The sequence below is a fragment of the Larimichthys crocea genome, chromosome XX (genome assembly GCF_000972845.2).
Source record: "Larimichthys crocea isolate SSNF chromosome XX, L_crocea_2.0, whole genome shotgun sequence".
NCBI classification, from domain to species: Eukaryota; Metazoa; Chordata; class Actinopteri; family Sciaenidae; genus Larimichthys; species Larimichthys crocea.
In genome coordinates, this window is record NC_040030.1 from 2956902 (window position 1) to 3085889 (window position 128988).

At 44.5% G+C, this 128988-nt stretch overlaps 2 protein-coding genes across 9 annotated transcripts; both read right to left on the reverse strand.

The window, feature by feature from the left end:
• Window positions 1-5525: 5525 nt before the first annotated feature.
• pawr (PRKC, apoptosis, WT1, regulator) lies at window positions 5526-65416 on the reverse strand. 2 transcript variants are annotated; one of them, XM_019276938.2, is made up of 7 exons: window positions 65230-65416; window positions 64321-64993; window positions 24381-24506; window positions 18602-18636; window positions 14718-14838; window positions 11063-11167; window positions 5526-6897 (listed from the first exon to the last, which is right to left on the reverse strand). In XM_019276938.2, exons 2-7 carry the CDS (start codon window positions 64867-64869, stop codon window positions 6811-6813), a joined length of 1023 nt encoding a protein of 340 aa, XP_019132483.1. In that variant the 5' UTR covers window positions 64870-64993; window positions 65230-65416; the 3' UTR covers window positions 5526-6810. The 2 variants fall into 2 exon arrangements, with proteins under 2 accessions (XP_019132483.1, XP_019132484.1); XM_019276939.2 differs by having other exon boundaries at window positions 64321-64996.
• Window positions 65417-74663: 9247 nt separating this feature from the next.
• On the reverse strand, window positions 74664-116177 carry ppp1r12a (protein phosphatase 1, regulatory subunit 12A). 7 transcript variants are annotated; one of them, XM_019276910.2, is made up of 26 exons: window positions 115768-116172; window positions 99877-100007; window positions 96206-96324; window positions 92368-92527; window positions 91658-91802; window positions 91493-91567; window positions 91259-91350; window positions 91020-91177; window positions 90659-90780; window positions 88484-88708; window positions 88310-88401; window positions 87973-88086; window positions 87158-87310; window positions 86722-86886; window positions 86171-86341; window positions 84942-85032; window positions 84403-84585; window positions 84127-84298; window positions 82912-83033; window positions 82762-82827; window positions 81718-81734; window positions 81506-81623; window positions 80865-80969; window positions 80726-80773; window positions 79763-79813; window positions 74667-76556 (listed from the first exon to the last, which is right to left on the reverse strand). In XM_019276910.2, the coding sequence occupies exons 1-26, from the start codon at window positions 116002-116004 to the stop codon at window positions 76470-76472; spliced, it is 3219 nt and encodes a 1072-aa protein (XP_019132455.2). In that variant the 5' UTR covers window positions 116005-116172; the 3' UTR covers window positions 74667-76469. The 7 variants fall into 7 exon arrangements, with proteins under 7 accessions (XP_019132459.2, XP_019132455.2, XP_027128014.1 ...); XM_027272211.1 differs by lacking the exon at window positions 74667-76556 and adding an exon at window positions 78143-78404 and having other exon boundaries at window positions 90689-90780; window positions 115768-116174; XM_027272210.1 differs by lacking the exon at window positions 74667-76556 and adding an exon at window positions 78143-78404 and having other exon boundaries at window positions 115768-116174.
• Between the last annotated feature and the right edge of the window lie 12811 nt (window positions 116178-128988).

A 128988-nucleotide genomic window follows, 5' to 3' on the forward strand; every position in this document is an offset into this window, starting at 1 on the left:
CTGCTCAGGGCTGAACATGCACCTCTGCCTCTCCCCTGCTGACTCGGTAGTGCTGATGAGGAGGAGGAGGAGGAGGAGGAGGAGGGTGGGAAGAGACGCACATGTTTTTGTGTGCGTACGTGCCGAGCAGGAGTTGTTGTTGTTGTTGTTGTTTGCACACATCCCAAAGGCAGGTCAGACCCCCCCCTCCCCTCCCCTCCCCTCTTAAATCACGCTTTACACAACAACGCGAAGCAACAACTTCTCCAGAGGGAGGCAAGGGCGCTGTCATGGTAACAGCGTTCGAGTGACCTTCAGAGGCTGTTGATGCTCCCCAGAGCCACCTCCTGTTCTGCTTGGCATGGACTTTGTGAGTCATCAACAACATTCAAATTCACATGCTACCTCTCTGGAGGTTTGTGTGTGTGTGTGTGTGTGTGTAAAAATGATGGAAATAGCAACTGAACTGACAGCGTGTTGTGTGTGTGTGTGTGTGTGCGCTTGTGTAACCTGATTACCAGTCGATGACAAATCGATCTATAAATAAGATCCATCATAAATGAGATTATGATAAAAGCACACGCAGGATCAGAGGGCGACGTGTTCCACCTTTAATCCATCAGTATTTACACGCAGCGGGCTGTTACGTAAGAGTAATTCAAAGTGTGGAAGTGCACCAGCGCTGACTAAGAAGAAGAAGCTCCACCACAGAGCAGCATGTGGAATATGAAGCAGCACTTTACATCAGGATGGATCGGGCGCCGGGCTCTAACCTCTGCCTACAGATCTAATGTATCATGAGGGTGTTCCACCAGGAGAGCCGGTCAACAAGGATCACTGAGCACATTAAAACACACACACACATCAGAGCCGTGATGATGGGCTACTTCTTTGTGTGATAGGTTCCAAGCTGGGAACACTGCCACCCACTGGGGGAGAACGTGAAGTGGATGAAGGTGAAGGGTGGAGGTGGAGGTGGAAATCTCTCCATCTACTTCCAGGATGACTCCAGACTTGTTCATCTCCGTACAGTTCAAGTAAAAAGATGCATTCAGGGGATTAAAGCATCGATCATGTTCCCAGCAACCATTAAAGAGTCCGTGTGTAGAGCAGCATCACATTTATAGTAAGTCTGAGTCATCCGTGCTGGCAGTCAATACTTTGGCATCATATGTATGTGTGTGTGTGTGTGTGTGTGTGTGTGTGTGTGTGTGTGTGTGTGTGTGTGTGTGCTTGCTTTAGATGTGATGTGATCGAACAACCAGATCAGTTCTTTTTTATTTTTGAAAAAGATTGATTGGGATATATACATGTCGTATCCCGTTGCCATGGCAACCCCCGAACAGGGGCCCCTGTATGGAAGAGAGAGAGAGAGATGACTTAATTCCCAATGGTAAAAAAACGAGCTACTCAACTCTGTCATCGTCTCTGTCTCTGCTCACCGCTTTCCATACGGTGTGTGTGCATGTGTATGTGTGTGTGTGTGTATGTGTGTGTGTGTGTGTGTGTGTGCAGCTGGTTTACCATGCTCAAACCGAGTGGAACGTCCATGTGCTAATCAGACAGATCAGATCCAGCTCCCCGCATGTAGATTTCTGTCGTTTGCCCCCCCGCACAGAAGTCTCAAGGTGACGATGGCATTTATTTTCCTTCAGAGACGAGAGACTGAAGACGGAGAGGGAGTGGAGGGGAAAAAAGTAACTCTTGGAGGCACAGAGTTCTCTGATTAGCCTGGTGGAAAAAAAAAAAGAATCCACCCACATCCAGAAAGCGACCTCTTTATTTTTATGTCACATTTTGTGCAGAGGACCAATAAAAGAAGACATACAAGTATATTATCTCATTGTAGGACACAAAACTGTCCCCCGAAGCTGCAATAGTTAAACTCATGAGCTCTTCACGTGGTCGACAGTGCAGCGAGAATTCTGATTCGACATGCGTGTTCAAACACTCGATGATAAATGATTTCTCGTGTTGATCCTCCAAAGCAACAAAGCGATTGCTCGTATCAACACCTCGGGTCTCGAGCCGCCTACTTTCGAATACATTACCGTTTCATGAGGGAGAAACAGTGGATGAAGATACGCGTAAAAGGAAATGTAATTGCTTGCAGACTATCTCCAGGAGTGGATCACCAACCAGGCAACTGCCTCAGGGCTTCTAAACCTTATGGGCCCCCGGAAGCCTCATGTTCATTGTAGCAGTTTTTGATTAATTTTCAGAAATGTGTGTGAATATGAACATAAAATCTGCCTGAAGCGTAAGTCTGTGTTAAATCCTCCACGGCGCATTCTCCCGAAATAAAATTTGTGTTATCGGGGCCGCAAATCAACTTAATCTGGCAAAGTCTACCCATGAATAACACAACATATTATTATTATTATTATTATTGCATTAAAAGCAAAGACATCCAGGTGAAGTTAGAGGAGAAAATGTCTTCTGTTGGTTCCAGACGTGCAGAGAAGTCGAGGCCCTCCCGCGTACTCTGTCAGCTGGAGGCGCTTTGTGTTTATTCTCCAGCCTGCGGGAGCGTCCTCATGAATATTAAAAGTCAAATAAAAGTGTGTTCCTGTCTAATTACATTCAGAATATGTTTTACCTCGGCAGTGAAGCGATTCTTCAAACGTTACCACTTAGAAATACAGAGTGGACAGGGCGGAGTCCGAAGTTTAAGGACAAAAAGATGAAACAAAGTTATGGATGGAAACACCAGGCGACGGGCAGAATACGGGTTTAGTGCCATCTCAAATAGATCTGTGATGGGTTATGAGGGATGATTGATGTAGGTGACATCTGTAGTGATAAAATGGGCCAGATGGAATGGGTTTATAGCAGCTACCGCATAATCAAATCATGGAGTTATGTGTTTAAATGGGTTAATTCCTTACTAATAATACATATTATCAGCATAACATTTTTATTCTGCATTCACTGATGTTTTATTTAGACTTTCGGTCACTTTAAAGAAGTGTTTCTACCTCATTTTGACATCTTGTTTTATCATCCAGCTGCTTCTTGGTGCTAAAACGCTTTTGATAAAATAAAATAAATCCAATTTGTCTTCCTCTCCATGAGGTGAGGTTAAAAAACCCAACAAAACATCCCAAACTTTTCCATTACTCCGAGCCAAACCGGTTAAATTATGCCATTTAGTAAATGTCATGCCTTTGGACTGCCCTAGTTGATTCCTCTCTGTTTGTGAACTGTATCAGAATGCCATTGACTTTTACAGGGCGTTTCAACAAAGGGCAGCTCCGCATGTGGTCCAGGTGTTGAGGGAAGCGCACGCAAGGCGTCTGAAGTCTTGTTATTGCAGCTCCAGCTCCGACACGACGCCCGTTTTGTCTTCAGAAAAAAAAAAAAAGGCGGCACGACTTCAAAAAAAACGCTTTCACGGCGGCGTGACAGAGGAAAAAAAAAATCCCACAAGCTTGAAAGAGATTGTTGCTAATGTTGGAAGTACAGTGTGACATTAGGGTTGAGATGGAAAGGTCTGAACGCAATCATTTCCCATCACAGAGGACACCTTCATTTGAATACCGCCACCTCGGATATCTCGGAGTTTGGAGATAATGAGGTTTAAAAAGGTGGACGGGTAGACACGAGTCATTTTCAGGCTGCTGCTTGAGAAAATGGGCTGCTGTGATAAAGTAGGACAGGAGGAATAGGTGGAGGAAATTGCACAAATATGTCCAGTATCGTTCCACCCATCTGTTCTTGCTCTTTCTGGCATCCTGACCCCTCGACCATCCTCTGCGTGGATGAGTGCTTCCCTGCATCAGGGACCCTGGAGATTGAGGAGATTGGCTGGAGAACCAAGAGCATGAAACCAGCTGATAATGAAATATAGCTGGGTTTCTACAAGGACAAGATTAGGCCTGCTTCTCATCTCCGTCCCGACTATCAGCCTCTCGGCATCTAATGCACTTTGCAGCAGGGCAGATATGTCTATTCGCAGCCATACATGCAACACAAACCAGACTGGACACATGATCATCATTCAGAATCTGGATGATATTCTACAGAAAGCGTGCACTCAGACACAAATATTTAACATTTGCTGGGTGGAAACGAGTCAAACACGGCTTGAATTGTCCAGTGAAGAGCGGCACTTCAACCGAACAGCACGAATAGCTGCAGAAAGAACACGGGGATACGTTCACGCTGCCAAAGGCTCAAACCAAAACAAGCAAATATTTCACTGGAGTTTGGCAAGACGAATGAAATCCTGCTGTTGATTTTTGGATACGTTACGTTACATCTGGCAGCAAAACCTTGACTTATTTATAGACGTCTTGATTACCTTTCAGCTACATTCTGTTGACTTTTAAAACAGGTATATAAAAGTGTCAGGACACTTTTTCTTTTATGTTTTAAAATTTGGTTTGGCCTCCACTCCCGATCCATCCATGGCAGCCATATGAGGGTTGTTTTTGCCACTTAGTGGCAGCTACAGAGGTCGTACCACATCATAAAGTAATGTCAACACACATCCTCGACACTTATCAGGAGCCCAGATGTTTGGTGCTTCTCGGAAAACTGGAAAAAACATCTAACGTTCAGGACCCTTCAGTATTTTTCATACTTTATCTATTGAGTTTTCAATCTGATTGTTACATATTTGCCCTGAAATGTAAGTTTTTCTTGTATTTATGGAGCATTGAATAAACTTTAACGGAGAACGACGGCCCTGCAGAATACAGAATGTGTTTTATTTCCATACATGAAGGTAGAAGTAGTCTTTGAAAGCTTCAAATCATTATATAACTTATTATTTCTTTCTCTACTCCAGGTTGCAATCTGAGGTCATGACCTCTGTGTCCTAACATTTATTCAGACCCCTACACGGAGCAGATTAATGATTCAACCGCACAAATATATATATTTTCTGCTGCGATCCGAGACGACAACACAGACTGTCACTTATCTCCGAAAAAAAAAAAAGGTCACAGACATAATGACACGTTCTTGCGCGGCTTCAAAACAAAAACTGGAGAGCCGCTCTTCACAAAGACTTCTGTTGACAAACACATTTGCATGCAGCGAAGGCTATAATTCATAGATGGATAATAAGACAGAAGATTCGGATGCTGCCGTACGAATCGTCTTTGCCCTCTGTGACGATTCCAGATGACAGACTCTACAGCCTTTCATAAAAATGCTAATCGGGATTATGACGACAGCCCTGCAGCACTTTGAATCAGCTCAAAGAAGCCATTATCTGGAAATTTAGTCGACATGACTGCTGATACGCTTCATATACAGACGCATCCCTCCAAATTCTGTCGCTGGGTGTGGGAATTAACAGTGTAATGGAGGTTCGGTGGGTTGGATGGAGGTTTTTTTTTTCCACGTCCCAGGGTGGTGGGTGCTTTCATGCAGTCAGGTTTGTGATTGGCATGTTGAGTCATCACGACTGTGTGTGTGTGTGTGTGTGTGTGTGTGAGGAACCGAACCCCCCGCCACCGTCACATTGCATTACTGACTCAGTGGCACGGTATCATCACATCAAATTAGTCTTAATGAACACAAGCGAGTCGACTGAGGAGAGAGATAATCAAACTTTTATTAAATGTCTTAATCTTCTGTACATGCATAATGTAATGGGTAGAGAGAGAGAGAGAGATGGGTCTGTGATGTGATGTCTGTCTGCGAGGGGGGGAACGATCTTTACCCCAAAATATGTGAACGTACGTGGAAGCAGAGTTATCTAAAAAAACCTAGAGATTAATCGGCACGCTTTGCTGAGCAGCTCCTCGGTGAGATAAAATGATCTAAATACAAGCCTGTTCCCTTGAGTAAACAAAATTCAAAAATGCATTTCAAATAGTATGTTCCTTCAGTTCGTTTGGTTATCATACAGAATAAAAAATGCACTGTAGCTCACTCCACACATCTTAGATGCCATAAACAGAGCAGCTAGTCTATCAGACATCGCAAAGACATAACTTGTAAACGAATTACAGAACAAAACAAAAAAAGAATCCACATAACATACTAGGCAGAGGGTTTGACCCTGCAAACATTTCATCAACGAATAATAAGTATTAATACTCAGATGTTCACGTTGAAATGTGTAAAGAAATGTTATTTTCTTCCTTCGGGGTTGGTCGACGCCCTGCTGAGATTCAAATGTACCAAGAAATGATTGGAAAGAAAGTAAATCTGGCACTGATGTTCATTAATAAAGTGCCAAGTTTGAACTATCTTTTTTTTTTTCCTGAAATAACTGACAAAAGAAAATCTCACATGTATTTCAAGGCACTCTGCCCACTTTGGCTGATGGTACTGAACTGTAGCGAGTAAATTATGTTGAATTTGCTCCAAGAGATCCTCACGGATGAAACGACGGCGCCTCAGACACGAATATTTCAACACTCCAGATGTTTTTTTGTTTTTAAATTGACCTGGGTGGCTGACAGACTGATTATTTTTTTCATTTATTTTAAACCTCTAACCAAGTTTTAAAAAGACTTTGCGTGCGCTGGTTCGTGCAGCACGTTACATTCATTTTACGTTTGCTTTTTAAGACCTTATCAAAAAAACAAAAAACAATCTAAATGGCCTATATACAATACATTTACATTAAATATGAATACGACGACAGACTGTCAGGGCAGGAGAACGTTAGCTCAGCTTTCACAACAGAAGTGTGTGTGTGTGTGTGTGTGTGTGTGTGTGTTTAAGGCTGTGAGGCTGAGGACGACTACTTTACAGTTTCACCTCTGACAGACAGAATCAGAACGGATAAAAAGGCCATGCTGCTGGACTCGACCCAGGGCAGGAGGAAGGAGAGGCGTGGGAAGCTGGGTTGGTTTGTTCCGGGCGGTTCTACCTCGTCAGCTGACCCACCACTTTGAGCAGAGTCTTGTTCTCCTGTTTGAGTTGCTCGTTCTCGTCTTCAATGTCATCCAGGTCCTGCAATAGAAAAAAAAAGGGGCGAGACAAGGCGGCTCTGGGGTTAGCACAGATTTAGACACATGAATATTCAAAAGCCTGCCTCTCTGAACCTCTGAGGGTCGGGCTGAAGTGTTAGTCTGAGAGTTACAAATTAGACATTAACAGCTTCAGTTAGTTGCAAATGAGAGAGAGGCTCTCGGTTGCCGCAGCGCTGTCTCATCAAAGTGACACTCCTCATTCTCGGTTTCTTCCATCGCTGCTCTTAGAGGAGTCGGAAGAGTCAAACGGAGGAGGTCACGGTTTTTCTGCACAGCGGTTTGCCTCGGCTGCTGCAGAGCTGATGGAAGAAGTTCTAACATAGCCAACGTTTAAGTCACGTGACCGATGAGCTGTCATGTCATCACTCCACACAGATCTGACCGACCCCACCTCACGTTCAACACATGAAACAAACAGAAATGTCATATTTCCATCTGGTTTTTGCTCTTTAGTTCATCTTGCACCCTCATTTTCTGGTTTTATATCGTAAATGTAAATGTACTTTATTTATACAGCCCTTTACAGCAGTCCTTTCGGTGTACCAAAGTGCTTTACAGCAGGTAATAAATAACGAGAACAATAAGTAAAACAAATAAATTAAAAACAATAAAATACAACAAAATCGAGATAGATAAAAGTGTCATCATACTACTGGGTATTAAAAGCCATCCTGAACAGGTGGGTTTTTAGCCTGGATTTAAAGAGGCCCAGGTCGGAAACAAGACGCATCTCCACGGGGAGCTTATTCCAGAGCCTGGGGGCGGCGATGGAAAAGCCTCGGTCACCCCAGTGTTTGTATTCCGACCTGGGCACTTCCAGCAAAAGTTGATCTTTGGACCTCAGAGCTCTACCAGGATTGCGGACAGTTAAAAGCTCAGATAAATACGAAGGGGCGAGGCCGTGAGGAGCTTTAAAAACAAACATTAAAAGTTTAAAATCAGTTCTAAAAAGAACAGGAAGCCAATGAAGAACAGGGAGTGATATGCACTCGTCGGTTGGTGTTGGTTAAAAGACGGGCAGCAGCGGTTCGCACAAGTTGAAGTCGACTGAGGGAAGACTGGGAGACGCCGACATAAAGTGCATCGCAGTAGTCTAACCCTGAGCTTATTAAGGCATGGATGTCTTTCTCAAGGTCGTGACGGCTTAAAAACATTTTAACTTTGGCCAGGAGACGCAACTGGAAGAAACTCGTCCTGACAACATTGTTAATTTGTCGTTAGCTCATGCTAATGGATAGGTGTGAAAGGGGTTTCTCACGGTGATGAGCCTGCAGAGAACAGTCACCTGAATCTGTCACTCCTCAGAGCTTTAATGCACATTTCATGTTATTATTCAGGTGACCCAAAACTCATAGAGCTGCTTTCAGCGAAAAGCCTTGAAAAACTAAAGGGTAAAAATGTGACTTAATCACATGAGATGAGCCAGAAACCTCCAAATGTTTTGTCCGACTGTTCGTCCTGTGAACTTCTACATAAATGTTTCTGTCGTTTCCGCTTCCCAAAATCTCCCGCCCTCCATCGCACGGACGCGCTCACAGCGATCTGAGCTGTCTACAAGACGAGATTTCTCTTCAAAAGCATATCAAGAGGAAGATACAGGTCCTGCAGCTGAGCTTTATCTTTCTTTCTCCCACATAAACTTGCGGCAAACTGAGGGTTCAATCTTCCTCTGTGGAGACGGCAGACTGGATCAGCCGTTATCTCCTGCTTTCCCATCAGGCCTTGCGGGAGCCTCTCTCAGGGACATTTCTGATGGCTATCGCCGCGTCGCCCGTCCTCACATAAAGCCCCTTCTCTTATGACTAGCTTCCTGTCCATGTGATGCTATCGACGCGATGCCTCCTGCAATATTGCTCTGGCCGTGTTTGTGGACGGGCGTGGGGTAGCGTGCATCATAACGACCGACGCGTCGAGATAATAACCGGGCAACGTTTTGCTGGAAACGTTCACACCAGCAACTGCTGTATTTGTTGGCAGAGTTCGATCTCTTGTTTCGATTTGATTGGCTCTGCCTGGGAGAGCTAAGATCTCTTTTCTCAAAATATTTGAGACATAAAAGTCTCTCAGATCTATCCCTTCCCGCTACGTTTCCTTTTCACGGATGCCAAAAAAAACTGAGTTTTACCGCCATCCTCGTGACCCAGGAAAACACAGACCAAAGCTGCGAGCTGTGGAGGGGATTGTTGACAGTCTGGGACGAGAGTTCAGAGGGTTTTAAGGAGGTTTCACTCCAGCTGCTAAATATAAAGGATACTCAGCTTACATAAGCATCCTCTGACCTGTGAACCCTGACCACAGTGTGACGAAACAAGACCCCGACCTGTCACGGCCAAAACCAAACTTGGAAGACACACATGACCCCTGCTAAAGGGGTTCACGTCAGTGGCTGCAAAATCTCTCAAAAACCACTTCTGACAAAGTCACGAAGTACGGCGGCTTATCATCACTCGTCTGAGGATTTCCATGTCTTAACTGATTTTCCTGAGGGAGGACTTGGAGTTCTCTTCTTCTGAGAGAATTTTGAGAAGTGCCAAAACTAAGTCTGACCAGAGCCCCCGATCTCAGGATGTGGATAATTTGGGAAAATGTCTTGCCAAGAAGGAGGACAGCATCAGTACCCTGAAATGATCTTTGTACAAGAAATGATGTATTTCTTATGTATATCAAAATGAGAGGTGGCATTATAAGGGATGAGGTCAGGGCGGATGGTTAACCACGGTTTGTTTCCCGTTTCTGGGAGTTGGTAATGGTGAGGTAATGGTTGGTGATGAAGGTCCTCTAACCTTTAATGGTGTGAATATTTAATGTCAGAGATGATACATGTTTAAATAGGGAACATTTTTATCAGCTCACCACTGTTACCTATATAATTTCATTCTTTTCAGACAAAGTCCTGATGTTCCAATTTGTTTTTGGGGGGCATTTTCATCTGGTAATTACGTTATTTGATAAAAAAGACATCGGAGATGTTCATTCATAATCAACTGCTGCTGTGCTGTAAAAAGCAGGGATGTTATTTTACTCGCTATCATGAAAATAAAACACATAAAAAAACCTGGAAACTGCTTAAACCTTACTGCTAACACATGCTGTCTGAAGTTAAAATGTCAAATATTGAGGCAGTAGAGGGAAATCAGTAGCATTCTGACCGTAACCACAACCTACACCTCTGCAACAATGGAAGCAGCAGTCTAAACACTGGAATATGAAACTTTGGAGTACCGTGGTGAAACATGGATTAGCCTGCTTGTGGCTTAGTTTAATGATACAGATCAAGCTGTATCCTACAGTGTACGGTAAACATGGAAAATGTTTTTATTCACTTCCAGCTGTGAAATGAAGCCGTTCTTCTAAACAGAGCTTGACTGTAATCTTTTTCTTACACAAGAGGTAGACTGACAATATCACATTGATTGGGTGAAGATGAGGGGGGAGCTGTAATTCGGTGTAATTTAGTTTGTCCTGTGGTTCTACTCAAGTTGCACGGTATGAGGTTTTAATTGGAGCTCGAACTGGAGTCCACTATAAAACATACTGCCTTTGAGTAAGTCAAAAGAAAATGGGGTGAGAGATTTCAGCTCACTGAGATAGAAATAGAAAAAGAAGTTTTTGTATTTGTGGTGTTTTCAGCTGCCAACAGATCTGACTTATTGATCTCTTTCTTCAACAGAACGATCTGTCCAAAATCTGAGTCAAGGCCCGCAACAGTGTTGGTCCAGCATGACTTAAAATAACCTCAAATTTAAGCTGTCAAAAAGTCTTGATGACATATAATTCTCAGATTTGTTTTTAGTGGATAAATCGATAGAACGCTGATGTCGTCGGCCACACTGACCTGTAACTTTTAAAGGTTAAATGTCATCAAACCACTTGTGCGTTTTTGTATAGTGTTTAAAATGCACATTGCACTTACAACGCCTCTGAGCAAAATATATGTGTAAATCGGAAAATAAAAAGGTTTGCAGGTGCCCAGATCCTGATGGACTGCAAGAAAATCATTGTCGTAGTTATTATAAACGACTTCACTTAAAATGCCAGATGATGATTTACAACCCCCACAAGCCGCCCACACACACGAGAACACAAAGGAACGCTCAAAATATCAGACACCAGAGCAGAAAAACAATCACGTGGGCTGGACTCACTCTGTTCAGCAAGTCGATTTCCTCCTTCAGCTTCCCGATGAGGTCGTCTTTGTCCTGGTGGGCCTTCAGCAACCTGACGTTCTCCTGACGCTCTCTGGCCAGCTCCTGAAAAACACGATTTAGCAACACGATTACATGGATGATGAATATTTTCAACAGATAAGGTAAGCGGAGCGTGAAATTTGGTCAATTCACATTGCTGTGGGGCTAAGAAACTAATCTGTAATTACTTAATGAGAGATGATCCAAAACACTTGACACAATGAAGCATCGCTGCCTGAAAGGAGAAACTCAAAATTAACTTTTAAAAGGTTTGGGAGCTGGGATGGTACCAAAGGAGTTCTTGTTATCTGCAGTAACGTTGGCATTGCATCAGACCTTTGTAGTGAAGAGATTAGTTCAGAAGTGGTGCCTAAAGACTAGACGGTTTTTCAAATCGTCATGCTCGATGGTAGGGGGGGAAAAACTTCTTTCATAGAGATGACTGAGATGTTATGAATCATACAAATGGAGATAGTGGTGCACACTTTTGGGCAGTCTCTCCTAAAAGTTATTCATAGTGTTGCACTCCAATGCACCCCATGAAAAGTGATGGAAGTAGTTGTGTGAAGTATCAAAAATGATCCGATGGTTGACGATCCAACAAGAACTTCCATGTCCACAAATGATTTCAGGAGCTGGGACATTTAAAAAAGAGCCCAGAGTACAAACACTGTGGTTTGGCCATCTGATTAGGATTGCTTTTGAACACCTAACTGTGGAGATACATCTGACTGGGAAGGATTATACAAGTACATCCTATCTGGCCTGGAAAAGCCTTGGGATTCCCCAGGAGGAGGTCCATCGGGGCTACTTTGCTACCACCAGGACGTGGCGTCAGCAATCAGCGGAAATGGACAGTTGATTGAAGCATGGAAAATGGTTGAATATAAATATCTATATTTATTTGATTAAAAAAAACTCTAAACATTTCATATGAAACTGTTCTTCTGAATCTCGTAACCATTAGAAAGCCTTGGATGCTGCCAAACCTGCAACGAAAAACAGCTGTGTTTAACATTTGATGCTACGTTAAACAAGAGGTTACATGAGAATACTTTATTGAAAGCATGTTTCACTTCAAAAACATCTGGTTTTAAAGAGGCATTAGTCAATAAAAGACATTTTGAATTTAATTCAATCAACACATTCTTCAAAACGCTCGATCTTTAATAAACAACACAAGAGACTGTCATAGAACAATGTTTTATTGGTTCTCAGTGCTTTTGTGTTTCTTTTGAATTAGACTTGATTAAAACCCAGTGTGTTCTCGTCCGCCTCCTCCAACAACCGCTGGGAAATAAAAGAAGAGACTGCATGTAGGCTATTAACACAAACTTCTAACATGCACAAATGTTAACACATGTTGTTTGCGTTTATGATGGAAATGAAGATCAGACCACGTTTCCCAGTTTCCAATTTCCTTTCTGCCGCAGATAGGCACGGATAGTTTCCATAGAAACCAATTGATCAGGTACACGACAAAGAATGATGGAGCCGACATAAACATGCTCACCGGTGAACCTCTATTCATCCTGGTTCTTAAAAGGTATCGTACATACTAACTGCAGCTTTGAAGTCTTATAGAAATACGGGTCATCGGTCCTGGCTCTTTGGAGAACAGGTGTTACACTACAGTTTGATTTACTGATGTTTATTCATAATATTTCAACGTAGATATAAACAGTATTAAAAGGTTTGAACTGTTGCTGATGTTTCCTCAGAGTTCATGTCCTATTTTCAGGGTCTAGCTGACACCCTGATGGTCAAACAGTGGGCACACTACTAGAAGAAATCATGTTTGGTTTTAAACATACTGTACATCTCTGTACTTGTAAGGTTTTAAAAAGTCCTTAGAGATTTACTTCCTAGCAATCTCTTATGAGCAGACCTGTGTCTTCCTGTTAAAGAAACAAAAATAAGTGTTTGAAATGTGATTTTTAAAGTGTTTCTTCGACTCAGAGAAAAAGTCACGAGGTCATAGCGGTACTCACTTTAAAAACCTTTCTTAGAAAGCCACTCGAGTGACATTTGATTTAGCGTTGACTTTCTACAGTGGCAGCAGTGAGGGGTTGAGTGTCTGATGGGAACGGTGTAGGAGGAAAAGACATATTTGCACTGTGAAAGGTCATCTCTTCAACAACACTGAGGAGAATTTCTGCCAGTGCTGAGCCACATTTTCCAGCCAGAAAATCAGAACTCGGGAGACCGCTCAAAAGGAATCAAAGTGGAAATTCATCTAAACAAAGTGCTGCTGATAGAGGCTTTCAGTCGAGCAAAAGAGTTTTGGATGGACCCCTAAATAACTCACGGAGCACTGAAATGTTGATAGGATTTGGTAGTGATAGCAGAGGTGCGTCATAAGGTCGACGCTTTCTCTGTGATTTTACCTTTTCATGGTGCGTGGGGTCAATTCCACTTTGGTTACACTCATGGAAGTAGAGCCAAAAAGCAAAACCCACTGAAACTCAGTTTAGGATTTGCTCTCCGTCGCCTCAGAATTCATGTCCTATTCTCGGGGTCTAACAGTCACCTTCATAGAAGAAGAAATCATGTATGTTTTGGTTCAAGTCAGGGGAGTAGCTACCGTTAGGATAGGAGGAGTAGACTCGATTATTAGACTTGATTATTATTAATATATATATAAAGAAAGCTATAGCTGTAGTGTGAACAAGGTTGAAACAGCTTTTAGACTTCAGTGTCTGGAGATAAAATTCACAGAAAACATAACTAAATATATAATATTGTATTTTTAAAAAGGGGGTTTTTGTGTGGTCTGTTTTGCGCTCTTTCATGTGGGATGTGTACGTCTCCGTGACAGATAATTATTTGCACATTGTCATCTGGTTGAGACTATAGATAAGAATTTAATCTAAGAAAACAAGAAAAGTGAGTGAGAGCAGAGAGAATCTGAAAGTGATTATTTACTGCGGTTGTATGTCTAATTTTAAAAAAAGAGTCGTCTCTCTGACTCCAGACCGAGTGTCTGGTAAAGAAAGACTTCATACGTCACATTTCAAACGTAGTTGCACTTCTCGAGAACAACAGCCGCTGACCTTCTTGCAGCATGGAGGCAATAAAACCTGTCAACATGTGTATTCTGACTCATCTGGACCCTGATAGGAAACAGTCCAGTCTCACAGCAGACGCCGACACTAACTCACCTTATCATAAGCCAAAAGAAGAAAAACTAATTTTAGTTATGTAATGATGGTGCACATTGGGAAATACACTTATCTGCTGTCTTGCCAGGAGTTGTTGTCTGTGCATTACCTATGCCAGCAGGTGATTAGCTTTACTTAGCATCAAGACTGGAAACTGTTCGCCTGGCTCAAAATAAAAACATATGCACCTTTAAATCTCACGAATAAACAAGTTTGACTACTTGGTTTCCTTCTGCTCCAGACATCTGATTATCGTTTTGCCTGTCTGCTTTTTTGTTCTGCTCTTGGACTGCGGCTTCAACATCGGGATTTTTCTATTCTTGCACAGGCTGCCGCTGCAGGGCATCACATCACATCCCAATCACCTCAATATCGCAGTTAATTTTGAGTATGATATCGCCATTAATATCTGATTAATTGTGCAAGCCCTACAGCAGGGTCTGCAGACGTACCTTCTCCAGCTCCTCCAGTCTTTTCTCCAAACTTGCCGCCGCTCCTCCATCTCTGCCGTGACGGTTGTGTCGCTGTCTGCTGTTCCCGCCCGCCTCTTCCTCAGATCCCGGCCCTGCAGAGCTGAGAATAAAAAAAAACGCACATCAAAACATAAACTACAATACCTAATGGAACTTCAATCAATCATGTTTGAACTTCAAACTCTTTAACATGAAAAAAAGAAAGTTGGATTTACTGAATTTTTATGATTTCCACTATTCAAAGCGTCCAATACTGTATTCACGCCGAGGCTGTTTGAAGGTATGAATCATACCCACATTATTAAACTTCAATGGGATGACACATCTATCATCAAAAGAGCAGGTGGGAATATCTTCTGCATGTTTGCCCTTTCAATTAGGCATGCATTATTAAAACCCCCTCTGCCTTTTATTCCATTAAAGGAGAAAAGGCCGTGCAACTTTGGTGCAAAAAGGATTCTGATTAAGAAACAATTTACATATTACAACTTCAAATATGCTCAAGAATGGCGGCGGAAACTTGTGCGCCACCGTTATTAAGCTGTTGAGGGGGGGAGAAATGGTTTTAAAGGTTTTTGTATGCAGCTCGAGCAGAACATTAACCTTATCTTCTCTTCACTTCCTGGCTGCTTAGAGACAGATTCTGGGGCAACAGAGAGAGAAAATTCCTGTGCAGTTTATTTCCTCGCTGACCTTATTTTAATAATTATTGACGTGGAAATTTGGAATGGGTTGCTGGCTCTGTACCCCCCCTTTAATAACTCCCACTCCTCAGTAGGAACCGATTGTGCTAGGTTTATGAAATCTCCCTGGGAATCAAATTATTGGGGAGTCTGTAGGCTTCACTGAATTGTCTGAAGGGGATTGTCTGCATATTTCTACAGCTGAAACAGACAGGAAAGCTGCTGGCAAGACAATGGACAAATATAACTCCTTTGTACCATCTGCAATCCTTTCAGGATCTGCCAAATATGATGTTCCCATTATTAGACTACTTTACAAAGTCCTTTTAACTCTGTGATTGGTAGAGGCAGCAGTGGGCAATATGGTTAAAGACTGTCACAACATGCTGGCATTCTTTGCTTTTACTGGATAGATGACAGCGGTGGGGAGGGCTATGGCGTGCAACAGGAGGTCTCCATGCAGAACGGAACCAGGAAGGCTGTGGTTTTATGGTAGACCACCGGTCAACCAGGATGTTCTGATTCTAGGAAGTTCAATCGGTGAAATAACCAGACAGGATTATGTTCTTTGGCAAGTCGTAGCGTTTGGTTTTAGTCACTTTAATACCTAAGAAGTCAAAGTGTTTCATCATTTTAAACTAAGCCTCGACGTCCCATGCTAGCACTCACGAAATCCTCTTAAAGTGACTGATGGGATCTGAAATGAAGCACCCGAACTTCTGCCAAAGTTTGAACAGTTTTGGTAATTTTCACGTCTTTGTAACTCTGCTCTCGTCTTACTTGTTTTGAAGTAGGTGACTGCACTTTAAACCGTGCCGGGTTGAGCAACATTTGCATCAGAATCTGATGAATCGGATCTTTTTTTTTTGGTCACAGTCATTCAGATCTGATGAAACCACAGGAGTTCTTTAGTGTATTTATTGTGTTTTTCAACTTTCGCTTTTGTGGTAATGAATATGAATATAGTACTTTCAGATTTCCCAGTGTGACTTTAAAAGACTTCAGCTCCATGATGTAAACACAAGACTCTCTCTCCGAGTTCATTCAACTGAAGCATTCTTCTTTTCTCTGTAGAGGCAACTGTGTCATTTCTTATACACAGACAGAGGCGGTATTTTTTTTAGTACCTTGACATTTACAGAACCAACAGCTTATTTTTTCTCATTCGTACGGAGAGCCAAACACTGCAGCAGCCATCGCTTCTGATCAAGAGGGCAGTCCTTGAAATGCTCTTCTTGGCGCTCGCCTACGCCGAGCTAAAGTGCGTTTCATTTGTCTCTCTCACCGACTCTTCCTTTATCGGCATAAGACCACGCACACGTGCAAAACACTCGAGCGTGCACACGTATGCGTTACAGGGGTCTGACAACCAATGCATCCGCTCGCCAAACAGAAAACACCGTGTCTACATCCATGCATGTCATCTTGTTTCGGGGGAGATATCTCACACAAACAAACACACGGGTACTCTAGGGTGCTCAGCGGGTGTTGAAGCCAAGCCTAAACATCCATGGCCTCGATGCTAAATATCACACCGTGGCCCATTAGCACCCCGCAGGGTGAGGTCTGGGGGAGAGAGAAGCTGAGCCAATCAGGCACTCTTGGGAGCCTCAGCAGGTGGGAAGGAGAAAGCACAGGCAGGAGAGCCTAAAACAGCAGCAGCCACAGGTATAACAACATCTCTTGCAAACTCAAGTGCCAATGTGGATTAAGTTAAAGCCACAACACACAGTACTCAACCATCTGATTAACACCCCGCCTCGCCGCAACAAGCTAAAGAACGTCACGATAAAATTCCATTCAGAGTTGTTGTAAGGTGTAACCAGTAACGTCTCCCTATCCCTTTGGGAAAAATAACTAGAATTTATGTGCGGAGGCTTGCCTGCATAGCTGATCAATGTCATCCACTTCTCTTTTATCTCAATGGTGGTAAATAATCTTCCAGACTTTCTGAAGAGCTGTTTTGAAGTTCAAATTCTGTGGCTGCATGTTTGTAGTCCGGCCTCTTCCAATCTAAATTTAACGCGCACCCGGGCGGCTCAATGACGCCCGGGTGCGCGTTAAATTGTACCAGGCTGTAAACATGTTTATTTCTGCTGTGAAGTTGGACATTTGAACATGGGGACTTATGGAGACTGACTCACTTCTGGAGCCAGCCTCAAGTGGACGTTTGAGGAACTGCAGTGTTTGGCTTTTCACTTCACGGCCACAGGTTGCAGCTTGTGTGTGAGCTGATAAGCTACATAAGATAATAAGTTCTGTGCAGAGGAATGGCTTGAATCTAGAGCGAAAAGAGAGAAAGTGACTGAGACAGGTGAGGGTTGAGGGGAAAAAGGGAGACATGTATCTATAAAGTTGCTCTGTCAACCATCTTGGCCCACCTGGCGGGTTATCCGTTGCAGAACTGCAGAGCGTCCAAGTGTAGCCGGGCCAGCTGATGAGAGCAGCAGCCATGATTACATGGCCAGATTGAATGTCAGCTGGTGAACTTGGCTGTTGGGGTTGGCCACAACTTCACAGTTTGGTTGCAAATAACGCAGAATAAATACACACTGGACGCATGCAGAGAGGTTCTTCACCAGCTGCATTGTGAAGACTGGAAGAGTTTGGATCATCGGCAAATCTGATATGAAGTGGAAAACGTTTAAATTTGAAGATTATTGAATTATTATCGTGGTGTAGAATAAAAGCAGATGACGCTCTGCTGTCTCTCTGCTCTCGATCTTTTCCAGTTCAAAAGCCAGATGGCATCAAATCTCAAAGCAATCTTGACCGAGCTGAACAACAGATTTCAGACTCCAAAACCTTTTCAAAGCAAATGGCTTACTTTCAACACCCTCTCGCCAGCTAAGGCAGCATAGTAATGCTCTGAACAAAGTGTCCAAGGTCCAGATGGTGTCCTGTCAATTTCTGTTTCAAAAAACAGTCACCAACCGTCATCTTTCTCGAGGCACAAAAGCGTGAAAAGAGCAACATCGAAGGGAGGGAACAGGGGGAGGAAATGAAATCAACAGTGGCGCGCTAGGAAAAGGCCCTCGGTCCATTTCAGACAGAATCTTGCTCTTGTAATTAATGACTCAAACGGCTGTTTTCTCATCCTGCCCTCTGTTCCTTCTCTTGACACATTACTATTGATGCTGCAACAGATAAACAGTGTCAAGATAACAAAATGAGTCTCACCTCTTGTGGCGGCCGCTCCCAGATCTGGGGGTATCCTGGAACAAACAAAAAGGAAATGAAAACCTTTAGAAACAATAGCTCAAGGCTCGTGACTGCGATGCTTTGAAGATTTAAGCCCTCGTGTCTCTAATTTAAAAGTCGTGATTTCAGAAAGGTGGTGGACGTCGGAACGAGTTTTAGGTATCATCATCTATCGAGTGAATCCGCCTCCGGGTTGTGTTGCTTCACCGAAGAAGCAAAAAACACAAAATCCCGTCTTCACAATAAGAGAAATTTATCAGGAGCAGCATTTCCAGAAAGCCTTTAGGTCGTGTAGGAACGTTTGAGCTGATATATGGACGAGATCTGTTGCATTTAATAGTTCAGCAGGAGTCCTACAGCCCCAAGGTGTGGAAGACAATCTTGTTTTGCGACACGGAGGCGCATGTTTATCTTCTTTTCCCATTATTGTATGATCTAAAGGTTGTTTAGACCTCTACAGCGGTGATGTTCCAATGAAGTCGCCTTCGGTTAAATAGCGCCTCCCTAAAAAAAACGAGGTGTGTGTCGCAGACGCCGTGAGATGAATATGTATCTTCTCTTTCCTAAGGTCTTGTGCAGTGAAGGGCTCCAGGTTTGATTGAAGGGCCTTGGCCCCGCTACAGTCCATCAGTCAGACCGCAGCTTTAGCGGATGAAGGGAAACATCGTGCCCGACTCTTTGCATGCAGCAGCCTCTCCTGTGTCTGTGACATATCATCCATTACCCGTGGATGAAATCCTGGCCCTCATCTCTTCCCTGGCTCAGGCCTGGATAGATTTACTACGATGCAACACATAGAGAGGGCAGCGGCAGCAGCAGCAGGTCGTACACTAAATAATACTTCATCTGCACATAGGACCGGGTTCAAGTAATACCTGGATTGAAGAGCAATACGATGAATTCTGCTTAAGGAACTGACATTTTCAAGGATTTGGTGTAATCCAACAGCTGCCAGAGCTGCACTTGAAAAGCCAGCTCGAGCCTTTTCTTATCAATCTTGGCCATATCAGGAATTTAGTCAAAGGCAGACAGATGGTGCTACACTACAAGTGTACTCAACTCCAATTTCAGACTGGGCCTGAACCCATCAGGTTTAATACAGAGTTAAAATTAGAACCAGACTGTACATACTGCGATTATAGACAACATAGTTTGTCAGTGTCACACTAGGGCTCCTGAGAATGTCTAAATGTTATCTATAGACAGTAGTATGTCCATTATATTCTAAATTAACTGATTGTTTAGTCTAGAAAATAGCAGAAAATAGCGAAAACGTCCATCAGAATTTCCCAGGGTTCTGATTTCTGAAGTTGCAAAGTAGTCCCAGAGCCTCCAGTCAACCCAGATCACAGTTTAGAAAAGAAAATATGCTGTCTAAATGTAAATGTGTTTGCTGTCTTGCTTCCACAGTCTAGTGTAACTTGAATAAACCTACAGGATTCTTTGAATATACGATTGACTTGGAAACTCCAACAGGAAACCAGAACGAGTAGGAAACAATTGTTTGCTTTCTCATTTCCCCTGAGACATTTTAATACATCTGTTTCGTGAGATCCAGCACGAGCGAGTTTCATATTCGTTGGCCGACTGACAAGGGTCAGTGGACTGGACTGATTATTTTCTGAGGTGAAAAAGGGGTTGAGTGCGAGTCAAAACAACAATATGAGGGAAGGTCAAGGCGGTCAGCAGACGTCGCGAGGCAATGCCAGTCCTCATTTGCACATTGTGATATGCACAGTCAAAACAAAAGAGCAAGAGCAAGGGAATTTTATCCCATGCACCCAACTGGCTTGCATGGGAATTTTTCTAAACTTGTTTGGGGGGCGGGTATAAATGAAATCCTGGTGTTGAGAATAACCAATTCTCAAACCACAGGAAATGACAAATCTAAACTTCAGAATAAGAGTCTCCAAAAGCCTCACTGAGTAGGGCTCAATGATTGGATTGCTTGTTGTAAGAGAGAGTTCTGTTCAAAACAGCACTGTGTGTCTTATTTTTGCTGTCGGCCGCACGTTAATATCTTTAGAAATGAAGGTAATCAATCATAGCAGTATGTGACACATGATTTACGACAACATAAGGTGAGATTAAGGACATTTGGGCTTTCAGGCCATCATTCCTTCTATTACTAGCGGGACTCTGTGGCTGATATGCAGCCCGAGATCTGAAAATGAAATCAGACGGCGTTTACAGAAAACATCACTGAATTCATTTGCCACATTTCCTGCGTCTGCATCTTTCGGGGCGGCGTTTCACAGCGTGCGACCTCCCGTCTGCGATATGAATCTGCGAGGCAAGGTCAGCGAAATTCATGCACGACTTCTCCGCTGCGCACAATATGAGCCCGTGCAACTTTATTTATCACGCCTGAGCTGCGCTGACAGCTCCCATAAGTCCCGCTGCAGAGCTACAAAGAACACAGAGAGACAAATACCAACAATAAAACAAGTGCTTTGTCACTAAACTCGAGTGGATTACTGCCTGATGTGTGTTTCTGTGTGATACAACAAATTCAATTCTTGCTGGCTTCATCTGATTGATGGTTTATGTCTTGACAGCTCATTAAATTTAGAGATCTCGAAAGGAATGCCGCTTTAGTCCATGAAAAGCTGATCTTTGGTTCTCCATCCAGCTGCCTAACAGCGCAGCGCTCGGAGAATAACTCTGCACGAAGCTGTGAAGGCGTTCAATAAATTCAGTGATTCAAAATTCTGATGGTCAAATAAAGCGTGCATGATTGGCATTTAGAAGAAGCAGACAGGCCAAATACATCAGCCAGCAAAACTAGGCTACTGGGAAAGACTGTATATGCTGCGTCCACATGTTTCTCATGATAATTATAGACCAACATTGCACTTTCTATTTTAATTACGATGCCAACCTGTCTCCGTCTTTGATGCCCGCTGAAGAAATAGATGTCAAAATGCCAAGCTGGAACATAAATCGAAGGTTGAAGATGAAAAACAAACTACGCCGTGTGCATGTGTGTCAGCCAAACTTCTTCTTTTCCTCTGCACCAATTCAACGTCTGCACTGGGAAGAATCCACGCTGCTTAATCCGCAGCTGCGCCTTCTTTTTTTTTTTTATGCTTTGCTGTGAATATTTTCTTTCGTCTCTCACCGACGGGCTAATGTATTTTTGCTGGTAGCGGTTCTCTCAAAGATAAACACCGGTGTGGTTCAGTTGGCTTATATAAGAGTAATCCCTAAAATCTTGAAGCAACAGAGGTGTGAATGTGATCAAATATTGTTTCAGGCAACAGGATGAAATTCAGTTTGCTGCTGTTAGCACACGGGCCCGGGCTTGGAAATGCCATGTAGACGGGGTAGTGAACGTTTCCCTGCTGTTTGGACAAGATCCTCAGCATCAGCACTGCTTTTTTTTGTTGTTTTTTGGACTGAAAGGCGCTAATTAAAAATGCAAATGAGGCGTATTAAAAGGTGCTGGATGGGGATCGTCAGCAGTTTTTTTCCACGAGAGAGAGAGAGAGGCAGAAAAAGACCTGAAGTGTTTTTGCTGTGGACCTGGCGCCACATTAAATGCAGATGATCCAAAGGAATGTTCCATACGGTTCTGGCTGCTGGATCACTGAAACAGGTTTCCCCCTTGTAGGACTTGCATACCAGAGGGGAGGTAAGGCCTGATAACAAGGACCACATGCCTGCATGAGGGCCTCTCTGAGCGGCCATCGCACATATCACATACATGTGTCCTGTCACACGGAGAGAACGTCTCAAATGGAACATGCAAAGAGCTGGACATCATTACAGGATTCGAAACATCTGATAAAATATTTCACATGCGAGTTTCCATTAAGAAGAGTTACAGCTTGTTTTGGTTGGGAGACGCTCCGAGATCTTGGAGAGACCCTGCAGCTCTGAACAGAAGTTGAACTGAGAAAAACTTTTTGTCCACATATCTGGATACCAGCTAAGACTGGATGCTGTATATCAACGTAGGGCTTGACATGGCAATTACTTGTCTCCGAATGATAAAGTAGGGCCTGTGAGGGACGGCACATTTTTGGGACGCTCTGTCTCAGATGTCTAACTGACAGCTCTGTAGTAAATCCACTGACCACACTGGATCTGTCCGGCTCTTTATCCCTCCCAGTCTGCCTCCTTATGAGCCCAGTAAAACCCTCCCAGATGAATATGAATGTCCATTTTATGAGTGACAGTGAGACATCTAATGGTGAGCTTCTGCACAGCCACATCTGGTCTGCGTTAGGCCTCGTATTGTGACGGTAAGAATAGATTCGGCAGGCATGAATGGACATATTCTGTTTCGGATGATGGACTGAGAGTCTCTTCCTCTAAATGGATTTTGGGGGGGAAGCTTCAGACGGCCGATTGTGCTGAATCGCTTGTTTACGCGTAGACTACCTCGTGTAAATAGTCGAATCCTTTCCTCGCTTTTTCATTTTTCTCTCCCGTGCAACATCTCAGCAGGTGCTGTCACAACCGTCCTGTTAATGTGGCGTGTGTGTACATATTTCATAGACGAGGCCTCGCCTCTCGTAAACAGCCTCAGACGCTTCCAGCTCGAAACAAAATAAGCCTGCTGATGCAGAACAGCCGATCCATCTGGAAGGCGACTCTGAGCTACATCCAACCAGAGCGGCAGAGGCATTTTTCTTCTTCTTTTATTTCTTTCAAATGGCAATTTTCCCGTCAATCAGATGATGTTTTACAGAAATACAGAGTGGTTCGGTCGTTGTTGCACAGCTGGATGCTTTTCACATCCTTCGGGCGCTCGGTGACTTATTGAAAATCATTCTGTGTGTATCCGAGGTGAGTTTAAAATTACATACGCTGCCGCTACTGAATATGAACTACTGCGCTCCACAAAATAAATAAAAAAAGACTCAAATAACGAGCGCGTCATTTCTGATTCGGTTCCACTTTTGGTAATTCATTTACGGCTCTCGAGGGGGAGCAGACTGTCTCTGCGTGGGTTCACTTCTATCAAATAAACACAAAATTACTTGCCAAGATTAAAAGATTCATTTTGTACACATCAACAGTTTTAAGATTCACATTATTAAGAACCAGACGGCCCATAAACAAAACAGAACACTTCAAAGTTTGATGAATGTGGCTCTTAAGCATGTGGACATGAGCTCCAAATAATATTTATTGATAATGCGACTGACATTATGCTTATGATTACTCATTCAGCCCATCATGACATCTTCAAATGTTTGTTTTTGTCCATCTAATGGTCCAAAAGTCAAAGATATTTGATTTACAATGAACAAAACTTCAGATCTGTTATTTTGAAGATGACAGAGCGTGAATGTTCAACAAGCAAATAACACATCCAATAACCAGAAGAACCTCTCCGAGTCGCTTTAACAACATTTTTTGGGGGGTGATTTTTTTGTTGCTTTTACCGGTTCCACGGCGATGATGAAATACCGAGACACCTTTAGGTTTTGCATCAGTGCAGCTTTTCACACAAACTCTCTGCTCCTGAGCTCTCTGGGCGTCTCCTTGAGCAACAGTGCCTCTGTTTGGCAGCATCGATGTATCAATCTGTGCAAAAGTCTGCTCGAGTTAAGCGTGGAGGAAAAGCAGAACAAGATACGAGTCTGTGGCAGACAGAAATACAGAATGATCTCTCTATCACGTTTACCTTTTTCACATTTATCTACTCTGTGTTGAAGCAGAGGCTGAAATCTCAGAGACTAAAACTCTCCAGCAGAAGACGACAACGATGAGTCTCCTCCTTCCTCTCTGTCACGTCACTTCTTACCATTATGTGGCCGGTGGCCGGGTCGGCTATCATGGCCTCGTTCTGGAAAGTGTTGGCCTGAACCAGCTCCTCCTCCTCCCTCCGGTTCTTCTCCCCTGCGTCGTCATCGTCCAGCTCGTCCAGGCTCTGTAGGAGAGGAAGAAGAGGATGATGGATGAAGGAAGGAAAGGAGACGAAAATCATTAGATTAGCCTTGGGTACAGTCACACGAGAAATCGGGTTACAAGAGGAACCGAGTTTCAAGAGTTTACAGGCTCATAAACAACATGTGTTTTTTTGTATTCAGTCAAAACAAATGCCGTACCTATTCATAAAGCATGCGAGGGCCTTGTCGTTTATTTCTTAAATGGGACACAGCCACGATTTTGAAAATAGCTTTTGTGAAAACAGGCTTGGGGGGGGGGTTACTCTAAAACGTTTGCTCACATGCAGCTTTGCAGTAATCTAATTTCTTCACTAGCCGGGCCATATTTTTTAACCTTGGCTGGTTCATTTGAAGTTTATATTGAAGAAGATTTGTTATTCTTTGTAGTCTAACTACAGATGGAGCATGCTCCGCGTTATTCTTTGTAGTCTAACTACAGATGGAGCATGCTCCGCAATGAGAACAGTGTGTCCTTGCCGTAAGAACGTATCAGAAAGTACTGTTTTAGTGTCAATCTTCATTTGATTATTTTGGATACGAATATGCACGGCCGTGAGTAACGATGTTCCCTTCAGCTCAGTGTTATCCTGCACAAGGAGTCACGTTAGAAACTCATTAGTTACCCCCTAAATAAGGCCAAGATATCATCTCTCTTGCTGTGCTAATCAGATTTCTTTAATACCTCACCCTGATTTTAAGAAATCAAGTTTCTCGTTTACATGAAGGAAATAAATCAGGTCCCCGCAGGAAGCTGGCAGTAACTCTGTGACTTCGGGGCCTGTTAATGCACTGACAGATGCATGGTGACAAGCGAGGTCATTCCCACCATAACAGCGATGTTGACCTCTGGCTCAACACGGCCGAGGTTTCCTCTTTAATCCTCTTAAGACATGATCACATTCACTTCCAGGGATCCCCGAGGAGCTGCAGCTCAAACACTATCAAACACTAAGATGGACTCTGGTCAGGCAACAGGAAGACAGCATGTTCGAGGGCCTTTAACCTCCTGGGGACAAGTCAGAGGGGATTTCTGACCGCTGGAATGTCTCCTTGAAAACACAATAAGAGACATGCACAAACACACAGAGAGCAAACATTCCCTTTGACAGAAGAGTGGGGCTTTCGTTATTGAGGCAGAGAATTTGCACACGGCCTGGGAAAACCTCCAACTTTCCTCCTTGCAATCTTTATCATGATACGTGCACGGCCTCAGCTTCCTATTTGCATTACTTTACAGCGAGTTACTGGGTTCATCTGTCTGGAGTGGTGAAGATTCATTGCCTAAACAGAGCTCAGCGTTGGGACGGATGGCTGGATCGTGATGAGAGACAGAGATCGGGAGCCAAAACACCCAGAAGGGTTACAATGCGAACCAGTCTTTCCTGTTTCACGCTGCGGGGCCGAACAAAAGGTGCCCGCTCAGCGGACTCTTTCGGTGGTAAAAATAGCCTTACAAGGTTAACAAGGAATGCAGTCGTTTGCGAGGCCTTTCCTGCCAAACGGTTTATCAGTCGTCCTTGGGGGAAAACGCCAGGCCCCTTTTCTTTTTAACTCTGATGCGAGCACTCTCCTCTTCAGTGTTCACCAGTCCTCTCTCCATTCTAACAGAAACTGTATTTATAGCAGAGAGGCTTTGATTTCCATAATTTGTGCTGCTCTTTAATTGCATCTATATGCAATGATTCATGGCTGCCAACTCGACAACCCCATTGCAACATTAAGAGCAGTACGTGGGAAATTAAGGGGCAGAGGTTTTCGGAGTTAAGAAAAATGAAATTAAACAGAGGCTCGTCTGTGTCAACACTGTGAATTATGCAGTGACTAAGCACTCCGCTATGCACAAGGTTGCCTGAAAATGTGGAATCGGGAATCTCAAAGTTTATTTTGGATGGAGATGCAGACCCGTTTTCTCCAGTATTCCAAATTGCCGTGCATATTCTTCTGTTCCAAATAAAGGGAAAAAAAGGGGTGTGTGTGTGCGTGGAGACCATATAAGGGATGTTTTATGCTCCTGACATCATCAAAATGAGTGTGTGTGTGTGTGTGTGTGTGTGTCTTTCTGGACACTTTCTTACACTCGGATCATGTAACCGAGCAGATCAAGGTGTGGACGGATGAATGAGTGATGCTCTGAATTTGACTTGTGTTGAGCTATGAGTTCATAAATAAGTGTCAAAGCACGTTTAGTCAGTTATTGAAGATTTGGCACGTACGTCTTTCTCCTACGGTTTGGAAATGAAACTATAAGGTTGCACTCTATTAACATTATTTACATAATCTGACAGGACAATGAGACAAAGAGCTACGTTTTCTTTACTTCAGGGCATGCTCTTTCAGATTAATTACAATATAGACGAAATACATGATTATTAAGTCAACTTATGAGCCATAATATATGTAGATGCAGCCAAAAGTCGATACACATAACTTGACCATTGTTGCTTCCTATGTCTATGCCAAGTTAAAGAGATACAAACAAAACAACAACAGCAGAATGATTTCCATCATCCTCTGTGCTTCCTGTTTACAGCAGGACCGAGTGTGAGCGCCCTCACACGAGTGTTTACTTTAGTCAGAAACACTTCAGTATCCTGGCCTGCTTCAGTGCCCATTGTCCATCATTCTGCACACGAGGAATTAAAGAAGCTGCATCTGGAGGCAGAGCGTCGCGGTCTATTGGAATGTCTGTTGTGGTTGGAAACTCTCTCTTTGTGAAAGGAAAATGATCATTCATCCGCTGCTGCCGGCTGTACATGTCTCAATGCATCTGATTGTCTGTCTGCACAACAGCAGGTTGGTGTGCTTTATTTCTTTGACGCTGTGCCACAAGCGACCAGCAGCATTAGACGGAGAATATTAAAAAAAAGGTAAGAGCTGTCACCTGAATGTTCGGCAGCGAGTACTCAGGTGGATTCTGCTGAGGAATCTGGAGACGTGTACATGCAATCATTCATAAAGGGAGTTATCTTGAATAAGACATTGGGCTTTTACATAATCTACATGTATCTTAAAGACATTTTGTTAAGCGGGATGACTCAGACCTTCTTGGGTTTTCCTCCCTGCACACTAAAGTGTAACTTGCTGTGCATGCCACGTGCACTCTGATTGTTTAACACGAGATAATGTTTCAGCGCCGACACAACAGAGGCAGTTCTAGCTATTGTGGCATCCATGGCAACCACTGCTGCAGCAACACAAACAACAAACACATACAGTGAGATTACCATTAGGCCTCTAACCAGCAATCATGAGAGTGTAATGCACGATCTATGAATACTCTTTTTATCTTTTGGCACTCTCCCTTTCCAATTTAATTTAATTAGAAATCAACTAAACTGACTCCAGGGCGATGATTTAACATTTTAGTCACTAATAATGCCACTGAATGATCACACAAGGCGTTAATATGCTTCCTAAAATGTATCAGTATGATGCAAAATGTATATCAAGATAACAGTGACTGCATTTTGATAGCAGTGTCTCCGACTTAAAGGTTCAGTGTGTAACTTTTGAGGTGATCTATCTGCAGAAATGGAACGTGACGTACATAATCAGGTTTTCAGTGACACCTTAAAACAGTTACAGTAGCGCACAACGGTCAAAAAAAGAAGACCTAGAAGAAAAAGAAGCATTTGCAACAGTCGTGTGTTTTGTTTGAACATCGAGATGTCGAACAGAGGATCGTACTTAATATTCAGCACAAGAAAAGCCGAGGGAGCAGCAACGATGCAAAAACATGAAGCAGCAGTAGATTAGTTTCTTAGTTTCATGCTGTTAACCTTGACAATGACCTGTAGTTGAACAGAATATCTAACCTAATATTTTAAATATACTGTATGTATGTAAAGGAACCAGCTACTCAGGTTGTGGCGATGACCTACGCATACTACAAGTTACACACTGAACCTTTCTGGACTGGACTTAAGGCTGATGGACTTGTTGGATGGTTGTTTAAACGTCCCCGGTTGTTTTGTTTGAATCGTACTGAATTCAGACTATTTATTTATTGCAAACTGCAATAAAAGTCTGTTTACGGCTGGTAAGAGATTTCAGGAATTATTGTCAAACCAGAATACTCTTCTTCTCTAGTTAAGATCCATTAAGCACATCCATGCTGCTTTGTCCCCCTGCCAGTGCCCTGTCCACTTAGTCCTCAGATTTATCTCTAAACAAGCAAAGGGCACCTCCGCCGGAGGCACAGTCTTATACAACAGGCTTAATGACCTGTGTGTATTAATCACCTGCCACTCGTCGCAGCACACTGACTTCATTAAGATGATCTATTAGAGAAGAGGGACGCCGGTACACTAATGCCCAACGTCTTTTAATTTAGGACTGCCAGTCAGCTCGGACGGACACAGCGCTGCGTTCAGGTATGGCAGAGATCAAAGTGAGGACATCCACCCCGGAGCTGCCGGCTGATTAATGTGACACCACAGACTGCCAAGGTCAGCGTACGGGTCCAGGAGAGGGACGCCAACTCTGAGCAACTCTGATACCGGAACCTTCTCTGATCTCTGATCCAAAAATATCACATTAATAAAAGTAAAGAAAACTTTCTGCCATCCGCTGTGACCTTCATCTAATCTCTGAGTTTTTGGTAAGCATGAAGTGGAAGCTACTCGATGCCTGCCCTTTTTTTATTCTAGCATGTGAAAAGAAGGAGCGAGCTCTGTTTTTCTCCAACAAACTTGGACTTTTGCTTGACTTGGGACCAGAATGGGAGCATAATTATGTTACACAGACCACACAGAACCAGCGAGAGGGAGAAAAATGTAAAAAGCATTACAACAAAAAAAAAAAAACACCATTTCCCAGTACAAACTAAAAATGGACATTCTCAAGATTTATCACCATTGTCTGGTTTCGTTCACTCTTTCCTAAAATCTAATGCCTTTTTATGTTTTGTTTTAGGGTTGTTTGGGGACAGAGTCGAGTCAAACAGCGTGCAGGACGTTCTCAAGAATCAAAGCTTGCATTGGCCACAAAGTCCCGGGTTGCTTTCTTTAAAAATGGTGTGTTTACCGAGTGAAAGCTTTGCACTTTTTTCGGCTTTGAACTGGAAGTCAGCTCGACCCTCGTTTTCACTCCAAGTGAGACTTTAATATTTTAATCAGCACTCAGCCAGACCTCAAAATGAGTTCGCTTTACACGGAGGAGGGAAGGTGCGGTTTAAAAAAAAAAGAAAGAAAGATACTTCGACAAACAAACAACAGGGGTCCGGTTGTAATTGTTGACCCAGAGGTAGCAGCATCAGCATTCCTCTGGATGTAGCAGACGGAGCTGAGGCCTGAGGGCGAGCCAGTCGGACTCAGCAGGGATGGGCTGAGATCTCTGACTTTAATACATCTGTGGGAAACAGCCTTTGGCACACTTTGAAATCTGCCAAACTTGTTCTCTGGTCTATAAGCTCCGCACTAGTTTGGAACGGAGAAGCGGGCTTGTTGAGCGTCAGACTTTGTGGGTGTGTTTGTGTGCAGGATTGAGGAGGACAGAGGAGTATTTACAGCTTGGAGGGGGGTTCTGCTCTGTATAAGTGGGACTTTACACTCCAACACCGCAGACCTCCACAGAAAAACCACACGGGCTCTCGCTCAGGGAAGTCGGCAAGGCGCCTGAAACTGCAGCCAACCGATACACCAGCAGGCCGATATCAGGCTGTCACGGAGGTATCGGTGTCTGCAGCAACAAATGTATGTATATTTGACTTGCTCTCATTTCAAGTATAAAATATCAGAGTCTCAGTCTTATACTTGACAGAGGGAGTAAATTGTTTAAAGTTTATAGCTGGATATCAACACTGCAACAACTGACAGATGTCCCGTACATGATCAGGTCATATCGTGCTGTATTTACACGGGTGTCGCACCCGTGGGGGATGGGGGGGATGCGACACCCCCACTTTTACAAAAGGACGATTTCATCCCCCCCACTTTTTCTGAGATTTAAACCATTTACCCGTCCTCGCGGTCCACCAGCATACTGAAACGGAGCGCACGTCAGTTCTCCATAGGCTACATGAAAACCCATTGGTCCAGTTAGATCCATCCGGCCATCCAGCCAATCCCAGCCATTTGACCAAACCCACCAGGTCCGCCACGCGGAAAATAAAAAAATAAACATTTTTTCAGAGCTCTATCTGTATTTCTTTATTACGAAGCAGACAGATTCAAGATTCAAGTTTTTATTTGTCACATGCCTAAAAGTACAGGTAGAGCAGAGGCTGTAACAGTCATCTGACCAGTAAGTAATGAGGAATTTAGTCGGTAACTAACAAAACTATGTCTTGCTTTGTGACATTTAAGTCAATATTAACCAAGCCAGGTGGCAAACAAACTTAGCATCGAGTCAAGTTAATGGTAACTGACAGAAGGTTTGCTAATTTGCAGACATCTACTTCTAAGTCTGATGATCAGACCATGTCTAAAAGGAAGAGACAGCAGACCATCCACTCATTTTTCAAGTCAAAGTGTCAAGTAAGTGGAGTTGTAGTGAGAGGAGGGAAACATCAAGCTAACATTATTTATGTGCTGTCTGTCAGATGTTTTTTAGTTTGTGAAGCACTTTGTATTGCATTCCTTATTTGTATTGTGTTGTGCTATATAAATAAAGATTGAGTTAGATGTAGGGGAGTTCTTTGACAGAAAATTGAAGACTCAAATCCTGCTTCCAAACTACCATCACCAGTGATAGCAAGTAGCAAGTAAATGTTTCTTCCACTTTTTGTTGCCAGGCTGGCAACAGGCCTTCAGCTGTTAGCCATAACTTGCCAAAGTTGATTGAGTGGTCAGAGCATTTTAATTATTTCTAGTTATACATATATATGGTTAATTTTCCCGATAATCAATGCAGATAATTTCGCTCATGTGCCACCCCTAGAACCCCCCCACTTTTTAAAGCGCTGTGACGCCCCTGTGTATTTATATTCCTCACTGAAACTGTGCTGACATACCGACAATGACGTTGCATCTCATCAACAATCTCCACTAGGAGAAAACACGCCAAGTTCACGCCGACCTATCACGTGTCTGTGTGTAGCTGCATTTTCAAGCAGACGTGCATCCGTAGCTATGGCGGCTACGTGGAAGTATCAATAACTGTCAGCTCGCTGTACGGTTAAGAGAGCTTGAAAATGGATTATGACACAGTTAAGTGTATAAAGAGGGTCAGAGGACGACCTTAAGCGACCCTCTTTACAGCTTTAAACAGGCTCACTGCAGCAGCACGCTGTGCCTCCGACCCTCAGCAGATCATAACAGTCTCGGGGACTGTGACCTCTCTGCATGCACAACTGACAGGCTTTAAGAGTAACGGGAGTTTATCCAAGCAGACCGCCACTAGCACCACTGTGCTCAGCCGAATATGAATCCAACAAATCAGTTATGTTGCCTGTCAACCTCAGGTGCAAAAACAATCATTATCGATTCAGGATCCGGCTGAGTCCTAATGTGCTTAGTGAAGGTGTTAAAATCAAGAGGCAGGTGAAATTAAGAATCGCACGTGAGCGACGTTTAATGGGTTACGTAACAAGCTGCTATGGGTGACATTAACCCCAATTTGTGTAATGCGATGAAATTATTCAACATCATGGAAAATTGTGTAATTACATGTTTTTGTTTTGGAAGTATTTAGCCAGCGGTTTATCATGTGCACGATAGATAACCACAGAGAAATCTGCTGTGCAGACTAATGATTTGAAAACGTGTTCCCAAGTGTTACATGGACCCAGATTTTACCTACGCATCCACGAGAAGTGAGGCACAAACATCCAAAGATGAAGAAATCAAAGAATAAGGTTGTTTTGCCACCGCGTGAGTGCATGGAAGTCATTTCCTCTTGGTTCATAAAATCTGACCAGCGACTGTTTTTGTGTTTTTCATTCCATCTCCTCCAGGTATAAACACTGTCAGCCCAGGAAATCGAGGGCAGGCTGAACTCTCCTCGTCTTGTTGTCCTGCAGGGTTTTTTTTTTTTCGTGTGTGTGTGTGTGTGTGTGTGTGTGTGTGTGTTTGCTCAAGCCTCCTCCTCATCATGAACACTGCTGACTTGCTTTTCAATGGAAGAGACACTCGTGGTTACAGCCCCGTTAGGAGGTCAAGCTGGTTTGTTTTCTTGAATGTTTGACCGGCGCTGACGGAGGTAGACGCTCGGTTTCATAAGACGCGTTTATCAAATGAAACGTGCGATTTCGCTTTACTAAACCATGTAAGACTCAATGGTGACTCTGTTTTTTAAACATTAAGTAACACACATAGAATTATATATTTTATTTGGATTCATCCTGCTGTTCTGCGAGTTTTGCACAGGGAATATCAAGGAATGACGTACTTAAACCACATTACAGTTCAGGATACTGTGCAGTAATGCATGCAAATTAATGTCAGCGAGGAATATTACAAATACTGAAAATGATAGGCTATAAAGGATAATCTGTAGAAATCTGTTCCTCTAAGTGATATTGATACTTCTAAATTAAATGCACATGCAACATGTTCCATTAAAAACAATGTGAATACATAAAACAGCATTTGTATGGGAAATATGATGAATGTGTGTCTGCAGAATAACAGTCCATACTGACACTCATCGTCTTAATACACGACACTGAGTAGTAACTTGTTTCTCCCTCAGTCAGGTCAAGAGCTTCGGAGGTAAGATAGCTTTAACATCTGTGTGTGTGTGTGTGTGTCTGCAGACCACAGACCAGGACGTCTGTAACTCAAGACAGATAGAGACGGCGGGGGCAGACTGGTGGTGACGGCTGCTAGAGCGTTTATCCCGGCAGCCTCTCTCTCTCTCGAGTCCTGTTCCTGCAAACCAGCCGTAATAACGGGGTGCTCGCTGTGTGTGCCGTACAGAGGCCGCAGGGGGGAAGTGGTCCTGTGTTTTGTCTAACCCGTAATCTTGTTTTTGCCCCGGCGCTGGCATGCGCACTTCTTCTTCCTTCCTGTCCCTGTTTTGTTTTTTTTCTTTATTTTGCACAGCGAGGCACAGAGAATAGTTTGACCCAGCCGCTGCACAGCGAGGGGCGTTCCAACACTTTTTATGTTTTTAGCACTATGTCTATCGTCTAAATGCAGATAGCTTTAGAAAACCTCAGCAGCTGAAAAAACGGACTTTTTCCTTTTAAGAATGTTTGGATGTGTGGGCTTCAGTCAGCACCTGACTGCACGTACTGTACATGCATGTACAGCACAGATGGACAGGAGGGACATCGTGTACTTCAGGTTTAATAACTTCTTATCTCATGGGAATTTTATCATACGTGACCCCTGAACCTGAGCCAGCTCATTCTCCATATCCTTGGAATGTCTGGTATCTCTTCACGTGTCCAGCCAATTCTCGCCCTGGCCCACAGCGCGATGCTAAATGGGTTGTTTAACATCTGGTATCCCAGACCATTCTTCTGTTTTACCCACAAAGCCTCTTGGAGCTGCTCTACCTTGCAACCTGGCATGGACCGACCTCGTCCATGTGGCCAGAGGAGAAACAAGCACAGCGTTTTACACATAGAGAGGTATTGTGTGAGCAGAACCTTCTCCAGATAGACACCTAACAAAGAGATGTGTGGGGCTCTGCGTCCCGCCCCCCTCTGTTGATTGGGCTTATCTAATGAGAATGAGACGGTCAGAGAGCCAAGTGCAATTCAGTGCTTGCTGCCTTTCTGCTAGGCCAACGAGTTTTTTGGCTGCCGACGCCGGGTTTTCTTGGCCCGCGCGCTCGCACTCATTCAGAGCTTGAACAACTCTGGGACTATTCAGGTTTCATAGACCTATCAAAAGAACCACAGACATGCTGGGCAGGAGTGGAGCCAGGTCCACGGCATCCAGGAAGCTATGAAAGTGGCAGTGGTAACCACAGTGCAAATGCCTTTCACACATTGTCGAAGTGTTTGATGATACTGCTGCCCAACATCCTTCGAAATGCAGACAGTGCCCCAACTGTTGATTTTGTTTTACGAGAAAAGTAATCTTCCTCTTCTAGACGCTACACTGCAATCCACAATCATTGTTCAGGCTCAACGGGACGTTTTTACAGCCGGTTACTAAGCATCAGCTTTTGGTTTTAAACCTGGAATGATAATAGTCATGTGTAACGACACCAAATGTTCCAGTATTCAAAACATTTATTTATCATCGCTGCGTAACTCAAGCCAATTCTGATGGAGGAAATTAATAGGACAGCACTCTTATTTACAGAAGCTTAATATTATTTATGGAGGGTAATGGGAATAGATTTTCCGACTGAAGGAAATGTTCGACAGTGATTCAAATCTGGTTGACCGTTTTAAATTCTGGACGTGTTGTGGGTGTCGAGCCATGTTTCTTAGTTGAAGTCTGTCTCTAATGACCCACACACAACTGTTGAGGATTTCAAGACTCAATGAGCATCTTCCTACGTCTCTATTTATACAACAACACACACAAGGGATGTTATTGGTGATTATATTGGTATTAATTGGGTTAATTGGCATAACTATGCTTCTATATTATTCAGATAAACACTATCCCAACACAGAGACAAACGAAAAACTCTTGACAGGGCCTTTCAAGTGTCATTTCTCCTTCACGCTAGGACAGTGAGGGTGACATGACAAGGTGGCAATGCAACAATTGAACCGCTAGTTGCAACTAAATCCTGGCACACTGGTCCTGTAACATCAAAGACCACATAAGACCAAATAAGTCCTGGACTTTGTGTTTTCCTAGTTATGATTCAGTGTGTTTATTCCTGTAAACTCACTAAAAAGGCGCTGGGATTCCTTCAAACAGAAAGTATTTCCTGCAACTGGTGAAAGAATGCAGTGTACTCTGATTACCTCAATTATCTAATTACACACCAGAACCAGCTAAAGGTTGTACAATCCAACTCGAGAAAAAACCAACAAGTGTAAAGTAACAAACATTTTAAACAAACTTGTGCTGCGAAGAAGAAGTGAGACAATTGTTTATAACAACTGGGTTTTTGTGGCAGCTTAAATATTCTGCATATAGCAGCAAGAATCCGAACCACGGTTCAATAAGAACCAGAACCAGAACCCAAGAAGCAGCATGTGACTGAAATATGGAGCCCTGATGTACGACAGGCCTGTGTGGAATAATACAGACTGTTCTGCGCAACAGCACAAAAGTCTGAGACTGAGACAGCCTGTACCTGCTGAGTGACTGATGAAGACAGCTGTTTGGGAGAAGAAGTCGTGAGTCAGCGTCGCCTTCAGTGTGTGTGTGTGTGTGTGTGTGTTGAGTGACTGCTGGCCAGCTGGAGAGCAGTAGCAGCCTGAGGGCACCTGATGGCAGTGCTTAACCATCCCGTTTCCTCCACACCGGCACCTCAACAACACACCTGGCAATAAAAAACTGTTTGACGCGGTCGTGTCACGTCTCTTGGCAAACACAGGTGCTGCCATCGCGGCGTCTTACCAGAAAATATGGAAAGATGTCTTGGAAAACAGGTGTGGCGGGATATGATCATTGGGCATGTACAGGTACGCCTATGACACAGTATGATTATTGCACCAAACACTTCAAAATAATATGACCCTGCTTTATTTCTTAGCTAGATGGTATCTAACCTGTTATCCATGTGTACGCTTCTCCTCCATCAAGGTCTGTTACAACACGCAAAAAAACCTAATGCAACATTTGGCTGCACTGCCATACCTAAATTAACCTTTACGGCTGAATTTATTGGGCAGTTTAATGCACAATTAGATCAATTAGATGCCTGTACCTCTAGACCTTTGTTCGTACGCCCATTAAACTGATCATTTCTTGCTTGTTTGTGCTATTTCTGTTGAGTTATTTGTCATCTCCCCAGCTTTTTTATTAAACCAGACTCTGAGATACAGGAAACGTCTGGCACCAATCTAAAACAAATTTTCCGGTAAAAAAACATTCCTATAGAGGTGCACGGAAGGGAATGTTGTCTCTGTCAAAACAAGGGAGCGGACAAATATAGCATTTAATCAAATACCTCAAAAACTCTTGAGCGCTTAGGTATTGTAGTTTGCTCAGAGCCTTGATCCAGTCATTAGTGAAGAATGGCCTGAAAAGCAGAGATTTCCTCCTGAGATTGTTTTCCTTTTTGTCTTTTTTAAAAGGGTCTGGCCTTTTGGAGAGGAATTTCTAAGCCTAAATCACAACCTAATTAAAGAGATAGTGTCTTGTAGAAAGAAAACAAATACCTCTGGCGAGCTGCAGACCCTGCAGATTCAGAGCAGGTCGCGATTCAATTATTTTTTAGGCTCGCTAGACGAGGACTGTCTTTTAAAAAATCAAATTTAGCAATGGGATTAGGCTGCTTTACAGGAGATAAAAGGACCTTTTATGTCTTGTTAGCCCTGGCTGGTTTTGTATTTTGCAGCAACATGTTTTCCATTTGAGCCCAAAGAATGGATATTATAGAAAAATAAGTTTACTTTCACCAGACCTCACAGATATACTGTAGAAAGTAGTCTGTGAATTTGTCATTTCTTCATAACTGAGAACATCTGGAAGACGACCCCTGGACTCAGCAAGGTCCCACACACAAAAACTGAATCCAGCTGTATTAATTCATGTTGTATTGTTATTTGTTTACAGACCTTTGATTGTGGGAGTTCAATCTCAGTTTAGACAAAAACCCCAATCAATCACAGGAATCACAGGATGTGACCGTCTCTTGGATTAATGGAGGTATTTGCCGGTACAGCACGAGTGAATACAACCACATCTAACAACTTCAGGATTTCCTTTCATGTCCTCAATTTTTATCGAAGTTTGAGAAGATGTTTGCACACCCTCATCTATTACCATTCCTACTTCAATTGCACAGGAGCACAGAAAAGCTCGGCTATGCCTAAACTTGTTAAGAATAGTAATTCTACTGCCAACCAGGAGGCCACAAGCCTCATCAGACACCCAAACACACCAACGACGATTTTGAGCTTTTGTCTTGACAACAGCGACGTTAACAACATAATTGAACAGATCATGTTACAAAGTGTTCACGAAGCATTGTGCTGCCAGATGCGCTGCGTTTTGGGGCAACTATTGAGCCAGGTTGAACTATTTTGTCAGACAAATCCACGTTGTGTGTTTGTTAGAACCTTCTGCGTTGGGTCCCGCACCATGCCAACGCAGGGATCTCACTGCAAAGAATGAAGCATGCAACTGCATTAACACTGCATAGTTCATCACTTGCAATTGTATCCTTGGTGGGATATGGGTCTTTTGGAATTGCCGTCACTGCACATGCAATCGAACCCATACCAAACCTCAAATTTGCCTGAGTCGCATGAAAAATGGTGCCTCCTCATAGTATCAGGGTCCTTGGCTCCCATTTGTGCCTCACATTGCATAACAACCTGCGTGGCTGAGCCCATATGTGGAATTCACAGTTGAGCCCCGCTATAGCCCATAGGAGTAGCTCTTCCAAACAAACAGCAGACCGAGTACCATCTACCTACCGCACAGCGCAGCGGGAGAGCGGGGGGCCTCTGGGACTACTGTAGCTATGATTGACACGGCTTAGAAAGAAAAACAATGACTGGAAAACACAGGGAATGCTTCTATTTAAAGCCCACTTCTGCCAGCCTATTCTCCATGCGACACCAGTCCCCCCCCTTTTCATTTCTATTCATGATGACTCCTGTTGAGAGGGGGACCATTCCAGATGAAAGAGAAGGGGTGGTGGATGACGGATACGCGAAAAAAATGATATGCAATCAAAATAAGAGATTCATGAAGAGTGGTGAAACGTTACAAGAGGGCTGCTGCTTTCAGCGTCCACCGTTTGATAGCGGTACACATGTTGTGAGCCCACGAGACAGGCAATAACATCACTTCAACAACACATTCCCAAGACATTTGGTACCATTTAAGACCACAAGCATGCACTGTTTACACTCGTGCATGCATGTTTGTCCTTTGTAAACCGAGACAATTACAGAGCGCTAACAAAGACGAGTGACGCGCCAACATGTGCTAGAGGCAGGTGCCACGTAGATCAAGTCTGACTTCATACTCCTCCATCGTCACAGATGAGATGCGATGAAAGCTGGAGCTGGTGGAACTTTGAAGTTTAAGATGTTCATCATCCTCCCTCGTAAAAATCTGATTTTTCAAGTACTTTCCAGGTCCAATCCCCTCAGATTCAAGAATCCAGCGCTACATAGTTTAAGATCTCTTGGTCATTTAGTGTTAAACACTGTGAATTTGTATAATGAGAACTTTAATAATGTTGAAAACTACTTGAAAAACTTTCAAGAACTGGAATTGCACATGTGAATCTTTCATTAAAATCAGCTAAATCTCCACCAACTACAACATTATAAACTTTTACTTTTGATACTTAGAAGCACATTTTGCTGGAGATAATTCTCAACTTTGACTTTAGCAAATGTTCAAATGCATCCATTATTCTTTCACCACTCTGTCTTTGCAATTCCTATGAGCGCTTATGAAAACCCCTGCACGGATAAGAACTTGGGTCTCTCCAAAACAATCTAGGTTTATTTCGTAATCCCTTCCCATATTAAAAGACAGCGAGTTTCTCGTTCACATAAAGAGATAGCTGCAGAAAGCCATCAACAACAAGGTTATTTAAGTTCACTACTAAGTGGAGCAGTAGAATAAGATCTGACAGCACTAAAGAGCCACAGAACCTTGGCAGTATTTTAGTTGAAAATAATCATTTGCAGGAGAAAATAAAAAGAGCACAATTGTGTTTTGTTTAAAAAAATAAAAAAACATGTATCAAATTAATAACAGCCACAGTAGCGATGGTGTTTGTGAGTCTCTACTTCTGTGGAAAAGGGTAATCAGTCTTAAAAAAAAAGAAGTGGTGAGCGGTGAGCCAGGTTCCAATATCAGAGGAATTTCAATGAACTGCGAGTTGATCCCCAGAGCCACGGCAGTGGGACACTCATCAGGTTTCTGCGGGTTTGCTTTGGCAGGTTACACCACATTCTCTCCGGAGTTGGTGCTTCTCGCCAGCAGAGATGAGTAGCAGACACTTAGGAAAATAGCACTTTTTTTTTTTATCCTCCCTCTGTGCAGCTGCCGAACATGAAAATTACGTCTGGTGGGACGATTAAACTTGTGTGGCCACTGACCACTCCGGCCAAACCGGTTGCTGAAGGCCCGTTGCAGATGTCCATGAGTGTTGCAGACAATATAAAGCACAGCTTTACGGGCCAAACTTTGAAGATACCGTGGTGTTGACTTGGAGCCGAGAAGAAGGCTGTGAAGTTAATTTGACAAGACAGGCCTCCGGTCCATGAACAGAACCAGTGTTCAATAAGTGAAGCGATATTATCTCAGGCTTCACAATAAACAGACTCACTCATTTCACTGGTAGGTACAGTCTTATCGTACTACGACAGGCACATACGGTATCAACTCGAGACAACAAAGATGCTGCGAAGATGAAAGCGAGCTTCTTTGCACTGGTGGGTTTGCTCTGCATGCCATACCCTCAGGTTGAGGACAAATAAAGGAAGTTTTTCCAAGATTGGCATTTAACCAACTCCAGATATACGCACAAAACATTCTCCGCTTCTCTTCTCTTGTTGCCTGCCCACTGTGTTCGGATGTGCTGCTGTTACTTGGGGATGATAAAAAGGGCTGATACGGTGAACTCTCCATAAAAAAATCTTTGTGGTATTCTGATTTGGCATTTGTTCGGATTATGTTCCAAAAGGGTCAACCATCATGTCTGCTGTTATCTCCTTCATGCTCTCTTAGCATCTCTTGTCGCTCTGCAGGCTTTCCAGGTCTCTGTGGTACACTCTGTGGTGGGTTTGTGGTCCAGGTCCTACTAGTGCTTGGCGGCACCTGGAAGTTTGCTCTGTGATCCATATTCTTTGTCAGTCTATTGATATTTCTATCTGCTCTTTATCTAGAACATCTGATGTTTCTTCTTTTTCCGTTCAAGGTTTTCCAAAGCTTATCAAAGCAAACTTGTGATTTGCAATGATTGAAGTTCAATGTTTTGTACATTGCACTAGTCATCTTCTTAGACTTCAGTCTTTGGATTTTACTTCTAAATTACGTCAAGCAGCGTAGTTGCTGATTGCAACACTCTCGTCTCACCCCTACCATACCAGGCATGTAAGCAAGAACTACGGTGGTTTGACATAGTGGATTCTGTGTCTCTGTATCTGTTGATAAGTAACAAAAACATAGTGATTCTTATTTTCAGGTGATTATAAACGAAATGAAAGCATGGTGCCGTCACTAAAGATGAAAAACATCATCAACAGATGCAACAGATTCCTTGATTATATCACGATACCTGACAATGTAATGTAAAAATCAGGGGGCCTTTTATAGCACTCGCTTCAGATTGGTTTTTAACATAGTTGGTAAAAAAGGAAAATGTTTTTGCTCACAGTTTGTTTTCACTTTGTCCAGCCGAAAACATAAAAACGTCATGATTCTAGCATAGCACACTGACATCTTTGAGCATGTTTAATTTTGTCGATTTAAGACAGACAGCAAAAGCCTCCTCCTGCCCAAAATAAACACAGCGTTGCTGGAAGCGCTTCAATAATGAGTGGGAGGACTTGATAAAGAGAAGATGCAGGACGGGGAAGCCTGCAGTATAAGTGTGTGCCTGTGTGGCTGCAGCCTGTCATTATGTTATGTAATTTCCACTGGAGGTAACAATGGTTTGCCTCTTGCTGCTGCATGCCTGCGGCCCTCTCCCCTTCTCCACACGATTACATCCTTCCCAGCAATAATGGGGTCAAAACAGGCCCTTATCTTTTTGGGGCAGGGGTCAGTTTTTCCATGCAGGGTGACTTTGCACATGCCCTCCTTCCTTATCCCTGAAGGGCAAGAACACAGTGAGGAAACTACAAGCTGCCATCTGCTACAACGCTGCAATTTCAACCATAAAACAGTGGTTAAGTGGATTTCCCTGCAGACTAAATGGAATTTGGACTGTAAAAACCGAAACAAACCTTGAGGCTGGGTTCAAGTTGACTACATATCCCAGAATGCCCGGTACAAAAACAAGCAAATGAATCATGTACATGTGGAAAGAATAACTTGTTGCACAAATTACAGCAATCTCAAGTGAAATACTTTCTAATAAAAAGGCCACAGACCAAACTGGTTACGCGAGTTCCAGACAGGGCGATCTGATAACGTGTGTTCACATGCGGGAAGGCACGCAATCAAAATCACATTCCCAGCCTCAACTTTGACGTCACTTACCGCGCTCCAACTGGACGGACGTGTGCACAAATAGGTGGGTCAGACTTCATGTTTCAATGCTTATAATATTTACTTGTTTGCTTGCTTTGTTGTTACAGATCTTTTTCCATTATCCAGTGACTCAGCAATCATTATAATTGTGACTCCAATCAACGTTTTGCGCTTTCAGCTGTTATTAAAATAGTCACACAAAGATAATTAGTCTCTTTTTGTCTGGGGGGCTTCAGGATGTGCATTAATTCAAAAGTCTGCAAACACAACTGCGTCTACTTGCGTGTGTCCCAAGCATAACGTTAGCTCTCTGGCTCGCAGATGTGACAAAGTGCATCAGAAACATCTCCTGTTGCCAAGTTGTATCTAAGGTTCATCCTTTTTATTGGAGTCATAAACATTTCCATTACATAAGAAACCAAATTAAGGGACCCTGTTGTCCATTAATTCCTCATAATGGACACCGCGGTCAATCTTACTTGTATGTTTACTGTCCGTTTAACTGTTTTTCTGCAAACCCAGCACGGAGGTCTCGCTCTGACGTCGCCTGCCCAAACATTTTACCCGTCCTTGCCTAATGAGGTTGTCTTTGGAGCCGTCCTTGTGCGTACTGAGGCTCATACATTCTGTGGTGTTGAATAGACCAGGAAAAGTTTGGTAGGTTTGCATCGGGTTTTGTTTCACCAAACACTATTGTGTGTCTAGTAATTTGCTTGCCTGTATTTTATGTGGTTGCTTTCTCTATTACATAATTACACTCTCATGATTGCTCTCATGTATTTATAGAGTGTAAAATAACAGATTAAATTGGGCCTGTAAAGCTCTGCAGGGAAGAGGAAAGATAAACATTTGTACTAACATAAGAGTGTTACAGAACTCCTCTTAAAAAGCTGTTAACCCTACCCTGTCCACTCCTGGACAACTTTGGTGTCAAAACTTGACTACTTTTGACTGTTAGAGCTTTCTGACGACTGTAGACACAAAGTCTTTATGACACTGTTGGACTGCATGACTGCTTTAAAAGGCATGGAAGATGCAAATTTCTTAAATGTCTGTGTATGAGTGATTAAAAATATCAACAAGTTTATGAAATTAGGTGTCAAAATCAGGTAAAAATGAATTCTCAGCTCCAGGACTGTGACTGTGACTAACTTTGAAACAATCTGAGCTGAGATGAATTCATCTCTCTGCTCAGGGTGGCCTCAGCGTGTCATCAAGCCACCCTTTAAGGACCGCCCACAAAATCCTGAGACTGAAAACTGGTGGAAAACAGTTTGAACCTCTGACTCCACATTTCAGTTATATATCATTTAAAGTCTTTTCATGTGTATTTTCCAACATATTTCATGTATTTTGAAAGAAATCTCAGCTCAGATCTTCTGTTCATTGTGCTGAAAGTCTAATCGATGCTCATATCCAATGTTTTGCCATGAGCCATGCAACTAGTTTTGGTTTCACTTGTTGTTTTGCCATGAGCCATGCAACTAGTTTTGGTTTCACTTGTTGTTTCTGTAATAACTTTGTGTTTCTTGTATCTTTTTAATCAAGACTACTTTGTAGAAAAGCTAAAACATCAATGTGAAACTGTGGACAAATGCAATGATTGGACACATCTACCTCCCAATTTGTTCCGGTGGCAATCTCTCTTAATTTAATACCATTATCATCTTGCTGTTAATAACAACCACTTAACTCACAATGACCCTGAATTAAAATAAATGCTTTGATTTGGAGTTTGGGACGAAGGCGGCCGTTAAATCCAGTGATAAGCAATCTGAAAGTGGAAGTGGCAACATAAACCCTGTGCGCTTTAATAAAAAGAGCAGTTCATTTCATCTCAGTGATATCAGAGGTTATTTTAAGCTTTTATGGCTCAAGGAACCAGCAGGCCTTTGTTTTAGACACAGAAGATTTAAGGTGTATTTACACACAGAGGACATCTCAGGACACGCTGTACTATATCAGACTAACACCCTCTTGAACACAGCGCTGGAAGTTCAGTGATGACTCAGATGATGCAGCACCGCGGCATATTTATTTAAACTGCTCTGGATTATTCTTATCTTTGTATTTTTGCATTAAAATGTTTTGGAAAAAAATCAAAAATCTGTGTTCGTTGAGTCCTTACTAATTAAGAACTGAATAAGAACTTTTGATACACCTCAGTGCATCAAGTCAAAAGTGAATCTTCAGTTACCTGACACTGTTCTGGCTGTAATCTAATATACCTTGGCAACAATCTGTTGAACGGAGGACAGGGGAACTGGACCCGGGCGCGGCATGTGACACGCAGAGCTTTGATCAGCATGCAGGCGGCTCAGACGCTGTCGGTGTGCTTTGACATTTGGAACAAGCCGGAGTTCTTTTCTCCGGTGCTTTCTCCAACCCTGACATCTCCTTATCCGGTCTACACATTGGCTTTGACTGATTTCAAAAGGCGCGGGTTGCCAACCGTTAGAAAGAAAACTCTGATGACAGCAACAACTGGTTGTTTAACCAGTGAGAGTCCATTGGCTGTTAATAGAAGCACTTTAATTGGTTGCCATTCAGTGCACGTCCAACCCCAAGTTTTAGTAGTAGTCAGTTTCCTACTGCGTTTTATAGTGGAGCTGAAATTATAATATCACGCTTATTAAACTCCACAGAAGACGAGGGCAGATATTTAATGAGCAGGCCGCCTGTTCAATTCGCCAAGAGAGGATCACGATTCAGCTGAACGGGGCGAATGATTGATCGATCACGTCGTACAATCGCTTCAGAGTAACTAATCACTTTGGGTTGAGTTTTTTCCACATTGGGGAAAAGTAGAGACAAACAACCCAATCAGTCACAATCAGGCTCTGATGAGTGACAGGAAAAGAAAAAACACTGTGCGATTATACTCTACGGCAACAAACCTTCAAAAATCTTGAGGAATTTCTTCAATTTAGTTGTTATTGTTGGTGAATGTATTAACCTCAGTGTCAGTCAATCAGTCTAGTGAATTTTTGACAGAACAGAAAATGCCTCGAATGTCTAATTAAGTGCAAGAAAACAAAAACATACTTTCACAACCTGTCGGAAAATTAGAAGAACGGGCAAACACATATCATTTTGAATTATTACTATCATGAAAAATGCATAAGAATTAATATGCAGTGTTCACTGGTTGACTCACAAAAATATGCAAAGCAAAGCAAATATAATTAACTCGCACAAAAGTCAATTTGATGACGGCGCCTTGAGCGAGAAGTTCGGAAACATCTCGAAGCTCCGCCGTCTGCTTCCTGCTGTCAATCATTCGCTTCCAAATGGAAAATAATCTGAAATATACACTGGAGGGGAAAAACATAAGCCTGATGAAAAACGGTCAAACCGTACGCGGCGGACTGGTTACAACATTACATCAGAGCTGCAATATAGTTTTACTGCAGGAGAGCAGAGCACAGCATGTTCTAGGAAACAATAAGTTTTATGCCTGGGCTCAGAATAAATCTCTCTGCTATGCGAAGCATGCAGCTCCTGTGCAGACAGTTTTTGGCCGGGTTTAACCGTGGACTTTATTGTCTCGTAAAATATCTTTCTTTTTTTTTTTTTATGTAAACGCAGAGGACGTCCAGATTCTGTCTGCGTACCGCGAGGGGAGATTTCCATTTCATCACCGACGCTGACCGGCGGCTGATATCGGTGGATGTTTGACAAAATTTTTGGACAGTAGAGAGAGAAGACGGTGTGAATGCGAGCCGTTGTTCTGCGTGGTACAGTTCAGGCCTGGATTACTGATTGTGCCACAACGTTCCCGTTATGGCGAGAAAAGAAGACCGGATTGGGAAGTTGGAGGAGGAGGAGGGGTGGTGGGCTTCACTTCTTCCTGCGATAAACATTTCCCGGCTTCTGCAGCCGCTTTCTGTCTGTGTATGGAAAAAGAGAAGGCTGAAACCTTGTTAGATTTTCTTTGTGTGTGTGTGTGTGTGTGTTTTGGTTTCCAAGTGCAGACAAAAGGCACGGTGGCTGGCGAGGGCAGGGCAGCACAGTTGCATGATTAGTGCATTCCTCGCCTGCTCCACCCAACCCCGTTGCAAAAGCACAGTCAGTGCACGAGCTCTGGACAACAATAAAATTTCCCTTCTCCATTCCCCTTCTAGCTCTCTCTAAAGAGCTGATTCAACGCATCGCTGCGCCCCCCATATTTACATACAAATAAGAGAGAGGGGATGTGGATAGTTATCGCCGTCTGCCCCCTCTCCCCTCTCGGTGTGTTTCTGGTTATCGGCCAGTTTTTTTTCTACCTTTTTCTTCATCCGCCAAGAGCTATTAGAGCTCCGGAGCCTCCCTTAACCCGAATAAAGCGACATAAAATGGATATGAACGAGGATCACAGAAGCGTGTGATGACAGCAGCAAGGGGATGATAGTCTTTTAAATAAAAAGGTATGCGGCGTGCCACATTGGCTTGTCGTCTTCCACCGGTGAGAGGCATAAATCAGGCCTCATCTACGCCTAAATCCTCCATCTGTGTTGTGTTTGTTGCTCTATTGTAGCAGGTAGATTTACTGCGAGCTCGTCCCGCCTGCTCCCAGAGAGGATCACCCCAGAAATTTGCAATAAACTCTGAAGCAGACCCTGGTGATCTGAGGTGAGAAAGCACGAGGAGTAGAGGGTCAGTGCGAACCCCCTCCTCCTGAGCAAAGCTCTGCTTGTTATTCATGAGGACGCTGGCTCTCCTCGTGAGATTCTGAGGGGAAATTATACTGCGGGTCTGGACAAATGAATCGCTTTCCTTCACCGCTTTCTGGATGGAAACGGTGGTTGCCGTCAACTCTGCAGTCTTCCACGACCCTGCGCCCTACTGTGGCTTATCTCGCCCGGCAGAGTAAAGACGAGGGGGAGGAAGAGGGTTGGATTTGGTGATGAGGGGGGAGGAAGAAGAGGGAAAGAAAGAGATTGAGTGCGGGAATTAGTTCAGTATTTTGATAATGGACATCCTTGGAAGAAGTCCAACCGCTCATCAGGGCATGGGCGGAGGAAGAGAAAGGGATGAAGACAAAGAGTGCAAAGCGAAAGAATGTGCATTCAGGCATGTCCTGAGGCCGAACCCAAGCTCAGAGCTTTGCACGTTAAAATATATTTCCCTTCATGTTACAGAGATACCTTTCTGTAACCCTGCACACAGATGTTTCACACTGAAAAATGAAAGGCGACGCCTGCTTACTGACACAACAGAGGATATTTCCGTTGCAGCGGCAGCAACGTAATACGTATAACCACAGACGGCTGATTGCGCCCTCTTAATTTTTCATAAGTCGAGCTCTTTATCTGTTCGTTGAGGCGTCACTTGAGGAAAGAAGGGCCGCTCTAAGCTTTGAAGAGAGAGCGCGGCAGAGCTTTGCATGCAAATGAAGACGAAGCGGGGCTGGAAAACGCGGCAAGATTAATTGAATGCACCTCACGGCAGCAGGTCCGCAGACCAACCACGTCGCTGATTCCTGCTCCACAGTTAGGTTCAATATCACAGGCGAATTAGCCTCATCCACAAACTCCATCCTTCTGGTGAAAGACTGGCAGATTCACTGTAACATTACGTAACTGATCTCGAGGGCATCCTCGTAATAAATCATTGAGATTTACTCAAATTTCCGTGGCAGCATCACACATACACAACTGGAACGTGTGCCGCTGCGTAACCTCCCTCGCAATTTCATCCTCCTCCGTCCGGCGTGCGAGGACACGCTCGATCCGCACTCAAAGGGCTCTTTGGGAGGGGAGGAGAAGCGTCGAGGTGGAGGGTGGACAGGCCTCCCCATTAACCCTGAGTGAGTGGGAGGAGGGTGGACTGGTGATAAAGATGGCCGGGAAACGGAGTGCCGACTGACAGCGCGGAGGCTCACCGCGTTCCCGTAACACCGAGAAGTGTCTTCTTTTCCTCCTACGGAGAAAAGTCTGGAGCGCACGAGGAGAAGCCTGCCAGCCGCCATGTGACTGATTGTTTCTTTGGGCTGTGCTGCCATAATAATCACGCTGATGCTCACGAGTGTCAGAGGTCTGCCGGGCAGGAGTCAGAAGCACCGCTCTGCCTCGTGTTAGCACTTATATAAAAGCTTCAAAAAGGTTTAACTGACATTCGACTCATTTTCTACACACCATGTGTGCCTCTACCTCCTCATGCTAATGAGGTTATAGGCGAATCAGTGCGCACTGAGGAACATGGTACCAGTTTTTAGACTTTATTAATGATTGTTACATCATTTATTCATGAGTTTAATCAAGTTTTAGGTTGCCAGGTTGGTGAAAAATCTCTCTGGAAACCTCTAAATTCATAATGAGCCGTCACCTCTGCTTGAAAAAATGTTAGAATCATTAAAAAGGTTGCAGGCTTCTCACTTTGCAATATGGAAATATAAAAAACAACACGTTTTTCATGGACGGACTTTGGTCCTGATGCTCGCCGGTGCGTTTGCAGAAGGTCAGAGGTCAAGCGGTGCCTAAATAGAAAAGAAATGCACATGTATCTGTAAAAAACTCAGATTTTCTGCCACAATATTTAGCATTACTGTGTCATGGTGACTTGTGTGTGTTTGTGTGTGTTTGTAGGTTGAAGACACGCTGTGCACCTTGCCTACTTGCCGTGTAACACGATATACAGTATCGGAAACCGCTGAAGCATGTTTTGCATTCCAGCAGGAGAGCAGAGAGTCAGGACCATTGTGTACAGAGACCATTGTGTTAAGTCCGCCGGCAGACACCAAACCAGACCGTGAGTCACGCTAAGCACAGCCTGAATTCCCCCACACCAGCAGCAGCAGCAGCTAACGGCGTGGGCTGGGAAAGGTTACAGCCTGCTCACCGCGCAGACTTTGAATCGGCTCTAAATTTACTTTTACGGTACCTGCCAGGCGTGAAACAGACGAGAACGAGATATGACACAAGTACATGAGCTCGGAAATGAAAAAACCTGGTTTACAGAACAAAAGCACGCGGTATGTAAATAACGCCTCCTGCCAAGACCACACGGCTACAAGAGAGCACTGCAAATCAGAAATTCAATTTCACTTGTCACTCTGGTTATGTCACGTGGCTGCTCTCCTGCATGAGGTCAGCTGTTTTTATTATTGTGTAACTTTTGTCCTGCTGGTGGTGGTGCAGGAAGGGAACCAGTATAAAGGTGTTATTTAACAGCCTGCTTGACAATGGACCGTCAAACAATGAGAGCCTCAGAAGGAAGTAACAGACAACTAAACATTTTAACTTTTCACCAGCCAGGAACTCACACGGCACTCTCACAATGAGCCATGATGCTTAATGATTCGGGCTGTCACACACATGTCCCGATATGATCTTTATCTCACGGGGAAAGTGAAATATTTCACATAGCTTTGTGTAGCGGGTCAAATTTTGCCCTCTGGAACAATAAACTACATCTTATCTTATGTTGTTATGTTATCTTTAATAGTTTAGAATCAGAAATATTATTGCCAAGTAGAAGTAAAGCCAGTGAGAGACCTATTACTTATTATATTTGACACTTTTCTTTACAAATCTAAGTTGCAGCAGCAGCCATTTATCTCTTTATGTCTTCATGATTCTTTGCTGCATGATGTGCCGCTCGAAATGTCTTCGTTTCGAACACTTGACTGCACCTTTGTAGGTCGGGTGCTCACACCGGACGCCGAATGGTCAACTTTCCGCAGGATTTCTATTTTTTCCGCGAGCCGCGGCTAAACCTCGTAAATTTCAACAGAGCACTGCACACCAGACAGGAAATCCGACACAGAATCAACGTAATAAACTTCCGCCCCCTTTCAAAACAAAACACAATACGCAGTTCATGTAGCTTTTTACAACTTCACATCAACGTTACGTCATGACCGGTGACACCAGGTGATCAAAGATCGTTCAAAGGGTCTCAACGAGAGACTAATTGTTGAAGTGGAACAACACACAATAATTTATGACACAACAGATGCTTTTTATAATCTCCTCCACGTCGGAGAAGCAAAGTCAGCTGTTTGTTGTTGTTGTTTTCTTTATACACTGTTTATCGCGGGGTCTCGGGTATGTCCAGGATTCTCGCGTGAATACGGTTGGCTCGCTCCGCTGCCGTTCCGCGACTGATACGCGTCCGGTGTGAGTTGACGCCGGGCAAAGGACCGTTCTGCTGCCGTTCCACCTCCTGTGTGAGTCCCGTGTAAGCGGTGTCTCGGGTCTGTAGTGGGGGAGCAGTGTGCGGCATAATTTGCAAAGTAACGTTACAGATTTTCTGCTCCGTGTCAGAATTTTCATACCCAAACTCTGTCAGACAGAAGTAGCCTTGTAGCTCTTTTGTTTTGACCTCCTTCGGAGTCACGTTCACGGCCCTCCGTGTTTGTTTGTGTATGCAGATTTACCGCTTGCAGTCCGCGTGGTTTTTCTACATGAAGATATTCAAATTCTTAAACCGCTTTTATGAGCCCCGAGTCAACAAACAAACATCAGGCTTAAATCGCCACAAAAACTCGCTTGGAACTTCCAAGAACATTTCTTCTCAGGAAAGCCTTCATCGCTCCATTCCAGTCGACCTATTTTTAGGTTACCAAAACTCCACCGGTTCTAATCTGATTCCACGAATTTGGTTTTTGCGGAGCTTGTTAGCAGCGTGCCAGAGCATAATGGGGAGCAGTCGTGTTACCTTACAGCCTCGGTTTCAGGAAAAGAGTTTAGAAAGCTGCTTTAAATTCAGCTATTTTGAGTCGCAGTAACAAAAGTCTTTTCTGTCAGGCTGATGTATTTGGATTCAAACTCCATGCCTAGTGCGGACTTGGAAGTCAGATATCATAGAAATGTCGTGCATTTCATCCTGAAGTTGTTGCACCATGTTTACATCCAATAACATCACAAAAGACTTCTCAGGGGAAGTCTCTCTCTCTCTCTGTCCTCTAGATAACGGCGGCGGTTTGCACTTGATTGCGTGACCTTTCAGGCTGACGCACAGAAGATAAATCCAGCCCCGTGGACAGATAGAGCCGGTGACACCGGGCCATTCATCCTGACCTGGACAGCTTCACATTTGGCGTCAGGACCAATGGTGAAAAAGGGGGTGAGGAAGGAGGGGAAAACAGAGCTGAGGGCAGGTGGGGGGATACAGAGGCCACACACACAGCTATACCTCATGTTTACTTATGAGTTCCAAGCCTGGAATCTCGCAAACGCAAACAAATGACTATGGATGCGTGCGGGCTCGAGGACTGATTTGCTAATGAGCTGTTTGAGGTCATAGCTGAGAGAAAGAGAGTCAGAGAAGGAGAGAACAGATGGAAACAAAAGAAAACACACAATGTACGTCCACGGGTCCGAATACCAGAAGAACGATCATGGAGACGAACACGGAAAGAAAAGGCAAGGAAAATACAAATACGGAAAGAAGCGTACAACCACCGGGGCGGCATGTGATGAAAATCCAATCTGTCACGCTGAACTGAGAAGTTTCATTGGCTATGAATCTTTTAAGAGGCCGTCAGCACCGCAGGCAAAGGTTAATACCCACACAGGAGAGAAGGCTACAAGACACCGCGATGCTTTCTCTGAACATGAAGGCGTTTCTTTGCATTTCACTGATGGGGTTTTATTTGTGGACAGACAACAACAGGTAACGGCATCAATAATTCATCGTGTTGCTGTCGAGTGAGGGGAGATTAGGAAAAAGGAAAGGACGAGAGTATTCAGGGAATAAATAACAGTCGCCCTGAGGTCTGGTTTATACAGTTTAGAGCGCAAAGCGTGGAAGATGCTGAATTAAAGTGAGCGGACAGACCCGAGGAAACAAACTTCACTCAAAGTTTCGTAATAAGTCGTTCTCTTTCGATACACTGCTGATCTGAGGGGCTGCTCGTGGTTTGTGGGGCTGGGATATTCATTGTTTTTCCAACATTTGAATATTCAGGAGTCTTTAAATCGTCACAACTAATAATCAGCATGGTTAGAGTAAAAAATGAGCTGCTGATTGGGCCGGTGTGTGAAGATCAGAGATCAGAGTAAACACTAATCAAAGCGTTTATTCCCTTGACCTTCCTTTCTAATCATGAAAGGGAACTTCAATGAATTTATGGCAGTCATCAGTTTCAGACAGAGATGTAACAGTGATAATAAAGATTTTATATACATGTTTCACCTGAAGATAGTGTCTTGTCTGCATGCCTCAAAGTTAAAAGTCTGTTTGTCCTTGACATTGTTTCAAGCAATTTTCAATCCAGGGCAATAACCTCTGATGACTTCATTAATAAGGCGAGGTTCACACCCACATCGAGGAACATCGACATGAAAAGAAAACACAGCAAACTGTACTATGAGTCAGACGAGACTTGTTCCAAAACATGCAGATGATCCACGCTGATCAACAAACACACGACTGGATCTTCACTATGTGATGCAATGTGCCGGTCCATGGGACGGCCACATGTGTTTTGTTGTGTTGATGTTTAAATGCTGATGTTCAGCTTTGTATCCACATCAGATTAAAAAGTGTAGCAACTGTCGCCCTTGTGACAGGACAAACTAACAAAAAAACTTAAGGAATGAAGTCCAGATTTATTATCTGGTCTGTGAATCGATTAAACTGAACAAAACAAGACGATGGAGGACGTCACCTTGAGCTTTGGGAAACAGCCCTAAGCTGTATCGAAGCACAAGCCAGGGATGCTTTTGAATATTATCAGCAGTTCAATACCTACAATCCGATACTTCTGGTACAAATTCAGGTTGATACCTTGCTTGAAATTAATAAACACACAAAAAGGTCTACAAGTCCTACACTGTTGACCCAACGTGGATGTGAAGACCCTCAAACATTCATCTGTGTAATCTTTATTGTCTATTGTCAAGGCAACAAGAAACACACTGTCCCGGCACTGTTTGCGTTGTAATATACGTGTCAGCTGACAGGGTGTGTCGACGATGTCAAGATTGACAACTCGGAACTGGTTCTTGTTGTATTTGCCTCGTCATGTTTACTCTTTATATCTCAACGTAACGTGAGGTCAGCAGGTAACAGCTGTGACTGTAAGTCACGGATAAGCTTCGGATACTTATAAACCATCATTTGTGTCGGGCACTGAACTCTCTGGTGAAGAGTTGTCTTGTGGGATTACAAACTAAATTCAGTGGAGGGCGGATGTTTGAAGAATATTGTTCATATGATTCTGAAACTAGATGGAGAATCAAATAAAATGCTGTGATGTTCTGGCACAATAACACTGTGGTGCATGTAAAAGATTTCACTTTTTAAACTGCTGTTGCCTGCAAACATGTCAAGATATGTCAAGATAACCTGCTACCTTTTTGTTTCTGATGTTGCGAGATCAGAAACGATGCGATCCGCCATCTGTGCTTTCACTGTTGATTTAGTTTCGCTATATGTCAGGCTGATAAGTGATAAGAACTGGAAAGAACTAGTGCAACAGGTTCTACATCAGATGTTTCTCACCACACGAAACGCTCTGACAGAATATATTACCCTCAGACTTCCCGGTGCATTTAACGGTTGTCAGGTTTTCTCCATATGAATGAAGTAATACTATGACATGCAGATCGAAGCCCAGGTGGTGTTTTTATAAGCGTGCTGCCTCATGTTAGTGTCCACAAAGTAAAAGTAAAAGTCCCATCGAGGCGTCTGCTCAGTGTGTTCACTGTTTGTAAAATGATACGTACATTTTAATAACGGAGGGTTTCCCCTGAGGTGTTGTTGTTGTTGTGGGCGGTAAATCTTGTCAAGTCAAGCAAGTTTGCATCCAACTGGAAATACCCTGAGGTGCTTTCCTGTTTTTCCAGGCATTTTGTTGTTCTCCTTGAAGAAAAGATATCTCTAGATCATGATGGCATCGCATTTATGATCAACTAGACAGTGTAAGCAACAAGTCCTGTGCAGGGTGTTGTCTCTTTGTCTTCATTTCAGCTTCACGCTGTGGGGAAAACCTTGAAATGTATCTGTCATTTATTCCCTTGAACACCAAATACAGCATTTAAGTGTCTTTTTGGGTTGTTTTGTTCCAGTATTGCAAGCTTCCACTAGATTTGTCCTCGTAGGTTTAAACAAAACTGGGCTAAAAACACTAGATTTGTCCTCGTAGGTTTAAACAAAACTGGGCTAAAAACTGCAGAAATGGTACCAGAACAACACGTCTACACGCTTGTATACAACAAAGTGTCAAAACAAAGCTCCCAAAGTAATTTCCAGCTCGGCGAGAGAGAGCTGCAGTGGGAAAATGAGGCATTTCGTGGGTGGTGCAGTCGATCACTCCCTCCAGTGTTGTGTGTCACAGTGGCACATCGCCTTGGTAAACACAACGCGCACGCTTGCACAAGTACCTGAACACAAAGACACTCGAGCTTTGAGAACAGGTAAGGCCCTTCTCTCGACTCGAGCGGGCTCCAGGCTTCCTTTATTGAGAAGAAAGGCTTTAAGATCAAGGCAGTTTTAGAGGCGCATATTTATTCGATTTCGAGGGTTCAACTGCATTCCAGCGCCGTTTCGCTGAGCTGTGTTTTCAATAGTGTCCCTTTGAAGCGCGACTTCTCCGTGGCCTATGTGCAGTTTTTCAAGCAGCCATGGGGGGAAACTCCTCGCCATCTAATATTCAAGTCTGTCGAAAGCAGAAGATGAAATCAATCCGCCGGGTCTTGAAAATATTTTCACTTCGGTCTAAATTACCACATAAACGCTCATATGTCTTGTTCTAATAAATCCTATTTGTTTTCATTCAAGGGCAACACATGCCAAGAGCACCACTCGCGGTTCGTTTTGTGAAAATTACCTTTGTCCTCCTGCCGCATTGGTAAGAAATGAGAATTTAAAAAAAAAAACGCCAAACAAAACAATGGCGAGACTCAAAAACATCATCGTGCTCAGCCAACATTCCTGCGTCGGAGACTTTTTTCTCTTTGACTGAAACAGGAAGGAGTTGTGTTTGTTTGTCATTCCTGAACCGCAGGTCGAGTTTCAAAGAAGATGTTTGGCTGATAGCGGTGATGCTTATCGGGAGAACGCCGAGTGACATCGGTCGTGACGTGACACACAGAGGCAGGAGTTACCGGAGTTTTTAGTCGATGTATCAGCTCACACAGTCTCCGGTACCGCTGCGTCACGGCTCCGGAACGAATTCAGCACAGAGCAGATTGTGCAGGGAAGGAAATCGGCTACAAAATACAAAATAAAACCCCGGTTGATTTTCAAAATAAAACACTCCATGTTCACCGTGGATCGAGTTTCATTACAAGAACGCGTCATAACAGGCGGGGTCGACCTGAAGTCAACAGGTCAGAGGTTTTCAGGCGTCTTTTTACTCCGTCGACACCATGGATGAGGAGAAGTTGATTCTGGAGGTCCAAAATCAACCTATCATTGATGACACCAGCTAAAAAAGATGCGGCGTGGAATGCCATCGCAGGAGTCAGTGAGACTACAGCCGGCAATATCGCATGATTATGGGTGTATTCGCGAGATCTCGTGCGTTCTCACGATGCTCGGTGTTCGGCGGAGCCGCAACAGTGTGCATCACAAACAGATTATGTGTGAATTGGCAGACGGTGGACTACGCTGTTGTTCCAGAGTGGAGCCGTTCCGCATGCAGTGTGTTTTATCAGTTTTATTATTAGGAGTTATTGTCCCTTATGCAATAAAACAACAGAGTCAAACAGGCAAGCGTCAAGAAAACTGAAACATAACTGGACTGAAATCACAGGGAGATGCTGACCTGCGTTTAAGGGCCAACATTTCTGAATTTAACAGGTCATAAATCCAACTGGTCCAACTGGAGCTGGAATTTTTCTGCTGTTGTTTCCAGTCAGGAGCTCTGAAAGGCGAGTGAGGTGGAGGTGATTTACCCTCCGGTGTGGGAATGTACTCCTGATCCGATCGTGGGACACTTTTGTGAATTTGAGGGACGATGAGTAGCGGAGGGAGAATCCTTCTGCTGTGTCGAGCTGCTCTGGGACGTTGAACATGACATGATGTGGTGTGGTTGCGGCGGGGGCTTGTCATCACCTACGGCTGGCTTGTCAATATCACAACAAACCCAGTTCACGGATGACAGTCTGACATTAAATATACTGACTGGCTGAAAGTCAAATATTGACATAACGTGATGCCAGCGGTCTCATTTTTACAGAACGTTGATGGATGACAGATCTTGTTAATGGTTTACTGATGTGACATTTGTTACAATAGGCAGATTTCAGCCGTTTTCTCTTTGTGTTCAAATAAAGTTCAAATACAAAAAAGCAAAGCTGGACTGTCACTTTTACTCAAGTACTGCTCTTAAATAAAGTTTCCGTGTAGCTATAGGTTAGTATTTTCACATCTACTGCATTTCAGAAGGACTGAATACTGTATTGTCACTTAAACTTAATTCTCAGGCTTCATTCGTCACTGTTTTGCAATGTAAACTGCGAGCAGGACTCAGATTTAGCAGCTGGATACATGAAATAAACGAAGCCTGAACACACACAGGTAGAGTATCAGAGTTTAATCCATGAATCCACCTGGAGAGTTTTAGTTTCGGAGACATTGTGGAGGTTTGAGTTTGTCTAATCGGCCGATTGGAGGCCACAGCGCGTCGTCGGGCTGCGACAGAAGGAAGAAGTTATTTCTTATTTCAAAACTTTAAAAGATCCTTGTTGAAAAAAGAGCCCAGATGACATTGTTTAAAAGTGAGAGTGAGGAACAGGAATACCAAAACTGTGTATCAAGACTTTAAAATAGAACAGAGTGGGAAAATGGAGACTGGGGTCTCAAACAGACGAGCTCCCAAATGCCTAATCATGCAGTGTGGCCTGATTAGGGCTGACTCACAAATTCCCCACAGTCATTAGCAGCAAACACGCAGGAATGTCCGACAAATAGGTTACACATTAGGGACGCGCGAAAAACCACAACACACACACACACACACTCAGCCCACTCCTCTAATCCACGACCCTCTTACTTAACAAACCCCTGCTGTGTGTGTTTGTGCTGTCAAACCAGCAAGACGCCCGGCGGCAGCTGAGCGCACAAGCTTCACCAACAACCGCACGATGCGCACAAGCTTCACTGACAACCGCACGATGCGCACAAGGTTCACCAACAACCGCACGATGCGCACAAGCTTCACCAACAACCGCACGATGCGCACAAGCGTCACCAACAACCGCACGATGCGCACAAGCTTCACCAACAACCGCACGATGCGCACAAGCTTCACCAACAACCGCACGATGCGCACAAGCTTCACCAACAACCGCACGATGCGCACAAGCTTCACCAACAACCGCACGATGCGCACAAGCTTCACCAACAACCGCACGATGCGCACAAGCTTCACCAACAACCGCACGATGCGCACAAGCTTCACCAACAACCGCACGATGCGCACAAGCTTCACCAACAACCGCACGATGCGCACAAGCTTCACCAACAACCGCACGATGCGCACAAGCTTCACCAACAACCGCACGATGCGCACAAGCTTCACCAACAACCGCACGATGCGCACAAGCTTCACCAACAACCGCACGATGCGCACAAGCTTCACCAACAACCGCACGATGCGCACAAGCTTCACCAACAACCGCACGATGCGCACAAGCTTCACCAACAACCGCACGATGCGCACAAGCGTCACCAACAACCGCACGATGCGCACAAGCGTCACCAACAACCGCAAGATGCGCACAAGCTTCACCAACAACCGCACGATGCGCACAAGCGTCACCAACAACCGCACGATGCGCACAAGCGTCACCAACAACCGCACGATGCGCACAAGCGTCACCAACAACCGCACGATGCGCACAAGCGTCACCAACAACCGCACGATGCGCACAGGCGTCACCAACAACCGCAAGATGCGCACAAGCTTCACCGACAACCGCACGATGCGCACAAGCGTCACCAACAATCGCACGATGCGCACAAGCTTCACCAACAACCGCACGATGCGCACAAGCTTCACCAACAACTGCACAATGTGGGAAGGTTTATTTTCGAAAAGCAGAAGCAGAAATACTGGCACATTAACTCTGAGTGAAGATGGTTTGACTTGCACTTTCAAACAATGGCTTGAATCCAGGGTCAGCCGGGGACGAGGCTACTGCAGAGAAGACGGTCAAAGTGGATTCGGTTAAATATTTACATGAAGTTTATTCAGCGTGGCCTTTTATGACATCTGACGCAAATCCCATAGATCAATCATTTCCAGGGGTTGTTTTTAGAATGTGTCTAAAGTTGACACCGATGCAACAAGAGTTAATTGATGTCGAACTTGTACGTCGTGGGTATGTACACACTCAACAGTTAAAGATTAGCCACGAACACAGCAATCGTGTCACTCAAGCTGTAGCCGGGAGGTGAGTAATGTCTCCCCGCCTTCGCCGGGAGCTCCAGTAGTGCTGAAGTTGACCACATTACCCTCACTTGACCAAACATTTGGGATAAGGCTCACAGGCAGATTCTTCAGCAGGTTTTGCATGACTGTGCATTCTTGACGTTCTGCAACAGCCATACCTAATGCGCAGTGACCTGGATAAAAAAAAGAGACTTTGAACCTTGTGTGCAAATAACGGCAGAACTCCGGCAGTAAATATCAAACAGAAAGGACGAGCTGTGCCGCAATACAGATGTTCCGACTCGGAAGATGCCAAATATTTATGTGCTACCGAGGCCAATGGCAATCAGAGACACCTCTGCACAGTAGTCTCACCCTTTGTCTGCTATAAATTTGATATTTTGGTGCTGAAATCAATTTTTAAGCAACCTTAATGTAGCTTTGGATTATGATTAAGATGTTTTCATGGTTTGACTGCTTCAAGCTTCCAAGAAGCCGCTTCGCTATCTGTTTCCAAATCCAGAAAAAACATTTAATAAAAACGCTTGAACCACGACGAAAATAAAACGCTTATTCTTTAATAATGATGCAGTACGGAACACTAAGTTTTGCAAGATGGTAAAATTGGAAAAACAACCACACAGGCATGTCTTTTTTTTCAGTTGAATAGTTTATAAATCATTGATGAAAAAATTATCCATACCATAAAACAGTCCTACGCTTTGATTCGAGACACTGCCCACCGTAAACAGAAGGCATATCTCTGCAGATACATCTCTCGATCTTGAGGTAAGTGTAATTCTCTTTAAGAAGACAAACCTCTACAACTCAGCTTAAATACAGAACATTTTAAATCGATACCCGGCCCTGGACAAAGTGAGGTGCAGAGTTGTGTCAGCAGCGGCACAGACTGTAATATTTCCTCCTCGCTCTAATCCCTGTGATCTGACGCCATCTGACAGCATAATGATCTCTCTCCTGGTCAGGGGTCACTTTAATGGGAACTCGAGTTTACCTCTTAAACTCAACAAAACCACGTGCCGCGGATCATTACGAAGGGTACTGCGTGTTTTATGAGGTGTTGAGAGACCCCCGGGTGCCCGTGTGGAGCAACGACGGAGCTGGTAACGACTTCACCGCTGAAGCAGACGAGCAACGTTTCCACTTTCGTCCTCTCTTTCCGCCTCCTTTGGAATTCCCTTAAATTTCACAGAGCAGCTCGACTGGGACTTTTTTTTTCTTCTTTCCTTTCTTTCTTTCTTGTTAGTCACCGCTTCCAGACATCTCCAGTGACAGTGCCCCCCCCCCCGTAAACAAACCCGGAGTTCATTCCAATAAGTCAACCAAACAAAATGTTCTTGGGAACTCGGGCGCTTCTGGCTTTGAGAAAGCTTTCACTCGGAGAAAACACGTGTTTTAATTAAAAGAGTTTAGCATTCCTGTTGTTCAACCAACAAGTGAAAAGAAGGAAACAAAACACCCTGCCTAAATAGCTCCTTGCTTACCTAAGTCCATGATTAAATCCCTGTGGTATTTACTGTGATGATGTGCCCTTGTTTGGAGACGGTGGAGGAGAAGTGGAACATGCTATGCAAATTAACATTCTTGCATTCTTCTGCACACCTGTGAACCGAGAGTCCATTTATTATACTGGAGCCTTGGGATGTGAGTTTGCTGCTCGATCGAAACTTCATCCAACATTTTATGGCTGAACATTCGCAGCACAGCGGTCGTGCTAATTTCTTTAATCAGAACACACAACCTTGCTCCGGTACACAGCTTTTAAACTCCTAAGGAAGAGGCATCTTTTAAACATAATGACTAATGAGGCAAACGAGTGAATGTGATTGTAATCTATTCAGAAATGACTGTGGGAGGCTCGAGCAGCAGCAATGAGGGCCTCGCATGAAACAGAGTTCATTTCTCACAAATATGTGGTGGCGCTTGCTGGAGAGGCAACAAAAAACACACACACACACATGACGCGCTGATTTCATTAAACTGGTTTGACTAAAAGTGGAGCTGAGCTCATACAGTGAGGCTTCACCCTTCACTGGATAAAACGGAGCAGAAGCTCATTTGGGCACAAACGAAAAAACGCAAGGGTGTTTGCATTCGAGGAATTTGCTGATTAATGTCTCCGCGGACGGTTTTTAAGAGAGCGGAAGAAAGAACTCGAGCCTCTTTTGACGAGACGCGCCTACACACAACAACCGACTTGTAAAAAGATTTCACGTCATAAAAAAGTAGCTCTACGGCTGTTAAATCTTTCACACTTTCTTCTGTCGGCCTGTTCCAGCTTTTCTTTTAGAGCTACAGTATATTTGTGACATTTTCAAACAATCGTCAAATGGAATTAATACCTGCCACAAGGACAGAAGTGTTTAAGAGGTTAAGATGTTTGTAAAACACATTAACAACCCGGTGGATTCACATCGGATCACTTTAAACAAGGACCCCTCTTGTCTGCCGTGTCCTCCTATCACCAGAGTGTTAACTGCCTGAGCGCTCGGCACTGTATCTCATGTTAAACCCGTTGACCGCTTCAGTGACGCTGTGGACAAATAGCTGTGAGGGGCCGCCGGGGGCTCCGCCGCTCCCCCCCGGCAGCAGCCTCTGTGGGGCAGGTCCACACGACGCCCACATGAAAGAAAACCTGTGGCTGGAAAGTCTGCCCACAGCCTCGTAACTGTCTCGGGTCATAAAGAAAAGCTGCGCGATGAGAGATATGAACATCACATCACGACCCCAGAACATTTTCAGACGAGAGAAGCTCAAACCTCGACCCGACGCTCCACATTCCTCTGTTGCATAAGCATGTCGTGAGCAGGTCAAAGGTCAGCGTCAACAACAATGCCCTCCAGTTTGAGGCAGCAAAACAGGCTGAGAGAAAGGAGACACCTTCCCGGTATTGATTGATGCCGTGCAGAAACGTCCTTTCTCCAGGTTTTTATCAGGCCATTATGGCCTCAACGGGCAGAAGATTGGGTTCCCTCGATGCTCTCAAATCCCGCTCAGCAGCTATTATGCTGCACGGAGCGAGCCGGGGAGATAATCCCAGGCATCTCTATTCACACCTGTCCACTCATATTCACATCACAAAGGGAGTTTGTGTGTGAAGTGGGTCTTCATTTGCATAGTTTGGGTCGCTTCATGTGCCACAGGAGGACGGACGCTTTAACGTTTTTATGGTTTCTCTCTGATTTGATCGGTGCGTCGAATCTCAGCTCGTGAGATCCGGGAGACAAAGCTTGAGAAAACATGGCAGCGTGGTCAGTTAACAATGCGACGTACGGTTAGACTTGAGATGAACCGAGAAATATTTCACATCTCATGAGTCGCAGTTTGGTTTAGGGAAGAAAATCTACGAGGCGAGGTTCAGGCAAAGATCATGGTTTGGGTCAACATTGACTTTTGGTTGCACACATCGGTCTCTTGAGTGAAAGACCGGTTTGTTTGACCCATCCATCAACCCCAACCTCCTCCATGTGTGGACTGTCTCGCTCTTTATACAACCTGAGTTCAAAACATCTAAATGTTTTATGCTCTTACAGCGTCCTAGTTTGAAGCATCGGGCCAATAGCTGCAAGTATTTTAGGGATCCATCGCGAGGCCCCAAGGTGTCAAAAGGTCCCTAAACCACCGACCTCCATGGGATACGATGATTGACGTTTATTGTTGGAGTCAAAAGTCAGAGAGTGCCTCAGAAAAACATCTTCTCTTTGAAGGAGGCACAACAAATAAGCCACCGTGAATTATGCGTGTCTGGAGGTCAACGAGGTCCTCCAGGAGGGTTAAGTAACTTTTTTTATGACGTGAAAATGAAAACATGTTCAAAGAAAAAAAACAGAACTACCTTACATAATTACACACAAGTGGCTGCCAAAACACTCTGCAGACGGGGAGTGAGCGATGTGAAATGCCATACATTCCTCCAGCATAATTCATGTCCATGATTCTGAAGACTTTCACTTTCCCATTGCAAAAAAAACAAAACAATTAGCTCGACTGTATGACCTCGAGCGTGACACCCAGATGATATCAAAGCATAAAAATCTGTCACTGAGTATGTTTACATGCACAGTAGTATCCTGGTTATGAGTCTTATCCTGGTTTTGGGACATCTGGTTATTAATACCCCAATAAAAACACACTACGCTAACATCATCCAGGTTTTTATTGAGCCACGTTGGCGCAGGCTCGTCTTTAACTCCTCCACGTCAAGCACATTTATCTTTTCTGCGCCTCTGCTTCACAACAGCAGGGTTAAAACTGTAACTCTCCCCATTAGCAGAGAGAGGCGGACAAAGCGTTCAGGTAGCAGCTTCTCATCTGCCCGTCTCTTTTGTTCGTTAAAATGACAAACGTCGTCAACCGTGACTTGATGACAGGTCCAGAAATTAAACTGCCGTCTGCAGCCGGTGTCTGCGACCGTTTGTGGAGGAAAGAGTTCCCACAACCGCGACAAAGCGATGCCTCTTCTCTCGTAGAACAACGAGGCGGATTGCGTCACACGTCCTCCACGTTAAGTTTCATTCATTTCATATTTAACCAGTCCTTCAGCAACTGGATCAAGAAAATAAGGTGAGCCACGTTTATCAAATTTAACTTTTAGGTAAACTTTTGGAATCCACAGATATTCGGATTGGGGCCAAAAAGAACTTGGATTTGGGATTCCCCTATTTAACAGTGTCACTTACGTTCCTGACTATTACGTAACTCAAACTGATAAGGCACCTGCTCACATGACGGCTGAAAACTTTCTACTCATCGAGCATATTTGGGTTTCTCCTAATCCTAAGTGCTTGTCCGGGTTTTTCTATCTCATCATAAACTGTGATACAGACTCTGAGACATTTCTACAAACTCCAGTTAGGATCTGACTTCTCGCTCGCACACAAATCAGCTCACCACTTCATCAGATTACCTCCCGGCTCCCCCCGATAACAGTCTGTTCGCACACTTTACAACACAATCAGCTGCCTATGGGCTCCATCTAACATATCTGGCACAGCACCCGGAGTACTGAAGCCCAGTATTACAGCCTGGCATGCGACCAGCTTTCAAACGGCTTTTGCTCAGGCGCTGCTGAGCACCTAATAACAGGATGTGGAGCGCCAACCGACGAACTGGTCAAACTCCAAAGTTGTTCTGCCCCCGAGGGGCCGGCACCGAGCTCAGGGTGGCTATCAAAGTAAGAGAAGGGGAGGAGGGGGGTGTGGGTACGGGAAGTGGAGGTGGTTATGCCTTAATGAAAACATTTATTTCAACAGTTTGAGTGTTTTTTAGAGTGTGTGTGATTGTACTTAATCACAGCACTAGCCAGGAGTGCTTGTTGGCCGGGAAAGGCTTCGTATCAGAGTTCCTGCGTGGGTCTAAACCACAGGAATTAGCCCAGAGTGTGACATGATTTAAATTCAATAACAATGAACGCCCTAACACACACACACACACACACACACACACACACACACACACACACACACACACCTCCAGCCCCCAGAGCTGCTTACATTTCTCTCCCCGCAGAGGGTCGATAAAAGCGAGCGGACACACGTACGGGAGGAATTTTCGTTGCTTCGCTTTGAATCATTTACGTGTTAAAGCCAGAACACGCTTCCAACAAACGCTACGACAAAGTCACAACAGCACGGACTCAAACTCAAACTCAAACATTAAACATCAAATATGACACTGAAATGCAACAACAACAAACTCGAGGAGCCGACGCTTCACAGATAACCTCTGTATTTGGACAGCTTGATATTTGGTAGAAAGCTGCGTATAAGAAGATATTACTGACTTCACATGATGAATATACGGTCTGTAATTATGTGTGGACACACACTCATTCTGTTCTAGATCAGAGCCCGACCGATATATATCGGTACGTATCGGTATCTGTGCACACGTCAGCTGATCAGTCGGTGAAGTTAATCCACATGCATCATCACTTTCTTTTAACATCTGTCACGTCATGGTTCAGTTTTATCTTCACTGTGTGATGTTTCCTGTGTGTGATCAGCTACTTTAACTGTAAATGATCCATTAATTCATCAATCAGGTGAACAAAGACAATAAACAACTTAAATATAATAATCATAGTGATGTTAATAGACAGTGAGAATGTTTTTTGGCTGCAGTTGCTGCAGAATTAACAGAATAAAAGTGTTTTATAGATGTAAAAACTTTGATCAGCTCTATTTTGGATGTAACAAACACATAAATCTGTCATCACCGGGTCTTTTTAACACTTTTCACACACACCTGTCCCTGCAGTGTCACCTGACTCACCTCATTGGACGGTATGCTGACTACACCTGTTGATCTCCTCTTTTCCCTCAACTTCCTCTTCTCGATCTGCCCTTTCCCCTTCCTGGCACTCGGTCCGGAGCTGTTCTTCTCCTTGGCTTTGCCCGGTGATGGACTCTCCTTGTCACTGTCATTGCACGCCACGGGGCTGGAGTCCGGCGTGGCGCACGGTGGAGACTTCTCCATCTGAGGCGGAGCTTTCTTCAGGTTGCTCCCCGGGGTGACTGTTTCCTCTTCGGCTCTCTTCATCAAAGCCGAGCCGGAGGAGGACCGAGCCACGGAGTAGGAGGAGGGGAGGCAGTTCCCCGGGTTGCCGTTGTTTGTGAGCTCTGCGCCCGCCGGTTGTGGCGGCGGTGGCGGCGGTGCGTGGCGGTTACTGGTGCCGGTGCTGTTTGTGTTGCTGGCACCCAAAGGAGCACCAGTGGCTGCGGCAATGTCCCCCAACATCTTGGCTCTCATTTTCTCCCGTTTCGCCTTCCACTCCTCCAAAAAGTCCGTGGTGGCGTTTGACTTAAATCCGCCTGTGGCCATGTTCCCTTTATTTATTTTATTTTTAAATGTTCCACAAGTTGCTGAAAGTTTAAAAGTTGCAGTGGGTAGAAAGTTTCCCTCCCGTCCTAATGGCACCGCATTCCTCAAGTGATTAAGCAGGCTGCTGCTGACAGGTAGGAGGGGAATAAAAAAAGACAAACACGACATGAGAAGACATTTTCCGCGTCAATAAAACAACTTCTTTAAGTTTGCTGATTAAAAAGCGTCAGATTTAAACTCTCCTGGAGTCTGTGCTGACTTTTCTTTTTACTTTTTTCTCTCGAGTAAAAGTTTGTCAAAGTGCGTAAAAGTCTCCCGGAGCGCAGCGCAGCGCAGCTGTGGATCCAGGTAGAAACTCACCTGCGTGGAGCTCGGTTCCACTCGGTTCCACTCGGTGAGTCGCTCTCCTCGCTCCGACCAGGTGTGCCCCGCGGTCTGCGCACATGAATGGCGCTGAGAGAGGCTGCTGCGCTCGCTCTGCACTCGGACACCACCGGGTGAGTCCCGACAACAGCCGAACACTTCCGAGCGAAGCCGAAGCTACCGTGGAGCTCTGTAATGGCCCTTTAATGTCCCCTGAGGGGCCTCCACTTAGTCAAAGGCGATTTATGGTCAATTTAAAAGGCTTTTATGGTTAACAGTCCATATATTATCACACTTATTATTATATTAATGTCATTTATAGTGCATACCTAGGAACATTCCCACAGCTACTGTAGAGAGTCTGAATAAGATATTTAAATTATTTAATTCATCATAACTCTATTTATTCTTTTACTTTTTTATCTTTTACAGTATAAGAATCAGAATCAGAAGTACTTTATTAATCCCCGTAGGGAAATAGTTTGAATAGAGTTTAATATGGGGTACAAGAGTGTAGCAATGGCTGGATAAAGACGATAAAAATATAAGATTTTTTTTCTTGTGATCTGATTCTTGTCCAGAATACACAAGGTAGTTAATAGGAAAAATTATATATATATATATTATATATATATATATATAATATATATCTATATATATACATATATTTAGAGAGAGAGGAGAGAGAGAGAGAGAGCAGAGAGAGAGAGGAGAGAGAGAGAGAGAGAGAGAGAAATATAGAAATATACTAGAAATAGAAAAATAAATGAGGTACATACACCTTTCAAATATACGGATATGCATGAAAATCAACTTTTAAATTGTTTAATTGTTACTTTTTTATTTGTAAGTTAAAAACTTTTTGGGGTTTTCTGATTGTTGTCCAACAGAATAACAGCATAACAACATATGTGAGTGTGAGGTAGTCAGAGGACACTATGTTAACACTTTAGTCCTTGAAAAATTTAGATTTTTTAATGTTTAATATTCTAACTTTACTTATTTGGGTCCATTATCATTGATATTTTATAGATTTAAGTAATAACTTACAAAGAAAAGAGGGATTCATTGATCATGAAGTTATATGGGTGTGTACATCGTATCACTTCACGTCATTTCAGAGTGAATCATTCTGGATAACACTGACATTAACGTCAGACGTTTAAGAGTCGAGGACCCTGAAAGCAGCCACCGTGTTTGTGAAAGACTCCACACACCTGAAATCACAATGTCACAGATTCTGGCCTTCAAACGGACTCTGATGATTGCACAGTTGGAGTGAAACGTTTCTGCAGGAGAGCGTTCCACGACGACTGAACGCTCCCACGCAGATCTCACAGACTGACTCCCTCAGGCGCCGGATGACTCATCCGAGCAGCACCGATCAGAGACGAGCCTCCCTGTTCATCTCGTCACACATGCTGATCATGCACTCGCTTCCAGCTAAAAGGGACGATGGCGATATGAGAAGATTGAGAAGTTTGTGTCCTGCACAGAAATCTGAATAGTTATTGAAAGTTAAAGATCTCCTGCACACCTTATTACATCGCCTGCATGTCCATATTCAGTCCTCACACACGTGTAGTACGGCTATTTTAAAGTATTTTTAATAGCGGGGTCAACATTTGCTTCACTGGTGACAATAACAAGCACATGTAAACACAAAATCTATAAACTGTTTACAGATCTGAGTCATAGTCTGTGTCTTAAAGTACAATTTAAAATGCTCACATTACACTTTAGTCATGTTATTCTTATGTTAGGTTTATGATTTCGTTCTTTAAAAAAACTTTATATGTGTAAAAGATAAAAAATGGATTTGTGTGCATGTTTTTAATACTGTACAACCGAAAATAAGAATCATCATCATTTCTGTTAGTGTAGGACGAGCTACAGACGGAGCTGACCGCCGTGTTTCTGCAGTAAACAAACCAAACGTGAGTTTTCTGGCCGCTGTAGTCTCTCCAACGTGCTTAAAAGGAAAAGGTTGAGGTGAGGGGTATTCAGTTGGCTTCACTTCACTAGATGCCACACCGCATCCTGAACACTGGACCTTTGTAGTGTAACATGAAAGTAGTTTATTACATTTGAAAATAGTTTTTTTATTGAATGTGGAACCTTCTCTGATGATTCAAGCCACCGTGAAGGTTTTGACAGCTTTGACAACGATGACGAGAAGTTCTTGGATTCATTCGAAAAACTGAGATTTGAACATCTGCAACTCAAACTGAGAAATCTGCTGACGTCCTGTAGGATCCAGTATTTCTTTTCAGCTCAGCTTCATGTTTGTTTCTGCAGCTCTCAGCTCTGAGGAAACATAATGAACCCAACAAACTGCAAGTCATCGCTGCGTGCTGACGCAAAGCTTCCTCGTGAAAACTCTGCACTGACATCCAATCCTCGTGCGCTCTGCTATTACCTCACTTCTGATTTAAACCTGCTATAGGTGCTTCCTGTCAGAAAACCCAATTTCACGCATGGATAACAGCCCTATAAGTTAACTGTGCTGAAGGCTACGAGCCGTATGGTGTTGCATTTGCGTGCGTCTATTTCTCCCGAGGGTGCACTGACTTTCAGGCGAGTTTATCACTGATATGTTATTTTCTTTCCCTCAGTAATATCCATGTTATTTCCTGCACAGGTCTACAAATGTGACCCATAAACATGGATGGAAACCGTGCAGGCATTCAGCCATCATCTCCGTGCATGTGCCAAAAAATCCTTTTGCAGATAATGAGAAAACTTGGGTGGAGCAAAAGGAGTAAAGGCGCCTTTCCTAAAAATAAACCCTGATCTACGGACTCAGGTCACACTGCTGCATATTTAGCATATTTCTGTCTGCTCTTGAAGAGGGGAAAAAGAAAAAGAATGAGGGGGCACAGGGGTTGTCGCTGAGTGTTTCCTTCCATGCCAACACAAACTGCTTCTAACTAAATCCCATTAACATTCCAGCGACGGGGACCCAAAGTAAGCGTGCTCAGACTCCATACTGAGTGTTTTATTCAGTGTTTATATTTATTCAAACCACCGTCTCTCAAAGATTTATGGTGCTTTTTTTTTTTTATTACTATAACGGCAGGATCGCAGCGTTTTGCGGTTAAAGAGGAGAAAATGAATTGCTCGCCCGGCTGTAAAATAAGCATCGCGAGTAACCTGAAATTTAGATTAAACATAATGTAATGGCCACTCTTGCGTTCACACATTTTCATTTATTTGACAGTAATGTTGCAGTCAAAAGCTATTAGGTGGGTAATTTTGTAGCGAGCAGTCTACACCAGGAGTTCACTCCCCCATGAAATTGTTTATCCAAGAGTAAGTAAGTATTCAAGAAATGTTTCTCTCAAGACTCCCAGATGTTCAGTTTGCAGAACCAACAGTTCCTCTGCAGTCAGGATAGAAATATTATGAACTCTGCAGCAGAGAAAGAGAAACTGAGACTGAGACTGAGACTGACTGAGACTGAGACTGACTGAGACTGAGACTGAGACTGACTGGGAAATCCTGTTAGTCCATCAGACGTTGATGGCCACAAACATCTTTTAACAACAACAAATCAGATCTAGATCTAGATCAGAGTCTATCTTATAAGATAATGCAGTTCCTCAAACGTCCACTTGAGGCTGGCTCCAGAAGTGAGTCAGTCTCCATAAGTCCCCATGTTCAAATGTCCAACTTCACAGCAGAAATAAACATGTTTACATCCTGGTACAAAAAACAGTTTTGGTCTCTGTAGCTAATTTCCCCGTTCATGACAACTGTACTGAGGGTGAATTTATATACAACTCACCTGTTCACTGTTTTAGAACGGCCTTCCCTAAGTCCTGACTCAAACCCCAGAACATGTGGACAAGCTGAAGAAACAACAAATTTAACTGAACTGCACCAATTCTGTCAAAGGGAGTGGTCAGATTCAACCAGAAGCTTGTGGGTGGCTACCAAAAGCGCCTAATTGAAGTGAAAATGGCCAAGGGACATGTAACCAAACATTAGCATTGCTGTATGTATATTTTTTGACCCAGCAGATTTGGTTCAGTTGACCCATAATAAAGTCATAAAAGAACCAAACTCCATGAATGTTTTTTTGTGACAAAGAAGTATCTGTTCCAACCACTCTATCAGAGAAAAATGAGAGTTGTAGAAATAACTGGAAACTCAGGACAGCCATGACATTATGTTCTTTACAAGTGTATGTAAACTTCTGACCACGACTGTAGGTGCCGTTACAGATGGCTTATTAGAGCAACCAGGTGTCATCGGCCCACCTCAGGTCCACCGATATTAGCTTCGGAAGATCTGTGGGTGACGTCACTCAGGCTCTGTCCATTCTTTATAAAACATGCTAATTTAAAGGTGCAGGCAGGTGGATTTTGTTAACTATGCTCGGTGTTTCCCACTGTGTCCAGTCTTTATGCTGGTATTGATCTTTTAATCAACTCTTGGCCACAAAGCATTGAAGTATTTCCCCTAGAATATCCCTTTATTTATATTTATAATATTTATTAACTCCATGAGTCATGAAACCACTCTTGAATCCTCTTGAATCCTCTTGGATCTTGCTTTAGTGGCGTAAACCATCACAGTAAACATCAAATGTCCATTCATGGTGTTACAGATTCAAAAATGGACTGACCCAGACTCCTAGTGTGGCTAAAACTGGTGGAAAACACCATTAACATGGTTTGGAAAACCTTCATATCACCGTCTGGGAGCTGTCTAGTATAACCAAAGGAGATTTCTGTGAAGCATTAGAGCATACTCATATTCCCCGATGATCCTGGATTTGAACTGTTGAGCTTCCTGTCACAGGCCTGCTGCGGTGTAACCCTGTTTCACTGCGGGCTGCGTGGTCAACAGCAGGAAGGAAACTAAGTATTGGGAAAACAGAGAGCTTTTGGTGACACACTTCCTATAAAAAAACAGAGTGTGAAAGTCGGCGCAGGAACATTCTCAAGGCCTGGTAGAAGGTCCATGACAGACCTTTGCAGAAATCATCACCAAACTTCATCAGTGCTACAAGAGGAGTAAAGCACGGTGTAACCGTCGCTGTTAAGGGTTCCTCTTTGTTCTACAGAGCTCACGAGTTTACCCGTTATCCCCTCTGTGCCCTCTTAACGGCTCTCAGTACCGTCCCGCTGCCATCTGCATGGTGCCATCTGTTGACGGTGATGGCGTGATGGTGGGTGACTGTGTGGGTCAACATGCCGACCTCTTCCCAGAGCTTTGTGTCGCCGAGTTGGCTGCACACACACACACACACAAACAAAATATCATGGCATTGTTTTGATGCTGGTGGAAGCATCGTCTTTGCTTCATGTTGTGATGTTTCTTATTACGACTTATACAACTTAATACTGAAGAATTAAAGGGCCACTTCTTGATTTATATGTCGATTCAAATTTGATGTTTTAAATACAGCTGTAGAAACTGACATACAGCTACAGCTACGCAACTCATCATAACGGAGAATACAGGCTTGTTTTACTGCAGAGTTTACAAAAACTAGAGACATTAATAACCTTTAAAGTCAGTGTAAAGTCAGAATAAATGTGTTCTGAGTTTGTCAGACCAAAGAAGAAAGTGTTATTAACCATCCAGCCAAATTTGAACGATTAAAAATATCAACTTTATGAAATTAGGTGTCAAAATCAGGTAAAAATCTCTTTAACTTTATGAAATTAGGTGTCAAAATCAGGTAAAAATCTCTTTATCTCTCTTGATCAGGGTGGCCTCAGCGTGTCATCGAGCCACCCTTTAAGGACCGCCCACAAAATCCTGAGACTGAAAACTGGTGAAAAACAGTTTGAACCTCCAACTCCACATTTCAGTAATATATTCATTTAAAATTAATTTTAATTTTTTGTGTATCAGGTGACACTTTTATCTTTTACATTTACATGATGGATCCTGACTTTAGAGGATCAGTTGTGACCAGGTCTAGTTTCTGAATGCAACCCCCTCGCACCGTGAACATGCAAGAAGTATTTAGTTTGTCTATTGTGGGCTCTGTAGATATAAAAGATTCATTTCAAGCTAAAAATAACTTCAAATAGAGCACCATAAATCTCACACAATGAATCTTAAGCTTTAGATCTTAAGGGTTTTTTTTTTCAGTGTAGTCCTCTGTGGGCAGATCAGCTCAGTGGATTCACTTCATAATTACCATTATGATGCTGTAACGTCATACTGAAGCACACACTCAAGTTAAATTTGGTGCAGGAGGTTTGTATTCTGTCACATTGGCTACACTGGCACCAGTTCCACCTCCATAAACGACTTAACTGGTCATACTTGTTGATTAATTCCCCGTCGACCTACTTTCTGATCCATTAATTCATCACTTAGCCGCACAGTTATGTGTCCTCTGCTTTTATAAGCTCTTGAACCTTCCCATGATACATCACAGCGCTGGATACTAAAGGAAAAGACGTCTCTATATCCTTATCCGCAATCATTCCAATGCCGCTTTGAATCACTCTTCTCTAACCGAGCGTGTTTGTCTTTGTTTCAGCGGCAGACCCGAGCTGTCACTTCATCAGGACGCCTCGATTTGTCATTGTTTGTCATCGCAGAGAAACCCCGCTGCTGTTTGTCCTCGCCGCCGAGGGGTTTTTGCTCAGCCAGCGTGTCTGAGTCGTGTGTTTTTGGAGGTTTTTTTAAATGCAATCGGGGAGGAGGTTTGTTTGGCTCGCTGCACTTTTACGGTAGAGAAGAGAGGGAGTTTAAGCCACGGTGGAAATAAAATGAGTGGGGAGGATGAGTGTGAGCGTCTCCGTGTGTGACAGCAGTTGCCAAGATCTAATTCCTCCTTTATGGATGATTTCCAACCTAGAAAAGCACAGCGCGTCATCTCATGGTGGAGCTGCTGTCAGGAATCAAAGAGACCAGCCAGCAATCGCGAGAATTATTTTTAGGTCTCGAAAGCTCCTGCTGAGATTTATTACTGGTCACATTTCTGGTGTTTTTGTGAACAACTAGTAATAGCAGTGTTCTTTTTTTAATGTGTTTTATTACAATTTATTTAAAAAATTGCCTCAGATTTTGGAATCTGGCTGCAGGAGATTTGCAAACATTCAGCAGCAGGAGCATCAGTGAGGTGGGTGCTGATGTTGGGCGACTTGCTGCTTCAGTTCATCCTGAAGGTGTTGGGTGGGGTTGAAGAAGTCAGAGTTCCTGTGCTTCCACACCAAACTTAGAGAACCATTTCTTCATTGCTTCGTACAGGTTTGCACGCTGGTGCGGCGTCTGAACGTTGTGGGGAAGATTTTCCGGTCTATCTAGGTTCCAACCCTCACCTGTGGTCATGAACTTTAGGTACTGATCGAAAGAATGAGAGAATGGATGGATGATGGCTCTGCCACCTGTACGCTCAGGGCGATCCAAACTTTTCTCGTCTGTTGTTCCCCGTTGGTGGAACATCCTACCAATTCCTACCAGATCAGGGACGTACCTCTCTACCTTCAAAAACCTCCTGAAGACCTCCAGCTCTTCAGAGAAGGACCTCCACTCCAACACTACCAACAACTGGACATGATAAATCTATCCCCCTTCACTAATATGTCCTTGTCGCACTGTCGCTTTGGATAACAGCGTCACTGTAGATGTGGAGTATTAACACTTACTTAGAATTAAAGGACCAAACAGAACTACCAAAAGTTTGTGTGTGGAGAGGTGTGACCACAGATTTTAGTGCACATTGTTGCCATGTGGTCACATTTTTCTAACGTGGTGATGATCCATCTAACGCAGGTAGTCCACTCCTGCAAAGGAAGGAATGAAAACCGTAAAGAGACTGTCAGCGAAAATGTTTCATTTATGCAGAAAAAGGCTGAAACATGCAAGAACTTTGGTTGACAAGAAGCTTTTAAAAAAGCATTCATGGTACCCAAAGGATACACCCTACTGACTTACCCCTACAGTTCACAGGTCAGCGAATGCACGATGTGCCGGCCTGGATGAAAGCCTGTGGAGCAACATTTATCATCCACAACAGATGTGAAGTAAAAAAAAAATTTAAAAAATGCAGGTTAAAGATCAGAATGCACACGTGGAGGTACAGAGCTCGATGTCGTTTTTTCTGCCTCGGAGACAAACGACACGAAAAGGCAGAATTAATTTAAACCATTTGTTGCTATAATTTCACGCTGTGACTCTTTAAGGTCGGGGATCTGTCTAAAAGAGTTTTTCTCTCTCCAGTCGAGGTCCTGATGAAGACATTCTGCTCGTAACGGCTGAGGAAGCGTGTCCATGGCACGGTACAAACACAAACCAGACTTCTTAACCACGTGCTGAGGCAATGGAAAATAAGAGATGCTTTTGCATGACTCTGGGCAATTACAGCCGATACCACCGCTTATCCCCAAAGCTTAAACCGGAGATCAGAGCTCTTCATCACAGGTTTAAAGAGCAGGTCGCACCCGGTGAGCTATCACATGCAGAAATGTGTTTTTACGGCCAAGTTAGTTCAACAAACGCTGTCATATAAATCACATAAAGAGGAATCTGTCTTATTCACATCCTCCCTCCGGCTTTATGGTTGTGTGTTATTCAACACTGGGCTGCACAAAGTTTCAAAGTGGTGCAGATTCAGGGGGTATGAAGACATCTGCAAGGATTTTAACAGAGAGGGAAGGGCTGCTGATTGAAGATCTTGAGGTCAAGACATTCTGCAATGTGCAGGACTCCTGTCTCTGCATGTCTGGATATTCATGAGGATGTGAGGTAAGTGTTTCAGTATCCGGTATTACATTTGGATTTATGCGTGAGGATTAGATTAATTAAACTAAACTGCCCTGATTAGAAGTGTATAGACTCAATAAATCCTCCACTGTAGTAAAAGAAAGGAAAGCTGAGCACCATCTACTGGTGTGACGGAGAGTAGCAACACTGACATGGCTCCCTGATCCCTGTTAGAGATGGAGTATAGATACACAAGATATAACTTATATAAGTATACATGAAGGTTAAATGTTGAAGTTTAATTCAAAGATTTAGGTGAAACTACTTTCTATCTAAGAAATAGTCCCTCACAGCAAGAGCTGATCATCCAGAGCAACATCAACACTATTTTTTTTATTCAAGAAATGCTGCCGTTAATGATTAGAAATGCAATTTTTAATCCAAGAACCACAAACAATATTATTATTCACCCCATTCTATTGTTTATCATCATTTCTCATTTTATTTAACATTTATCCAACCAGAAAACTTGAAAATAGATTTTGCTCAGAGAAGATAAGCAGCAATAAAAATGGGTAAAGTGAAAAATATCACGAGAAAGTTAAACAGAAACATCCTGAATAAAACTTAAGACGGGATTCTTCGGCTAAACGTGAGAAAAATATGTATGAACTAACCTTTTTATACGGAGGTCAAACGAAGCCGGCGTAGACGGACAAACCTTTAAAAGAACTCAAAAATAAACGAGACGTGGGAACTTTACAATGTACAAGTTTATTTTTAATGAACTCTTCAGTGGTTGGTAGTCACAGCACAGCTTGCATGTATTAAGCCACACACCTATTTTACAAGATGACGGGAAAAAAAAAGAAAAGAAAGAAAAATAAAACAAACAAAAAAAAAGTCTAAACCAGAGTAGATGTTCATCAGTCCATCTGCAGTGACTTTTTTTTTTTAAACTTCTTTTTACTAAAATATCCTTAAAAGGCCACTGAAATGCATAAAATGTTTTCAGATGCATGAAATATTCGATGGTGGCGCGACTTTGCTTTTAAACCTGACATCAAGAAGACTCCTCACATGGCATCGACAGTGCATGTAGACATTGTAAAAAGGACTGGGTTAGCGATACCTAAGATATTCTTTTTTTATTTTATTTATATTTTAGTGACAACACCTCGGCTATAATACTACAGCTTTAAAAAAAAAAAAATTTAACAGCACTCTTCCAAGATACTGAGTACAATGAAAGTGAAATGTAGTGAAGCAAGTTTTTTTTTCCTTTTATCTCACAATTAAATGCGAGCGCTTAATTTTAAACTGGAAAAAAAATAAAAATAAAAGAAGCACTGAACACCGCCGAGCGTCTCGTGTACGAGAAAGAGGCTCTACTGTACTGCGTCCAATGTCTTTTAGACTATAAAAAGAAAAAGAAGAATTAAAAACACACCTTTTTGTCCTCTGGAATTTGTATACTTTTTAATAGTAACAGACGGGAACCATAAACGCATGCCATGTGCTGGTCTCAAACAAATACATACAGGTATATACAGCATCACTCAGTACCTGCTAAAACAAAAAGTGAGAAATACAGAGTATACACGGACTACACTACAAACTTAAAAAAAAAAAAAAAAAGAGGAGGAGGAGGAAGGTGAGCGATGGAAGCGGTGGAAGAGTGAAAAAAAAAAATCCTACGTGTGATGGACTCATTAAAGCGTTTTTAAAAAAAAAAAAAAGAGAGAAAGAGAAATGCATATTGCACATACAGTGAAAGCTTAAATTCCACCAGGTCCGCCTCGTTTCGCTAAAGCGAGTTCAAAAAACAAAAACCAAAAAAAAAAAAAGTTCCCTCTTGGAGGAAGACACACAGAGGTACAAAATAAAAGTTTAAAAAAGAAAAAGTGTGTGTGGAGAGAGGGGAGGGCCACGAGGAGCTGATGATGTGAGGAGGGGGGGAGGCAAAAGTGGCACAGCACACCGACACATGGAGAGGAAACAAAAAGATGTGGCACGAATAAAATCAGGAGGTGTCGGATAATATCAGAGAGAGAGAGAGAGAGAGAGAGAGAGAGAGAGAGAGAGAGAGAGAGAGAGAGAGATATAGAGAGAGAGAGAGAGAGAGAGAGAGATTTTTTTTTTTCTCGTTTATGTACAACTAAGGCTTATTGGTTAAATAGTTTTCAGGCTTCCCCGCCCGCGATGCTTTTTAAAACATGCTCATCATCAAACAACCCTTTTTTCTTTTTGCTCTGTAAACTCTGTTTCTCTAATCGTGGGGTCGAGTGGATTATAGTCGGAGGAGGAGGTGGTGGTGGTGGTGGAGGATGGATGGATGGATGCTGCAGTGGTGGTGGAGCAAAAGGTAGATAAAAGGAGTTGGGAGAAGTAAAAAAAAAAAAGGACAAAAACAAAAAGAAAAAAGGAGTCTTGTCTCTGATGTCTGTTGCAATTAATATCTAAATGTGCAATTCCATTAGTCACTGCCATGGGGGGCTAGAGGGGGTGCAGAAGACGGGGCCGGGCCGGGCCGGGCCGGGCTGGGTTGGGCGGGGTCTGTTCTACTTGGAAAGCTTGCTAATGACTCGAATGAGCGCTCCGTTCTCGTCCTTTAGTCTCTGGTTGTCTGCTTTCAAGTCTGGGAGCGTCTGAAAGGGAATTTAAAAAAAGAAAAGAAAAAGGAAACAAGGGGAGAAGGGGAGGAGGAGACAGACAGAGAGAGAGAGGAGAGGTTTAGACAGTGGTGACAGCGAAACATGGCGTTGTTAAAACCAGTCAGGTCAGTTTTTGTTTTTTCTATAAAAAAAAAACAAAGTGTTAATTGCAGCCTGTGTAAAGCAGTCTTGGAGTCACACAGCATCTCTCATGTTTTCTCCTTTTTTTTAAAATTTAAATAATAAAAATCACATCCGTGTTGTCCAAGTCAGGAGAGAGAGAGAGAAGTCAAAGCGGGCACACCGCAGGCCAAAAAAAAAGATCCTGAGGAAAGCCATGCAGAGTCTGAACGGGCCGCTCGCTCCACAGCGGACACAGACGGAGTCACGTTATCCTGAAGAAACCCGGCAAGTGTCACGTTAAAGGTCCAGTGTGTGTTTAGATTTAGCATAACACTCATAAGTGTGTTTTAAATCAGTGTGTAATCACCTAAAAATAATAAATAAATAATAATAAATGAACGGAGAAACCGAACCCTGATCTGGAACTTGTTAAACCGCATTAAAACATCCCCTAAACGCACGTTAAGATGAGATCAAACTATGCCGCATATGTTCATTTTAATTATTCATTCATTTCAGTAAATTATTAAAGAGCAGAGTGTTTTCTGTCGCCCTCGTGACACCTGCCGGGTTTCGTGGAATTCCAGATGAAGCTCCTGAAACGTCAGACGACGTCGACAACACGCTCTCTCTTTTTTTTTGGGATGACGTGTTGCGTCTTGTACGATCTGACTGCAGAAATGTTGAGTCATGATTCGCTGAGCTTGAATTTAAACTGATGTGACCCGTTCTTTTAAAAAAAACAGAAACATGTACAGAGGCTGTGCAGACCGTACGGAGAAGATTTCATGTTCTGATTGCAGATGACAATCAACCGCTACGTTCGGACATTCACTCGTGAACTCTGAAGTTCTTTAAACTCGATACAGATCAGGCACGATGCTGAAACCTGCGTCCTTGTTGGTGCATGCAGCCGACTTTAAACATTTGTTGATGTCATCAGTCAAATTAAAAATTTGGGGAATAAAAAGAAAGAAATAAAAAAAGTTCAATCTCTGATGATTTGGGCCAAAAAAACAAACAAGGGAAGCCACTTCATGCAAAGAAGCCAGAACAAGCCAAACTGAACAAGTGCGCTCCCTCTGACGGAAGCACCACAACTAAAAACTACCAAGAGGACGCTCTCCTTCACAGCACAGCGTGTTTGGACATAATCGAGTCAGTTTAGACACCTCACGGTCTCGAATGATACTTACCGAGTTATTTCTCTGCCCATTAGACAAATTCAGGATGTTTTCACGAGGTGTGTAGGTGTGGAAATCACCTGCGAGTCATGTACTGTGAAAGGAGAGCGTCCTGTTGTGTCAACTAAAAAATAAAAAAATAAAAAACACCCTCCCCAATCTGAAAACCAAAAGCTCTGGGGAGGCAGAGGGGGGAGGAAAGGGAAGTTTACAAAACCAGTGGTGGTTGGGCGGCTGGGCACCTGCCTGTCTATGGGTGCGGGCAGAGCACGAATGGAGCATGAGAAGAAGAAGAATGGGGGTTGGGAAGAAGGGGGGAAAGGAAAGGTGAGGAGGAAGAAGAAGAAGAAGAAAGAGGAGGAGGAGGAAGAGATGGTGGTGGACAGACGGACGTGGCTTAGAGGTCGACGGTGGGCGGCTGGCTGCAGGCGGACTGCGAGAGCTTTGCCAACACGCGGGACAGGGCCCGGTTCTCAGCCTGCAGCCGCTCTTTAACCTGCCGCAGGGCCTGAACCTGCTTTACCTGGGGGAGGTTCTGCAGGAGGGAGGGGAGGGGAGAGGAGGGGGGGGGAGGGAGGAGAAAACAACAACCACAACAGAGGAGAACAAGGAGAGAGAGAGAGAAGGAGGGAGGGAGTGAAAGAATGGCAGAAGATAAAAGAGGAGTGAAACAAATGAGGAGAGAGAAGGATTAACGAGGGACAGGATGAGATAAATGAACATGAGAAGAGGGGCCGAGAGGAAGGAACAAAAGGGAGAACAGAAAAGGAAGATTGTTAGAAAAACGGGGACAGACTTTGGAAACCGAAGGAAATGATTCAGAGCTCGTTCGTCCGCTTCGGCGTGACGCTCGGAGACAGAATGGAAAAGTGACAGTGATAAGAGCGGCCGGCTGTCTACCACCTAAAAATAAACACACTTGGTTATCACAGCGATGGGAACACACACACTGGCTTACTCCACTTTAATGGACGCTTCCTTTCCTCTCTCCTCCTACGTCTCCATTTAAAACATCGATTGCAACAGCTGACCTGAGACGTGCCCTGAACTTTAGCAGACTAACGTAACAGAGATGAGGTACAAACATAAAGAAATCACATTTGTAAAATGAGTTTGTAGATATTTTAAAAAAGAGTCACTACGTTTGACTCATTCTCTTTCTGGCTGTTTGTAGCTTGAATGTTGCGCGTCTAGTCAGTTTCTTAAAGTCAGCTTTGGGACTAAGATAAATAAAAAATACATTTTTAACAAGAAAAAGAGTCACATGTTACATAAATGTAGGATATATGTATGTATAAATATGCTTTGAGTTCAAATGTTTCGACAATCAATTAAGTCTGCACAGGGTGTTTTATTTTGAAAAATCCACTGGATTCTGTGTCTGTGACTTCCTGTCAGCGCCTCGAGCGGAGTTTGAAACTTTGACTGGAACGTTATATTCAGGCCGATATGGTACTTCTGGTTCAGAGCTGGTGTTTGCCTACATTTTACATCATTAATGTTTTATTTCTCAAACGTCTTTGTCAGGTAATAAAGACACTGCACTGCAGATGTTGGCATCTAGCTGCTGAAAGCTCGACAAATAAAGTGGTTTAGAATAATCACAATTATCTCAGTCAGACGTCACCTCAGTTTGAAGTCGTTATCTTTTTTTCGGCATCCTGGCATTTTAAAATGACTCACGTCTCCTATTAAACCCAAAAAAGTGACCTGGATTTCTGTAGAGAAGGGACTCAGACTGAAGTGACAGCTGTTTGCACCGTCCTGGAACTCACAAGCACCACCTACGCACTCGCTATGATTCTGACTCCATCAATGGAAATGAACAGAGAATATAAAGCACTGTGTCTGTGTGTGTGTGTGTGTGTGTGTGTGTGTGTGTGTGTGTGTTACCTTAAGTTCCTCCTCCATCTCAGAAATCTTCCTTTCTAGAGCTCTTTTTTCCTGTCGTGGGCGGAAGAGAGAGCGTTAACTCCAGACTTTCAGACAGACAGTAAATAAATAAATAAATAAGCAGTGAACACACACACACTCTTGGGCTGGTGCAGGCTCTACAGTACACACACTGCATAAAATGAGGTGTGAGAAGATGGTGAGGGTGTAGCGACATCACACACACTTGAACACACGCATGTCTGTGAGGCGTCTGCAAGCAACAGCCAGTTTGGACTTAATATCCATGTTCAGGGATGTTTACAGGATTTATTTTTAAAAACAGGGCGGGATGAGTTGAGAAATGGGGACGTGGATGTTTAGAGATGGTGTTGGATGGTTTGTTAAGGACATGACTCGTGGACGAGGGGTCAGAATGTTTTTTTTTTGTATTAGAAAAGGACGTGGAGACAAATGGAGGATGGTCGTGAACGTGTTGGGGGTTTTTATGTCTACACGGCTGCAGCTGAAGACGCCGGCATGATGCCTGAACGAGTGAGGAAACACCATGCACATGTTCTTTAAAACGACTCTTCTACTTCCTGCGTAAAATCCAGACGAACACACTTTCACACACATGAAAATAACAAAGTAAGCATTCTGGAGAAGAGGTGACCACACGCTGCCTCTGTGAGAGAGAAGGTGGCGGGGACGAGGGGGAGGAAGGAAGCCCCTCCCCCTCCTTTCGACCCCGGCTACAAGGGCGTGTGTGTGTGTGACACGACAGCCAGCAGCAGAGAGACTGATACAAGAACTCAGGTTAAGATCATACCAGCACCCAGGTGATATTGGGGCCTGCTTGTTACCTTCAGACATAAACCCATTGGTGGCGTTAATGCAGGTCGGATCCATCAAAATGTCTGACTCATCTTTTCATGGCGTTACTAAACAAACAATGTGTGCATGAGCTGCTTCTGTCATTACCCTTTTCTCCATCTCAAGCTGTGATCGGTCGGCGTAACGTTCCTGCCTCTGCAAACCAGACAAATGGAAAAGTTAGTGCACTCATCGGGACTCGTTTCGTCTCGTCTAACGAGCTGATGAGCGTGCGAGCTCGGCGTACCTGTGTGGCCTTCTCTAGCTGTAGCTTCAAGTCTGCCAGCTCCAGGTCCGTGTCACGTAACTGGGCCTTCAACTTCTCGTTCTCGGCTAAGATCTGCTCGTAGAGCTGAAAGGGACAAACGACAAACCAAAGAGCTGTTTTTCAAAATGTTCTTACATGTTCCACGTCTGGTGAGTAGGAAGCTGTTTGGCCTGTACTTTGTTTGGATTGTTCAAATTAGACTCAATGATTTGTTATTTAGGCCTTTAAAGTTCTTTTTTCCCCCTTTTTCTACATCATAAATACAGCTCAACAAGTCAGTGACTCACTCTGGTCCACCATGGGACTCCTGCACTTATATCTGATTAAGAAGACTGAAATAAACAAGAAACTCCAAACACCTTGGGGTGATTTCAAACTGTTTGAGAAATAAACCTGTTTCTGTTCGCTTGGATGCGTCACTCGCTGCTTTTTTAGAAATAAAGCTGTCAGCAGTCTATGACTGATTGTGTGATAGCATCTTCCCAGTGCCTACTTGCATTTTAATTCAATCATTATATATAAATAAATAACGTATATAAAAAGTAGTGGAAGTTTTCTACGCACAAGAATCAAACCCATGACCTCACGGTTGCATCCAGAAACGAATGAAGGAGTTTTACCTTCTTATAATCAGTGGTGTCGTCTCTGTCCAGTCGGCTTGAATACGTCCTTCGACTCTCACCGTAGCCACGGCTAGAAAGAGTGTCATTACGATCTAAGGATGAAGTGATCTCATTCCTACATCAACAAGCGACAACAGGCATTTAAAATCAACGTGGTTAATGAATCAGAAGGGTAACGAGCAGAGAGAGTAATATGAAGGGAAACATACCTGGACAATCTGTCACTCTGTAAGGAAGCAAAGAAAAAAAAAACAAAGTGTTAATGTTTACGGAGAAGAAACATTTTAAACTAAACCTCCACCTTCAGAGTCTGCAGCCTTCCTCCACACACACCTGACCTACATACACACTCATCACCCCGAGGCCTACAGCGTCTCCGAGCCGAGCTGAGCCGCAGCCCTGCCAACGGGGGCCGGCATCGGATAGGGAGGGTCGGGTCGAAGGGTCGGACTTCCAGCTATTTTTAAAAATCGCGGCCCGCTTCCTGAGGGTGGTGACATAACAACGCTGCAATTTTAGCGAAGGAGGAGTCATGAAGCCTTCGAGGTTCGAGTCATCAGATAAGATGAATTCTCTCCTCAAACGTTTTGCTGTTTCTGATTCACAGACTATGAAGCTTTTTCATCACCGTGCTGAGATAATTGCTGATTTCCTATCGAGTGCTCTGTTGCTGCTCCACCCTTCACTCCGTCCCTGCAGGAAGCTGTGCACGTCTTTCTCGTCTCCCTGCTGATCGTGCTCGAGTTAACGACTACTGTCTGCTCTGCGAACGACACTCCCATCCCGACAGGAAGTTTGAACACTTTGGTACAACTTAACGTTGCTTAAATGTTATTTACAAAAACTCTGTGTGTGTGTGCTTCGACCCCTGTGACCAGGACTTCCTTTCCTTTGTACGTGTGCATGTTTTCAAACCCCCGCTGATCAACGGCTCAAACTACTTTTGGGTTGCAAGGTCACCCCGGCAACCGGACAATCACCAGAAGATAGAAATAAAAATTCAAAGGCTGCGCAGAGAGTGAAAAGGAAAGATACGTGGGAGGGGAGGAAGTCATAACTGTACAGGGGAGATATCAAAGACTCGTGGCCTTGACTTCATGAGATGAGACCAGAACAGAGAATAAAATGTAGACGGGCACAAATCAAATGGAGGTCGCGCCACACAAGAAAAGCAATAGGACTAGCTCAGTTTTGGCCGGAGGGCTTCTGCTTTTATCGACTTTTTTTTTTTTTTTAAGTGTGTGTCGAGTTACCTGTGGCTCTCCCTTGATGCTGCCCTCCTCGGAGTCGGACTGCTGGTCGGGGTCGTTTTCATCACCCTGGAGTTTAAAGTAAAGAGAAGAGTTACACATGACTGAAATAATAATCAAAGAGGAACGTTTAAAAAAGGATCTGCGTCTCACATCTTGTGTCCAGAAGGAGACGCCGGTGGAGCGTCTCTTCTCGCGGGGCCGCCTGCGTTCCCGTATGGAGCGGGACTGAGACTTGTCCTCTCCCTCCTTCTCCTCCTCCTTTCTGTCCATTTCTGTCCACAACGACAAAAAGGTCACGACACACACACATGATTATTAAAACATCTGCTCCTCTTGTCCGCCCCTGAAGCATCTTTTGCTTTTGCTCATTTCACCGGAACACGATTTGACCCCCATCGATGTAAACACAGTGAGAAAAATGGGAACGCTCGGGTTAAATAAGGTGACGCTTTGACTTCTTGACAAGGCACAATCAGGAAAACAACTTGACTTGGCTCGAGTTCAGAGAAAAAGAGAGTGAGAGAGAGAGAGAGAGAGAGAGACAGAGAGAGAGAAAGGCTTTTGGTTGTGGGGGAACAAAGCAGTCAGTGTTTCCTTCCTTCAGTTGAACAGATTAAAGCTGCCTTCTATTTTCCCAGGGATGCTCCGTGGATTTATTCGTCAAGAGAAGGGCTACTTAATTTAAAAAGGCAACCCGATCCTCCTCTGTCTCAGAGCCCTAATCGGCGTGTGGCACTTTGCCCGTGTGAGCGTGGACCTGTGGAGACAGATACCCACAGCCACGCCGCCGCTCGCTGGGCCTGTTTGTATACATACGGCTTTATTATTATGAAGAGCGGGTTCAGTCAGTTTCAGTGTCGTGCTTTTTAGTTCGCACGCCTACTCCAGCTCCCATAAAAACATCAAGAGCAGATTTACGGGTAACATCCTTATAGTCCATGTAAAACGGATGAAGATGTGTAGTTATGAAATGATTTTAAACAGCTGCTGTGTTTTTAATATATTTAGTCCGTCCGTCTGTGTTCAAACGTGAACTGTGGAGATTAGTGATTTGTTACATGGACTACTTCATGACACATCCAGTGACCATCGACTCGCTTGTTACCACGAGGCAGCGCTCTGTGGAAAGACCTGAGATCCCTGCTGAAGCGAGGAGAAGAAGACGGGGATGCAGAGCTGGATCTAAAGATGGTACGAACCACGTCAGTTATTATGGAGGACCTAAGATCTCTCTGAGCTAATGGCGATGTAGCTGGGGGTACAAAAGCAGTGGGCTCCAGCCAAAAAAAAAAGTTCCCAAGTTACCGAGCGAACACTTTTGCTGCGACGGCGCCTCATGAGGAGCTGCTGCCGGACGTCACTGACCTTTTTCCGTGTCTCTGGAGGAACGGCTGTAGGAGGAGGTGATCCCCGTCAGACTGTTAGGCCTGTTGAGGGAGCTGGAACTGGAGGACAAAGTGGTGCTAGAGTACGGGGTGGAGGCAGTGCTGGCTGTGGAAATGGCGGAGGTGGAGGACGAAGTCGAAGGCCGGTAGCGCTGGTAGGGGGAGAGACAGAAGACAGAAGGGTGAGGAGGGACGTCATGGTCGAGTATTTAAAAAGGTGTGGCTTACAGGTGTGAAGGTGATTCCAAACGTTTACCTCTTCGAAGCTGCGGTACTTCGATCGGTAATCGTCCTCCTTGGTCTCCACCTCCTTCTTCTCCTCCTGCTGCTTCTCCTTGTCCTGCTTCTCCCTCTCATCCCTCTCCTCCTCCCGGGTCTTTGTGGGACGAGTCCTGCCGATTGTTTTCTCAGCCTCTTGCAGGTCAGTCAGAGTCACGCCCTGGAAGAAGAGAAGAATACGTGAGCTCTCAAATTTAATCTTATTTTCAATCTAACTCGTTCTTTATCTTTTTTCATTTTTGGAGTCATACATGTCGGCACAGTGCTGCTCAGCTGTTTCTGCAGTAAAGCTCAAATTCAGTCGGCTTGTTAAATGATCAGCTTTGTAAAGTCTAGACGTTAAGTGCTGCCTGTGTACACACAAAGTGCCGACCTCACCGGGATGAGAACATTTATTTCAAACAGTCTACAGCTATAAAACCAGAATACAAACCTGCATGCCACCATTTGTTATCGTTTTGTTTCTGACGGAGGACGCCTTCGTTTAGGAGAAATCATGACGCGGCGTTGACTAACCTGGGTGGACCTCCTTGACTGTCGAGCCTGTCTGGAGCGAGCTTTCCTCTGGGACTCGGACTCCTCGTCTCGGACTGGCGTCAGGTATGACCTGACAAACACAGGACACACACTCGTTATCATTCAGCGAAATATCATAAGCCGACTGCTGGGATGGGGAAACTGTCATCACCTTGTATGGCAGCCTGACGATGAGGTGGTTTCCGAGCAGAAGCACGACTGACTAGGGTTGAGCACCAAGTCACACCTGAGCTGTCTACCGAAACACTACTTTAAACATGATGACCTGAACGGGCTAACCCGGGGCTGTGTTTCACTGGTCACCTGTCAGTTTGGGCTTCTTCTTCGGTTCATGCATCACCGACAGCAGAGTGAGGATATTAATCCTACAGCACCATCGGTGGTGTGGAACATGGAGCATGAAGCAGCTAAGCATGTCGAGGAATGTTGTTGGAGGACGATAAAGGTGTGTGTGAAGCCGGATAAATCTGGAAAATGTTCAAGACAAAGCTTTAACAGCATCCTTAAACCGACTCGTAGTCGCTGAGTGTGTGTGTGAAGTATGAACTCATTCAGCACACACTGCAGCCTCGGCCTTGAGGAAAATGTGCAGCTTCTGCCCATCGTCCTTATAAGGAGAAGTCGCTGGAGCGGTCCAGCCTCCAAACAGGCCTCCCCACTCCCACCACCATGACAGGTGGCTTATTTCAGCGCTACAACAGGAAGACGCGCACTCGACCCCCGCCCCTGTGACACACTCTGACATGTCGGACAGGCACATACACAACTCTCTCTTCCTCTTCTGCACTGTGTGTACAGAGTTTAGGATCACACACACACACACACACACACACAGTTCTCAAACAGAGGAAACGCATCCGGATTAGTGTTTGACTGAAGGAAGCTTTTCAAGTTAACGCCGATATTCCTGGAAGCTGCTTACAGTCGATGTTTTGTCACTGCTTGAACTTGTAGATGTCGTGAATCTACATGAATATGGGGAGTGAAGCGAGATAAATAAACAAATTTAGCGGCGTGGGGCGCTGAAAGCCTCAAATAAACCCAAAATAACAAGAGCCATAAACAATCTGAACTACAAGTTGTCTGTAACTAAACAAAATAGATCATTTCCGTCATATCGAGTTTGGCCTGTTCATTAAAAGCTGATTCAGATGAGATTAACCCACTTATATACATTCACGAGTCGCGTAAGTTTAAAAAAGGTTTACCTGCGTCTTTCAGAGCCGGTGACGGTGCCAGCGGTGGTGGTAGTGGTAGATATGGCGGTGGTGGTAGTGGTAGACGTGGTGGTGGTGGAGCCAGTGTTTATAGTGGGGATGACAGCGGCGGACTCCTTCTCCTTCTCCTTTTCCCTCTCGGCGCTCTCCTCTGACCAGTACCTGTTCGCACGCCAGCATTTGATTAAGAGACATTCTCACGGCAGATTCCATTTCAACCAGCTTTTAATAGAAAATCTGCGGCTGTAGACGGTTTTTAAGTGAAGCCACATGTCTGGAACATTCCTGTGCCCGTACATAATACGCTGGAGGATTTATTTCTATAAGTTTTCTTGGCTGCGGGCTGATCACATCAGACGGATTTCCTGTTAAAGAACGATTCAACATCTGTTTCACACAGCGGATTACCTCACTGCATATTAGCCGAGTGCATATTAGTAATTACTTTGGAAGATTAGCTGGCTGGTTTGATAAAAATAAATAAACAAACAAATAATTAATAAGAGTTACAAAACTAGTTCTAGAAGCTCCTGTTCGTGTACCTGCTGGTGAGACTGGTGGAGCCAGTGCGGGTGGAGGAGGAGCCCAGGCTGGAGAGCAGGCCGCGGTGGCCTGTGGGCGAGGTAACAGATGAGGAGGTGGTGGTGGTCGTCGTGGAGGAGGTGGTCGAGGAGCTCAGGTCCTCGTGTCTTCTGCCAAAAGAGCCGCTGTGGAGGGGGAGGGGGGACAAACAGCAGAGTCAGCAGGAGAGGAAAACGTGGGAAAACTGTGTGTGTGTGTGTGTGTTCTTTACGATTCTTTAGTCTAAAAACAAAAGTGAACCCGGTTTCATCCAGAGTCCAGTTCCAATATTCATTTAGCCATTAAACGCAACCAGAGACACACAAAACACATGGTACACACACACACACACACGACCAGAGAGGACAGGTTGGGTGTAGAGAGTTGGCGGTGCGCCCACGAGTGAGGCTGGTGTACCTGCGGTAAATGCTGTAAGACTGGTAGTGGGAGGTGGGTGGCTGCCAGGGTTTAGTGTTACAGGTGTTAGGGTCCAAGCTGGAGGTGGACGAAGACTTGGCCGGCACGTCCCGCGTGCTGCCGCTCCGCCCTAGTGCTAGCGTGTGGGACGTGCTGGGCGTGTTGGCAGGCGGGTGGGAGCGAGAGAGGCATGTTAGCGGTGGAGGCGCACACACAGATAACAGTATAAAGAAACATACATATTCAAGACCGTAAAAGCTTTGCACACTACTGGTGCATACGTGTCATATGGGGATAGATGCTGGCTGGATTTTGGCGTGTGGAAGTAGCTTTTACAACTTAAAAACAAGTGATTTAATTCGGAGTCTTGTATCCAGCGGTTTCCCCATATGACATGCGTGCAGCATAAGTCCATGTCTCGGTTTTGTGCCACAGGAATCTGATTTAACTTGGAGTCAAACAGCTCTAAAGCCTCGTTAAAAACGCCTGAGTAATGCCCTGCAAACTCACTGGCACAGTAACCTGACAGGACAGGTACAGTCATGCAAGAGGAAGGCGTTGGGGGTGGCTGATTTGCATGGCTTTCACAGTAGCTGCTGCTGCTGCGCACGGAAAGCATGTACGTACATATCTCTGATGACATAACCTGAGCGAAATGTACAGAGGATGATTGATAAACAGCTATCAATGCTCAAAGCTATGCAAGTAAACCTGAGGGAGGAGGAATGGGATCATCGGATCAGATGGGACAGATCTGATGATCGGATGGAGGATGGGAGGTTTTTGTTTGGTTGTTTGTCGCTGCGGGAGCTAACCTGCGCTGGTAGCTGGAGGTTCGGTTGGTGGAGGCGCTTCCTTCGCTGTTCTTCAGGTCGTCGTCCCAGCGTCGCCGGGTGTATGAGCCACTACGTATCAGAGGAGTCGAGTCCCTGGGGAGCCACAAGCTACAATAGTACCCAAGGCTTCCACAAAGACTTGCATAGATTCTGTTTTTCCCCCCACATTAAGTCTACCAACAACCTGACCAAAGGCTGAGCCACACACACCATGCAGAGCATTGAGGCCTGTGGCCTGCAACACACAGCAGTGGGCAGCAGGAGCCGCTCATGCCAATGCATGTTTGCACAGAGCCGCTCGGCTCCGGGGCTTCACCTGTTTTCCTTCTCGTCGATGTCTGAAGTGCTGGCCAGTCTCCTGGGGATGGTGGGGGCCACGTAGGCGAGCCGGGTCCCTTTATCCTTTTCCTGTGGACGGACGAGGACTCGGTTAGTAACTGTAAGCAGACGCTAAACAAGACCTCTACGAAAGGAGTTCATGACTGTTGACCTTCTCTTTGTCCTTGTTGTCCAGGGAGGACGAGAGGCGAGGGCTCGAGGCAGAGCGCATCACCCCGGTCGTGTCCTTCTCCCTCTGAGCCTCCTTGGTGGCCGTGATCTCCGCCAGCGCCCCGTAGCTGCCCGTCTTCCTCAGTCCCAGCCGCCACGACGCCGGAGACTCGTCTTTCCGCTCCTCCTCCACTTTAGCTGAAACCTTTCCGGCAGGCTGGATGGCCTGAGAAGGAGGAAGGGTGGTGTTAGTGTACAAAGTTAACTGTTTAAAAAGATGTTAAGAGATTTTATTTTAGTAAACTTGGTGAGTGACAGGAATCAAGCGGTGGTCAGAGACGGTTTAATCTCCAGGGGCTGAAACTTTTAAACAATGACCACTTTTTTAAAAAAAGGAAGGGCATGCCAGTTAAGAGGTACGATCACATCCTCGACTAACAACTACTGGACTCAAAATCATTCAAGATTAAAGGGTCTTCTCACAGTGGTGAAAGGAGATTTAAATCTTTTGGGATTTTGAAACTTTTCAGGTTTGGCCACAAACGACGACAAGCAACCAAACGAAACACAGAAAGCCACACGGACACACGGTGAGAGCACGACCGGGGAGTGAAACACAACACCACGTGGGGTCGATGGGTGAAAGTCAGCGACCTGGAGGTCCGATCAGCATCAACCTGGATCAGACTTAAGGTGGTTACAGGAGGGAGGGAGGAGGGTTAAGTGCTTTGTCAGTGCACAGGTGCATGTGGGATGAGAGAACACACCGCCGATGCCTCACCATGGGTTTTTTGGGCACTAGAGAAATGCCAGTTTTGCGCAAGCCTTGACGCCACAATGCAGGACAGCCCGGCTCCGCCACAGGCATGAGGGGAGTAATACAATCAAACTAAAGCCAACCAAAGACAAGAGCCCGCAGGGAGGGGGGTGAGAAAGACACCGAGGGGAAATGGGGATGGGGTAGGGGAGGAAGACAGAGAAAAAAAAAGCCAGAATAAGACAGAAGCAGCAGCAAAAGAAACACACTTCATAGCAAGGATAGATTTCTTTTTTTTTTAAAGGCCTAGTCACACCACACAATGCTTACTGCCGTAAAAACATTTGGTAGTGTCAAAACTGGGACGTTGTTAATGTTTTGCTCACTCTTGTTACACAGAAGACATTGTGATGTGTGAGCGCTAGGCTTCGGAGAAGGATCGGAACGAGAAATTGCGAGAAAAGAAAAGCAGAAGAAGGAAAAGAAGGAGCAACATTCAGAAAGTTTCAGGTAGGTGGGCGCTGACTGCAGCGTTCAGAAGAGACAGAACACTGTAGACATGTCTTCCTATTTAAAAAGGGACGTTCAGGAGTGTGAAAACATGACGCAGCATGTAGGTGGTGTCTCGTATCACAGACTTAGCGGAGCGAGCATCACAGCTTTGGATTTTCCGCTCTAAATGCATCATGAATTATTCAAATACCTTCAACAGATACTCATGACGCCACATTAAGTAAACCAGTGGCCTGAGAGAAGCAGACATGCTACCAGGGTTCACTTTTGTTCAGTGCTTGGCCTCGTTTTGCCAGCAGAGGGCGGCAGACTCAAAGCGGGAGGACGACACCCGTGCTCTGTTGCCCAAACAGTCACATAGTAAACTGTTAACATTAGGCGGAATTGGCCACCGATGCCGCGTGTTCTGCGTCACGAAGAGCAAATCACAACCAGGAACAACCATCTCCATGAAGGCCTGGTGGAGTGTGTGTTCGTTTAAAGTAAACCCCCCCCCCTCCACCCGGTATCGTCACCCGGCTGTGAAATTCACTTTGAGCTAAATAGATGGTGAATTTTATTGATCTGTTTATATAACGAGGCACCGAAATGTCTCGGTAGAAGAGAAAAGTTGGCTCCGTGCGACAGGAGATGCAGATTCTACTTGAAGTGGTTTGAGGGTGGAATAGTGACACGGTTGCGTCATGGCTGTGCCGCAGCATTTCATTTCCTCCAAGGCCTTTTTTAAAAAATAAAACAAAAAACGATCAAGTGATCGCTAATTCGAGTGAAATTTGTGTTTTTAGATTTGTGGCAGCTGCCTCGTTGATTTTTAAGTGACAGAAACACTCTGTGACGTTAAATCGCTGCATCCCTGCTCTCTCCGCGCAGGGTAGGACGGTAAACACTCCGTCCACCAGGCCGTACCTTCTTTACCGGCGAAGTGGGGGTCGTCACCTGGTTAGTTGGGCTGGTCGGAGGTGACACCGTGATGCCGGTCGCGGTGGGCGTCGTGTTGTTGCTCACCGATGCCGATGGCTTGCTCTTGTCTGGAGGGGGGGTCAAGAACAAACAAGAATTAAATTAGAACGTGCTCGGACTATTAATGGATTAAAGAAAGGTTTCTGTGCCACATAAAGAGACAGACTGACCCACATTTGCTTCCTTTCGAACATGTCACGGTAAGAAGACAGAGCTGACAGAATCTATGCGAGTAATTTAACTGTCAGGAAATGCTTCAGATTTACTGATACCACACAACAAGTCAGAAACAAGACACACAAAGCACCTGCTTCATTCTCCGACTCCGAGTCTTCATCCTCCTCTTCTTCGCTGGAGCAGCTCGACTCGTCCTTCTTCCCCTCCTCTTCTTCATCCACCTTCTCCGGTTCTAAGGTCTCGATGCGTGGGGCCGTCTTCTCCGGCTCCAGAAGCAGCGTTTCTTTGCTGCAGCACACAAGTTTAACACCGTTAGCGCCGTATTTTTGAACTACCATCGGTGGCTTAATAATCTTCCGAGCCGTTTACCTCTTTAGCGGCTTCAGTGATTGGTTGTTATCTCCGGTGGTCGTCGTTTCAATCAGAGGAGATTTCTTGACATCTTTCTTTCCGCTCATCAGCTGGAATGCAGAAAGCAAAGCTCAGCAGCTCTAATGGGAACACAATCTTGTAACGACTACACACCTCAGTCAAAAAGCAGCCGCCGTTAAAACTGCAGACGAAGTTATTCTGTGCAGATACGAGTTCTACAATCAGACTCACCAGATTTTGCTTCTTTTGTAGTTCTTCTAAATATCCCAGAACATCTTCGTCTGCTACGTCGAAAGCCGTCTGGCCCTGAGAAGAAGAAACGCAGCCATAGTTACCCCCAAAACACAGACCGCACAGCGATTACTGGCGCGACTCGTGACACTTCCGGTCACCCACCATTTTATTAATGAGGTCCATGTCACATAGATTCTCCACCAGTATCCTACACGCCTCCTCTTTGCCCCAGTGTGCCGATGCGTGTAGAGGAGTCCAGCCGTCGTAGTCCTTAATATTTACATCATACCCTGCTTGGATTAAAAGCCTGCACGATAGAGGAGCGGAGAGTGTGTGTTAGAGAGACAGGAGACAAACAACGAAAAAAAAAAATATCTCGGATTTGGTAAACTAATCTTTCAAGGTGATGCCAGCATGCAAGCTTTTAGAAGTGCGTCAGCGTTGTAACCCCGGGTCGGATTTATGAGATGAGGAGTCTGACCAAAATGAGGCTGGCAGATTTTAGGACTAATATTTCAGTCTATAACTCTGCCATGACGGGGCGAAACATCCAGATCCCCGTCTTTGTATATGGCATCTGTGCTAAACATCAGAGATCTTAGAGCTATCTATGGCAGCCGAGTGAGCTGGCGGGCTTCCCGGACCAGATGGACAGACGGCTGCAGCTCCGTATTAACAGCCTACAGAGACGATGTCAGAACAACGCATTGACAAGATGCAGAGACCAGGATATGTTTGGCATTCAAAAAAAAAAAAAAAACCTGTCCTGTATTTACATAATGTACAGGAAAGAATTTATGCAACAATAAGCTATAAATGAGTTGGTGGTTCCATTTTTGGCCCAACATGGAATCAAGTTCACGCTCGCTTACTTTAAAACCTCGACGTATCCCTTCGCAGCAGCTACGTGGAGCGACGTCCCTCCGGACTTGGCGTGCCGGACGTCTTGGATCTGGCCGCTGTTGAGCCACTGCCGGGCGTCCCTCAGCATGACCCGCTCCTCCTCTTTCCGGGCCGCCTCGATGTCCACCCCTGTGTGAAGAGACAGAGGAAGATTGTGTCACTGAGGGGATTACAGGAGACGAGCTGCCAGCTGTAACACTGAACCCGGAGCGAGGCACGGCTTCACAGAGGGATTTATTATGAGTTCTTACATCTTCAGGAAGGTATGTGAACGTTTGGTATTTATTACATTAGTTTGTGACAGCGGATTACAGCAGAGAGCAGAAAATATTTCGACACATGACCATCTTTGCATTTTTAAAACGCCGCTGTAATAATGAAACAATCGTGGCTTGCACTCGTGCACCTCTGCACTCGGAAAAATAAACATGACATTACTCTGGCAGGCTCTCAACACTAGAGGGTGTTGAAAAGCACTTGCTCCGACTTCAGCAAATCGCCCTGTGCCAATTTTCTGTCAATCCGACGATGAAAAAGTGGCTGCGAACACGCAGGCCTCAGCCAGTTTAAAGTGGGTCAATATGTCGGAGCTATACGCTGCGTGCGGCGCAGCACTGAAAACAGACGGTTATTGTCTTGTTGACACCTGGTTGGAACAAGAGACGGTCTAAAACGCGCTGCCGCACGAATCACTGACCCGTCAGCTGAGCGTTAACTGTGCACGACTTCATAAAATTCAAGTAGTGCTCTCGGGGGTTGGGAGCCAAAACTCCAGCTGATCTTATAGGTTTATTCTATTCCCGAGGATACATCATCACTCATATCCTGACACTCGGGAAAGCTTTGAGATCGCCCCAAGGGTTTTTAAACTGATGAAAGAGAACATCTGCGTGTGCGAGGTTTAGGCCGGTGCTGGAGAGGACGCTGGATTCACAGAACAGACTTGAAAACAAGGTTTACAAGCTTTAAAAATGTCGGTGAAAGCGTGCACGCAACACAGAGGCAACAATATTCTGGTTTGTTTCAAACTGGATGTGTTGCTCGTTAGGAGGTTTCGTGGACTTGAGGTCTAAAAGCGAAAACAAATGGAACGAAGACGACTCCGTGTCTGAGTTTATGTGAAGTTTGTTTCAAACCGAGCGACCGGCCCGTTGTCTCAGTCTGGTTTGCTGCTCGGCGAAGCAGCAACATTCGTTCTTCCTCATCACCACTCTGCACACTGGCTCACATGTTTTGGTTCTGTACCAGACTCCACAAAGTTTGTTGTTTTTTGTTACTCTGAAGTTTTCCAGCATGTTCTTCCTCCTCATCCTGGAGAAGACCCGATACAAGTCGTCAGGGAAAGCCAACCCGTCCACGACTATGTCTCAGAGCAGAGGGGACCCTCATGACACCTCAATGACTTTTTCAGTTCAACATTTGTCTATTACATGCTGTAATTCTACATTTTGTAACTGTATGGATATACAGACGCTTTTGTTCGTTTAGTTTTTTGCCCCTTACATGTGAGGGGAGGGGTTAGATAGGGCAGGTAATGGTAATCATTTGTTAGAAAATGTTATAGAAAATGTGTGTATTTTTAAAATGTTGTCACGTTCTTTCAGGGTTACAAACATCAGGAACTCGGTGATAATGTTACAAGGCCTCCATTTGTAATGCTGCACATTGCTGTGGTGTATTCACACACTATGCCAGGTATGTGTACTCTAACTATTTAATCAAGGTGAGACGACCACAGAAATGCCACTTTTCAAACTCGACGAGTACGAGAAAAAAGTATCCGCGCCTACGCCACAGAGGAGAATTAACCTAAACCTCCTCATGGCGGTTCAATTAATGCGTTCAATGGGAGCCGGCCAGGTAGGGCGACGTCCCGTGATCTCTTGGGAAGTAGCCTACACTGAGTCTATAAAAAGCCAGGCGGCCTCTAAGTAGGACTACAGAATAAGAGCTGAGTGGAAGAATTGGCAGCAGTTGAGTTTTTACAAGAGGACGGCACGTCTTCTAACCGAGCATCGCAAAGCTAAAGGGAAAATTAAATAGACCAAAAAAGGAGCGGACTGCCTCCTCGTGCCTACAGTGTGTTTGGTCAAGCCGAAGTGAAATGTCTCTGAAAACAAAACACCTTGGAGGTAAGTATAGTGTCTGACCTTTCAGAACATTTGATTTCTACCCTCTCAGCACCGGGGACAGAGTCTGCCTGAGAAACATTTGTCGGATTCTCCACCTTCAGCTCGTTACAAGGACGGGCTGCAGCCCTCGTGAGGCAGCTGACGGAGGAGGGAGCCAATCAGGGTCAGGCAGAGGATATAGAGGTTGCCCCCCTGCCAATGAGAAAGCATGGCTGCTCGCTAACAAGTTTAACACCATGACTGCTGTCTCTCTTTGAGGGGGGAGAAAATCACATTACAGACATACAGCAGCGTTACACAACAGCTTGTTGCATAATGCTGCCTTGCTACCTTTAGCACGGAGGACTGAGCTGCGGATCGTCTGCAGCTGCCGCGAGGCCGGGACGACCGCAGACTCGCTCTTCAGCAGGATTTTATCTCATGCAGGCCTGCATTAATAACCTGGATAAATAATGACTCAGTGTTTAGGAGTTCGGCTCTGTGACGCCTACGCGTTTTGCTTTTTTTTTTGCGTCTGCTTCGTGATGGATCTCGGAGGAGGCAGCATGCGACTGCTCTGAAATCAGGGCGGCACATCTATCAAGGCATCTGCAAATCAAAGCTGACAGCTGCTGCTGCTGCTGGCTCGGGATGCTTGAGGTTCGGGTGGGTGCGTGTCTCGCCGCTGTTGCATAACACGGCCGAGGAGTGGAACATGCAAACGGCGCTCTGGGTGTAATTATCAATGGATGCCATGTGCCTCCAAACACTCGGAGCCTGACTTAAAGGACTGTCAAGGGATTGACGGGTCATAGACGGCCTGTTTCCTCGATGATATTACAGTTTACACTAACGCACGATGCACTTTAACATGCAGACCGTACGTCTTCCCTGCTGACAAGGGAGCTGCTGTGACATGAATGTCTGAGCGAGGCGTACATGACTTGCATTTCACACCTTGACTGTGGCTGTAAACGTAGCATTTCTCATGGAGTAAAATGTGAAACAATCGTGCCACGGAGAAAGGTAAAGCCGCTCGACCTTTATTAGTGAACATGAGCCCAGGAGCCCCGCTCTGGCCCCGGGGCCAGTTAACACATCTGTGCGTGGCCTCTCACCATAGGAGGGAGGGGGCCTTTCATCATCTTAAGAACGCCCCGGCCAAAAATAGAATAAGTTTTTTTCCTCGAATCGTCACGAGTGCTCGCAACACAGCTGGATCGCTTTTCTGCATTATGCAAGATTTCCCTCAAGATGCATGAAACACACGTACCTCCATGAGCACGCAGGGCACAGCTTTAAATTCTCATTCTGTCTTTACTGTTGCTCTGGATGCTCAGAAATAATCTCAATAAATTTGCCGTGTTATATTCTGTCCTGCAGCTTAAACTCTGACACGTTTGCAGCCTTTAACGAGCAGCGTCCCCGTTAAAGCGCTCAATAAATAAAGCAGAGTGCACGCGTTGTGTCATATTTAGCACCGCTCTAACACTTTCTTGTTGCATTAACAGCACATGACCTTGTTTTATATTAGCTGCAGGATATTAGCAGAGGTTACAGTGGTTTGTGACAGTTACACAGTGCGTGTGTGTGTGGTATTATTTTATGATGCTTGCTTTGGGAGAGAGAGACGAGCCAGTAGTCCAATATTGACAATGCAGCTCGGTCTGTGCGGTGTGTATGTATGATATTGCACCTTGTCTGTTGATCTCGTTCTGCAGGAGCTCCTCCATCGCCTCCTCTTCGGCGATGTCCAGGGGCGTCTCGCCTTCGCTGTTCACAACTCCTACGTTGGCGCCCTGGCTGATGAGATACCTGCGACAACAACAACAAACAGCACACACACAAATATTTTAGGCTCGAGCAGAGATGATATTTATAGAAAACAAGCTTTGAAAATATTCCAGAGCGGTATAATCAAAGAGGTCAGACTGTATGAGGCCTTTGAGGTCACTTCATTGAGGAATGAGGAAGCTGAGTCAGCCTGTGTCTCCGGTTTTACCTCGACCTGACACCCAGTCCAAATTACACTGATGAATTAAAGTAATTATAATAATTAAATACACAATGATCAGCTGTGAATTCTTGGAACTGCTAAAACTCCCTCCAAGACATCAGAATAGAAACATTCATATGTTGGATGGAGAAGGAGCAGATCTGCAGAGACGTGTGTGCACTTCACGCTGTTGGTTGAGCACACACACACACTGAAGTTTCAGCCAACACTTTATGACAAAAGGTAAACAAGCACGGTACAAGCTCAAATAACCGAGATGCTAATTGCCTGAGCGCTGAAAAACGCCGTGTGTTCAAATGGAGGGTCTGTGCAAACACGGAGAGACGCGCCGCGCCTACATGATAAAGAAAAAGGAGGAGCGGCGCAGGCGGGTGGTGAGTGTGTTGGCATGGATGTTTACCGCTCGCTCGGCTTTACAGTACAGCTACTGTCAAGTTCACCTCGCGGCGCCGTGGCGACTGACGCAATCAAAGCGTTCATTGCTACAAGACGTGATGAAGCGGAGCTCGCTTCAGCTGACAGCTGCTTCCCCAAAAAGGCAGTTTCCTCTTCATGTGAAGTGTCTTTTTGTAAGTTTTAGTGCCATCTAATAATAGTGAGGCTGCAGACTGCTACCGCATGAATACCCCTCGCCTCACTCTAGCCCTCTCCAGGCAAGAAACAAACAAACAGTGGCTGTGAAATCCTTCTACAGAATGAGATAATTAGATTTTTTGGACATATACGTCCAGAATGGTTCAAACATTTGATGAATGTTCTGCTGGAGGCAGATGGTCGTCACAGAAGAGCCCAGCTCTGAATGCATGGAAATGGAAAAATGTATGTTTGATGCAGGTTGTCAATAAAAAAAATAACAACAATAAAAACAGCTGATCTAGAGAGCTTTGTTTGTCTGTGCTGGACTAGAAGAGAACAGACGAGTGGACCTGCTGTAGACAGAGAAGCCTTATTCTGAAGTAACAAAAGCAAAAAAATAAAAAATAAATAAATGTTACGCACCAGAACTTTACGGTCACAAAGATGCTGTTTAGTGGAACATTTTACAGCTGGAAAAATACACTGAACTATGTAACGGTAACACTGTTGCTGACATTCCTTTGGCATCTCTGCAGCTGTTTCTTGATACTTATTGACCAACGTGTAGCGATATATGTGGAATAAGTCAATATTGGCCAATAACAGCTGATTTCAACCTCCGGTGTTGGGAAATGAAGCCTGTAATCCCTCAGTCGTCCACTTGAGGCTGGCTCCAGAAGTGAGCCAGTCTCCATAAGTCCCCATGTCCAAATGTCCAACTTCACAGCAGAAATAAACATGTTTACAGCCTGGTACAAAAAACTGTTTTGGTCTCTGTAGCTAATTTCCCCGTTCATGACAACTGTACTGAGGGTGAATTTATATACAACTCACCTGTTCAGGTTATATTAAGGCTTAAAGTTATACAGGATTAAGAGCGTGGACGCTTGATTGACAGGTAGGAGCCGTTACAGATGGCTCGACCCGCCTCAGGTCTGTCTATTCTTAATACTGTCATTGGTCGGACGCGGAAGCATAACCTGAGCAAATGCTTAAAGCGTAAATGAGTATAAAAAGTATAAAAAGTTCATGAACAGGTCGTCTGATAAAACCCTGAGAGCTGTGAGTATTGTGTAAACAAGAACGTGTGATTATTGTGCTGGTTTCTTCTTCTTTTACGTTTTAACGTACGTTTCATTTGCTCAGTTTTACCTGAAATAGCTGAGATTTAGTTCAGATTGAATGAATCTCAACTCCTCGTCTGCACGTCTGTTTACAGACTCATCATCTCAAAGCATGAAAGACCTTCAGCTCAGCCATAAAATCCTCTAAAAAAAAATAATAACAGACAACCGAAATAAGCATCCGACACTGTATTCAAGCCTCCTCGGTGATTTAACCCTTTCCATCTCTGTCGCCCGCCAGCGCAGATTCAAGACCTTTTTCAACCGTTCAACATCTTGACTTCAGCTGCTTCCAATTAAAGCTGCGGTGAGACTCAGGCCCTTCTCATTAGGCTGACACACCACTTGAAACGGACTCGGCGCTTATGACCCCCCCCTCTCCCTCTCCCCCTCGCCTCCTAAATGCTCAGCTGACTGACTGCAGTTAGGACGTTTTATACAGTCATGATTGGACTTTCTATTCGGCCTATTTTGGGTCCGCTTTGCTCGGGTTTGATGGTTTTTGTGGTGTGGAGTCTCACTGTGGGATTCTCAACCAAACCCTGCCATTAGACGGCTGTGGTGACACCGGGGGGGGCTTATGGAGATACGCTCCCTGCTTTTGGAAGTTGCTGTTGAGGATGCTGGGATTTAAAATGGGTCTCTGCTGAGAGCTCGCCACCCACATCATGCTGCGGAGGTTCTCTCTATGACATGATGTCTCCATTAGTCACCCATATCAGGCCAACCACTTGACCTTTTCATTCATTACGCGGCAACAAAAAACTTGTTGTTTTCGGTAATACTAGCCCAGCACTGCTGCGGTGTTCACGAGGCTTCTGGTCACAGACTTCCAGAGTCTGAAACGTAAACAACACCAAAATGATGTGGACTTTTTTAGTTTTTAAATCAAGAGGCTTGTGTATAATTTCCTTACTACATTACAACTTAAATAGCATGGCCAACTTTGCCCGGAGACTAATTTGTCCATAAGCCACGTGTTTATCTTCCTGTTGCACTTGTTACTCTACGGGAAAACATCAATAGTAGGGATAAATCTGTGGCCAGGTTCCTGTAACGTTACACAGAAGTAAAGCAGGTCACAGCACACTCCCAATACGCCGAACAATGAGTACAACTGAGCTCCTTCAGCCCCCTTTAGCCTGTTTAAATATCCTCCGATAACATCTCTGTGTTGTGTTCTGTGCCCTGCGAGCAGTCTTCCTACCTGAAAAGGACTTAGCGGCAAGAAAATACTCTCTGGTGCAACTCTAGAGCTCGACTCCAGATATGGCGCTCGACAATGATCCTCTCCGTATTTGATTACATCACGACCACAATGCTATGAGATGTCAAAATGTGACGGGGGGAAGCTGTGCGGCGGCTGAAGATGACGGCACCGATAAAAAGACAGAGGTGACCAACGGGGGGGCTCGGCTGCAGCCATGTCAGCCCGGATGAAGTGAAATGAAATTGTGTAGCAGCATCTGGACCTTCTTACAGAAACATCCTGATCTTACCAACACTGTTACAAAAGAAGCAGTTTCTTAGAAGTAGCTACACATAAAAACAGGATGTACGGAGGATGTTTGCAGAAATCAAACCTGATGAACCAGATACCGCTTCTTGGAAACCGAATAAAGCGCCTCGGGCCGCTCAGTCAGTACTCACTCTGCTATGTCTAGGTATCCGCAGGAGGCTGCGGCGTGGAGGGGGATCCAGCCCTCGTTGTCGGGCTGGTTGATGCCGGCTCCGTGTTCCACCAGGAAAGTCACCATGTCGACGTTGTCGTCTATGCACGCCTGAAAGAGAGAGGAAAGAGAGAGAGTGTGAGGCTGCTGCATTTGATAGACTGCCACGTGCTTTCAGAATTGTTGGGGAATTTTGGCAGCCGGAGCGTTCCCGACATGCCTGCACATAGCGGGGGTGCTTGAAATACCACATAGCGTAGTACTGCGCCTATATGCTGCTACTTCTTTATGCAGGAAGGTTCATTTAATGACTGCTTCTGCTTAAAAAGCCAGCTCTGCACACACGAGCCAAATATTTTCTCAAGGGTGATAAATCAAAACTACTGAAATAACCACACACACACACACACCATAGGTTGTTCTCCAACACTGAGCTGTTGATGAATCACTCGATTAAATCCACATCTGCAGCTAAGCAGAAGTAAAACCGCTTTATTGGCCAGTTTGTCCTTCTTCATTTAATAATCGTAATGTGGCATTCTGTGGACGAGCTAACGAGCTAAAGATAGTCTGTTTTCGTTGAGGACGGGAAGATGTCCCCCCGACGGGCAGGCATGTCGTTCGGTGAGGAGGAGACGTCTGAAAGACTTGTACATGAAAACATCTCAGATCACGGTCACACTTAAGGGGAAACACACTTTTTTTTGTGTCTAATGGGAACAATGTTTGAGAATTGGCTGCAGTCGGCCGCCACAGGCAGGTAACAATGTGTAAAACACTCAAACTCAAAGTCAACAACAAACCATGTGATGTAAAAATCCTGAGGAGAGAAAAAAAAAAAACAGATAACATCTGTTTCTGATCATACTTTTTAAATACTTTAGTTCTTAGTTCATATAAAGTGGTCATCAAAGTTTCTATTAATTTTTCTCTCATGTGAAGTTCGTTTAAAGTTAATCTACCTTGCAGTGCTCTTAATATTCAGCTGAAGAATCGAGGTCTGAACCAGCAGCAGAAACAAAAACACGCATGTTCGATAATGGCCGTCACCGACAGAGTGGGCGCTCGGCGCTGCGCCCTCGCTGTCACCGTCTTTGCACCATCCGTGATGTTATATCGCCGTGCATGCATGACTGACAACACGGTGAAAACACAAGTGGATACCCGCAGAAATAAACAAGAGGCTGCTGGTGGGAGAGAACTAATTTAAGATCTTCTGACTCATGGTGTGGGAGATGCTGCGATTCTACCCACGCTGGGAAGAAGAGTTTGCAGCGGGTGGGTTTCCATTGTGCGTTCAATCAGTCAAGTGTTGTCAAAGTTACTATAGGACGTGTCTTTACTTTGTATTTCTTACAGTCTCCAGGCTTAGACAGCAAACTACGCTGTTAGAAATCTATTTCCTAAACAATAAAACTAATCTCCTTCTCTCTCCTCATTTCCTGTCTCTTCACTATCGTCTCAACGCTCATTAAGTAGACAATGCCCCTCCAAATACGTAATACATAAAAAATAAATAAAAAAGGTCTGTTTTGGGTTTTATTCTGCCAAGAACTCACACCACTGTGAAATTTCTCACGCCACAACAAGCTTACCCTGGACCTTCTTACTAAGCCGCAGACAAAGCGAATTTTTAACGCTTCGTTTCGTTTATTTCCAGCGCCGTGTTCGATGGATACAAACTACATAAAATTCAGACACAGCCAGAGCAACAGAAGCTTTACTTGGCCACAAGCCTGAGAAAGAGGGGGGGAGCGAGGGAAAGCTCTTTTCATTCAGGACAAACAAGATGTTACCTCACATCAACAACCTGCAAAGCACGGCTCAGTCCTCGAGTGGGAAAAATAAAAAAAAACAGCAGCTCTCCGACATGCTGATCTCCACAGTCGTGAACCGATCCGTCTGATTGACAGCTGTCGTAGTAAATCATCAGCAGACAGACAACAACCCCACACCGCAGCAATATCCAAACCAAACTTTGCCCCCTTTCCCACCCGCCTCCATCACTGAACACTGTGCCTGGACTGTCTCGTGCTCTTCTCCTGAGGTTGCTATGACAACAAAAGCGTTGACAGGGGAAACAGATACACACTAACACACACGCACACACACAGCAGCGGCCTCACGTTCGGGGCACACGACTATCTGGCTGGAATCCTTGTCCAAATTTGGGCCGTTTACAACGCCGTACATGGCCAGAGCCGAAGAGTGCCTCACTGAGCTTATCTGACGGTGTGTGTGTGTGTGTGTGTGTATGATGTGATTTGGTTGTATGTGTGTGTGTGAGAGGGGGGGTGGCTCAGGCAAAGAGTTTCTCCAGGTGCAGACGGACATGAATTTTTTTTTTTTTTTGGGGTTCATCCAACTTTGTTTTAGGGAAGACGACGGGGCGAGACGTCTCTCTGAAAGCAGTCAGTAGCTCTCCTCGCTGGTGAAGCGATGTGGCTACGCCGTCCCAACACATGGCAGCTCGTGGTTCCCGTCCAAGTCCACAATTTGGTAACGTCAACAGAGGCAGACGTGTGGTTCATTGCTTTAAAAATAAAAAGACTTCTAAACAGGATACGTCTAGGACACATGTCGCTGTGCCGGTCCGCATTTTTTTGTGGGCTTGGACATAAAGATAAGCGGCACCGGCGGGGCCTTTATTGACAGCTGACTGAGCGCGTTGAATTGCCGTCCGAGGCAGAAAGTTCAAATGAGCTGTCTGACACGGTGAATCAGTGGCTCCCTTTCTTTAACACAGTCTCTGTTCTACACGGCCTTTTGTTTTAAGACCACAGATGACGGCGCACAGAGACCCGTTATGGTGCTGTTGTATTTTTTAAATCAGACATATCTTCAGTTTGAAACGGTCGCTCGGTCGTTTCTAAGATTAGAAACGCAGAATTCGATTATTTGTTTTTGTGCGAGTGCAGAACAAAACGCGCGTGTTTGCTCATCTTCTGTACTCTTTGTGGTGCGCTCAAGTGCGCCTCTAAAAACAGAAGATGACAGGTGATGTGAGGTAACGCAGCATTTGAATCAGGCGTCTTTCACATGTTATGAACTGGATTGCTCCAGCTCGTCTGTCCTCCATACCAAACCCACCCTCCTCCGTCACTACCCACGCACTTATTATCTCTTCAAAGTCTTCTTTTCCTCGTAGAATGGAAACAGGCCCCTTAAGGCGAACGCAGTGCTGGCTGTGACCTCCCTTTTTCAGTGCGTCACCTTCCTCCACCGGCTCCTCCTCAGCAGCTACTGGAGCCCAACAAAGGTAATCCATTAATGTCTGTATTTGTCTGTGGCCGACAGGTGCCGGAGTGACAGCATGTGTGGTGTGGACGCCAGAGGGACGAGAAGAAGAAGATGATAGTCGAGAGAAAGCACCGTGGCATCCTCTCGCTTTTATTCGAGATCGTGACGCCGCTGATGGTGGACGAGAACGTACAGAGAAGAGCACCAATGTCAGGAGAGACGCTCATTTAAAAAGAATATATATTTTTATGTCTCGCAGCAGGCAGATGAGTCAGACAGAGGAGATGAGGGATTCAAGCTTTCGTTTAAAAAAAATAAATAAATAAAATAAAAATATATTATGAAACGTTCCCGCACGTCACAACCAGCCACAGAGTGACTTATAGCACTGCTCCGCACTCGCAGTCAGACTTTCAGACGTGTAGTGATGACTCACTCTTGGACACGTTGCCATTTAAACCTGTTTGGCCAGTGTGTGGCGGAGGAGGAAGGAGGCAAGATGGATGGTGCTGCACGAGGAGAGCGAAGATAAAAATAAAGCAAAATCTGATTATTACCACAGCCGAGGATACAAAGTCTTACGGGAAGAACAGACGGAGGCAACACGCTCAGGTCTGCATGTATGATTTCAATTCATCCATAAAGCAGCTAGTGACTGGCCACAGCATGGCAGACATCAGGGAGGACTACAGGACTCTCTTAATGGAAGCTGAGGCTTCTGGGAATTTACGTAACATCGGCCGATCAATGGACACAAGATGCTCCATTTGATTGGTCGATAGAGTCGTTTTCAGCAGTGTACATTAAACATGTGTTCATCCATTAAGCTGTGTGGGATGTGGAGCAGAGAGAGAGAAAAGCAGAGATGGGGGGGGGCAATCAATAATCTCTAATTAGGAATTAATTGAAGTTGAAAAATCTGAGCCGTGGTCAAACTGATGAAAAGCTATAATCCACAGAAAGTAGGCGCCGCGAAAGAATTCTCCTTGAGGGAGTGTGTGAGAAAAGTTGGCAATGATCCACCATCCGAGTGGAACGGGGAGGGAGAGAAACGATTTGACGTCAGGTGAATCACGTTTTAAAAAAAAGTGGAAACATAACACCACGGGCCATCTTGTGTTTATATCGTAGGAATGCTCGGTGCAGCAGGATCCCCTGTAACGCTGCAGCACAGCCCGTTTGATCCTGCACTGTTCCTTTCCGTGTCCTCAATCACTAAATGTGTCTCCTGTGTTTATGAGCTGATGGGAGCGCCTTGAAAGAAACACGGAGTCAGACGTCAGCGGCTGGATGGACGCTCGGCCTGTATTCAGCCTCGAGTGGCACTTTGTGAAAGAGCAGGAAATAAAAAAATAAAAAGCTAGACGGAGTTAATGTAAAGCATGACACACACACACACACACACTGTGTGCGCAAACAAACATGTCACCAGACCTAACCTCGTTAGATAAACAGCAGTCAGAAACGCTGGATATATGGAAATACCTCGTCGTGTTGACTTACGCTGCACTCGGCCAACACATTCCTCAGACAGAAAGGTGAGTAAAGCAGGAAAACACACACACACACACACACACACACACACACACACACACACACACACACACACGCTTGAAGAGTTGCACCTGTGCGGCGCTATCAACAGACTGACTTCATAAACCATAAATAAATATGGGTAAGATTAGGACAGAAACAATACAGCGTCCGTCTAATCCTGAAATAATACAGAGGAATTCGAGCCTCAAAAAAATAAAAAATAAATGTACCCATGACGTGCACCTACGAAAGGAGACTGGTCTGTTGCGTGACAACAAAGCCAAAAAGGGGGAACATGGGTTGAGGGCTTGTTGATGCTTTTGTAAAGAAACATAAATAAATAGAGAAGGCTTCGTTTTAAAGCGTGCAGGGCTTTGCTCGGTTAAACGCAGCATGTCGAGGTGCCATCTTTCTTTTTTAACCTGTTGCAGGCGTGTTTTTCACCGTTACCGGAGCGTTTTTCGTGTTTTTCACCGTTACCGGAGCGATTCTTGTGTTTTTCAACCGTTACCAGAGCAACTCACGTGTTTTTAAACGGTACCGGAGCGATTCTCGTGTTTTTAACCGTTACCGGAGTGATTCTCGTGTTTTTAACCGTCTTCGATTCCCGTGACCTTTTATGGCAAAGAAATGAGAGACGCTCTTGATAAGATAGAAAGATCCAGTTTGGTGATATGGAGCTATCAGTGCAGATGATGACTGGCGTGAAAAGATACACAAACACAGAAGACTATTACGAAATCTTGCACCACATGCTTCATTCAGACAGACGGACATGTGTGTGTAGAAACGGGCTGGTTTATTATCTTCCGAGGCCATCGCGTAGAAAGCTCCGAGCTTAAATTAGCAGCACTCCACATCAAGGAGACACTTGAGGACCACTCCCCTCCTTGACTTCCTTTAGTAGCACCCTCAGATGGAGAGCAGAAAGCTGCTGCTGTGTGGCTCCTGTACGGGGTTAGTGCTGAGAGTGGCACAGGGAGCCGAGCGAAGCCCATTCTACGTCCAGTGACCATGTCAATGGTGTGTGACCGCGATTAACAGCAGTGTGCCTGGGAGGCGAGGGACGTGAACAACCACAAGTCTCATTTCATAGGAGAGCAGTGACATGTACGTGTTGCCCTGATCATAATTTTGATACTGACATACTCCATCATCCATGAAGAGGTCGGTTCGTCTTTAATCAGACACACTAATAATTGAATACTGCCATTCTTCAGACATATCTCATGATAATCCGCAGACCTCGCTGTCGACAGTTTTCATAAAAGGACAACTGAACTATGACAGCGACAGAACAAGAGACTATCACAGTTACTCGGACTATGACAGCGACAGAACAAGAGACTATCACAGTTACTCGGGGTCTGAAACAGCTGTTCAAACCCCAAATGGCTTCACTTCGATCGTGATCAGGATCAAAGCGCCTAAAAACAACCACAGGACGCTCAGGAAAGGTGATCACGGCCAGTGTCTCTAGGAAAACACATTCAACTCAAGAAAACAAACTCTGCTTGCTAATTTTTGCCATCCCTCGCAATCATCTGGCGCTTTGAGTGAGGCCTTGTGTGATGATGGTGTGTGTGTGAGACGGATGACGCTCTAGTATCTGTCAGGAGAAGCCAAAACATTATCTAGGTATTACGGTGTAAGGTTTCTCAAACGCTGCGTGTGCAGAAAGAGACTTGTCAGCTTTGAGAACTTCTACTTGAGGCATCCACGTTACAGCTTCATAACACACGGCTCGTTTTTGTGCTTGTCCATATGAAGCGACAAACAAATCAGCTTCTTCTCGAGCTCAGAACTTACAGTACAACTTCTCTCTGCAACTACCGAACCAGTAAGCAGCAGCAGCAGCAGCAGCAGCAGCGAGGCCCTGGACTAACATACCAGTGGAGAAATTCCCAGATAAGTAATACTCCTAGCCTTGGGGCTTCAGGCATCAGCGCTCTGGCCACTCCTCATGGGGCTACGTCACTGGCTCAGAGGCGCGCAGCCACTTCCACAAAAGGAATTCCTTCTTACCGCCTGCATGTAAGTATGAGCGCGTTATGTGTGTCTGCGTGTGTGTGTGTGTGTTAGATCGGCCCAGACAATAAGAGAAGCAAGAAATATATTGGAAACGATCCAGACATCGGGATCAGCAAATCTATACTTGTGAGAGAGGCTGTGGTGTAAATGCTCAGTCTGTAAAAGGTGGTGTGTGTGTGTGTGTGTGTGTGTGTGTGTGTGTGTGTGTGTGTGTGTGTTTACGCCTGAGACAAAGAGCTCACAGCTCCTGTGCTGTTGGCAGGGTTCATGAGGCCAGAGGGTACGACGAGGGGGGGGAGGGTTAGAGCGCTGCGGGGCGACCAGCTGGGTCCTTCTTACTAGATGAGCCCTGTTGGGAGTTGTAACCAGACTACACACACACACACACACACACACACACACATATACAGCCTTCATTGCTCTAGCTGCTGCTACCGAGGACAACCATATATGGCCCTGGGATTCCCATGGAAAAAGAAGACCAGGATTGAGAGAGAGAGAGAGCGAGAGAGACGAGATTGTAACTATACGTTTCGCTCAGCAGCCAAAACAAAAGCCCCACTTGAGAGCCAAATTAGTTTCCATGTGAGGGGTCCAAAAGGCGAGAGGGGGGCAACAAAAAAAAAAAAGGGGGAGGTCATATAGTCACGGAGAGAGATGGCAGAATGCGACCTCTGTTGATATTTTCATATAATAGGACCATTATGTGGAGGCTACTATACGGAGGACAGTAGATCGCTCAGTCAGCAGTCACTGACAGTCAGTCTACTAAAGAGGCATTGAGAATGGACCCTCCCTCCCCCCGCCGAGCCTACTGGCACTGTGTCACCGCTCACGCCAACAAACTCTGAAACCAAGAGGTTAAATGGATATTGTGTGCGTGTGTGTGTGCCCCGCAGGCATGCTACCAATTTATAGCCATTACCAGCACAAATATGGATCGTCAGCAGGGCGACGTGGCGTCGATGCACGCCGGTACAGTACAGTGTGATCTGGACTATTATAACACGACTCGCATGTAAACAAAGGGAGCCTGGACGTTCAAACTTCTTTTCACAATGAAAGATCTCAGTATGAAACGCGCGCATGACTTATTTTGTCACGTGCATCACGTGTAAACAGATGATTTCCCTGGTTTTATGTAAATCATTAGATAGCTGATAGTGCGTCTATGTCAGGCTGCTGTCGGGTAATAAAAGCAGACGACGGTGGAAGGAGCAGGCTCGCTAGTGGAGCCTCAGAGAGGAAATGAGAAAAATAAACACTCACTTCCTGTTCCTCTCTGGTCTGAAATCTCCCGATCCCTCCTACCATCAGCACCTCGGCTAAGGAAAGACGAGCAATAACACCCCCCGCCCTCTCCCTTTACCTTTTCCTCCTCAAGTTGTGGGCCTGAACAAGCTCAGCATGTTTGTGGTCGACCTATAAGACACAAACGGCGCATGGATGCCAACGTCGGCCTGGTAACGATCGATAATTCATGCGAGCAGCTCAAAGCATCGTACGCGCCAGCCAATCATCAAACTGTACGTTGATATTATTCTGATTTTTGACTTGCACTGTCATGAACTCTTTGTTCTCCACGCAGCTGCCCCCAGTCGTCGTGGTTAATTAATTATTAATTTAACGGCCTATTAAACATCTCAGCTTGATTGGAACGCAGTGACCGGACGTTTATGCTTATGCGTTTAACACGGAGATGCAATTCAGTCGGAGGTCTTGTTTTGAAATGATTTCTGTTACCGCTGTCTTTGTGAACATGAAAACCAGTTCATCATCATGTTAGACTTTAGATATGAATCGCTCATATTAAGATTTGTTGACGATATTTAGTGGCAGGAAACGTTGCTGTCAGTTAAATCCCCGCTCGTCTTCCTTCACCAGATAAGTGGCTGAATCTTTGTGAGAGATGTTTGGCACGCAGCTTGTTGAGGATTATTTAAAGCATGAAAAACAGATACTGAAAGAAAGAACGCCGGCTTCTAGCGAACGCAGAGAGGACGCACTTAGTCTGTCAACTGTCGACACTGCTGTTTATCTGCGGGAGGAGAGCATCACTCGTGTGCGCTCGCCCTCAGGAACATTAACGGGGAAGCATCGCGGGCGAACGGCCGCTTCCTTCAATCACATGGAGAAAAAAATCAATGCCAATCAAGTGTAGAGGAGGAGGTCCTCTCAGCTGATTAGCTTTGAAAGATTGTGGAATCAGCTTCATTTCATACGTGACAGTGAAGTATTCTCTGACCTTTCCCCGGCTGACAGCATGAGGAGATCATGTTCTGCGTCTGCCGGCTGAACAATGACACAATGTGTAGATTGTGTACAAAGGGCCGACCGTCGCGTTCAACTCTCGGCTGAAGACGCAGCCATTTTGCGCATAACTGGAAAGAATGTAACCTCACCCCTCCGACAGACAACACATGGACATGCGCTCTCTCTCTCTCTCGGCTTTAATTGTGTGCTCGCTGCTCTGGAAGACAATGAGGAATTCACAGTCTCCGGGTCCAGGTGTTTTCAGTTCAAGAAACAGCTCATAAAAAAAAAAACACAACACTCAGTGTGAGGCATGTGACTGCCGCCGAGCAAACAACAGCGGGACGGCTTCAAGAAGACCTGGCTTGGAAGTAGACAGACAGACACGATGTGCCACGGGGTGAGGGGGAAAAACAAAACAAGCTGAAGTCATCGCGCAAACATCTCGCAGCGGCTCAGTACTACGCACGGCACACAGAAAGAAAAGAGAGTAGTGGGTGACAAACACTCATCAAAAATAAGACACACGTCGACATCTGAATAAACTCTTTCTGCCAAAGAAGACATGAAACGTCGGGCAAGGTCAAGTCCGTGTCGGTAACCTTCCGGTCGTGTAAGCAGCAGCGCACATACGTGGCAGCGGCCTCGCTCTGCAGAGGAATTCTCCTTACGACCCCAGGTGAACCAGTTCCAACCTGCAGCGGCAACGCTCGTCTGAAATACTTCAGACAACCCTTGCCGTTCCAGATCCTCTGCTGGGGACGCCTCCGGCGTTTTATCCCCACACAGCGGTGTCATACATAGAGTTGGGATGCGTAGGAGAGCAGAAGCACCTGTGCCATGTAGATGAATACTTTTAAAATGTGCTGCTGTAAGTGGTTGTCTAATACTCTCATCGACTTCACGCTGTGTTCCAGTAAAGCCCTTCAAAGTCATACATGTTCTTGTGAAACTGCGCGCAGAGAAAAAAACCCAACACTTACGTGTCACAATCGGCAGATGACCTGGCATGTTGCACGGCGTTGGCGCGCAAACAGCACAAGGACTTCCTGCTGCTGATTATGGGGTTTGGTAGAAGGGCTGAATGAAACAGCGAGCGAGGCCAGCTTGACAAGGAGAGACCTGCCAATTATACAGCAGGTAAAATATACATGTTCCGGGGCTCCCGTTCTAAAATTAACGCCCTCAGTCATCCGGCACGCTGCCGGTACAATGGTGCGACGGTGATTCACCGCAGGCTGGAATTCAGCGTCTGATGACCTATAGTCCTCTCTGCAAGTTCAAGTACAGTGATTCAAAACACACAAAAAGGGAAGCGACACATTTTAAACCGAGTGAAAGAGACAGAAAAGACTCTGTACACTGTGTCAAGGTTCGGTTGGCTTTAATCCACGCCGATCCAGACGTGCTTTTGTTTCTCGTACTCCTCGTGTCGCTCCTGTCGTCTGTTTGAACTCAACAGATAGGCTACAGTTTACTTCTGCGAGACCTGTTTTGCTTCACGTGGTTAATAATGTCACGATGCAATAATATTTCCTCTGTTGTACCCTCGAGTCTGTGTCGCTGTTTGCTCGTCAAAATGATGACATAATATTTACAGAGAGGCTAAATCAGTCAAATGAAATTAAGAACAGAACCAAATTAACACGAGTCGGTGTTTGGAAATATCAAACAGAGATGAATTATTGGCGACGATGCGCGGCCATAACTCAAGAGACGAGCGGCGTCTGAGGTCTCAGACCCAAACGTGACAATGGCTCGCCACATTCGAGGGGGCTTGGCAGATCGAGCCAGACAAAGAAGAAGAATAAAATCTAGACTGTCTCGTTTCCAGTCCATGAATTATTAAGTTGCATCCTTATGCAGTCTGCAATGTGTTAGAGATGCATGGGTGCCTCGCTGCTACTGTACGACAGCCTTAAGCCAGAAAAACACGGAGGTCTTGTGCAACCTTTTGCAACAACAGACTTCTGCTAAAAACGGCATCAACTGCTCCTGTCAGAGCCAGAGAAACCCAACGATACCTTTTAATATTTCATTTTAATACTTTGATTACGTCGACTGTGAAGCCCATCTACCCACTAATAACTCTTCTTGGTTATGTCACAGGAGCAGCAGCTCAGAGACTCACTCTCTGCGTGAATCCGACAGAAGAAATAGGCATGCTGGCTCTGCACATGGCGTGTAGTCCTGGTGCCATGGACTGGAGCTCATTGGGGCCTGCTGCCGACGCAGCTAAAGAACAGGTCGTTTACAGAACGCGAGTAATTAATGACAAAACGCTGAATGAGAGGCTGCGCTTCAAAGTCGAGCAGAACGGCGTCTACTGGTTCGACGATAAGTTCATATTTAAAGCGCCTGTCGTGCTGATCTCCACAACAAATGTGCATTTCCTTTCAGAAAAAAAAAAGGAGCATCGAAAACCTGAGTTGGATTATCATACGTAATCAACTTTATGTGACTGTGCTAAATATCAGTCGGGTTCCTAATTAAACCTACATGCTTTGTCATCCAGGCTCATTTTAGGGCCGCATGCTGCTGCGTGCTCCATCTCAACACTGAAACGTGTAATCCTACGTGCTCTTTATCTAACAGTCGGCAGATCTGGGAGTTATTACGCAGGCAGATTATAAAGCCAGAGAGGCCTGATAGATTTTTGTGGATTAAGCCTCTTTCCAAAAGTCACTAGCACCGCATCTCTCTGTTGCGTGGGCTGGTGAAACAGGTGAGGAGTAGAGTGGAGGGGGTTTAATGTTTAATGCAACGTGATGCCTCTTCGTATGAGACGGTGGGATTTTCTCCCTCAGGCGGAATGACGGGAGGGTCTGGGGTTTTAAAAAGGATGCCGTGATGCCTTTATCAAGAGAGACGGCATGTCAGAGGTCTTTTTTTTTTTTGCTCCCCTTGCAAAGCCTTTAAGCACAGCTGAGAATCTCACGGCTGCAGCCAGATCCACAACAATTATGCAACGTGTGTTAATATGAGCGGCCGCAGCCTCCTCGCCATCTCCCACATCATGTAGTTGATTCTCGTTTCAAAGTGCCGAGCACTGCCAGAGACACTCTCTCGCTTTCTCTCTCTCTCTCTGCTCAGTTGGTTATGCAACTCCCACTCTGTACATGCAAATCCACCAACACAAGTGACTAGCAACCTTCCCAGAGTCGTCGTCATGGAGACGGCGCGAGATAATGTTCATAGACTTCAGGGCCGTGATGAGGGTGTGTAATGTCAACAGAACCAAAAAGGCATTGTGATACCCAGACTCTGACACGTTAAGCGTCACCGCAGATCCTCGGGGTCAGCAGCAGAGGACGTGGACGCTAAAGAACAAATTTTTTTTTAAAAAGGTTCAGGTACGGGTCAGCATGCGTGAAGCGTCAAGCCCCGGTTACCTCGGCACTAATTGCCTGGATGGAGCTCGGTGGGCGACAGTCAGCTGGGTCTTGGCATTGTATCGGGGGGGAGAGGCAAGCCGGAGAGAGAATGACTGCAGGGGAGGGGTTTAGGTGACAGCTGAGGAATGTCTGCTCCGCTCTCTCTTTGCCACGGTTTCCAGCGACTGTCATGTGAGGAATGCACGGGGCTAGGACGACGGGGACTTGGAATGCTACCCCCTCTGTGACGAGTTTAGCCGACGAGATCTGCTTGTCGTCCCACTTGTCGTTCGCTTGTGCGTCCGTCTTTAGCGTCCACGCTGTCTTGTGTTTGCGTGTCTCGGCCATTCAGGTGACCCAGACAAAGTCACATCAAAAACTGAAGACGTCGCATTGTTATCGGTTCAGTCGCCAAACCTCATCACTAACAATGTCCATATGCTCAGTAGGGGGGGCCTGTAACGGTCTCTCACGTCTTTTAAAACACCACAAGAGAAAATGTTCACGCTTAGTTGTTGTTCTTTTTTTAAACTTTGACAGAAGGTTCGTGACTCACGTGAAAAAGACACAGCCTAAATGTGAGATTACGCCAGGGCCTGCACTACAAAGCGGAGCTACAGACTCTGACTCATACCCAAATTTAGGATCATCTCCTGAAACCCAGTTAGGAGAGAACTTGTGGCGGTGATATTTATAAACCCTGCACCGGTCACCAGCGTTGGGAGTGATACTGCTGCACCCAGCGAGGAGTGAGCCCTCGTGTAACAACATGACACACTTCACAACAAAGCCAGAGGTCAGCTATTCAAAAGAATAGAAAAGTACAGTTTTACTGTATGTTTCTGTTCCCCACAAAGCAGAACTCAGATGACTGTCAGACTCATCTTGATTCCATGTAAAGAAGCTGTATCTTCCTGAAACACTGTATCACCTTCTTCATCTTCCTTTACAAAGACCCCAAAAACCCTGAGATCACATGCTGGCCTACAACACACACACACACACACAAACAGCAGCTTATCATCTCCAGAGATGGTTAGGTCCGAAGAGCGGCGCTGCAAATCAAATTCTTCCCCTCAGCCTCGCTCATCTCTGGACATCAGCCCAAAAAAAGGCAACGTTTCCACCCAGTGAGCTTGCACACGAGGGGGGTGGGTTGGGGGTAGGAGAGGGTGGGGGCCATGCTAATTCCAGATGTAATTATAGCGGACTCTGAGCGCAAAGAATGGCTGATTTAACAACGGCGTAATAAAATAAGTTCTTCATCAAAAAGGGTGAAGAAAAGAAAAAGCTAATGACCTACCTCAGAAAAACTTGCTTTTAAACTTTTAACAGGCTTTGGACAACAAACATACCACGTCGAGCAAGGTGGTGCACTTAGCACCACTCAGGCTTGTGACTAGACATGTGGGCATGAGTAATGAGGTGACATCACTGGAAATCTATGCTGGCATTAAACATTTAACGTAAGAATTCCCTCACCATTCCCTCAGATCACCTGAACGCTCGCTGTCCAAACAAACAGGCGGTGGAGAGAGAGAGCGTCCTCGAAGTTTGGTTATTCGTCATTAAAATGTTTTTAAAAAGTAGCAGGTTGGTGTCATTTTGCCACAGACTGATAGCTGCTGTGTGTATGGGTACAAACGCAGCCAGGGGCCGCTCTGTGTCTAGATAAGGGGTCTTCAAACAGGGGTCCGCCTGCAGAGGTACTGCATAAGGGGTCTTCAAACAGGGGTCCGCCTGCAGAGGTACTGCACGGGATCCACCAACTTTTATCATAATAGTTGACAGTTTACCAAACTAATATGAGAGAGTTGAGTAAAGTGCAAGCATTAATACGCAAAAACAAGCTGCTTTGATCGATAATATAATAACCCACATGGGTTAATAAGGTGAAATAAAAGGTGAATAAAGTAAATACAGGTGTCTCTCGTGCAAGCGCTGCAAAAGGTTGAAGACTCCTGCTATAGATGTTAAATGTTTGCATCTTTACTTTTGTAATATTATTCATATTATGGTCACTACTTGTGCAATAATATTATTTGTATCATATGTATTTTTTACACATCTTTACATTACAATACTCTTCATATACATCCTCAGTACTTGTCTGTTTTTTAAGGTTGATAGTTCTTTGTGTTTATTGTGTAGGTTATAGATATTTCTGTTTTTGCCTTTTCTACTTTTTTCTAACTCTGTAGTGCATGCTACACTTTCCTCTGTAACAAGTGCATTTCTTTATTCAAATGGGATGAATAATCTAATCTTTAAATGAGGTTTAACACTGAATGATAGAGAGATGAGAGGACAATATTAATGAATCCATAAACTGTGTTTCACAAACTACAAGGGCTTTAAATTTAAACAGGAGGCATATCAGGACTCTGCTTTTCCTCTTTAACCACTGCCACAATCTTCCAAACACTTCACTGTCTGTCTGTGTGCGTGTGTTTCACTTCATTCTTCACAGTTTCTACAAACACACGAACATAACGACAGAGCTAAAAAAAAGCAGGCTGCCATTTTCATTATTTAGGCTTTAGCTACCGTAGTTAGCCTTAGCCACCGCTTGACATTCACCCCTAAAGCCCTAAAGCTATAAACTATATTAACAAATAAATAAATAAATAAATAAATAAAATAAAAGAGATAAAACACTATGAGTAACGAGTCAGCTAACGAATGAATTAAACCCCGCTTCAAAACAGCTAACGGCGGAGCTAGCCTAGCCTGCTAACACCGCTTGGATTAAAGAAAAACAACAAAAAAAACACGACACAAATAAATAATTACACCGTTTACAACTTAATAACTCATACACCAAACGACACACGGCAGCTGTCGGACGGTGTGAGCGTTAATTAATTATGAAATAATCGTTTTAAAGGGGCCTGCAAACCGAATGACGTTGTAACAAACCGACTGGCTAGCTTCGGTTAGCTTCTGCCAGAGAGTAGTCGGCGGCGGTTGGTGGCAGTTGGTGTCGGTTTATCAACAAAAACCACTAAAAACACTTTTTACTTCATAACTAAGCAAGAACATCGATACTAGAGGTTGATTTGAACATTTACGAGCGTCTCAATCATTTAACATTTCAGTTTAAAGCCCCTCTTTTTGCGTTACTGGAGCGTAGTAGTATGACTGAACCGTTAAAAGAAGTTACGCAGCTTTACAGCAATTAGACTGCGCCCGTGTCTCTCTCTAAAATATAAGTTTGTTGCTTTATTACAGACGGTTAGTTTTGTTTTTTTAAAAAAGGTGTCAAGCTCTTGTAAGTGCGTCGAAAAGGACGGGTTAGTGCTAAAAAGGTGAGGTAAACAACAACAACAACAACACTAGGGGGATGAGAATGGCTTCCATTTGACAGGTGTTCCTCGCCCGATATAAGCGATGCTGGAGCGGGCAGACACACAAGAACAAACCGGGGGAGCACCAACCTGGTGGAGGGCGGTGAGACCGTCCACATTGGCGTAGTTGATGTCAGCGCCCCGGTCCAGCATACGGAGCACCTCCTCGGTATCGCCGCTGGAGCAGGCGGCCAGAAACACGGCGCCATCGTCGAACTTCACCTTCGTCTTCTTCTTCTTCAGAACCGGGGGCTCCAGGTCCGTTTCCGAGCCCAGCCACCGCTTCAACTGCTCGTTCCTCTTCTGCTTGGCGTCCGCCATCTTCATCCCCCTCCTTTGCTTAGTGTGTCTCGGTTGCTTCTTCTTCTTCTTATCTTTTTTTTTTTTCTTCTTCCGAGAGAGAGAGAGAGAGAGAGAGGATATACTTTATAGTGCCACTATCCCACAGCGCACTGGGGCGTGGGAAGGGAGGGAGGAGGAGGGAGGAGAAAAAGAGAGAGAGAGAGAGAGAGAGAGAGGGAGGGCGCCTGGATTGTTTCCACGCAAATCTCGCGAGATTTTGCAGCCCAGGAGCTGCAGTATAACGTCACCATCAGCAGATTATGAGAGGAGAGAGTGAGCAGGGTAATCCCACCAAATAAGACTTGTAAGGGCACTTGTAAAATATTACATAACATTCACAGGCACAGAGAGAGACAGAGAGAGAGAGAGGGGCACTTGCAGTTACATGCAAGTATTTACTGTGATAATCCTAAATATAGACTACTAGACATCACGGTTCACGCAGAGTTCAGCCGTAACGGTTACCATGACTTCGGTGAGCGTAAATAAAGATAAAACATCAGGAGGTTATTTGTAAGAATTGCAGCGATTAGAACAGAAGCGAGGTCTGTTTTCTGGCAGGTTTTAAGCCGGGAGCTCCAGACGTCCTTCAACCCTCCAGGAACGCGACCCAGCTCCTTCTAGAGCAAGGGGTGTCCAAACTTTTTTTTTAAGATAATTTTTTGGGCCTTTAATGATAGGACAGCTGAAGAAAGACAGGAAGCAGGGGGAGTGACACGCGGTAAATGGCCGTTCGATGCGGGATTCGAACCGGGGGCCAGCTGCAGCGAGGACTGTAGCCTCTACACACGGGGCGGCCGCTTAACCCACTACACTACCGACCCTCCCAGACAATGTGAAGATGCCCGGGGGCCCAATACTAACACTTAAAAATAAAGAAATTACCAATAAATAAAAGGTTCAAGCATGACGAAGAAACAACAGTGACCATGAAACTTATGTAGACTTGTAAGGGCACTTGTAAAATATTACATAACATTCACAGGGAGAGGGAGACAGAGAGAGAGGGGCACTTGCAGTTACATGCAAGTATTTACTGTGATAATCCTAAATATAGACTACTAGACATCACAGTTCACGCAGAGTTCAGCCGTAACGGTTGCCGTGACATCGGTGAGCGTAAATAAAGATAAAACATCAGGAGGTTATTTGTAAGAATTGCAGCGATTAAACAGAAGCGAGGTCTGTTTTCTTCCCCCTCGTCCGGAGGTGGCAGGTTTTAAGCCGGGAGCTCCAGACGTCCTTCAACCTTCCAGGAACGCGACCCAGCTCCTTCTTAGAGCAGTGTTTCTTAACCTTGTTGGAGGTACCGAACCCCACCAGTTTCATATGCTCATTCACCGAACCCTTCTTTAGTAAAAATTAAAATGTGATTTTTTTTACTGGTGCACAAAATGAACCGTGCATCAACATCACCTTGTTCAAATAACAAAACCAACACAGTGCATGAACTCACAACAACTTACCTCAGTGTGACTTCTGCTGTTGCCTTTGAGAGACCAGTTCAGATATGCGTGGCTTCACCTTGAAGTGCCAGTCTCATGTCATTTTCACAGCAAAGTCTGTTCCTTTTCTTAGTTTTTATGTCCAGCATCCTCGACAACAATTGCTCACAAAGATATGTTGTAACAAATGGTATAAAAAATTACAGGGCGGAGGCTCCACCGAACCCCTGAGACCGACTCACCGAACCCCTAGGGTTCGATCGAACCCAGGTTAAGAACCACTGTTCTAGAGCAAGGGGTGTCCAAACTTTTTTTTTTTTTTTTTAAGATTATTTTTTGGGCCTTTTATGCCTTTAATGATAGGACAGCTGAAGACAGACAGGAAGCAGGGGGAATGACACGCGGTAAATGGCCGTTCGATGCGGGATTCAAACGAGCTGCAGCGAGGACTATAGCCTCTACACACGGGGCGGCCGCTTAACCCACTACACTACCGACCGCCCCCAAACCTTTTTTTTAAAGAGGGCCAAATAAGACAATGTGAAGATGCCCGGGGGCCAATACTAACACTTAAAAATAAAGAAACTACCAATAAAAGTTACAAACAAATGCACTGTTCTCTAACACTTTTAATCTAAACCAATCAGATGTGAACAAATCCTAAAAGCAGTTCTTCTTTCTTTCACATTCAGAGTCAGATAACAAAGAATAAACTGTATGAACACATTAAACTGAATGAAGCTTCTCTGTAACATCTACAGATATATAACAGCAGCAGTTATGTCCTTAAAGCTTCAGATGCTTCATCATCAACAACAATAAAAGACAAACAGTCATACAGTATCTGACAATCCAGCAAGGCCATACATAATATATTATAAAAACGAAGCTGAGGGCCGCATGAAATCTGACCACAGGGCCCCGTACCTGTTCTAGAGGATCCTTGGGCGTTCCCAGGCTAGATGGGCTAATGTAGTCCCTCCAGCCAGTTCTGGGTCTCCTCCCAGTTGGACGGGCCCAGAACACCTCCAGAGGAAGGGCGTCCTAATCAGATACCCAAACAACCTCAGCTGGCTTTCGACGTGAAGGAGCGGTGGCTCTACTCCGAGCAAAGACGAATGACTTTATTCTTAGAGAAACAGGAATATCTGGCAAATTTAAAGCCCCACACTGCTGCTTCTAGGTTCAAGCATGACGAAGAAACAACAGTGACCATGTAGAAGGACCCGCTCCCCACTGTAGATATATATAAAAGGCTCATTCTGGGGTAACATAAACACAACAATTCTTATTTTCAGGTGATTATACACTAATGAAAACATAGCTATTAATATTGATTTTTCATTTTTGTCAATAGATACACGTAAACGTTACACACCGGCCCTTTAAGAAACTGGAAAACTATACAAACTATGCGTTTTTGAAGCCATTCATGCATTATCTAACTTAATTAGTATTTTCCACAGGTTGAAAGTGACCAAACATTATTAACATGACTACTGACAAACTAAAGACTGTGTTCCAGTATTCCAAACTGTTTTATTCAGAGGTTAATTTCTTTATTTAAGACCTTTTTCCCCAGATAGTAGTGGTTGAATTAAACTTGCATGACTAATTATCTTTCTTCTTTTCAGTCCAGGAACTGACATTTAGTCATCCTAACAACAACAAACGTTCTTTTATCTTACTTTTACACATATTTCCCCTTTTTCTTCCACCCATGAACGCTTCAAATGAAATCTCTTTTGTAACAATGTGACACATACTATTATTATTCTCCTTCTTCCTCTTTGACTTGATTTCACCAATCAGCGCACACACCCGCAGACAATGCAAAAAGCGTACTAACAAAGACAAAAGGCAACAACAGATGATACTGATTTGCAAAACATAAAGGGACACAGAGATGTAACAATAAATGCAGGGTGTGATCTGTTCGGGTTTGGATGCATTTCAGCCGAGTTTTGCAGGATGGATTTGGTTTAGTGACATTTCATTCAAGGAAATGGCATTTAGCCATCCTAACAAAGCAAACTTTCACACTTTGGAGGTGTTTCCCCCGTTCTTCCACGCATGCACGCACTGAATGAAATCAATATTCCAGCTATGTCACATGTAGCATGTTTTAGTTTCCTTCTAATAAAAACACTTCCCTCGCCGAGGGACGATAATAAAAGCCTTCTGACCACAAAGTAGCTGTAATGGTTTGATGGGTAACACTTGAAGTGGACTCGAGCGAGCACCGGGGTGGTCTTGTTCAACCTGGAGTAAGAAAAAACAACAAGGTGGCCAGGCATGAAGAAGTTTTTTTTTATTATTTTGGCACCACCATGTGTTATTGTTGGCAGACACCCATGTGTACTCAGCAGGGGTTGTGGTATCGCCTCCTCGTACGCAGGTTGCGGTTATGAAGCATGCAGCCATTTCTTTTTCCTTTTTTTTTGTTTTGCACATTGAGGTGTCATTACAGATAATAATCACGTTATTTTGGATGTTTAAAGACGTTTAAAATGCCGACCTGCGCTTGATTAGATACCACCCACCTACTGAACTTGAAGCTGAACATCCTGAATAACAAGCTGTTCAAGCAGAATCATGATCCAAAACATTTATACAACTGTGACCGTGATCCATTGTGTGAAGTCACGCTACCCCAGAGCCATTCCTCTTATCACCGACACTAAATGTAGAGAGATTTAAATAATTTACACTCTGCAAATTCAGTAAATGAGACTTGAGGGACTGGGGGATTCGGGAGCCAGAACACGGAGGTTAAGACACAGAGAGTACAAGCAGCCCAGCTGATACTCATCCTTAATGTTGCAGTAATGTCATGGGAAATTACTGTGCTTCTACTGAGTCATAAGGACGCTTGAACACCGACAGTGTCAGTGTCAGGAAGATGTTGGCCACAGGCTTCAGTGTGCTGATATTAGGGGAGGGTTAGAGGGGAAAGTGATGTGTAAGCTGCTGTTTCGGCAGGAGGCGGAGGGCAGGGCCGACCTCACGGTGACTGACAGCACAAGGCGAGCCATGTGGGCCTCATCCAGCAGCCCTGGACGTAACGAGAGTGTACTGTGTGTGTGTGTGTCTTTGTGTATCAAGAGTGACACACAAATGAGCCGTAATGCGGCACGAGCAGCCAAAAGCTGTGCTTATCTTACAGTTTTGGTTCAGTTATTTTGTTGTTGTTTTTTTAAAAACTGTTCTGGGGCAGTCCGTAGCGTAGTGGGTTAAGCGGCCGCCCCATGTGTGGAGGCTATAGTCCTCGCTGCAGCTGGCCCCCGTTTGAATCCCGCATCGGACGGCTAATTTACTGCGTATCACTCCCCCTCTCTCTGCCCCCTGCTTCCTGTCTATCTTTGGCTGTACTATCAATAAAGGCATAAAAGGCCAAAAAAATAATCTTTAAAAAAACAAAAAAGCTGTTTTAAATAAATTCCATTTAAATATCAGCCTCTGAATATTTGACAGTGCTGACATTTTCAATATGCCACCAATATGTGAAAGAAAAACATAAATTTCAGTGAGAGTTGAGTTATATTTAATAGCTTTTGAAACTTTAAAGTTTCACATTGAATATGCTAGACAGATAAGTCACTTTAAAGTTTAATTCAAACACCACCACCAACATCATCCGCCTTGATATCATAATGTAAAGGATTTCATTGGCTTTTTGAACCTTTATTTGACCGATACAGCTGAACAGGGTGTCTGCAGGGTATTAAATATATTAAATGCCTTAATGTGATGTATTATTTTTTCATTTTTTTAAGGAACAGCACGTGATTTGTTGCAACATTTTGTGGCAACATACATTTTTAACCCTGCAAATTTCTCCCCTACTTCAAAATCTACAATGTTAACAATACAGTTATGTAAGAGGGGCCTCTTGTTGCTCTGAAGGCATGGAAACTCCTCAACGTACATGCCACTTAACAGCGCAACATCTTGGATGTACAGTAATGCATCCTGTTTACGCATCCTGCCGTACACCCCGCCCCCCTCTTTAAGCAGCTGTATTTACCAGTAATGGCACGCAGTACAATGTGGATACAATGAAGATGTTAGTAATCACAGAATAACTGATTAACCACGCACTGAACATGATGGCTTCCTGCAGACAATCAGTGCGGATGATTGCGATAATTGATGTGATGCCAGTGGATGAATCAGGATTTTCATGTTTGTCAGAACATTCAGGAAACACATTACACAACACAAGAGATAAAAAAATAATTTGTCAGCATTGCCTCTGAAAACCAGTGTGTGACTATCAGGGCAGTCTTGCATCGTATGTGTCATGAGACTGTCTTTCATTACCGACGCTTTGATCTCCGATGACTGCTCTGCTGTTGTTCCTGTTCCTTGAAAGGATAAAAGTGTCTGGGAGTGACTCAAGTGTATCAGTACCACAAAATTACCCAGGCGCACTCTCACTGTTTGCATTCAGCCGCCGAGACTTGCATGAGCGAGCTGATTGAAACCCATCGACAGACCCAGAGAGTCATGTCATTGTAGGCGTGCTCTCTCGGCGTTGTGACATCATGATCCCCCCCGCCCCCCCAGAGGAAGCTCGTGTTTACTGCTTTAATTGAGTTTTTCCGAAGGGACTGTTCTCTGGTGTGGTTTATGAAACCAGATGAGGTGTTCAAGTCAAGTGTTGTGGAAAGACAGCTGGAAAAGGAGGGCTCCTTGACTGTGTGTGTTCCTAGGGATGATGTTTTTGTTTGTGTATTAATAATAGAGCCTCACATATTCACTTCTTTTCGTTTGGCCTTCTTGTATATCAGATATCAGCTTAGTATCAGTCACCTTGTCCACCTCTAGCACAGTATTTTTTTGGTTCCTACAATATATTCTGTACAGTATAAATCAAATTTATAGTCTGTGTAAGAATAAATATGTGTTCTTAGTTTGTCAGACCAAAGAAGAAAGTGTTATCAATCACCCAGGCAAACTTGAATGATTATAAATATTGACAAGTTTAGGTGTCAAAATCAGGTAAAAATAAATTCTCAGCTCCGGGACTGTGGGGGCGAAACACTCTGAGCGAGATGAATTAATCTCTATCTCTCTGCTCAGGGTGGCCTCAGCGTGTCATCGAGGCACCCTTTAAGGACCGCCCACAAAATCCTGAGACTGGAAAACTGGTGAAAAACTTTACAACTCCACAAGTCTTTTCACATGTTTTCAGCAACTATTTTCCAACATATTTAATGTGTTTTGAAAAAAATCTCAGAATTGTCTTTACACAGCCAATTAGCTTAGCTTAGCTTAGCATACAGACTGAAAACGGGGGGTAAACAGCTAGCCTAGAGGTGCTGGGAGACATATCTTCATATCTTTGGGCAGTTTCTACCTGTTTCCAGCCCTAATTCTAAGCTAACCGTAACTGTATATTAACTGGGAAGATGTAAGAGCAGTTTTTAATATTCCCTTTTGGCTCTTGGCAAGAAAACAAATAAGTGTGTTTCCCCAAAATGTCAAACTATTCCTTAAAATATTAGGTATCTCCTCACTGTGTAGAGTGTCTGTTTGATTGTTTGAATTTGGAAGCCATTTGTAACTTTTATTTTGAAATCTGCTCTAAAAATACTACCTTACTTACCAGGTTTTACTTACGTAATAGAAGTTATATTAGCATAGCTTTCAGTCATGTTCAATCAGTGCATGAACGTTGAATATCAGAGGAGTTATCAAAGGTGTCAGTCCAGACTGGTATGTGATAAAAGCCCTTCAAAAGCCATAATTGTGCGATCACAGCAGGAAAATACCTATTTTCACGGAATACGGTAACCGCATGCAGTCATATCCACCAGCATGTCAGTGCAGGTGACCCAGACAAACAACACTCACACATTGGTGACTGGTGAAGTGTGGACAACTCAGTCCCATCTGAGAGAAGCCAGACGCCGTGCTCCCGCGCTCCCATGTCACCCAGTGCCTGTTGTTGGCGCCTGCAACACTGACACACTCATCTCCTTCCCCCACTCTATGAGTCCAGACAGCAGCGCTATCGAGCAGATAGAAATAGTCATGCTTTGATGTTATCGGAGGATGTCTTTAAAAAAGTGATGTTGAGAAATACCCTGATGGTGTCGGCTCAAGCCTTCAGAGCCTTTCAGTTAGTCACTGGTGGATTTAAAAAAAGCTTGTCCCGGCCTGTGGTATCAGGTGAGAGTCAGAGAGCGATGGAATACAAAACTCTTCTTCCCAGAAGCGCTCATCCATGAAGTAACCACCCCAAGGTGACATTGCGTGCTGGACCGGGCTTATGAACCGGGCCCTTCATTTTGACTGCATGTTAACTATGTGTAGAACTTCATCTCCTTGCCCATTGTCAACCGTCAAAGTATTTAGAGGGCAGAGTGGAATGAGAAAGCAGACTGTGGCCAAGGTCAACCCTGTGTCAGTGTCAGGCACTGAAGTGGAAGGACGGAAAACCCTTTGGCACTGACGGAAAGAGAGAGAGAGAGGAGAGGCAGTTCAGGGAACGGCAGGTGGGGTGACGGCGGGAGGAGGGGGCAGATTGTTTTTCAGACCAATCTCATCAAGACGAATAAGAATAGCAACCTGATATGGCCCGGTGGTCACACGCTGTGGCCTTCTCCTCAGCTGTGGATGCTACTTTACGTGCTTGTGTCTGGGTTCCTCTTTGTGCACTGTTAATCCACTCTCAACTGGACCGAATAGGTTTGCACACGGAATGATTACTGCACAGATACTTGCATTCTTGTGATCTGTGCCCTCCTCCCAGTCTGACTTAATCCGCGTTAACATGAGGTAGATATCTCAGCGAGATCACCCTGTACCCAAAACTTGGGTGCAAGGGAAGATTGTGAAGGGTTAGGGAGTGTTCATGAGGTGATCTACTCCCAGACAACAGCTGAGCTGTAACCCCCCGGACAGAAATAGGGCAGTTCGCTTTCACTTAGCAGGGGCTGTACAGCTGGAGCATCACTTGATTCTGCTCTTTCAATCCCAGGCCATTACGCTGGCATGATAACAATGGATGTTTGGTTGCATGCTCTAACTCAATTCAGACGTATGCTAACGATGTTATGCCAGGTATGCGCAAATGAATAGGGGACTTATAATGCAGACATATTTGACTCTGTGGATGTGTGTTTCTTTAAGGCCAAATGAGTAGTGACAGCTTAATAAGACAAGGCTATTTGAGTGACCTTGTTTCCTGGAGAAAAGAGGCTAATAATAGGCCAAAATCTGGAGCTGTGGTGAAGCCTGTAATGGGTTAGTGCTAAAAGCTACGATGAATCATTCCAGCCAAGCAAGCAAGCCACGGAAAAAAGACAAAGATCATCAATTTTTGTGCTGTCAAAAATAAAAAATCATGCTCCGACCACACGGAGATGAGCGTGTTTTACGTCCTTGTGGCAATTACCAAAAGTGTTGAGGTGACTGTAAGTTTACAGGATTAAAAATGACCAGACAGAGGTTCATAATTTGCCTGTATGTGCATTAAAAGAGAGTTATTGGTCACAGAAGATGTTCCTACTGTCCTTACCGGCTGTGAAGACAGTGACTCCAGCACGATGGAGGTCAAAATCAATCATTCTCAAAGCTAAGATGCCGTTTTAGCAGTCATAGCTAGTCAGTTTTAGTGGGTTATACAGTACCAAAGTAACTGTGGTTGTCCTTGTGTTTATGTTGGCATTTGTAGTTATTGCAATTAGACCGACTGGAAAATACATATACATACAATATTGTCACCTTATGAGGCTGGCATGGCAGACACGTGCAACATTAGCATTCATTTAGAGTTGTGCTGATGAATGCAACAAGTCCAATATTCACTCTCCTTCTAGCCCTGGTGTCATCTCCATTAACTGGTGAGGGGAATATCTGACTCTCAGCCGGGTAAATGCTCCAATATGTTCACCAGCTTTGTCTCTCCGCTGTATGGTGCTGGGCAGGTCGAGTATGTTAGGCTGATCAGAGATGTGCGTCGAGGTGAACAAGGACCAGAGCCTTGAACGTGAGCCAAAACAGTGAAGTAACACGCCAGAAAACCAATTCAATGATTTAAAAGACCGACTGCAGGTCGTTTAATCTGTTATTAATACAGAAATATTAATTATGACAGCTTCAAGTTATAAGAACAACCAAAATAAAAATAGACTTCCTTAGAGACATGACTAACCGGTCCATGGGAATTTATGGGAATAAACCATGAATTTATAAAAGTGAAGGTTGGCTCTTAAGAGGGAACTGCACTTCCTCAGAAGTGAGTCAACCTCCATAAGCGCCCAACTTCACAGCAGAAAGAAACAGTACACCCAACATGGACTCACTCAGGCTCTGTCCATTCTTTATACTGTCAGTGCTTACACCCCAGTTACTAAAATTACCCCTAATTTCCAGTTAATTCCCATAAATTCCCATAATTCCCATGGAAAGTTTCCAATTTGGAATATTTCCCAAATTCCGCAGCATTTTTTCACCCCTTTGCGACAAATGTTAACAATCACTATCAACAGGTTATTGTACCCGATGCCGCAACAATCAGCATTATTTTAAGTTAAATGCATAGTAATGAGCTTTTCGAGAGATCCTATTGGTTGCACCACAGCGCCGTAGCAACAGTTCCACGAAATGATTTCCATGAAAACCGAAAATGATACCCCCCCCCTCACAGATCGTTTTAAAGCTTCGCTTCTCCTCTTTTAGAGTTCTTGATTTAGCTATTGAAACCCTCTGCCCTCATTATTTCCATTCACCTTGATGAAAAGAAGCATGAGCGGAAAAACAGAGCCTCGTTCAAGTCTTTAAAGCCTCGGCCCTATCAGGTTTAAATACCACTTACACATTGTGGACTGGACTCAACCCCACTACACCCACCCACCCAACCCCCCGACTCCATCCTCCGTGGATGAGATCAGGGGGGCGCGCAAGCCCAGTGGGTGCATTCTCCAAGGTCAAAGGTCACAGACCACATCTCATTTGTCACGGGCAGCACTTGAAGGCACTTGGTTCGCATTTCAATTAACAGGTGTCATATGTCTCGTTTCCTAACTGTGCTCATCTGCAAGTTGCGTTACATGCGGCGTCTGTCACGTTCAGTTTGTTTCAACCTCGACTCGGCGATGAGTCATCTCTGAGGGGCGTCTTTTTGTCTTTTTAATCGGGCAAATCAAGTCCATCTCTTTTACAGGAATCTGCGTCCAAGCATTCGAACGAACTCTCCCTTTATTATAACAGGCGTGATGCTCGGTTCCATCCACACACTTCACAAAGGAAGCCCTCGAGCAGGGAGCTTTAAAAATAGATAAGTGTTACTTGTGCTACTCTCCCTCTTGCAGTGAAGCCACCCACGTATGATTATCACCCATCTGACAGTATTATCAGCACTAACTTCTGCAGGCAGCACGCTGTGAGAGCTTGCAGGCAAACATATACAAAGGTTTTACTGTTTCGGCTAACATATTTGGACTGTTTTTGGCACGCACGTTGAGGTTAGATGTAATCTCGTTTACATTTTATGTCACAGAGATGGGAGCCTGATTAGCGAACTGCTATCTGTGGTGGTGTGGTTTAAATTTAGAACGCACTCTAAATTGGGTCAAGGCAATTTTAGCGCCAATATTCACGATCCTCGTCTCCCGCGAGTGCAGCCAGAGGAATGTAAATGAAGTGCAATTTTGAACGTGGGCGAGGTCGGGCTCGGACAACAGGACACGCCGAGCCTCGGTAGATAGACTGTAGACTGTAGCGTTTGATTCAGCCGTGTTATCTGTTAGGCAAGGTGCGGCTGTGTCGCAGCTGACAAGGTGACGACTGACGCTGTTCATCACATGTGGGTCCTGTCAACAGCCCGAGTCTGCTCTTACCTGAGGCCGGAGAGGATGACGATGATGTGGGGGTGATAGGAAGGCAGGGCCGGGTGTTGTTGGCGCCCTTTACACCCTCAAGGGTGACTTCCTCTTTCCAGCATCTGGGACACGATTCACCTGTCACATGGGCTCAGCATACGTCAGTGTACTGGAAACATACCAAAGGTGTTCAGAGTTCAAGGCTCAAAGGTAAACTGACTAACCCTAAAGGGTTTTTAGGAAATACCTGCCGAGAGTACGAAAGGATTGACACCGAACTCGAAAATGTAAGCTACGTATGCAACTGGAGCCTGTAGCTGGTTAGCCCTGCCTACCATAAAGACTGCAAAAGCTAGCCTGGCTACCATGCCAAGCCCAGATACAGCTAACCAGAAACTAGCTCCAGCTACATACTTAGGCTAGCCGTCAGCTGGCTCAGGCTAAGCTAACTAGAAACTGGCTCAAGCTACATATTTAAACTAGCCAACAAATAGCTTTAGCTACATATTGAAGCTAACTGGCAGCTGGCTCAGGCTAAGCTAACCAGAAACTGGCTCCAGCTACATACTTAGGCTAACCGAAAACTGGCTCCAGGTGCATATTTAAGCTAACCGGCTTTTTGTTCCAGCTACATATTGAAGCTAACTGGCAGCTGGCTCAAGCTACATACTTAAGCTAACTGGTTATTTGTTCCAGCTACATATTTAAGCTAAGTGGCAGCTGGCTCAGGCTAAGCTAACCATAAACTGGCTTCAGCTACATTTTAAAGCTAACCAACAAATAGCTTTAGCTACATATTTAAGCTAAGTGGGAGCTGGCTCAAGCTACATACATAAGCTAGCCAACAAATATATTTAGCTACATATTTAGGCTAACCAGCAACTGGTTCAGGCTAAGCTAACCAACAAATAGCTTTAGCTACATATATAAGCTAACTGAAAACTGTCTCAAGCTACATACTTAAGCTATGTGGCAACTGGCTCAGGCTAAGCTAACCAGAAACTGGCTTCAGCTACATATTTAGGTTAACCGGCAGCTGGCTCAAGCTACATACTTAAGCTAGCCAACAAATAGATTTAGCTACATATTGAAGCTAACTGGAAACTGGCTCCAGCTAACTTAAGCTAGCCGGCTATTTGTTCCAGCTACATATTTAAACTAACTGGCAGCTGGCTCAGGCTAAGCTAACCAGAAACTAGCTTCAGCTACATATTTAAGCTAACCAACAAATAGCTTCAGCTACATATTTAAGCTAACTGAAAACTGTCTCCAGCTGAATATTGAAGCTAATCAGCTACTGGCTCCAGCTACATACTTAAGCTAAATGGCAGCTGGCTCAGGCTAAGCTACCCAGAAACTGGCTGAAGCTACATATTTAAGCTAGCCGTCAGCTGGCTCAGGCTAAACTAACCAGAAACTGGCTCTAGCTACATATTTAAGCTAACCAACAAATAGCTTAAGCTACATATTGAAGCTAACTGGCAACTGGCTCCAGCTATATAATTAAGCTAACCGGTTATTTGTTCCAGCTACATATTTAACTGGCAGCTAGCTCAGGCTAAGCTAACCAGAAACTGGCTTCAGCTACATATTTAAGCTAACTGGCTAACTCTTGCAAAGAAAGTAAACAGTAGTGTATTTCTCTAAAAGTCAACTATTCCTTTATTCATCATCATGTAGGCTTGTTTTGA

Coding starts and splice junctions, on each gene's coding strand:
- pawr (XM_019276938.2), bottom strand. CDS start 64,869: ATGGCCACAGGCGGATTTAAGTCAAACGCCACCACGGACTTTTTGGAG. Junction 24,507..64,320: donor TCAGCATACCGTCCAATGAG/GTGAGTCAGGTG, acceptor CCTCTCCTACAG/AGCCTGGACGAGCTGGACGA. Junction 14,839..18,601: donor GGGAGCGGCCGCCACAAGAG/GTGAGACTCATT, acceptor TTTTATTCTCAG/CTCTGCAGGGCCGGGATCTG.
- ppp1r12a (XM_027272210.1), bottom strand. CDS start 116,004: ATGAAGATGGCGGACGCCAAGCAGAAGAGGAACGAGCAGTTGAAGCGG. Junction 86,342..86,721: donor TCCACCAGTCTCACCAGCAG/GTACACGAACAG, acceptor GCGTGCGAACAG/GTACTGGTCAGAGGAGAGCG. Junction 84,299..84,402: donor AGTACCGCAGCTTCGAAGAG/GTAAACGTTTGG, acceptor TCCCCCTACCAG/CGCTACCGGCCTTCGACTTC.